At 41.0% G+C, this 143,171-nt stretch overlaps 7 protein-coding genes across 18 annotated transcripts in view; 3 read left to right on the forward strand and 4 right to left on the reverse strand.

Moving 5' to 3' along the window:
* LOC120806401 (nucleolysin TIA-1-like) overlaps nt 1–8,064 on the reverse strand; it is a 12,432-nt gene extending 4,368 nt beyond the window's left edge. The window contains exons 1-8 of one of the 4 annotated variants that reach the window (XM_040157547.1): nt 7,942–8,063; nt 5,293–5,389; nt 4,599–4,697; nt 2,091–2,145; nt 1,805–1,892; nt 910–985; nt 645–750; nt 1–22 (exon numbers count right to left, since the gene is read on the reverse strand). The exon at nt 1–22 is cut by the window's left edge and continues 77 nt beyond it. In XM_040157547.1, coding sequence (XP_040013481.1) covers nt 1–22; nt 645–750; nt 910–985; nt 1,805–1,892; nt 2,091–2,145; nt 4,599–4,697; nt 5,293–5,389; nt 7,942–8,021 — 623 coding nt within the window. In that variant the 5' untranslated portion in view covers nt 8,022–8,063. Of the gene's footprint in view, nt 23–644; nt 751–909; nt 986–1,804; nt 1,893–2,090; nt 2,146–4,598; nt 4,698–5,292; nt 5,390–7,797 lie in introns of all 4 variants that reach the window. The other 3 variants (XM_040157548.1, XM_040157549.1, XM_040157550.1) reach the window with 3 other exon arrangements.
* A 2,153-nt stretch (nt 8,065–10,217) lies between these two features.
* dtwd2 (DTW domain containing 2) lies at nt 10,218–15,382 on the reverse strand. The gene is made up of 6 exons (XM_040157043.1): nt 15,126–15,382; nt 14,785–14,875; nt 13,868–13,962; nt 13,558–13,756; nt 11,599–11,727; nt 10,218–11,078 (listed from the first exon to the last, which is right to left on the reverse strand). The coding sequence occupies exons 1-6, from the start codon at nt 15,287–15,289 to the stop codon at nt 10,899–10,901; spliced, it is 858 nt and encodes a 285-aa protein (XP_040012977.1). The 5' UTR covers nt 15,290–15,382; the 3' UTR covers nt 10,218–10,898.
* On the forward strand, nt 15,270–52,288 carry LOC120806185 (homer protein homolog 1-like). 5 transcript variants are annotated; one of them, XM_040157039.1, is made up of 11 exons: nt 15,270–15,978; nt 21,445–21,665; nt 28,330–29,524; nt 40,520–40,676; nt 43,374–43,505; nt 44,336–44,428; nt 46,936–47,078; nt 48,344–48,503; nt 48,611–48,721; nt 48,824–48,904; nt 50,493–52,288. In XM_040157039.1, exons 3-11 carry the CDS (start codon nt 29,520–29,522, stop codon nt 50,679–50,681), a joined length of 1,071 nt encoding a protein of 356 aa, XP_040012973.1. In that variant the 5' UTR covers nt 15,270–15,978; nt 21,445–21,665; nt 28,330–29,519; the 3' UTR covers nt 50,682–52,288. The 5 variants fall into 5 exon arrangements, with proteins under 5 accessions (XP_040012973.1, XP_040012974.1, XP_040012976.1 ...); XM_040157040.1 differs by lacking the exon at nt 15,270–15,978 and adding an exon at nt 16,993–17,666; XM_040157042.1 differs by lacking the exon at nt 15,270–15,978 and adding an exon at nt 45,122–45,175 and having other exon boundaries at nt 18,297–21,665.
* A 752-nt stretch (nt 52,289–53,040) lies between these two features.
* Nucleotides 53,041–79,774, reverse strand: jmy (junction mediating and regulatory protein, p53 cofactor). Its single transcript, XM_040157525.1, has 10 exons — nt 78,851–79,774; nt 70,958–71,131; nt 61,775–61,925; nt 61,018–61,187; nt 60,272–60,437; nt 59,231–59,421; nt 59,019–59,105; nt 58,695–58,790; nt 58,039–58,582; nt 53,041–57,825 (listed from the first exon to the last, which is right to left on the reverse strand). Exons 1-10 carry the CDS (start codon nt 79,730–79,732, stop codon nt 57,515–57,517), a joined length of 2,772 nt encoding a protein of 923 aa, XP_040013459.1. The 5' UTR covers nt 79,733–79,774; the 3' UTR covers nt 53,041–57,514.
* Nucleotides 79,775–84,840: 5,066 nt separating this feature from the next.
* On the reverse strand, nt 84,841–90,928 carry LOC120806477 (betaine--homocysteine S-methyltransferase 1). Of its 2 annotated transcripts, XM_040157694.1 has the most exons (9): nt 90,793–90,928; nt 90,451–90,583; nt 90,232–90,344; nt 89,858–90,049; nt 88,646–88,793; nt 87,485–87,667; nt 87,295–87,378; nt 85,481–85,625; nt 84,841–85,372 (listed from the first exon to the last, which is right to left on the reverse strand). In XM_040157694.1, the coding sequence occupies exons 1-9, from the start codon at nt 90,814–90,816 to the stop codon at nt 85,192–85,194; spliced, it is 1,203 nt and encodes a 400-aa protein (XP_040013628.1). In that variant the 5' UTR covers nt 90,817–90,928; the 3' UTR covers nt 84,841–85,191. The 2 variants fall into 2 exon arrangements, with proteins under 2 accessions (XP_040013628.1, XP_040013629.1); XM_040157695.1 differs by lacking the exon at nt 85,481–85,625 and having other exon boundaries at nt 87,150–87,378; nt 90,793–90,903.
* A 3,699-nt stretch (nt 90,929–94,627) lies between these two features.
* dmgdh (dimethylglycine dehydrogenase) lies at nt 94,628–118,072 on the forward strand. 4 transcript variants are annotated; one of them, XM_040157402.1, is made up of 16 exons: nt 94,628–94,792; nt 98,468–98,636; nt 100,832–100,930; nt 101,022–101,186; nt 101,749–101,953; nt 109,245–109,493; nt 109,625–109,823; nt 110,603–110,772; nt 110,877–111,030; nt 112,800–112,965; nt 113,195–113,325; nt 115,469–115,686; nt 116,188–116,345; nt 116,438–116,497; nt 116,994–117,128; nt 117,229–118,072. In XM_040157402.1, the coding sequence occupies exons 1-16, from the start codon at nt 94,767–94,769 to the stop codon at nt 117,439–117,441; spliced, it is 2,517 nt and encodes an 838-aa protein (XP_040013336.1). In that variant the 5' UTR covers nt 94,628–94,766; the 3' UTR covers nt 117,442–118,072. The 4 variants fall into 4 exon arrangements, with proteins under 4 accessions (XP_040013336.1, XP_040013335.1, XP_040013333.1 ...); XM_040157401.1 differs by lacking the exon at nt 94,628–94,792 and adding an exon at nt 97,014–97,134; XM_040157399.1 differs by lacking the exon at nt 94,628–94,792 and adding an exon at nt 97,531–97,861.
* Nucleotides 118,073–119,066: 994 nt separating this feature from the next.
* Nucleotides 119,067–136,891, forward strand: arsb (arylsulfatase B). Its single transcript, XM_040156888.1, has 8 exons — nt 119,067–119,565; nt 121,265–121,451; nt 121,976–122,166; nt 124,478–124,685; nt 127,835–128,078; nt 129,293–129,363; nt 135,034–135,165; nt 135,879–136,891. The coding sequence occupies exons 1-8, from the start codon at nt 119,305–119,307 to the stop codon at nt 136,142–136,144; spliced, it is 1,560 nt and encodes a 519-aa protein (XP_040012822.1). The 5' UTR covers nt 119,067–119,304; the 3' UTR covers nt 136,145–136,891.
* The last annotated feature ends 6,280 nt before the right edge of the window (nt 136,892–143,171 follow it).

Raw genomic sequence — 143,171 nt, forward strand, 5'->3', positions numbered from 1 at the left:
GACAGCTGCTTGGTATTGGTTGCTGAAAGAGAAGACGTAGAAGGTTTTAATTTGCTGTATTTCACCCTCGATATATATTTAACCTTACAGGGTTTCTGCAAGCTAAATAAGACTTTAACGCCTTTTTATTATCACATACAGTTTAATTTAATATCTGTTTCACAGTCAAACTGGCAAAAGTATGAAAATGTTCAACAAAACTCAGTAAGAATGTTAAGACCTAGGATTATTTACAGAGTGCATGAATTTATTGATATTTATGTCACCGCTTCCCAGCTGTATTTAACAATAACTCCTAATGCAAGAGAATATTGTCCATCAACAGCACACTCCAAAAAAAAACCAACAACAACCGCATTTAGTGTATAGTTAGGGAAGTTAGGGAATCATCAGTGTTCTTAAAATGTATCTTGTGGGGAACAAGAATGTCTTTACCAAATTTACTGTCAATCTATCCGATAGTTGTTGAGACATTTCAGTCTGGATCAAAGTGAAGCAGTTGAAAACAAATCTGCTGATGGATTTACTTTACAGACTGCCTTCGCTGAGGGCCAAAAACAAGCGCGCACGCCTACAGTGCTCCACCTTGAGCTGGCTGAGATAAAGTCCATCGGTCAATCTAAATTGAATTGCCGTGAACTTACTTTCATTCGTAGTTTTAGGAGCAGGCTTCCTTGTGGCCCAGTTGGTCCTGATCTGCCTGCCTCCCAACCACTGTCCTCCCATCTGCTGAATGGCATTCTCTGCATCCTGATTATGTAGAGGAGGAAGCACACAGTACAAACTCCTGGGTCACTGACACCACATACAAAACGTGATTCTGTGAACCCTTGCGTCAACAATTAAACGATCATAACCTGCTAATGTTTTCTCAGTCCTCTAACACACAGGCACCACTGCCAGACTTACCCATTTGTTGAAGAAGGAGACAAAGCCATAGCCTTTAGATTTACCTGTGGCCATGTCTTTCACCACTCGACAGTCCCTGTGGACAAATATGACACAACGTTAGTCGAGAAATGCATTTCATGATGTGATTAATTTGTGTAATTATCAACCAAATACCTCAATAATGGTGTTTCATCTCATTTGCTGTTTAACTGGGGCGATTTTAAGTTTTGTTTTTAGAGGGGTTTTGGAAGGTTTAGATATAAATATACACTGCACAGTAGCATTTGTTATGAAATACTACGGTATGTTTTAATTTAACTAAATGCAGAGATCAGACTCAAAACAAATCCCACGAAAACCAAAGCCAATGGTGAAGGGATCCCACTAACAAGTATAGTGCTTGTATCCAGAGCCTGATAGCTCCCTTGTTGCCCACAAACTATTTAACACACATCAGTAAAGCCAGATTCTTGCACTAGGTGACATGTTCCTCTATTCAGGTTTTCACGGGTCCAAAATGTTGGATCTGATATGAAAAGGATCTGTGAAAGGATCTGACCCAGTTGAAAGGGGACCTGATAAAAACGCACTATTTACTATTATTTGAGAAGTGTTTGCTAAAAACAACAGTGCACATCTGTTTAAGCAAATTACTGAGCCTTTTTTTAAAATGTAACTATTTACTTGTGACATGTTTTTTTAACATTTACGTTTTCAGTTGAAACCAATGGGCTTGGGGCTGACGGTCACAGACAGCTGAGAAGTTGGAAAGTATTTAGAGATGGACTAACATGTCTTTTTGTGGGATTTCTTGGGGAAAATTTCATGGGGAAAAAAAACAAAAAAACAAAACAACAACAACAAAAAAACAGAATTATAATCAAGACACTAATAATCAAGAGAATACACTTACGATATTTTCCCAAATGGAGCAAAAGCTGCTTTTATGTCATCTGTGGTAATTTCAGGACTTAGATCTCCAACAAAGACATGGAAGTGACCTATTAAAAGGAAAAAAAAATTAAAAAAATTAAAATCACTTGCAGTTTATATAATCATTCATTTGACACTGCAATAACACTAAATTGTGTTATTTATAATATACAAAAACATTCACTTCTCCTTAATTAATTCTGACCCCAAGAAGAAACCACGCAACGGTGCGATAGTGTTTCTTAATATTTAGATGAACTACTTACTGCTTGTGTCTTTCTTTTGGCTGGTTGGCGTTGTGGCCCAGTTGACCTTGACCTCCTGCAAGAGAGACAGATGTAGAGAGCGAGGAAGAGGGACAAAGGTGAGACGTGACACACGCTTGCAAAAGTCAGGATGGTGCTTTTTCTTTGATTAGAGGTTTTGTCACACACCACTTTTACTTAGGTCATATTTTGTGATTGAGAACTTTTTAAGAAGGTGGTCTCTGTATGCCACACTTGGGTTCTTAAAACCACCACTACAAATTGATCATTATCTAATTTTACATACCTCTGCATTAATTAATAAAACAGCAAAATACAGTGGAGAATATCAAGGGATATCAAGATTTCACCTTCACAATCAGGAACATTTCACTCTCAGTCTAGTAAAAATTTGGAGCAAAACTGAAGGAAGTAAGGTCCAAATAACAAGGGACTTACAAACAAGTGATTTTTACGAACTTGTTATACTCCTCAAATGGTCCTTCAATACCTGTTGAGGATAAAATATTTTCAACTGAATGTATTTTTCTTGAAATGGCTCTTATGTGGAGTCTATGTGGAAATAACTTTGCAAAAGAACACACAGCAGTAAAGATGTAGGGGGACAGAAGAGCATTAATTAAAGTAGATTAAAGAATGTTACATGTAGCAGGATTACACAGCAGTGCCACGTTAAATTAATTCATACACAGATGGCAAACTCACTCAAGGAAAATCTTCATTATAACAGAGACAGCATGGAGCATGAAGTGACAATTAAAAAAAAAAGCCCAAACAGCACTTGATTTACAACTGTGTAAACGCACAATTTTGTTTACGCTGATCATTTTTTACTGAGTTACCAGTTTATTAGTTACACCTGTAACTTAATCTCATACAATAGCCTGAAAAAAATCCTGCCTTTAAAGTTTACTGCTGGGAAGCATTTGTTGACACAGTTCAAACTATACCTGCCCTTACTGATAGAAACGGGTTGGAATACAGATAACAGAAACATTTTCATTTCATGCATTAGTGCCACTGACCTCTGTGTGTGCGCTTGTGTGCGTGTGTGTTTGTGTTAATAACTGTGCTTGGCTCAGTATATGTACGGTACATACACTCCGTTGCCAGTTATTGAGGTACACCAGGCTAAAACAAAATTACACCCTCCAAAATGATAACACAGTTGAATCAACACCTCTCTGGAACAGCTGCAATGCAAACTAAACAAACTCAATAACCTTAGGATTTAATGGAGGACTGTTGTATTAGACTGCATTGCTTTTACCTGGGTGCTCCTAATAAAGTGGCAACTGAGTGTATATTTTACTGGTGACAACTGACCCTAACGTCACAAAACATCTGTGAAGTGAATAAATTGAGGCTTTTAAAAATATTTCAGTAACTTTACTGGTCAAATGTAAAAACACAAAAACAAAAAACAAACAAACCAAAAAAAAAAAAACCAAGTAGTTGATCAATCGATTAGTCAATTAATAGAAGATGAATCGATTACATTTATAATTTAAGTAATTTTTAAGTAAATATGCCAATTCACTGGTGGAATTTACTCCAGCATACTGGTTTGCTCGGTTTTCCATTATATTAAACTAAATATTTTGGGGTTTTGAACTGTTGATCGGACAAAACAGGAAACCTGAACATGTCAACTATGCCCTTTTCACAAATTTCTGACCGAACAAGCAATTAATTGAGAATTTAAAATCAACAGACTAATCAATATTGACAGTAATCATTAGTTGCAGCCCAATAAACAATGGCATGGATTGATTTTTTTTTACTTTTGAAAAAAATGTCCTAGAAGGCCAAAGAGATTGCAAAAATAGAAAAAATGTCTTTGTATGTGCACAAACTTCAATTATTCTAGTGCATTAATTAATCAGACACTGTATGACTATGACAATATATTGCCAATATTATCTAAATATTCATTGTCTGTGAAAAACATGAGAATGAGTCTAAATTAAAATCATACATGGTGTTATTATTTATAATATTTAACAATGATAAGTTATTGCAGAAAGTCTTACACTTAATTTGCTTTTCTTAAAGGAAAAAAAAACACTAAAGGAAGAATACACTAACAATAATCTAGTAATTCATTGACTGATTACTTTGGTCTACAAACTGGCTTTCATATTTTTTAATCTAAGATAATCAATTGATGGTCTTTCTACTGAAATGTGTTAATACCACAAGAAAGCATAAAAACCAGGGAACCGATACAAACAAAACCAAAATCTCACATTGTCAAAAATTAAATTTTATGTTTTTAGGATTCTTCAAAGTGGTAAGATTATAACGCTCAGTTTCTGGTGTTCCCACCCCAGTCATTTCAGAGTGTGCACAGAATAATGTGCACGGGGAAATGAAACAAATTAGGTGAAGTGGAAGAGGGAAGTGAGATAAGGTTTAATAAGATACAACTTTTTCCAGCCACTTCATTTCAACCCTGCCCACCCAGTCTTGCCTTAGTTGACTCACCCAGGAGATATGATAGCTTACCTTACCCAGTATTTTCCGACCATTCATGGCTGCGATTGTGGCAGTGGCATGTCTATGCTCATAGAACTCCACAAAACAGTACGGATCATGACCTGCTGTCTGGAGTGTACAGGAAACACAAAGAATAAGTCACTGTGGCTAATATACAAGACTTAGCAATTATAATGAGGTTGTCATTTGGCATTAAATTGGGAGACTGTGATACTACTGGATAGAGCCTGACTGATACATCGGTCAGTCAATTTAGGCTGAGGCTGATAAGTAACAAGAAATTAAAATAAAGGAAACCAAGGCTGGCTAAGACTGGTCATAATAGAGCCAAGTTAATGACAGTGAAAGCTGATTCGGGCACTCCCCGTGCCCCCCTCAATAACTAAATGTGAGGGATCCTTGTCAAAAATCTTTGTCTGCATTACATGTCGTTGTTAAAAATGAAAATTGGCCAATATACTGTTAACATTAAATCTCCAAATATCAAAGACGGCATCAGCCTTAAAAATCCTGTGTTAGTTGGGCTCAGCTACTGGAAAAAATAGTTATGTAGCAACAGGATGAACATCAGAGGGAGCAAATGACTAATTTGGACCACAAGGCCGGGAATCAAGGTGTTTATCTATTACTGGTCAGAAGGAACATAGTTGTTGGGGAGCTTCAGTATTTTCTCGTACGAGACAAAGATGACTAATGAACTCACATCTACTATCATTTTACAGCTCTTGCAGGGTCCAATCTGGCCAAACAACTCCAAGATAAGGGCCTCTGTCACATCCCGGGACAGATTCCCCACATACCTAAATACAGACATAAACAAACATGGACAGAAAACACACACACTACTAGTTACTAATACTGTTACTGTGTCTGACAATCCAGCCAGCGAGACAAGCATGAATTTATATTCTGTGACGAGATCTGGGCAGGGTTTCTGGATTGTTTTCATTTACATAAAAGCCTGTGCACAGCTACACGTAGGAACTGTGTCTGTCTACATCACTCGGGGTACAGGGGTGGTTCCCCTCCCTTGTGTTTTGTTTACCAAGGTAAGAGTAGCCTGGCAGTGCAGGTTTTGGTGAGCGTGTAAGGGAGTTGCTGTGATCTTCAGTTGATAGAAAGTTTTGTGGTAGAAGTATTCAGAACATTTACTTTGGTAACAACACCAAACTCAAAAATACTCTGTTACAAGTAAAAGTCCCAAATTTAAAATTTTTACTTAGGTAAAAGTGTGGAAATATTCCATATAGCCCTGCAATGATTAGTCGAAAAATTATCGTCAACTATTCTGATAATCGAATGATTGTCATTTTTTTTTAAGCGAAAATGCCAAATATTTGGTTGGTCTAGCTTTTCAAATGTGAGGATTTGATGCTTTTCTTTGTCTCACTATGATAGTTAACTTAATACCTTTGGATTTTTAACTGGCGGTCATACAAAACAAGACACTTAAATATGTCACCTTGGTCTGTGGGAAATTGAAACAGGCAATTGATTAATGAAAACAATCGTTGGTTGCAGCACTTATTCAAAACAAAATGTAATGCAAGTATCAAAAGTAAAAACTGCCACATTTGGAGTGTTTTATTATTATCATTATCATTATTGTTGTAAATTAATGGATTACTTTTATTGAAAGCAGCATCGAGGCGGAGCTGATTTTAACGATTTGACATGATGTTGGAGAGATTAATCTATAAAAATATATCATATTTAATGAGATGTTAATAGGTTCTGCTCCTCTTCTTTGGTCTCCCTATAATATAACCTGATGCTGCTGTCCTTAAGTGTTGTTGAGTCTGTTATCTCTCATGATCCATTTTAACTACAGCTGCAACAATTAGCTGATCAATCAATTAGTCCATCAACAGAAAATGAATCTTCAACTATTTGATAATCACATATTCTTTTTTTTTTTTTTTTGTAGCAATAATGCCTCGCAGTTGGTGGGTCTAGGTTCCCAAAATGTGAAGATTTGATGCTTTTCTTTGTCATACATGATAGTAATGTTAGGACTATTGAACAGACAAATCGAGACATTTGAATACGACACCGTGGTCTGCGGGGAAATTATAACAGGGATTGTTCACTATATTCTGGCATTTCACAGACAAAACAATCGAAAAAATAATTAATCAAATTAAATCGATAATGAGCATAATAGCTAGCCGCAGCCCCACATTCAACATGAAAATGTATTTAATCCCCCATTAGGAGACCAGTGTGTGTGTGTAAATGCCACAACCCCCCGCACACGCAAACAAACAACAATAAAACACCTATCAGCACCGAGCAATATGTAGATAGCATGCCTGAAAAAGCGCCCAGAATCCAGCATAAATGCATCACAAGTCCACCTTGGATGTTCAAGTAAATGCCAATGTCTCAAGAAAATGAAATCTCAAGGCTGTTTCTGGCAAATGATTCTGTATGTAATAATCAGCTCTTAAACCAAATATAGAGTGCAGCTGGGGACAAGTATTATTATTGAAATCTCAGCTACTGACCTTGCCTTGCCTCACATGATGGCTTTAAATAGAATTAAGTTAATCTTGGGCAGGTAATAAAAATAAACCAAAAGCGAAATTAACATCAGCATTAGCCTATGTTAACATTTAGCGAGTTAGCTGGTAGCAAAACTATCAATACAGATATGTTCCTAGGCCTCGGCAATAATGACTGTATCGCCCAAGTAACGTTAAGCAGGTGATACGACGCCAAACTCCATTGAAAAACATGGTAGTTTAATGTTCTTCTGCTCATCGTCAGTCGCTGATACATTTGGCGAATCACCGCAAGTCGTTTTGGCATTCACAAAACACACCAAACACTATGTAACCGAATCAACTTTTACATTCGGGTTTCTTTAAACAGCGGTATGAACCGAGGCGTTTTTCAGCGTGAGATTTGAGATTTTTCTGGAATTAGCTAGCGTTAAACCCTGCTGGGATGACAACCAATGTGCCGAATTTACCAGTGGTTGGATCATTACAAGATGCTACAAATTTCAAGGTTGTGTTAGGCTGTCCCTGCCGAAAGACCACATGAAACTGTGGGATTTCTAATGAGTTTAGAGGTCCAATCTGTCCATGCCTCAGAAACGAACGTTTTGGGAATGGAGTTCGGTCTGGGAAACAAGCCGTCGCTGGCTGTTACGTGACGAATGCAAGTGGTTAGCTAACAGTAACGCAGACACACACACACTTACAGGGTTTTGGGCTGGTCATCGTCCATTCTGTTTAACTTGCTGGCCGAGAACAAGTCGCAACCCTGAGAGCAAATCCACGACTGTCGCGGGCAGCTGCCTGTGACACTGTCGAGTTATTTTATTGCGCAGTATGAACTGATTTACCGCCGCTGTTGTCTCCACCGTGAACAATGGGGTAGCCGACAAAGATGGTGGAGCGACCGGGGCTGACACGAAACCCGCATGCGCGACAGTCCAGCGACGGGCAACTTCTGAGCACGTTACAAAACACTGAACAGTGAGCGCTCAAGTGCTGCACTTAAGTACATATTAGAGGTATTTGTACTGTAGAGGTATTTCCATTTCACGCGATTATACATTTCTGAAGGAAATGTTGTGCTTTTTTACTTTAACTGTAGTGAGGAGTTACTTAGCAGATTTAGATTAATAATACAAAATTCAATCCACCAATAAATTCTGATGTATTATTATAGATTCAGATAAGATTAGATACGATTTTAAATGGGTTACTGAACAGGCCCACCAGGTACAGACCCAGAGGTTCTCAAGGGGGTCAGGGGCCCCCTGGTCTTCACCTGCAAAACTTATCAGAAAGAGACCCCCCCCCAAAAAAAGGGGGCCACACAACTGCACAAAACCACCACAAAGAAATGAAAACATCTACAAAGGGATGCAAATTGTCCTGAAAGAGAAGCAGAACAACCTCAAAGAGAGGCAAACAAACCACAGAGACACAAAACAACTACAGAGACACAAAACTGCAGATACAAATGGATGATCAAAATCACCAGAGACCTAAAAAAAAAAAAAATGTCCTCAAAGAGACCCAACCACAGAGATGCAAAACAACTACGAACCAGATACCATTTGTAGTCATTTTTGTGTCTCTTTCAGAGTCCTTTGGGGGCCTTTGACTTGTCTGTTCCCAGGAGCCCATTTTCTCACAATGCGTCCACAGTTTTAGGGCAACCTGTGTGTGGCCTGAGAGGTGAAACTCAGGGCAAAAACAGTCCGGAAGTTTTTGCTCATGAAGCTTAGTAGGTTACATCAAATTTCTTGGATTTCTTCATTTTAACATTATTTTTGTTTCTTCTGCACTCATTATTTTCCACCTGGCATTTTGTCATCAGGATAGTACATCATTTAATTTAATTAAGAATTATATTCAAGACAAAAGATTAACAAACATGTGGTTTCATACGTGCAAGACTGCGTCTCCTGCCGTGTATAATAGTCCTAAGAACTGTGACTTTCTTTTACCCCTAAAACGCATTTAATGAGCTGCCAGAGAACCTTACAAGACCAGCAGAAATATGCAGGCCGTATGGGGAACTCACATCTGGGCTGCAGGTAAAAGAATTCTATATTTATCATTATATGCACTAACAGAACATTTATTGCCCCTCTGGAAAGCATTTTATTGGAAAAAAAAAAACAGCTTGAGGTTTGACAACACTGTAAAACAACCCAAGCTATTATTTCAACATTTGTGAAAATATTATAAGCAAGAAAAAACTTATTTTACTACTATCTAGTGTTTGAAATCTTCACTTTGCTGCCTGGTTTTGAAAGGTCAGTGTTTTCCTTTGGAGGAACTATTCTCTGTGTATTCGGCTGAGAGGCTGAAACAGTTTATTATTATATCATACAGTTATACAGTTCTTAATTATTCTTTATAGGAGGTAACTTGTGTACATCTTGTTAGTTCGATCGCTAATTTCATCCTTGAAATACACACAACAAAGGTGAAAAGTGTCTCTAAGCAGCTGTGGAAGACTCTAATAGTCCATCATGTCTACATATAAACATCACTTCACCTGCCTGGTTTACGGTTAACGACTCAAACATTATTACATTTTCAGATATAAATGGTTCGCAGTGTTTACAAATGATCGATCACTTTTAACCAATATGACAAAGAACTTAAGTGCAATTCAACACATGAACAGATTTTAGGCTTACACTTTATGAAATGGCAAATTTTATACTTAGTAAAGACCAAAAATGAAAATAAAATCTAATATCCATGTATTTTATTGAGATGTTTTTTTTAATGACACAGAAGACATTTACTTTAATTGCTCAGTATAATATCTAATAAAAATTCCTAATAGACCTGCAACTACAATTATGACATGGATTAAAAAAAAAATTACAGCTAAATCGTATCTCTCTTAGGGTTTTTGTAGGGTACACCAAGTTAAATTTAAGACTTTTTTTAAAGACCTTTTTTATGTCTTAGACTGCAATTTAATATGTTTTACAGTCATACCAGCCAAAGTATAAAAGAATGATGGAAAACCAGTAGGGACAATATGGCTTAGAATTATTTATTATTATTATATCACATTTTTCAGTACTTCCCAGCAGTATATAAAAATAATGGCTTATGGTATAATTAATTAAATTAATGTGACCTGGACCTGGATAAGTGGCTTTTTTGAGGAAACTGAATTCAATGCTTTCTAAGACTTTAAGACCTGCAGATACTGTGCTTACTGTATATTTTAAAGTACCCTGAGCCGAACTGCATTGTCAACTATGGGGGACCTTATATACAGTGTAATACATTTCTAAACTGCAATCAACCCCCCAAACTGTGTCTCTTTGGTAGTTTCATGTAAAATCACCTGGGTCTTATTGTGTTGTGTCAAATATTCTATTTTTTTATTTTTTTTATTTAGATGAATGAAAATTTTACTTTAAAGAAAAGAAAAAAAAAGACATCAGTGAAATCAGCCCTTCCACATGTGACCAACTCCATCCACTTACAGTCAATTACAACACAACCACCGTCGTGTTTATAAAATGCAAGAGGGAATCATGTAAACATGTAAAACCATGAACGTCAGAAAAACCTGATTTATTGTCAGACTATGACACTTCAACTACGGCTTTAATTTGTCATTAATTTATTTAAATTAATGACAAACACATAAATTACATTTACCAGGTTCCAGCAATTATCAAAAAAAAAAAAAAAAAAGTTCAGTGGTTTCCATTCCATGCCTGTACCCTGATGCTGCTACATGCTGATGATACAGTCCTGTGCAGTGTATACAGAGATGAGTCGAGCCTCTTTTCTCTGCTCAGTCCCTGCTTCATCTTGGGCAGATGTTGTGGTCGGTGACGAGTTTCTCCATTCTCTTGATCTTCCGTTTGTTCTTGGGCATGGGTTTGTCGTACATGCCGTTCTTCAGTAGATGCTCCTTGCTGTGATGAATCTGAGCACCGTGCTGCAGCTGAAAGGAGCACAGGGCTTTCAGCGGCCTCAGCAGAACCTGGACATAGAATCGGCAAAGGGAGAAGTGATGAAAACTAGAAGAAATGTATTTATTTTCCATTGCAACCTCTGTATCTGTATCAGTATCAAAAATAATCCACTGATAGTACATCCATGGGTACACTGCAAACAGGATCTGCTAATAGCTAATTCTACATACTTTTAATGGTGCCAACTTGCCGAAATGTAAACCAATACAGGCTAAAAATAACAGGGCTCAAGTTTAGTCTGACAATGGCACAGGACTGCAATGTTAAATTGGTGGAGTACTCTTTTAAAGCAGTGGTTCCCAACCTCAAGCATAATAAATCTTGGGGCTTGCAACAAGATTAACGCGAGAAAAAGTATATTTCTGCAACAAGAATTTGGTTAAAATATTTTCAGAAGCTGCTCTTGTCTTGGCTGAATAACTTTACTTCATCAGGACTGTACTTGTAATTCTACATTCACTGTAAAATCTGTGGGACACAAAGCAGGTCAGATGCTTACTCTCATAGCAAAAATCCTAATTCTTTCACCTCTTGGATGTCGTCGTTCTGCTCCAGGATTGACAGGGCAACAGCGGCACACTCCAGCGTGGAAAGACAGATGTTGGAGGGTTGTGTGCGGATCACGTATTGACTGGACAGAGTCCTATTGAGCTGCACCTGGTAAACCAAAGCAGAGGTGATCAATAGTGTAAATCTGGTATTCTCGCTCTGTTGGCGATGGCTTTTATGGATTAAAGTTATAATCCTTAAGAATTTCATGAAATCAAACACCTTTTAATACCATATCATGGTCGATTTTTTCTCAGTAACAACCATTCAATATATTTACATTCTGTACATAGCTCTCCATATAGTAGTTTTCATTGTTTGAGGTGAGGTTTTTAATCTCAATGCTATAAACCTCATTGTTTACTGTTCCGTCTCCATAGCCATAACAGAGCTAATGCAGAAAAACAAAAAGTTACTGCTAGTGCAAGCGGAACATTTCCTACTGCTGCTGCTTTACATTAAAAATTTTCAACTGGCAAAACATTGGGTGGTGTTTATTGTGAAGCAGTCACAGAAAACCCAATGTATTTGTCACAGGAGTTAGAGGCTGAGCACAGATGTTTTAAATATTTCAGGGAGTAATGGGACATGAAGGACCAGCCGCAGACAGAATATGAGTTGCAAGAGACAGTCAGCTCTTGTGCAACTTCTAAGCAAAGTAACAGACTGCTTCAACTGTGCCCTTTGCAACATGTGAGTTTGTTTGCCTGCACTGTAAACAGATACACCAGCTGGTCTTCTGCTGTATTTCCTTTACTGCCCCCAGAATTCTGGGACCTGCAGTATTAAACCTCCCTTGCTGTTACCACGAGTAATGGTCCCTTGCTTTTTTTTTTTAAAATAGTAACAATATATCAAATGAAAATGTGAAAACAATGTGGAAATGTGAAAAGGGGTCGCTTGTAGTGATGAACCAGCAGAGAGCTATTATGCGACTCTGCTGCTCCGGTCGGCTTTACAGATCTTTATAGCGAGTTTCAGCTCATTGTTTATCCGCCTTTTAATTTACTGTTTTGATTCACTTTGACTGACCCTCGTAGCGTTGTTTTACAGCCACAACGGGCCACTATTTTTATCTCTAAAAACCCCACTGTGCACTATTACTCAGCACCAAACAGCAGAAAGACACAGTTAAAGATCAGCTGGTGAACAAAGTGGAACATTTAGCAGCTAAAGAGACAGTTATTTTCCTCAGGAGTTGGTAGAGACCAAAAACAGAGCTAAAAGAGACTGAATATTGGACTTACAGTCATCAGGTGGCCAGAAACATGACTATAAATGAATGCTAATTTTGCTCCATCACTGCTGGATGTGTAAATAAGCAACTGTTTGCCGACAAGTTCACCATATTAACTTTAAAGGTGGTAAGTCAATGCTGTGTTCACAACTTGTTTTTGCTGCCCCCAAGTGGCCAAAAATCGGTTACTGCAGGTTTAAGGGTTTAAAAAAAGATTTTGTGTAATTAAAACAAATGCACAACAGCAAGTTACATTAAAACTACTGCAATGGCAGCTGCCAAAAAATTGTAACAAGAGAGGATCTCTTCCAAAATGCTCGACCAGGAAAATGAGGGAGAAGAGAAGAAATGCTGATAAGTCCTCAGTGTTCATGTGCCTACATTTAAGACGCATTCCTGATATTTTTTTCAAGTTTCAATTTGTCATTTAGTGTAGGTGAAGCAGCTTTCCCACCAGCGGGTGTTACGGGAGAATTTACGCTTTCTCAGGTGGACAGGGCAATCCTTTCCATAACCACCACGATTTTGTGATTTAGGCTGATACACAAAACACAAATCTTGCCTAGGACAACTATAATTAGCCTGCGTGATACATCAGAGGGCAAAGGCTTTCAAACTCTGCAGTTATTAATCGGACAAACTACCCATTCTCTTCACCCTTAACCTCATCCTCTTTATTAATACGACACAGTCATACACACCTGTTTAGGGAGGTGGAACAGGCTGTTTTTGAGGAACATGTTTTTAGCCTGGCTCCAGGTGCCGTCTATAATGACGACGTTATGTTTTACAGCGCCCACGTCTTGGTAATTCACCAACTCCTCCAGGTTCTGGGACTTGGGGCCTGGGTACAAGATCAGCGTCCTGCTGTCCCGACACACCGCAGCCAGGTCTGGGTGCCTGAGTGGAGAAGAGATGGAGACAAATCCTAAATACATTTGAGGATTAAGTGACAGTCGGTGTGTTGCGATATAAAGAAATCAGTATATATTGTAAAACAATACTCCTTACTTTTCCTCACTGAATCTCCTTCCAACTATGACATTGCATTTTCCTTGTGGCAAACAAGCAGCGAGTAGAGGCACTGTGCGAAGTACCCTGCTCTCCTGAAAGCACAACAGGGGTTTTGAAAAGCTGATAAGAAGCACGAGCCTCTCATGAAGACGTGCTAATGACTGTCATAAGCCGGCATGTTTGATTAATAGTTCAAAGGTGAATGCAATGGATGCGATGCAAAAAGGGGCAAAAACACATTAAAATGAGCCTTTCTTCAAATGTTAATACACTGTTCCTTTTATTTCATGAACTTAAAAATAAAAAAAATTTAAAAAAAGTAGTTGTGGCAAGTGCAAAAGTTTGGGCACCCATCTAAGTCAGTACTTAGTATGGTTGCCTGCGGACAAATTTCACATTTTTACATGTTCAGTTGACCTGCAAAAGGGTCAAATGTCACAGGGTCTGCGTCTCTGCACAAGCACCTTTACTTGCGACTCTGAGATTGCATTTTTGATGTCAATACTTGCAGCCTTACTGTACCTCTGTGATGTAATATTACCACATTTCCCGAGGTTTTATGTGTCCTAGTTGCTTTACAGCCACTTTACAACACATGGCAGTTGAGGTCTTTAAATTAGATTTTGACATCGGGTCCCTCTACAAGACCAGGGCCACAAGATATGAAGAATGGAGGACCGGTTAAAAGTTGATATTGTGCCTCAAGTGGTGCAAATTTCTAACAAACTTGTGATTAATAGAATTAAATAGAGCCAAATAAATGCGGGGCTTTTGGGGCCCCCGGGCAGGTGCTGGCCCTTGGGTGTTTTTACACTGTAGTATTGCTATTTTTTATTTAAAACAGGGGGGCTGAGATCTTCCACCACCCACCGGTATAAAGCATACACGATCATTTTTGACCCTTGGTAACTCACCTCTGCCGGATGCTGCACTACGTACAGACATGTGGAGACCTCCAGGGGTTGTGGTGGGAGAAAAGGACAGAGACACACCTTCTGAGGGCGACTACATGGGAGGAAAGTTGAAGACGTGAAGCTGTGATATCCCAGTTACTTCCCAGCCTATAGCCCCATCTCTCTGCTTCAGCTGGTGTCGAGCTTTTCTGTAACGACATAAACCTGTTCCCTCATTAGAGCATGCCAGTTATCTGAGGAGGAGACGAGGGGCGAGGGGGAGGGGGGCGGGAGGATTTGTCAAACCGACCACCCTAACTCGGCTAGCTATATAGCATTAGCTTCACTTTAATTCAGCTCACCGGCACCGTAAACACGTCGGTCTTCTCTCGCCGACCTCGACCGGGAGGGCAGCCAGGTCTCCGAAAGCGTCGACTAGTCCCTCTTCCATCGCGGAGCCGAAGCAGGTTTCTGGCCCGTTTTCCTCAGGGGCGACCGAGGGGCAAAAACTAGGGACACTGTCCATTGCGGAGTTAGCAGAATGCTAACTTAAGCAAGTACTCAAACACAGCGCCGACCGGGGACTCCTGACACAGAAATAGACCAACCAGACAGAGGGGGAACCGGGGTATAAGGCTAATAATTGTAACTGAAAATTATTTTATTTCCCGACTTTATGTTTATGTCCCCCTCTTTATATCATATAGCCAGAGCAACAGCTACATTCACAGCTTAAAGACATTTTAATGGTATGTTAGCCTTGTTAACTAGATTTAGAGTCATCAGTGGTGGATGCAATTTACGTGAGTATTTTCTTTTCATGCCACTTTCTGCCTCTACTCCACTACTCTTAAGGGGGGCAATGTACTTTTTACTCCACTACAATTATACCAGCTTTATTTTCGTTATTAACATTTTTTGAATGCAGAATAAATGAAGTGTTCATAAAACGCGATGGATTGCTGTAGATTAAACTACCCCACAGTAAATACAAGTACAGCCGAAACAGTTGGTCAACTTTTGCCATTATTCCGATAATCGTTTGTCATTTTTCATGTAAAAATACCAAACATTTCATGGTTCCAACTTCTCAAATGTGAACATTTTCTGCTTTTTCTCTTAATAATTTCTAGTAATGATTTCAGGGTTTGGACTATTGGTTGGACAAGAGAAGCATTGTGAAGATGTCACCTTGGGCTCTGGGTAATTGTAATGGTGAGTTCTTGCAATTTTCTGAATTTTTTTACAAACCAAACAATCGAAAAAATGATCATAAGATTATTCCATAAGGGGAACAAAATCATTAGTTGCAGCCTAATAGAAAAATGTCAAGTATGAGTTCAACCTCAACCCACTATGCTGGTGAAATACTGCCTACACATTATTTACAAGCAAAAGTAATAATAGTAGTATTATAGTCACAGGTTCCATTTTTCTGCATTGTGTACTTTCAGTGCTTAAGTACATTTTCCTGATTATACCCACATACTTTTAAGCTTAAGTAACATTTTCAATGCAGAGCTCTTATTTGTAATGGAGTATTTTTACAGTGTGGTATTATTACTTTTACGTAATCAACAGATCTGAATACTTCCCCCGCCAAACTTGGAGTAACCTTATTTTGCCAAGTTATGTTCCGTTGATAACATATTTTGTTAGCATCATAATTTTCATTACGGTTTACTTTGTAGTACTTAACTTCAGTGGTGGAAGAAATATTCAGATCCTTTACTTAAGTAAAAGAGGCAAAATAAAAGTAAAAGTTCTGCATTTAAAATCCCACTTACCTTAAAGTACAGAAGTATAATCAGAAAAATTTACTTAAAGTATCAAAAGTAAAAGTACTCATTCTGCAGTTAAATATCCCCTGTGACTGATACATTATATTACGTTACATTATTAGATTGTTAACATGCGTTAATGCATAAGAAGCATGTTACTGTTGTAGCTGCTTGAGGTGGAGCTAGTTTTAACTACTTTATATAGTTAGATAGTTTAGTTCAGTGGTTCCAAACCCAGGGGTCGGGGCCTTCAAAAGGGTAAAAAGATAAATAATGTGAGGGGTTGTGAGATGATTAATGGGATGCGAAGGAAGAAAAGCAATGTCCTGATACACAAATCTATTTTCAGTATTTGGACTAAACTTTTTTTTTTTTGTTTGTGAAATGTTGTATCATTACAGTTATTGAAATGAAACCGAAATGATCCACTAAAGGGAAATGCCCGTATAGTGGAACTGCTACCAACTCATAGACACCCTTGACAATTAGCCCTCAACTTCACACGGCCTTTTTTTTCGTAACATCGCATATCAAAGAGGTTGGAAACCCCTGATTTAATCTCTCTATTGTTTTTTATAAATTTATCGTATGTTTTTAAAAAAAAAACAAATGGATAATCCTAAATCTTAAAGTTAAACATTTAATGTTAAAATCTTTTCTGAAAATTACCAAGTAATATAGATGTTAAATAAATTTAGTGGAATAAAAAGTATGAGATTTCCCTCTGAAATATAGTGGATTAGAAGTGTAAAGTGGCATTAAATGGAAATACTCCAGTAAAGAATATGTACTTCAACATTGTACTTTGTACAGTACACAAGTAAATGTACTTAGTTACATTCCACCACTGCTTAATTTAGTTGGGGAAACAGATGGAAATAGATATATATTTGTCAGCTATGTGACCTGGGATATTCATTCTATTGACTGTATTTCTATGACCTTGAGACTTGTTTGGGTGAGTCATTGGTAAGCTATCAGCTCATCGCTGCCACCTGTTGATGTGGATGATAAAAGGTGTTTTTAAAAGTTTAGAAAATATGGGCATGCATAATTGTAACACTGGGTGTCACCAAAGCCCAATTAAACTGAAGAAAACAGGGGTCCAGTGAGGTGAAGCAGGTAACGTAAGCCTTAAAATAAATCGCTATTACTTTGTCAAAACAAAACACCACTCTGCACTACACCTTTTACTTCTGTCTTATTTACACCTTGTTTATGTATGTGCGTGTTTATATCTGAGAGTGTGTTTTCAGTCTCCTCTTCAAGGTCAGCAGGCCTGGGATCACTGCTGAGCTCCAGATGGTACATTTGAATTCAGGCCTGAAAGCAACAGTATCTGAAAATGCTTGACATAAACCTGCTTTAGTGACCACACGTGTAGGGTGAACACTGCAGCGTCCTTTCTGTTAAAAGTCCCAACACAAGAGTGGGGTTTGCTTAGTGTTTGGCACTACAAGGCTGTTTTTACATTCATCTGTTGAAGGAAAGTAGATTCTTTGAATTCACCTTAAATCTGAGTTTAAGACAGCAGCTAAACTTTTGAATTGAAAAATATTAATAGATTTTGGATTTTTCAACTATGGAGAATGAATAGCTATAATTTTAAGATTTTTTTGACAAGGTAATTGGTAATTGAATCAGAGTACTTTGTATGTTTTAAAACATGTCTGAAGAGTAACCTTAACTACAGTTCCTATTGATTGGATGGAAAACATCTATCCCAGATCAAGATCCAGTATTTTTGCTTTATATTTGGTGTTGATAACCTGGAAACAGGTACACACAGTTAAAATTCTTGTTTTAATTTAGCAAAAATCGCATTCATGGTTGTCTTTGGAAAGATTAAGGACTGATATTTTGGATTAATTCAAGGTAATCCCTAAAAAAATAAAAGTGCTTGTGTGAATATGCACGTCTGCATGTATTAGACACTTTTTTTTTTTCACTGTTTACAAGTAGGTACACAGACTCATAGTTGAGACGAGGTGTCAGGTTAACAGCCAGAGAGGCTTATTTATAGCTGAGGATCCACCTTAACGTCACACAAACGCATGCACTCTCCCCCTTTTTATTCACACTCATGACCCAAACCTCTCCCTTCAAACACACCATGATTCATTATTACCACCCCTCTATACTGAAGAGACTGGGTTAACTTTGAGAAACAGGGGGAAAATATTGTCCTCTGGATATTTGATCAATGAAAGGCTGTAACTAACGATTATTCTCACAATCGATTAATCTACCAATTATATTGCGAATAATCAATTAATAGCATAGTCTGTGACACATTAAAAAAATTGTCCAAAAATTTAGGTAAGCCGAAGGTGACATCTTCAGATGTCATGTTATGTTTTACCAAAAGTCCAAAAACCCCCAAACCTCCCAATTATTCAGTTTACAATGATAAATGACAAAGGCAAGCAGGAAATCTTCTCTCTTGAGAGGCTGAAATGTGCAAATATATAGCATTTTTACACTATTTAGTTGATCAACAGAAAAACAATCAGCAACTATTTTGATAATTGATTCATTGTTTCAGTTAATTTTTGTGAAAAATCATTTGAGCTCTAGATAAGTGTGATAGTGACTGTTTTGGATAAGACATTGAGTGTTGAATTCATGCAGAATGAGTACAGCCGGGTACAAATTATAAAACCTAGACTGAGACATACAAATCTATCTTTTACTACCTTCATATTTGAAGTTTTTAAGACTTAAATTCAGTTGAATGCAGGGTAATTCTACTGTGATTTTAAGACCTTGATTAAAGACACATTAGCAAGGCACTTTACATTAACATTATTGAAAATACTGTAGCTACCCTAAAGTATTATACACCGTTCTTTGTCTTTAGCTGGTTCAGTTGGTAAGGCCGTTGAACAATCTCCTCGTTTCTCCGGATTAACCTCTGTTTTAGCCGATTCTGATGATTTAATATCGACCTCTTCTGATTCAGTTTGTTTTGTAGCTGTTTCACGTCTTTCCTCTTCTTCTACTGTTTTAGTATCTTTCTCCTCAGCTGCAGCTGATTTTGTGTCTCTGACTGTTATTTCATTGCTTTCTTTTACACTTTCAGTGTGTGGGCACTCTTTTTCCTTTGCAGCCGATGCATTCTCTGATATAGAAACTATGGAGGACTGCATCGTCTCCTCTCCATCTCCATCTCCTTCGTCGGCAGTCTCCACTGGTGATGCCGTCTCTTTCTCCTCCTCCCTCTGCTCCTTTCCACCAGCCTCTTCTTTTTCCTGTAAAATGACGTCCACTGGAGTCAGAGGTGTTAGGTCCAGACATACCTTAGGAGAGGATGTTGCCTTCTTCCTGGGACGGGCAACTGGCTTTTGCATTTCCAAATCTTGTTTCCACAATTTCTGATCTGAATGCACGCTGATATCTTTCTCGTCCAGGGTTGCTGGATGATAATCTGTACTTCCCCAGTCCGATTCCTCTGAAGGAAACTCGAAACTTGAGATACTGATTGAATCTACTGGGATTTGAGCAACTTTTTCTACCATTATGGAGGCACTTTTGATTGTCTTACTCTTAGTCTTACTCTTTGTCACAGATTGCGTTTCATTCTCTTCTGGTGATCGAGGGAAAGGCTCCACATCACATGGAGAAGAATTGGCACTGGACCTGAAAAAGTCAGTGATTTCCTCCTCTATGTTTGGCACCTCACCTTTTTCGGGCTTGGTCAGAAAATCAAAATCATACAAATCTTGAGATAATATCCGAGGACCTTCCTCTGGGCCTTTTTCTTTATGAGTTGGTTCCACCTCCACCACAGGAGTCTCATCTATCAGGACATATTTCTCTAAATATCCCCTGGCCTCCTGGTCTGAATACCTGCTATGGAAGGACTTCTCAGAGGTCATACTTTCTGTATCCTCTTCTTTCTGTTGACTGCCAATTGCTTCCTCATACAGGTCGGTGTAAAGGAAGGCCATGGCTTTGGGCTCCTCCAGCAAAATGGGGTCGATAATTTTGGGAGGTCCCTCAGGTAGAAAGATTGGAGTCAGGATGTCCTCTTGGCTTCCAAATAAAGTAGAACCGCTTGGTTTTGAAGGGAGCCTCGGGGGCGCACCCTCAGCCACTCCATTGCTGACATCTCTTTCTAGACTTTTCATGAGGTAGTTGTCTGTACCACCGTAGAAGACTTCATCTAAAAGCTCGCTACTGATTTCCCCTAGACTGGCTGTGTCTGACCTGTCATTATCCACAATTGTTATAGTGGTGTTGTCTTTAGACTGCACTAGATTCTCAGTGTCTGCCTCTGGTTCCACTTGTCCCTGTGCGATCACAGCAGGACTTCCTGGAGCCCGGGCATCAATCAAGGTGAATGCCTCAAAGTAGTCCACATTTCCAGCAGCTCCTCTGTCTGGAGGTCTGGGCACTGGAGCCCCTGGTGGATCCATTACATGTCGACCTATGGGAACTGACGGCTTTATACGTTCACCTCCTGCTGCAACTGACCCTACTGGAGTGTTTGTTGAGATCAACAGCTCGTTATCATTGGTCTCCTCGCTTGCTTTAGGAACAGGGCTCTCCTCCAGATAAAATAAGTTGTCCACCATTTCTTTACTCTCCTCTTCATCCACAGTAGCCAGTTTAGGAGGAACAATAATATTGAGGATTTCAGAGCCTTCAGACACTAAGCTGAATAGCTGTTGCTCTTTATCTATCAGAGACTCAGGTGGTTCTTCTTCGGCTCCTCGTCCTTTGGTTTTCACATTTGGCTCTGAGACTCCCACTAATTCCAGCCTTTCTGAGATGTTCTCAGAGCTTTCTACGAGGACTTCTTTATGTCTCTTCTGTCCGCTTACTCTTTCTTTAGTTTTCTTTCGTCTTGAAATGAGCTCCTCATCCATGACAAATATTATCTTTCCTGCTGGAACAGACACAGGTTTTGAAAGCTGTACTACAATCGCAGAGCTTAGATCCGCCGTTGGATTCCCTGCTTCGGATGCCCATGGTGTGTTGCAGCGACTAGGGGTCGTCTCCCACGCGATCCCGCTGTCCTCGCCTTGCATAGTTACCATGGAGAAAGAGGAGTCCATCATCAGGCACTGCATCTTAGGCCGGACGTTGTCATCATGGACAGCCTCACGTAAACTGAAGGTACAGTAATACACACATAATGTGGCAGTGAGTTAAAACTATGCAAAATCTATGGCAGATATTGTTCCCATGCATGACAGATGTCAGTCAGAAGCAACTTTAAGCCATAGTTTCTTCATGTGTTCAGTTGGTTCAGCATTTTTGGCATTGGGTTTCATGAAAGAACATCTTCCGTATTTTTATCCTAAACTTTTAATGTGAGATTTGCTCATTCAGGTGTTCCAAGTCACATTCAATAACACCGTAACTGCACAAACTTGTCGTAAAATTTCTAATTTCAGCCCGCCGAACGCCACTTTTTCATGAGTGGGTGAGCATTTATGAGATTTCATCATTAGCATAATCTCTGCCATCAAATTGTTATAATAGGCTGCCTGTTCCGTTCCATTTGTTGGCACGTTTCCTTCACATAAATGTTACCAAAGAATAAGAATAATAAATTTCACACTGTGGAGCTTCAAGTCATGTTGTTGGAAAAGAGAAGATGATGATGTTAATGAGGGACCTGAAAAATTAGAAAATATTGATAAGCTGCCACTGACGTGTCCTCACAGAGCAATACTGTGACATAAATAAAGCAGGAGTTGTTTTATATGAAGTTAGATGCTACAAATTGTCTTGCTAAAAAAAGAAAAAAAGCGGTCCATAACTTTAATGGTAGACATTAAAAGGGATGTGACAGTCATGGAGATGGACAAGAAAATATTATAAAGCAGGTACGGTTACACTGTCAGGTGCAAAACATGGATAGCAACCTGCATAAAGACCTTGAGGCCGCTGTTAATTTATTCTATTCTAGATGACTTCAGCATGATTTTTAAACTCCAACTCATTCAGATTGAGGGATTATAACTCTTGAGTCAAAGACTCGTACAACAGGTCTGAACCACTCGCGAATTTTGTTCGATCCTCAGAGAAAATCGATGAATTTCACAAATCTTAAGTCACTCGTACCTGCCTCTTTAGAACAAATCTGTTCGTACGAGTAATCCTTGCAAAAATAATTCTCATATATTAGAAGAAAACTACTGTCCCAATAATTAAAATGTGGCTAAAGGACTTAATTATTTATACCTTGCATTCAGAGGTTTGCTTTAAAAAAAATAAAACTCTCACTTTGATTGAATTTGGCAACCCCTTATTAGGCATCTTGTAGCTTGAAATTAGGAGACACCCTGTCTCCTCTACCCATGGGATTGTCTAGGCTCTTTGTTGTCTTTTACCCCCTTTTCTTTATTCTTTTTCACCTCTTCAGTTTTGTTATTACTGCTCCTATGTTTTTAGATTACTGATTGAATTTCAAGTGGATATTTGCATACAGTAATACATCCTTTGGCTTTATACCCTGGTGAAGTGAGCAACAATTCAATTATTTTGTATCTGGATATGAAGCAAGCTGCTCAATAAAAATATATTTGAGAACAATGTGGCAAGTAATTGAAAGAGGAGTAGCATCGGACAACAGCTTCAAATGGCTTAAATAATTTTTTATGCTTTTCAGTTGACTGGACTTGAAAATATCTTGACATTAGAAATAGTTATTTAGATAGTTTTGTGATGACTTACATGTAGTAGTTATTGTTTAATATGTATGAAAAAACTTTTCTGATATTTTACCTGTATCTAGCTTATTATATGTATTTATGTTGATTTTGAATGCGTTATTCTCCAGACCCTGTTCTTCTTTCAAATTCACAGCCTCTCACACACAGCACACAAACACTCAGTCGCCAGTTTATTAGGTATACCTAGCAAAAACTACTCCAGTCTAATATAACTGTCCAGCAATAAAGCCTACCTTTTTATGAAGGTTATACTGCCCTACAAAGCCAAAACGCAGTAACTACACATTTGGTCAAAACTCACAGTTTGACATCTGTTTTTCCGTATAAAAATTATTAAACCATAGAAATTTGTAATTGCTATTGAGAAATTTTTGAAGGTTGTAACATCCAGTTTTTGTTTGAATTGTTTCAGACAGGTGCTGATTCCACTTTATGATCATTTTGGAGGATGCAGTTTGTGCTGCTGTTGAACTGTATTGCATTATACTGAGAGGTATTTCTGTTATTTACTCAATGGTCACTGATATTAGTGTGTTTGACAAAATAATTGAAACCGTGTCAGTATAACGTAATACAATTCAACAGCACCACAACGTACATCCTCTAAAATGATCATAAAGATCAATCAACACCTCTTTAAAACAGTTTCAACGAAAGCTGAACATTACAATCCTGATGTAGGTAGGGTTTATCGCAGGACTGTGTTTGACTGCGTTAGGTAGGTGTTCCTTTATAAACTGGCAACTGAATGTATACACACACACACACACACACACACACACACACACACACACACACACACACACACACACACACACACATACACACACTCACCCAAACACACACAGGTCAGAGGCACAAATGCAATCTTCTTCCATTAATTCACCGTCTCATATGGGAATGGATCAAATTTATTAATGTGAAATAAACAGTTGCCTCTGAGCTACTTGGGATTTGAAGAAATGGATTTCAACCAGCAACTACTGATGTGAAAGTGAGGTGAAGTAAACCTCATTAAACAGCTGCAGTAATATATCCAGAATACATAGTAAGAATTACAGTTATGTATTTGCACCTGTTTTGAAGGTTCTCCACTTCATCACTGGCATCAAGGCTTTGCTCAGTAATATCTTCAGGTGTCAGCACTGTCATCTCAGCATCAACATCTGACTGCGCAAAATCTTCAATCGCAGTATCCATTTTTTTTAAATCTTGAATTCGAATTTGCTTTAGCCTCTCACTGCAACTCAGTGCTGCTCTGCTGATCACATTCTAAGCAAGTGTGCTTGAGTCGAGTTTTTCATGCTCAGCGTACTCTTGAAATAGAAAACTGGTCTTCCAGTGTTTCAGCTGAAGCATTTGCAACATGTGGGGAGGTTAATTAGTCATCTGTTCACACTGGCTGAACCCTTCCATTTGGTATGTACAATAAAACAGGTTAATCTGGGTTAATTAGTTGTAGCCAGTGACTAATTTGAACTGCAAGAAATGCAGAAACATGAAGTAAATGCCTCAGTCTAAATATAATGTTTTGCTTGCAGCCTATATCCAGTGTCAAGAATCTGCCTGTAAGCCCGTCATAGGCAGAAAGTGGGGACACTTTGGTCTTTAGTTGTGCACAACTGATAAGGCATCAAACAAATCCCATATTGAGCTTTAACAGTTGACACTGAGGAAAATAAAAAGGATAAATAGCAAGCTTGAGCACCACCACCTCCACCTTTGTCAGCCCTATCCCTCTAATAACAAATACCTATGGGCTAATGTGCTTCTTTCATTTTCAAAATTTCTGCAGGTTGTATCAAAAAAAATCAGCTTTTCTCGACTCCTGACCCACGCTTCTATGAAAATGTCAACCTCACACCTGCTTATGTCTGTCTTGCAGTGTGACAGGGATACTACATTGGAAATGAAAGACTGGATGAGTTGGGGAGGGTTTAGTCAACAGGTTGTATCTGGGCAAAAGTTGTCCTCATGTGCAAACCAGTCTGATATACCCTCTGTAAATCATAAACTTGCCCAATGAACACGACAGACTTTGGCTAATAAACATGCGCTTTCTTCTAAATGGACTACACCACTGATTTCAATTCATTTACCAATAACCAGAGTATTAGGTAATTAAAATTAATTTGCTTAAAATAGATAATCATTAACGGTAAACAATATAATTTAATCTGTATTGCAGTTATTTAACTAGTATTTCTACTTTTAGAGTTTAGTTAAACCAAGTGGGCTATGTAGCTAAGTACATTTACTCAAGTACAGTAATTAAGTACAATTTTAAGATACTTTACTTGAGTAATTTCATCACATGCTACTTGATACTTCTACTCTAAAACAATTCAGAGAAAAATATTGTACTTTTTTTTACTCCACTACATTTATTTGACAGCTTTAGTTACTAGTTACTTCTCAGATTCATATTTCATGTTAAAAACATACGATATACACAGCTCAGCAACAACATTAAAACCGGTAGCTGGATTTAATGTTGTGGCTGGTTGGTGTATACGAGCATTAAAATGCCTCACATTGTTGAAGATTAAACCACTGGTTCCCAACATTTTTGGCTTGTAACCCCCTCTGTCTCTTTGTCCTGTTGCAGATGTCTATGAGTTGTTAGCATGTACACCAACAGAGATTCTACCTCCAAACTTAAATAGCTGAAGAAGTTTTACTTGTAATGGAGTATTTTTACATTGTGGTATTGGTGCTTTCACTGAAGTAAATGATCTGACTACTTGCTCCACCACCGGTAGAACTAAAAGTTATTCTAACATATGTTCAGTTTGTTCAGGAAGTTGTGAATCCCCTCTCGGTAAAGCCCTTTTGAGGCAAATTTGTGATTTTGTGCTATGAATAAAACTGACTTGACTGTGATTGATGGAAAATTGGTGGAGATTTAAATCCGATTTTGAATCCTCAATTACAATGTAAGTACAACATAAAACACAAAAAAGAGAAAATATCAGTAATGTTAAAGAGGGCAGAAATGGACACAGGCATTATATATGTGGAGAAGGTGACATCCCATTGAGAAAGACCAAAAGTGTTTTTCAAAAGTCCATAGTAAATACTCAAGGTCAGATTATTTTTCATGTTTAAAACAGAGCTCATGTAATATCTACTAATAATTTATGGTTGGCTCTGATAACATCAGCTGACAAAGTTCTTAACCATTAATAATCATTTCTACAGTGAATTCTGTTACTTACATCAGTCACCCAATTTCACTGACTGTACCTGGTCTTGCCTCTAATTTAAAAGTCACGTTGACTTTTAGTTTTGTTTCATTTAAATCCACTTCATCATTTTTAAGGTGACTCCTTGATAAACTTAACAGCATTTTTTTTTTTTTTTTTAACTTCCCTCGCACTTTTATTAAATATGAAACCTTCACTGCCAATTCAACGAACCCAAACTCTAATATTTGAGATGTTTACTTTCTTGCCATTTTGCTTATATTTGAACCATGCATGCAGGTCAGCCATGTCAGTAGCTATCCAGAAGATGGCAATCATCAGTTGCACAGAATCTGTAGTTATACATCTGTATTCATTGTGTGCCTGGTTTTAAATGAATAGTTATGAGATGTATTACCCTACTGTATGACTCTTTGATATCAAATAAGTCTATGCTCCAGAGGTAAATTTCCTTTGGTGTAGTCAAGGCTGGATTTCCAACCGGACAAATTGGGCAACCGCCCAGGGGCCCCAAAAGCCCCAGGTTGACTAATATTATTTGGGTCAACATAATTTGATTAATCGTAAATTAGTTTGAAATTTGTTGCACTTGAAGTTCAATATCAACCATGACGCGTCCTCCATCCTCCATCATGTGGTTCTGGTCTTGTAGAGCGACCCTGTGTGAAAGTCTAGTCTTAAGACCTTCATTGTTTTAGTTTATATTGTTATATCATTTGTTGTAATGTTGTATTTTATCAAACTGCCTTCAATTTGTTTCTGTGTCATGCAATGACACAGAAAATGTTGAGTTTACTATCACAAGTTGAGCATGTTGAGTTTACTATCACAGAAAACTGGGAAATCTAGCAACCAATTTGAGAAGCGGGTGCCAGTAGATTTTTGGCACTGGTTTAAAAAAAAGGACTTAATCAATTATCAAAATAATTGCCAATTAAGTTTCTGTCAATTGACTAACCGATTGTTCAACTAATCATGTCAGCTTTACTGCCCTATGAAGGTAGAGAGCAGTAACTTGTGCAGCAGCAAACAGCATGACAACATTAGGTTTTTTTTTTTTCTTTAATATTAATGTTAATTGTGTAAACGTGCTTCTGCGCTTTTACTCATGCTATCAGTTCATGTTTTTGGACAGACACGTCATTTCTATTGACACTGTTAATCATTTTAGGTTTGTTCAACTTAGAAACATAAGTTCCCCTGCATCCTTGAAAATATGAATTAACTGAATTCAGGTTGATTAATTAGTTCAACGTCATTTTATGAGTTTTAAAAACACAAAACTAACTGAGTTGATTTTACTGAACTTGAGAAAACAAGTTCAGTTAACTAAAAATATTAAATTGAATCAACTGTTTGGTCACACAGAAAGTCAATGCAGAAAGAGTCGCTTTCCTCTTACGTTTCCTTAGTTTAAAGAGTCAGTTCTTTATTCGACATGACGAACTCACAGCTGCAGCTGTTGAAGCCCTTTTGTACCAGAGTCGGTGCAGAGAAAACATGTCAGGCTGCTCCCAGTGACTGTGGGACTGAATTTAACTAACCTTCATTGGCGTTAGCATTCTTTTCATTATTATGAAAAGAAACAACCCTAAATTAATTTAACATGTATTAAAGACAACCAGAGAGCTTCCTCCACGAATGGGTTCTTCAAACTACGAAAACTAAGAGTCTCTGGAGAGTTTTATCTCTCAAACAATGCATGCTAGAAAGTCTCACAATAAAAATTCGCCTCTAAACAATAATTTCACAAATTTCCAGCAAACTGCTTTATTTATTTTTATTTAATTTATTTTATTATACTGGTTTGTTTCTGGGTGCAGTGCAGTGACCTGTACTTCTGTCTTAACCACTTTTTTGTGTGTGTTTCATGCCTCAAATACACAACTTTAGCTTGGCTGCGTACCGGATGTGATGAAACACTTTCTGGCCGGTGACGTCAAAACCTCAGCCGGCAACGTGATGACGTCGTTATTTCAACGATCCCCTCGGGGAGGTGGAGGACGGAGCTGATGAATGGGCTGAGAGGGGCTGACAGGGACCAGACCGGCTGGGGAAGATGAGAGGATGAGCCGGCCGATGGAGCCTCAGCATCCTCACCGCATTCTGACATCGCCTGAATCCGAATTTAGGCTACGCTACCAGTGAGAGACAAGGCGAGAAGCCGGCGTACATTTTGCCCGTAAACCCTCGGTAAATAATCCTGTGGAGGATGTGATGCCGAAGCCCGGAGCATGCATCAACTGTTTCTGCATTTTCTCCAGAAACAGGAGAGATGAATCCCTCTTTTGAACGAAGATGTCCGCTTTAAAGGACTTATTTACGGCTGTAAAACTCGCTAATCTTGGACGGTCTTGGTTGGCACAGCCGACGGCGAGAAGGAGCCAGCGACTGAAACTGGGATTTATGAACTGTCGGTTTATTGAGATTGAAGGGTGAATGTTAACATTTTTTTTCTTTTTCGGTTGAGGATGAATATCGCTACATTTACCATCTTTATCCCGTCAGATTTCCCAGCTCGCATCAGCAGCAGTTAACGGACGGCAGGTTAACGACGAATTAATAACGTTAAAGCTATCTCTGTTTTGCCTCTTTCGACATTTTAAGTTCGTTTTTTTGGGTTTTTTTTTAACGGCAGCTTCACCAATCCGAGTTTAATTTAGGTATAATTCACACTGCCTGTCCTGTCAGTCGGAGTTTAGCTCGTTAATCCTCGCTTGGGCATAGCTGAGGAGTTTTATTTTGCTAGCTAACGGTAGCAACTACTGCCACTGCCGGAGAGCTGCCGTGTGTTCTCGGTCATCATGCATGCACCGACACGTTTGCTCGGATGAAACCAAGCCAACACCCCCACCAAAATGTACCCAAGGGCATAACAACAACAACGACAAGCCATGTCGGACTGAAAACGGCACCGTGGCTCCGCCGGCCGTGAAGTCACAGCAGCAACCAGAGCGGTTTATTACTAGTCGTGGAGAGAGGGGATCAAGAAGCTGAAGCTAGCCTCCAGTCTGTTCACACCGCCCTCGAGAGACCACCGAGAGGAGCATTTTCGACCCAATATACCACTAAATCCAGCAAAAATGGGGTATGTAACTCGCAGTACAGCGAAATGTCAAGCTGTTAGTCTCACTCCACATGTCAGGGTATGACTGACTTTGTGTTTTTTGTAGACTTGAGCAGCCCATCAGCAGATTTCAGCAGGGTACCAAAGCTAGCCACCTACTGCTAACTGTATGGAGTACTCCTTTCATCCCCTGTCACCTTGGCAGTACATGAAAATAGTAATAAAAATGCCTGGCCCCAACAAACTGCCCAAAACACAACACTGAACTACTAATAGCAGCAGCTGTCCATCATTATAGCGACTCACAGCCTCCATACACTGACATTTTAAATGACAGAAGCCAAAAGATGAGGTCGCAGTGAACTAGGCTACTGTTGGTTAATTGATGACAGAGAACAGGTCAAAGCAGTGCATATTTTCATACATTTTGATTAAAATGGTGTTTGGGAAGTTTCTCATATGTAGAGTTGATAAAGAGAAATTGTATTTTTTCTCTCTGTCATTTATCAATGTAAACTGAATAGTTGGGGGGTTTTGGACTTTTGAAAGACATCACCATCAGCTCAGTGAAATTTTTGGGTGTTTCATAGACCATACGTTTAACCGATTAATTGAAAAAAAATAATCAGCAGATTAGTCGATAATGAAAATAATTAATTGTTAGTTGCAGTTATATGCAATGTAGTTTTTTGAGGTTTCTAGAAGTAGGCTACTCAGGTCAAAGCAATACATATTTTATATAAAGTGTGATTGAAATGATGTTTGGAAAGTAAGACATATGCCCTATTCTTTTTCTGACTGTCCTATAAGAACATATAGTTTAAAAAAAATAGCATATTATATTATATTATAATGAATTTTGTGCCGCCAAAGAGAGCGATAAAAGTCTTTAAAAATCAGCATCAGACAGTAATGATCTGTCCTGCGCTTAGTTCGTGTAATGCATGCAGCTGAACCTGCAGATGTATGGTCGACCTAGTTCTTACTCCAGATGAAAGCAGATGATGTAGCATGTGATTGGTTTGTTGTCATATTGTGGCTCGCGGATGGTGTGTGTGTGTGTGTGTGTGTGTGTGTGTGTGTGTGTGTGTGTGTGTGTGTGTGTGTGTGTGTCGGGGGTGTTCAACTGCTTACCTCCTCATGCCAAGCACATCCTCTGTAATTCTCAAGGCCAATGTTCATAATCCAGTCAACAATCAATTCCTCAGACACGAAAGAGAGCATGTCCTATGTGTGCCCTTACCTTTTAATTAGCTAGTCAGACTTGGCTGTTTTGACAAGTATTGGAGCTTCTGTTCTTGTATAATAAATGACTGAAAACAAGCTCTCCTCCTGAAACTTGGCACTTTGAATAAAACAGTATCCAGGGAATTTTATACTTCACTGGTCGGGCCAGTAGGTCAGAGATTGATTTGCAGTCTGCATGATTTCATTGGAGTCAGACACATATTGTGGGCACACAGTAGTGATTGACTGTTGTCACTAGGTTTCAGGTGTGATGATGTAGGAGTTATTAGTGAGCACATTACATGCAATTACTTAGCCTATATGGAAAATATTATATTTACAGCTGTGATGCTTAGCCCAAACTATGCAACAAATTTTTTCCACCAGGTAATTTTTTTTCTTTTATTGGCTGACAACACTGAATATAGATCGGAGTTATTTACTTAAAGTTGTAAAGATAATCAGCGGTAATTGATCATTTTTGATAATCGATTTGTCGTTTCAGTCAATTTCAAGCAAAAATAGTGAAAAATGCAAATTATTCACAGATTTCAGATTCTCAATATAGAGGATTTATGAATTTTCTTTGTCATGTATTGTTGTAAACTGAATATTGGGTATTTTTTTTAATGTTTCATAGACTAAATGCTTAAGTGATTAATTGAAAAACTAATCCGCAGATTTAGAATACATACAAAAGACATCATCCTATATGAAAATAATTGTTAATTTCAGACCTAAAGATAAGTTTGTGAACAGCATCTTGATTCGGATGTGCATTTCTGAGATAGATAGATAGATAGATAGATGGATGCACAAGTCAATACACAAGACAGTTCACTGCAGTAACACTAACACAAACTAAAATATACTCCAGGAGGACATTAATGTATTCAGGAGCAAGCCTAGCCACTAAATTAAAAAAAAAAAGTGATTCATTTAAAAACAGGACTCGTACAACAGGCAATAAATATGAAATAAAATCCTTAAAATTAATAAAATCCAATAGAATACATACAAAAGACATCACCCTATACTAAGTTATGTCCAGACCATAATCCATATCTAAGGAAACGGGCAAGAATCATATTTCATTAAAAAGTGTCTGATTTTTTTTCCCAAAGTATTATTTCTGGTATTTTATTTATTTATTTTTTCCTTTATTTGATAGCGACAGTAGAGACGTGACAGGAAATGAGGAGAGCATGAAGAAGGACAGCAAAGTTGGACTCGAACCAGGGACATTGCAAATAGATGGTTATTGCCAACGGCTCCAGCTAACGATAGTTTTGCATTATGAATTAATCTACCGATTAATTTTTTGGTGTATGAAACATCAGAAAACAGTCAAACATGTCCATCACAATTTCCCAGGGCCCACTGAGACCTAAGTGTCTTGTTCGATCCAACCAACAGTCCAAAACTCAAAATATTTAACATTTTCCAGAGAAGTGCTCTTAAAATGCAGTAAACAGATCGTGACTATTGTTTTAAAATAATTCAAGCAAGTATTATTGTGGAAATATGAAATACTTATTCATATAAAAACTGCCACCAAAACAGACCAAGAAGGAAAAGGAAAAGCACAATGCATTTACACATCCAGACTTCTGAAAAGATAGGACACGTGTTTTTTTTTTTTTTTTATCTGTATCTTTATTATTGTGATGGTAGTGATGAAGTGATGGGCACAGGAAAAAAAATTGTATTTGCATTTATTCATATGAATACACACTTTCTTCTGTCTGCCTCTGAAAGCTCTGACTGCTGTGTATGGCATATGGGTGTTTTCGGCTGGAGGTTTTTGCCTTGCCAAGACCCGGCTGCCTCCCTCTGCGAGTGGGTTAACCGACAGGGACACCGGGATCGGATTGGGCGAGAGAGCATGTGGGAAGGACAGAGTTGGAGGATGTTCACGGCTCATGACCAACCCTGAGTCACATGGGCTGTTTCCATGACAACGCAGGCAGCAGCTAAGTTAGTAATGCAGGGTTATTTTTCCTGTGCGTGCAGCCGTCAGTGCTCGGACAGGCGGGGAGTTTTCTATTGTTGCAGTCAAGTTATTTAGATTTTTTCCTGCTGTATTTTCCTTCATATACAGCATGCAATTAGACTAGCATACACAGGGTTTATGCAGGGGTCAGATTAGATATGAGACTTTATGCCATTTTTAATTCGACATTGAATGCAATTTAATACCTGTTTTACAGTCATATCAAGAAAGCTTGATGGAAAGCCAGAGACAAAATGGCCTATATATAGTTATTATAACATCACGTTTTTTTCAATACCAGCAGTATTTAATAATAACTCGTAATGATAATTAAATTAATGCGACCTGGACCTGAATTAATGGTAGAAAAGGAAAGGATGGATTAATCAATGAAAGATGATAAATTCATTCATTCTGGATCTGCAACAATTAGTAGATTAATCGATTAGTTGATAGACTTAAAAATAATTGACAACTATTTTGATAATAATCGTTTCAGTAATTTTTCAATCAAAAATTGTGAAAAAATGCCTGATATTTGCCGATTTCAGCCTCAAAAGAGATTATCTATTGCTTTTCTTTGTCATATCATTAAAAACTGAATATTATATAAAACAAGAAATTGAAAACATCACCTCAGCAAATGTTCCATAGACTAAATGATTAATCGATCAATTAAAAAAATAATTGGTAGATTAATCAACAAAGAAAATTATCATTAGTAGCGGCCCTAGTGTTAAATAAAATGTGGAAGAAATATGTATTAGAGCTGCAATAATTAGTAGCGACAGTTGATTTTTCCATTGACAGAGAAGAAATGGGCATCTGATTTGATAATTAAATTTCTTGAGTCATTTTTCAAGCAAAAACACAAAAAAAAACTATAGTTACTGTTTATCAGATGTGAGAACATTACATTATGCTAAATCCAATATATTTTGGTTTTGTACTGTTGGTTGGACAGCACATTAGATGAATTATATTATATGTATAATAAATAAAAACATTACACACCAGGATCTCAAGCAACTCCAATCTTGAGAGTAGACATTTCATAATGAAATTGGAATTTTTGGTTTTATAACTGCAGTGTAGAGCCACTAAACTCATGGCAAGTATTGATGTCATCCAGAAATCCACTTAGTAGTGTCGGTTTCTGTTCTGTTTTGGACTGTACGTGGGACAAAGCAAGACATCTGAAGAAGATACTTTGACCTTTGTAAATTGCATTGGATATTTTTCACCATTTTATGATGTTTAATGGACCAAACGATTAAGGCATAAATCAAGAAAAAAAAAATCCTTGATTAATTGACAGTGAAAATATTTGTTAGTTTCAGCCATACTTAAAATTGGAACTATGAACACAGTGTAGATGAATATGGACGCAGGACTCAGAAAAAGACTAAGGCAGAGGGTAATCTTCATCATAAACTGTTACTGTTAAAGATTTCCCACAATCTCGTGAAACAGAGGTGGTCTCAGGGTAAATGTGTCATGCATCAACAAGGCTCAGTCTCCTGGGTGACTGATTTGCCACAGTCACGTCTTGATAAAGAACGTACTATATGTAGTTAGAAGCTAATCTGAACACGTCACCTTTTCAGTCACAAACAGTGCGCATCTTTGTATGCCACCATGCAAACACTGGTATCAGTGTGTGAGTGTGTGCCTTCTGTTTTCCTGAATATATCTGCTGGTTGTAAGTGGAGAACTGCTGATTTGATAACATCTGAGGTCAGATTCCTCTGTCCAAGCACTTGTCATTGAGACTTGAATACCACAGTACGTTTCATTGTGAAAAGGGATTATGGGCTAACAGTGTCCACACACTGTCATTGAGACACACACCACCGCGGTAGAGTTTGATCTAGGCCACTCTGTCAGACTAATGACACCCTGAAACATAAAATGACCCGCTACAGTTTGGTCAGGGCAACCCCTTCAGGCTTCTTTAAAAACCATGGGTAATTGAGACATGTGTTAAACAGCAACTGTACATGTATTTTTACCCATACCAGTCTAAATTGAAGTTAATCCACACAAGCATCTGAATCGGATTCATTTTCACCATTTGAAACAATACGAAGGCGGTATTATAAAGAAGTAAGTAAGATGGCTGATTCACTTTCTTCTTTCATCTTTTTGAATTTAGAAACTGTGTCACCATTACATACAGTAGTTTGTCCACCAAAGAGTACTGACATCCTGGTGTGTATCTTGGTCACAGTTCTTAAAAAAAATAGGATCTGTATTAAGATTGTTTTGTGTTTTAATTGAAAAATAAAATTATTATGTATGTTACGATATAATGTTATAGTTTCTTTAACCCACCGGGTATCAATATCACTATCCGCCTCAAAAATCCAGCATCGGTCGAGCTATATTTCTCTTTATATTCTAGTACAACCTCTACACTGCAAAACTAAAACAATGCTGTGTCTTTGTTTCCATGTCTTCTACACAGATCAGCCTGTGAGGCTGACTTTTTTTGCATGTGACCTGTAGCTTTAACCTTTAGTGCCATGGAGCATTCACACATACATACACAAAGTAGTTGGCCTCTTATGAACCTGCGTTTCTCTGGGTGTGTTGTATTGAGCCATCTGGTTTACATACTTTGCTCCGACCGGACCGGTTTTTTCTGACGTATCCACTATCGCCAGTCACACAAACTGTGTCGGCCATTTGTTTCCACACGTTGTTCTTTTCAATGTCCCAGTAACTCAGTAACTTAAAAGATGCGCTGTAGAGAAGTGGGACTGAAATGAGAGGCTGCTTTTTCTTTGAAAATCGAGGACCCATTGTTTCAAAAATTACTTTTTTATTTAGATTTTTAATCTGTCATCATTGTCACTGTAAACTGCATAATTACCATGCAAAAACAGTCAGCTTTGGAGCCAGCTTGACCCCGTTAAAACTTGTCCTGAACATGTCCTGATAGATAAAACGGAAGAATTTTCTGTCAGCAAATTATGTCTGAAATAAAATGTCTCACACTAAACCTCCACGGCAAAGACAAAAATGTAGTTGGTGCGCATACAGAGCATGAACACTGTTGGATTAAATCCAATCTAAAACTTTATCTTCATCTCTTCTACTTTCTTGGTATCAATTGACTCACCCCTGTACTGTTCTGCCTAAATATCCTACCTATTTAACAGGCATATTCATATATATAGTACTGTATTTTCTTTCCATCTCCACTGGTGAGCTGCCAGAGTGTGTGAGCTGGTGTGAATCCCATGCACACACCCTCACATTGCCACCAACTCTCTGATTAACTGTGTCTATCTTTAAATAACATCTGCCGAGTCTCCACTCTGCTGAATTAATTAACGCACTGAGACGTGACGGGAGGTTCCCAGAGAGGGGAACAAGGGCTGATTGCTCGGCTGGGAGCACAGTGTCCTGGGTCTCCTACGGGACACTGTGCTTCCAGCCGAGCAATCAAATCTAGTTTCCCTGGAAGACTGGCAGAAAGACAACCTAGGACCAGATTTACATTATATGAGCCCAGTGTCAAGATAAAGAGCCTGTTTTAGTGCGCGGGTGCGTGCAGATTCAGTAGCCTAAATAAAATCTTTATCTTACTTGAGTTGCTTATTGATTTCATTGTACCATGACTGTAGCTGCTCTGCCTTATAGGATCAAGAGCCGTCTTGTTTATTTTTGTCCAGTAGTGCATAGTGACAGAGGTGTGTGTTGAAACAGGATCTCAGTTATCCGTGACGTGTTCCAGCACTGGACTGGAAGGATCATTTTGGATACCATTTTGCATTTTGCTACCTGTGTCTGACATAGGTATCAACATTTATAGACATCACTATTTGTTTTTTTTAGCCATGCTAGCACTTTGGCTCTGTGGATGGCAATGTCAGTCGGTCCACCACTTTGGTCCAGGCTGAAATATCACTACAATTACTGGATGGATTTGCATTTAAAATCTGTTTAGACATTCCTCGGCTACAGTTGGTGACTCTTACTGACTTGGGCCAACATTTTACTTTTCCTCTAGCACCACCATGAGTTTGGCATTTGTGGTTTTAAGTGAAAGGTGTCATTATGTTAGAAGGATTGAAATGAAATGTAACATACATTCATGTCCCTAGTTTTTTGGTTTTTATTTATTAGGACTGAAACAGTTAGTCAACTAATTGATTAGTCGATCGATGGAAAATTAATGACAAATTATTTTGACATTCGATTAATCATTTGAGTCTTTCGTAAAGATAAAATGCTAAACATTTGCTGGATCCAGCAGTTTGAGGATTCAATGTGTAAACTGAATATTTTTGGGTTCTGGACCATTGTTCGGACAACACAAGACATTATAAGATGTCACCTTGGTCTAGGGAAAGCTCTGATGGGCATTTTTATTATTATTAATGTTGAAAGTAACACCTGTGCTATTTCTAGTATGACAAGTCAGAATGTCTGCTGTGAAAAAGGTCATTTGCTGTCATGGTAAAACTTAAAACGAGTTATATAGCAGCACCATCCACATGAACTGGTATTAAAACGCTTGCTGTGTATTGGCACATAAATGTGATGTTTGGAACTTTTTAGGGTTGTTCTACTTTTCCTAAGACTTATTGCAGCCTTTTTGTTGCTTGAGCTATGATTGTTAGCCACACCTTTCAGCATGCAGAAGGCATGATCGGGACACACACACCAGCATTGTGAGGAATACTGTATACAGTTCAGATCCTTATTATGAAGCGCTATCTGTCTGTGTATATTTGTCTCGTCCCTTCTATCTCTCTGCCAATATATCACACCAGGAAAAGTGTTTGTTATGCATGAAGAACAGAGTAATCACATGTAAATGAACATTTATTTTGAATTGCTGAATAACGACAAATACATTCAGGTTGCAGATTTGCCTTTGAATTATTTAGGGCTGCACATAACTATTGTATTCAATGTCGATTCATCTGCTGATTTGGTCTGTAAAATGTTGAAAAAAATGGCATCCACAATTTCTCAGAACCTACGGTGATGTCTTCAATTTCATTGTTTTGTCCAACTAACTGTCCAAAACCCAAATATACTCAATTTACTCTCATAAAAGACAATGAACAGCAGCAAATCCTCTCATTTGAGATTTAATATTCTGTCACTTGACTAATCAATTAGCTGACTAATTGTTGCAGCTCTAGAAATATTAATATTTAATGGGTGTTTTACATGAAAAGAATCTTTGTAACTGCATACTGGATTTAACTGTTTGTCATATCAATCTTTCAGTTCAAATTGAAAGTACATTAATTTGAAAACGAGACACTGAAATGATTCTTTCTGGTTTGCTTTCAGCTTTTAAAGAAGCATTTAAATGAGAAAGTCGCAGCTTAATCTGTGTGTATTCTTCTGTTGGAAGTATTGCAACTGTAATTCTCCATTTATTTAGTAAAACTTGAATAAAATTTAAACTGTTTTATATTATCCTTTATATTGTTTTTTAAATCTGTCCTGTTTGTGAGCTGGATCAGTCCTTCGCTTTGATATTCTGAAGGAGAAATTGGGACGTTTCCAGAGTCTGTACATCTTCAGGCAAAAATCTGCTCTGAGTTTCTTGTGGATTTCCATGAGCATTCAGACCACAACCAGACATTTATAGCTTGTTTTACTTTTAATCCAAGACCCTGGGAGCTTTTCAACCATAGCAATGTTTGGAAGCTGTCCAGAGCTCTCTGATCTCGCTGCAAGTTGGCATAGGTGCTTCAAGGTCACCTTCGACATTGTTGCCTCACTTCACCTTCTGCAAGTCAGGGTACGCCCTGCTGGTCAAATCTGGCCTGAGCATACTCACACATATGAGGCCTCAAATATAGTAACCTGCCGCTGCTCTAGCCAAAATCATTTGCCTACGTCATGCTGAGCTGCCTCCGTGACAGGTGCCATGGGTGTGAAAGTCATGTTCAAAGTGAAATGCGTGACACTCAAGCACTGGCAGTGGTTTCACAGCTGCACCTGCCAAAAAAAATGTGGAAGTGTACCAACTCTGTGCACAATATCAGTCTGAACCCACACAATCCTATTAGCTCCAATCAATCGGCCTGTTTTTTATTAATCAGTCTAGTTGCTGAGAGTCATCACTGTGATTTGTGACAACTTCTACGCCTTTGCCACCAACGTCCAGGCTCTTATGTTTGTCTGTCATCATCTCTGACACAGTACAGTTGCTGTGCTCACAGGGAGATGATGGTTGTCCATGTCTGTGTGGGCTCTGCTTCATTGTATATCTCTGTTATTTTTAAAGTAGAAACAAATTAACATATATGCCCGTTTTTCTTGCTGCTTTTTAAAAATGCATAATTCCCCCCTGATTTTATCTCAGCCGCCCACACCAGGCAGTAGGTTTCAAGAAATACGCCTCCACCTCTGTCTCTGTCTGTCTCCATCCTCCTCTGCCGTTCCTGCATCCAGGTTACATGATGCAGTTCTTATCGAAGGCTTTTTTCTTAACTTTTTTTACAGCTGTTCTTTTCAAATCAACTTCACTGTTACTCACTGGTTTTAGATGCAGCAATGTTCTAGCAGAGTGAATACCATTTAGATCGCCTATGATTGTTTGTATAATATTATTTTGTCAAGTTTCCATAAGGCTTTATTTTGAGCATAAAAAACTTTTAATGACTCTGCAGTAGTACGTTTGTGTTTTGGAACATTACAGGAAGTCAGTTTTATGGAGCTCACTTTAATATTTTCAGATTTATTTGATTTTGCACTAAGTATTATCTATTTCGATTTCTTATTTCTCATACCAGGTCAATTTTTGCAGATACAAAAAAAAATGAATGTGTGCCACTTAACAACATGAGAGGTGAAGAGGGAGATTGTTTGCATGTGGGTAACACTTATGTGTACATTCATACATAAACACACTTATTCTCAGTGTGAACTCCTGGTCGTTTTTTTTTTTTTTTTCCTCTCGTCCAGTCACTGGTAGAGCAACAACATGGCAGGAAAGTGAATTATGGATGTGCTGGGATCTGGGCAACTGTGTCTCTAACGTTCCTCGGATTAATCTAATTCCTCAATACTTCAGCTTTTCCTTTCCTTGGCAGAACATTGTTAGATATTTTATGTGGAGCTTTATTCACACATTTGCTTTTGTGTCTTTTAACTGTGCTGGTGGTGTGGCATTATTACTCAACGGCAATATGAGTAGGTTGGTCAGTTGGTCCACCACTTGGGTTTGTCACTCTCAACTACTGACTGGATTGCCACAAAATGTTGTACAGACATTTATGTTCTCCACGGGATAAATCCCACTTGACAGCTGTGATCCTCTGAGTTTTTAGTGGAATGTCTCTCTCTGGATGAATTTTAGTTTAGTGGCAGTCTGTCTATACCTTTGTGGTGCAGCAGCTAACACTAGCTATCTGTACATATCAGGCTGATGGTCCAGTCCAGTTAAAAAAAAAAAACACAAACAGCTGGAGCAGATAAATTAGTGTGCAGACTTTTCTACTCTATCTGTACTGAAACTGACTATTACTCAACTGTAATGCGCATTAAGTTATAAAAAAACAGGATGTTTCAAATATACTTTTGCTTAATTGTCTTTGGCCAAAGTGTTTGTCACACACACACACGAATTGCAGTTGTCTGTTGTTGTAACTAAGCCAGACCAACCAAAGCCTGTCTTTCCTCACCTCAGGCCGGTGTTTTAGTTACACGCTGCATATTCAAGGCAGCTTGAACACAGAGTTAAAGCTTGCCATATAACCAGACGCTGACTGTTCCATCTCTCCTTTCTCTCACCTCTGTCTCTGCCTCTCTTTCTGTAGCGAGCAGCCCATCTTCAGCACGCGGGCCCACGTCTTCCAGATCGACCCAACCACCAAGAAGAATTGGGTTCCCACAAGTAAACATGCTGTCACAGTCTCCTACTTCTTTGACAGTACCAGGAATGTATATCGAATCATCAGTCTGGATGGATCTAAGGTGTGTGCACGTGTAGCGCTCAGTACAGTGTTTGTGTTTTGATGTGTGTTGTTTCTTGCTCTTGATATAATATCTCAGTAAAACCTAAATGTCTCTTCCTCATTTTAAAGGCTACGTTGCTGGTAAATGATAAAATCTTCTGCACCTATTTTTTAGTTTTGCCTTAGTGAAAAGATCAGGGAATAATTACCTGCTTGACCATCACTTTAGTCATGTTTTTTTTCCTCAGAGACCCTATAATCCACCTGTAGTTTTAAATGTTGTACAAAACCACAGATCATCATTACCCCAGAAAAGAATCTCCTCTTGAATTTACCCCACGGGGTTAATAAAGTTTAACTAATCATAAACAACATTCAAAAACAGTACGTTTTTTTTCAGTGCATCCCTCCTCTGCACTCAGCTTGTCTGACTTGTTTGCCTCGGCCTGGCCTCTCTGCTGAGGCAGTGAAAGGGCGGTCGAGCCTGTCATATCTATGTGGCAGTGATTATTTTAGTCTTGAGAGAGGTGTAGGGGTGGAGTTAGCGTGGTTATGTAAGAGCCTCTCTGGGCGACTGTGTCTGCTGTCGAAGCAGCAAGTTAGCTGTGCTGTGTTCAGCTGAAAATAGCAGAGCTTGGGCGGGCTGTTGCTGGAGGACATTATCATCCAGACAACAATGAGTCTTCTCAGCAAAGAAAAAGAAAACAAACACAGAGGCAGATGCCACACAAAGGCATATCTTTCTGATTGTGTTGTTTTCCAAATTCCAAAAATGAGCAAACTTTTAAAATGTGTTTTGAAATGAAAATACGTATCCCAGTGGAACCCTTGAACCTGTTTTCACGCTATAAAACAAAACAGTGTCCACTTCTTAATCTTCGTATTGTGTCTATTAGTTGTGTTGAGTTCAACCAAGTACTGATTTTTTTTCCTTGTTGTATTAGAATATTTTAAGTATTTGGTAATCTCTATGTTTCGGTCTGTTATTTTCAAATAATTTCTTTAAAGTTTCTTTGTAAGTAGATTGACTTGAATGTAGTTTTTTTTACTAATTATAGGAAAATGCTCTGAGACTGTTATTTTAGTTAGTTCAATTAGTTGAGTTAATAATTTTTTTCTTCCAGATGAATTTCACTTAAAGAAATTGCTTCAGTTAAACCCCAGTGAATATTTATTACTTCTTAATTTCTTATATGAAACTTTTTTTTTTTTTATTGTGATATATGTTTGTAGACACATTTCCCATTTGGCATGTGTAGCTCACCTGCTACTCACTGAACAAAAGTCACAAACATAAAGATGTTGTGGTGGCTTAGCATTTAGAAATAGAGGGAAGGGACCCAACTGATCACGCCGTATTTTACCCATAATTAGGACCAAATTATACGGTTCTTTCCAGGAAACTTCTTAGAAAAATATTTGGAAATAAATTGGAACTTATGGATCTGTAAAATAAAGTGTTTTTTTTTTTTTTTTTAAAGAAGTAAATGTATTCAGTAATTTGCTAGACTAAAAAGCAAGACGGAAGTGTAAAAGAAAATGATGTATCTGTGGATGCTTACCTCCCTTTTTTCCTATAACACTGCACATGAACTGGTTTGCCAATTTCCAGTCAATCAACAGTTTTGAACGTGCAATTTATTATTGTGTCGACCCGCTGAGAATGTAAACAAGAACGTGTCTCCTCCGATACGCATGGAGTCGCCACTCGCTTTGTTTCACAATAACTTTTGAATTTGTCAGGACATTTTGTGCAAAATTTGCAATTTCCTGTCAGCCTTTTCTGACCTACTGTGTGATAATATGCAAAGAATAGAGCCATGCTACTCACATGTAAGAACTATAGTTAAGAGTAACTTAACACCAGTTTAAAAATTGTTTCACTGCCTTCTCTGGTTCAAAGGTTTAAGATTCAAGCCTGTAAAAACACCCAACAGTGATGTCACGGTAGTTCACCTATACATCAATGCAACAACGTGAGAAGTTAGCCATTGGGGGGCCAGTAAACAAATTTGCAGAGGGTGTTAAGTTACTCTTTACAGAGCTAAAAACAGAGAATGAATATTGGACTTTACTTTTAGGTCAGCATGGATTAGATGTCCTAGACGTGCTCAGAAACATGAGAAGTTTGAACATCTACAGTTTCGTGGCAAATAAGCAAACTTAATCTGCTGATGAGAACTGTGTGATACAGTGGGAAGCCTCAGAAAAGCAAAGAAGGTAGACCTTGTAAGTTACTGTTTCCAAGGTCAAGAATGAGCTGTCAAGCTCAACTTTATTTATGGCATCTTATGTAACAGTAAATGTGAGAGACACCCGCAGCAGGTAAAATTTTTTTTTTTTTTTTTAAACTATAAACGCTCGCAACTATCTATGCTTGCCTCTCTGCCCTCCCACACTGATCAATAACATAAGTCAGTTGGACTCAATTTAAAACTCCTCATTCACTGCTTCCTGTACCAAACAGTTGGAATACAAACTCATGTCTATACAAAACACACACACACACACACACACACACACACACACACACACATCCCCAGTCCCAGTAGATATTAGATATATATCAGCTGCTTTTGCCCAAGGCTGCCATTCCTACCTAAAGCTGTAACTATTATAACGTAGTTATTTTTCCTTTTGAATTTGAAATGCCATCGTGTGGCTCAGTCTGTGTTTTTTTGTTTGTTTGTTTGTTTGTTTTTGTTGTCCTCCACAGGCCATTATCAATAGCACCATCACCCCCAACATGACATTCACCAAGACATCACAGAAGTTTGGCCAGTGGGCCGACAGCCGGGCGAACACCGTCTATGGCCTCGGCTTCTCATCTGAGAGCCACCTGGTCAAGGTGAGAACACAGGAAACAGACCCATAGTGTGGCCCCAAGAGACTAATTCTTTTTTTTCTTCTTTTTGAGTTTCCATCCAGGCTGTATAGTAGTACTTTACTGGCCTGAATATCAAACAGTATTTTTCTTACTAGAAATTACGTTTGAAACAGTGGGAGTCGTCTTATCTTTGAGGACGAAAAATGTACATGTTCACAACATCAGATGTTCTCTTTGAATGGAGATTTAATTTAATTATGGGTTTTTTGTAGCTTCATTGTCGCTAGGCTAGCGAGTGTTTTCACTCCGTCTGTTGGAGTTAATCAGCCCTAAAAGTGTTTTGTTACCTGAGTTTAACCTGCAGGAGTTTATGAAGGTTCGTTTAACAGAGGAAATAAATTTATGAAGACCAAAAACTAGTTCAGTGTCTCCCGACATCTTTACTGCAGGAATGAAAAAGCCGATAATCACATCTGTAACATATGATGAGCTCAAAAAGACAGAAGTCTGAAAAGGGCTAACTGTCAGAGAAAATGATTCAACAATGACGAGAGAGAGTCTGAGCCCGCAACTTATATACAAAGATGCACAGATGTGGGTTTTATGTATTAGCGTATTTCATTTTTGACTTACACGAGAGAAAACGCTTCAGTGATGAGGACTCTTTTGTCCTTTATAATCTTTTGTACTTTAGATTAATAGTATCTCAGGGAAACTTTCCCCATAGGGCGAGTGTAAAAGGGCTTCCTGTCCTCAAAGACAGATGTTTGAAAAGGCGAGATTGTTTCATTATAATCAGTGTCGTATCATATTCGGGCCAGTATGGTATTAGTTTCTCCTGTTACTTTTAGTTTGCAGATAAGTTTGCTGAGTTCAAGGAGGCAGCACGGTTAGCAAAGGAGAAGTCTCAGGAGAAGATGGAGCTCACCAGCACTCCCTCACAGGTAACAAACACCATCACCACCAGTGTACCCTTGCATACATTTTACACTTAGAGCCTTCTTTAAATAGAGGAACTTCTTTAATATGTTGTAGATGAGTTTCAACTTTACAAACGATCGAGGATGCACACACAGCAAAGTTTGTTCATGGGTATTTTCACTATTTATGAATAATACAACTCACTGGAAACAAGTAAAATTACTGTTTAGCGGTAGGTTTGTATGTGGCACTCTACCTGGCATTTTCATAAAGTTTTTATTACCCTTTTATTACCTCACATTTATCTTTCAGGTCTGGCTAGCTAACAAGACACATGTAATTCTAGTGAGAAACAGTAGCTAGAAGCAGTAATAACACAGACTGCATAAAGCTAGCTCTTACAGGTAGTGATAAATAAACTGTGTGTGTCCCAAACCATTAGTGTCTGTGTAAATTCAATTTTAATATGTAAATAAAGTTGGTATCAAGCCTCCTGAGAGAACATATGTGAACTGCCAAGCTGTATGAATCACTGCTCATTAGAAATAGATGGGAAATTAATGTAATCATGTATGACAGCTCCTTAAGCACAGCCTACAAGTCTTGTTGTAATAAGTTGTTTTATGTTTAACTCACATTATGCTGTTGCAGCCACTTAGCGAAACACCTTGTGGCTTGTTTTACCTCCTTTGCTCTCCCTAACATTTCCTCCACAGGGTGGCGCTGTAAAAAGGAATGTGTTGTCAGTCAACAAACCTGGTAAAAAGAAGGTAAAAAGAAATGGAAAGAATCATTTTCATGACTCTGATCCAACGGCCCTTTTCCCCAGTGTTACCCCCAGTTAATGGTACAAATTCCACTCCTGTGAGAGCGCAGTGATGGATTTGACAGCCTTATGCATATCAGTAAAGCCCACTTATCACTTAATGTCATTGTTTTGGTATAATAAGTCGGTCTTTCTTTTTGGGGACCACCCTGTCATCAGACTTTAACAACCTTGTCTACCATCCTGACGTGAGATTAACAACCAGAGGAACCCTGTCTCCTGAAACCTCCCACTGACGATCCTCCAGTTCTCCCTTCATGCTCTCAGGAAGTGACAGTCGGCTATAATGACGAATGTTGGAGCAGTTGCAAATCACGAGTGACAACCATTATACATAGATGAATATAAAGTCACTGTGTCTTTAGAAAAATGGGGTCAGAGCTCTGTGTGTGGAGCGAGCAAAAAAAAAAGTGTGTTAAAAATATTTCGGAGGCTTTAAAAGATGCACTGTAAAATTAACTCAGAAAAGACAACAGCAAAAAACAAACATTTCCAACAAGGAATACAGAATACATATACAGACTGATACAGAGTTTAAACATCCTGTCATTTGAAGTTAATTTTGTGTCCAGTCGCCATGAGGAGTCTTAACAGTTCAGAGACGAGCAGGAACTTTGATCAAAGGCTCATAATTCAGAGCATCCCATTCTGCATTTCAGCAGGAAAATCCTGTTAATTTTTGAGAGCATGGACTCATTAACACTTTATCACTAAAAAATATTGTCTCAAAAACCAAGCTTAAAGCAATTTTGGTTAAGACGCTTTCTTGCAGAGAGTTAATCAAGAAGATCGACTCCACTCTCGTGTCTGCACATTAAACATGTAGCTGCAGCTGCTTAGTAGCTGTTTAGCTTATCTTAGCATAAAGAGTGGATCGGGGAAAACAGCTAGCCTGGCTCTGTCCGAATGTAACAAAATCTGCCTGCTCAGTAATCAACTCATTAGGTGTCCTTCGTTTAATTTTACACAAGTGTAAAAAATAAATTGCGAAATTTAACATGCTAACGTCACGTCCGCATAAGCGGCCAAATCACTTGTATATAAAAGTCACAGAAGCAAACATTTCCGCATCACTTGCAACACGGCACAAATGTGAATTGAAAGCCGTCAGATTAATGTAAAGGCTGCAGCAGCACAAGGTAACACATGCGAGAGAGATTAAATGTGTCCTGTTCCGCCCTCTAACATCACTGCAGTAAATTAATCTCTCACGCACAAAGAAAGAAAAATCACTTTAATGCCACAAAACACAGGGAATGAACCAATTTTCTTATCATGTCAGATCAGTCTGTGGAAAATATCTTTTTTTCTTGTTGTACTCCGTCCTGCACCAGGTGCCAAATATTGCGCGAGCATCGTGGCCCGTTAGTAAGGAACATTTACATACATTTAGAGACCTGTGTCTGAATGACAAACAGGCATTATTTGAATAGATGGTGAAGCCAGCAGTGTTATGTATTCCATGTCTGAAAAGAGCCATAGAAATAAAACAAGGTATAACATGATAATTTGTGAGTTACCCATGAGCAGAGCAAGGCTAGCGGTTTCCCTCTGTTTCCAGTCTTTATGCTAAGCTAAGCTAACTCTCCCCTGGCTCCATATTCAACAGACAAACATGAGAGTGGTATCAATCTCCTCATCTAAGCACATTACCCAGACTGTTGGGGATCATATTTTTTCTGTTTCACCAATGTGTCAAATCAGGAGTCAGCCCCGGGTGATCTTCAGTCACCTTTGACCTCAGAGAGCATCAACGGTACGGACGATGAGAGAGTCACACCGGACACGCCTCAACACACTGAAGCCAGAGCAGAGCCTTCCCAGAATGCACTGCCCTTCTCACACAGGTAAACCACAGCCAGGCAAACCTGGGGTCAGAAAAGAGTGCTAAACATGACCGAATATTTCTTTTATTACTGTTGTTTTTCGAAGGCACGATTGACTTAATTCTTTCAGCTCCCTTCTGTTAAATGACTTTAATTGTTCGCATATCCCGATTATGAAATTATCACATTCAGCAGTGTAAATGAGAGTGTTACTTGTCCGTTAGCGACTCTTGGGAGTGCTGATTTAAAATGAAATTGGCACAGTGCAGCACGGAGCGCTGCAGCTCAGTTTGAACATGTCGATTCATTCATTCATTATTAATCTGGTCCCCAGGCCTCTGGACAGCATTAAAGCATTACGCGCATGCTTCCTATTAATTATAAACCACTAAAACGAGTGGAGATAGTTCTGTGCCTCACATTGGCTGATCACGCTCTCTAAGGTGTCAGCTGTGCTTTAGGGGATATTTATGCAGCAGGAAAAAAAGCTGTTAACAGTTATAAATTAAAGTTTTCTAAAATGCTTTTCATATTGTAGGTTACAGCTGTTCGTCATGGGTGTTGGATACATTTAATTAACATTTCATATATTATGCTTCTCACCTTATTTTCAGAATTAGGCTGCGACTGACAACTGTAGTGTCTCTGCCTTCTTAGACAACAAAAGGTCATTAGACATCTTAGAGTTTTAGTTATTTTTAGAATCCGATAAATAAATTGGTCAGGCCGTTATTGGCTCATTGTAGACATGTCGTTTTGGCGTCGTATATGCCGGCTGATAAATGACGAGAAGCTGAAGTACAGAAATACCAAAGATATGTTTTGAGACTGTCACTGTTCTATAGTTTGTACACCAGAGAGTGTTTTTACACAATTAAATATCCTGCCCACTACATTTCTTTGTTGCAGTTATTTAAAAAAATGCTGAGGGAAATTGAAGGGAACCATATCAAAAATGTTTACTTATGTGACAGGTTGCGTAAAGAAGATTAATATCGGCCATTAGATTTTTTTTCTCTCAAATATAAATTTTGGTATCTGCCTCAATTATCCCGTATTGGTCAAGTTATTTTACTCTGTAGTTACTTTCTGAAAGGTAAACCTAATAAGATTTGTTAGGATTTGGTAAGTGAATTCAATGAAATGCTATTGAACCCCATCCTTAGCAGGGCTGGATATCAGCAATGACCTTGATGATTCAGTTACATCAGATAAATACCAACGTTGTGTAAAGCGATTCTCAGAATTTATACAGTCTTCTTGGTCTCCTCTTCCCATCTTTCCAGTTCAACCAGCATCAATAAGCACTGGGAGGCGGAGCTGGCAGCACTTAAGGGGAACAACGCCAAATTGACAGCAGCTCTGCTCGAGTCCACAGCCAACGTCAAACAGTGGAAACAACAGCTGGCGGCCTATCAGGAGGAAGCAGAGAGGCTACACAAGCGGGTAATCACTGGACACATGAAACAAACCAAAGTGTAAAAAGTCACACTTTAAAGAACATATATGATTTGTTGAAAGTGCCGTGAAGAAGATTTATTTTTGTTTTCTAGGTGACGGAGCTGGAGTGTGTGAGCAGTCAAACTACGGTGATCAAATCCCAAAAGACAGAACTTAACCAAACAATAGAAGAGCTGGAGCAGGCTTTGAAGGCCAAAGAGGAGGTAAGAGGAGTGTGTCACGTAGAAAGGTTAGCGTACTGTAGGCTCCTAAACACTAGCATCTAATTTGATCTGACTATTATCTCTTTTTGTAATTACTTGCAGGAGTTAGAGAGACTTAAAGCAGAGGTGGAGAGTGCCAATGAGTTTCAGACTCAAAAAGACTCCCTTACACAGAAGCTACAGGTGAGTGAAGCTCCGTACTCACATGTACATGTTGTTGCTAATGCTGCATTCATATCATATGGCACAGACTGTAGATATGAGCAGCTGAGAGAAAAATCTCAGACTCAGACATTTATGGTGAATTTCTGATGCTAAATATCTCTGCTGCAAAGCCGTCGTTTCCAGCAGCATAATGTCAATAAAATCCAGTATTAACATTACGGAAGTTAATACAGCTATTCATTTATTTCTTGACTATTGTCTCTATTGACAGATTTTCACAGTCAGACATATAAACCACACAAAAATCAATCCTGCAAACCAAACTTCAACATGAACATACATGTACTCTCTCACACACACACACACACACACACACACACACACACACACACACACACACACACACACACACACACACACACACACACACACACACACACACACACACCAGGGGAAAGGGATAATAGTAACTGAAAGTAGTTCATCTTAAGCATGTATCAAGGACACAAAGCATCATAACACTAAATATCAGCTACATGTGATTGTTAGTTCCAACCCATCAAAAATAAGAAAAGAAAAAAAAAAAAAAAATCTATAAATGAACACAAATATGGTCAAACTGAGTCCCAATATTGCAGAAGAGAACCCCAAGATTTATGTTGACATTTTAACTTATTAAAGTTAAATATTTTTAACTTATTAAAAATATTTTAACTTAAAATGTGGGTAGCCGAAGCTTCAGTTCCTGAGAGAGTTAAAGAGCCTCGGAGCTTCCAAAAGAGCCCAGTCTCTGGCAGGAGAGAGACACCGAAAAGAAAACGAACAGTTCTTGACCGGAATGGGTGAATCAAAAGTCTTTAATGCACTGAAGCCCTTTTACTCTCCATGCAGCAAATGTGTCTTGCAGCAATGTCGGAATAATAGCGTGAATTTGTAGCAAAAATGCCATGTTTTAGGCGACATATCCCCTCGTCCTGTGTGATTACAGGGTTAGCAGGTTAGCAGGAGGAGCAACCGTCCGTGAATAACGTGCAAACGCTCCCAAGTCATAACAACAACACGGTTTTACTAGAGCCACACAGATACTGGTGTATATCTTATTTTTTATTCGGAGAAGTGCACTTCTAAAGGAAGTAAGGTGTAATAATAATTTCCATTACATTCCAGATTTACCTTTTAGAGCCAGGGGATGGAGAAACAAGAATCAGGTTTACTATGTATTCTTGCACATACCCAAATACACCGAGCACTTTATTAGGAACAACTAACACTTGGTTATTCATTCAGTTATCCAGTTCAGTGATAAAATCCTGCAGACACAGTTCAGGAGCTTCAGTTAATGTTCACATCAAACATCAGAATGAGGAAAACGTAATCTCGCAGCATGATTTTTGTAAATGAGAGATTTCAGTTTTTGTTGTTTTGTTGTTGTTGTTTTTTTTAAAAAAATTACCAAAAAATTCTAAAAACATGTTTTCAGTCTGTCACTAAGAGTTCTTGAGTGGAGATTGATGGACAGAAGCAGAGCAGCAACGACGTCTTTCTTTCTTTCATTGTGTCTTTAGCTGCGTTCTTATTATACACATTTTGTTTTTGTTCGCGTCAGGACACGGAGTCGCGGAACCAGACGTTGGAGGCCCAGCTGAGCGATCTGGAGCAGCGTCTGGAGAGCAGCCAGCTGGAGAGAGAAGCCTTTCGCAAGAGCCTGCGCTCCCTCCTGGAGCTGCTGGACAGCAAGATCTTCGAGCTGACCGAGCTGCGGGACACGCTGACCAAGCTCGTCGAGGGTAGCTAGAGAGAAAAACACAGCAACACCAACACCAACACAGCAGCCAGTGCTCAGAGAGCCACTCTAAAGAAGAACTCACCTGCATGTTGGCCCTCACATTATCACCAACATGTAAAAAAAAACTTGAATCCCCCCCACATGTATACGATACGTGTAAAAGAGTATGTTTACACACAACTTTATGCATCAACGGTACACACATTTTGCTACGTCCACATCGTTTACAAACAGCCAAGTGAAGAGGGCTTTGCTTGGGCCATGCCTTCCCTCCGCTGTCACGACACAGAAACTCCGAAGGAACCTGTTTTAAAATTATTTTTTTTTTGTCTCTTGAATATCACTCTGTTGGAGTGAACGTTAAATTTTCTTTTTGCTTTTTGCTCCTTCGTTTATTAAGACTTTTTGAGCTTCGCTTTGGTGCTTCGCTTTTGTAGTCACCTGGAGCCTGTGATTGTTCCCCACCTCCTTTTTTTCTCCTCCTCACTTTTCTCAGCCACTAATGGTCATCGTCAGCCAAATGAACACTTATGATGAGAAGGACTCGAGCTTTTCTTACACTCTGAGATTGACAGTGTTTTTTTTTTTTTTGTTATTTGAACTCCGGAGGGTCAAATGTGATGAAGAGGTGACTACCGATGTTCCTCCTGTGACTGAAATCCACCGTAGGACTGCCAAAAAAGGGCCGAGGAGGACAATAGTATGTCTTATATTCTTATACAATATATGAGCAATACAAAAAGGGAGCATCAGAGGGTAAATAAACACTTTCCACTCTCACCTTCAGGTAATTTTACTCCTAACTCTTGGATAGATCACAAGCGAGACGGGATTTTATTCAATAGTCTTTCTTTCTATATACTTTTTTAAAAGAATACTACTATAACAAATTCATAGTGCACTTGTAAAAATGGAGTCTGTGTGTGTGTGGGTGACTCAGATGATCTTCTTTTCTTTCCCTTACTGTTTCTGTTGCGACTTGAAGTGCAATGATTGAATCCTTTACTATTATTATTATTATTATTATTATTTTGTTAACTTATTACTAAAATAACTGAAGATTAATTATGATGAAAGTTGTACAAAAGCAAAGATCTTTATTTACTTCTCGTTTTCACTTAATCTTTTTAACTGTCTGGTACGTGGGTGTCGAGGTAGTTTTGTTTTTGGAAAAACTGGCAATATTTTTGGACTATTTATCAAAGGAAATGGAAAATTATAGCAGGTTTGAAGGTTGGATTTGCAAAGAATCTTTTTTCTTTTTTTTTTTCTTTTTTCTTTTGCCAAATGTTTTCCTGTACAGATTTGAATATTTGCTGATGTTGCCTTTGGTACAAAGATGCATCAACGGTAGCTAACTAGCGGTACTTTTTTTTTTATTTTTTTTGTGGGATTTATTATTGCCAAAAATTCAGCGACGTTAAGAGGAATAGAGTACGTACACCTGCAGAACACTATTAAAGGGCTTGTTGTTGGTTCGGGTACATTTGGGAGACTTGAATGATTTTAGCAGAACATTACAGCTTGAAAGGGAAAAAAAAAACATTTGAATAAGACTTTTAAATGTTGATTATACCACATGCTTAAAGACACAAATTGTAATTTTGAGTTTATAGTAAAACAGAAACAAATGGAATTCGAGGAGTCGTGTCGTTCTTTCAGAAATGAGATCACCATTTAACCGGACTTACCTCTGGACCGATTTTTCAGGAACTCCTTTTTCATAAAGCAGATTGAAATAAGTCATGGAAACCTTATATACAGCGTTCAACATCCAAACTGTAAATAAGATTTTCGTGAAAGCGCTGATGTATGTTTATCCGTATTGACACTTAATAATACAGAGGTAGCTTAAAACTTAGAGGTGGCCGGATGATACCGAAGCTCAGAAGCGTGTTTCGCCGCTGTGAAGAGCATAGTTTCAATACATTGGGCCTAATGCAAAAACATTTTCGTAGTCTGGGCGGTTTATATGTACGACTGGGCTTCGTGAGGCTGCATGTTTCGCTTCGTTTGTGGCAAAGTTTCAGTCGCAAAAATGTCATGCAAGAGAAAAAAAAAAAAGAATATATAGCAGAGTCAGTTCTTGTATTAGAAAAATTAGAAAATGTTGGCAGTACTTCGGTCAGTAATCAGTAGTGGCAAAGTTAATCGGCTAGTTTAATGAATATCCTTCTCCAGTCGAATCACATTATGAAATATTAATTAACACATTAATAAACTCTTATACTTGTTTACAGCTACATTAGTGTTATAAACTACTTATTAAATGTGTATACACTGACTATAAACGCTACATAAGAGGGGTTGAGGTAAAGTGTTACTGAAAACCGATCTGACGAAAGAACATTTTAAAGACATTTTGGTGCTTAATTTTATTTTGAAAGGACAAAAATATAATAACCAGGATATAGAAAGCAGAGAGGAATGTCATGATAGGAAAACAAAAAGCGACAAAAAGAAAACCTTATAAAGAACATTTACATTTGTATGCTTTAAAAATTCTTTAAAATATGAAGTTTCAATAAATACTTCAATACATTTAGGCATGCGGATATATTTTTCAGGATTTACATTTTATTACAGTATAATTCATAAAATGACTTTTTCATCTTCATTATTGCACTTACGTTGTGATGGGTTCGTCCTCAAAACCAGTCACATGCATAAGATCATAAAGGTTACAGGTCAAACTAACGTCATGTTCAGGGTGGAGGAAAATCTACAAGTCACACTTTAGATTCTACAAATGTCAAACAAAGAGGTTATTTAAAAAAAAGCAAACACAAAAGGGACTGAGAGCAGTGTGCGGGAGTTACCGAGCAAAGTCAAATACCTGCTGCCAAGCTTTACGGTTACACGTGATCGAAAAGAAGTTTAGTGTGTGATTGTAGAGAAGTCACAGTCACACAGCCTGAGCCAGGATGTTGTCGCAATGCGTGCGAAATGTTCCCTGTCACGATGGTTTTAACGCTTAGCAGCAGTCTATTCGGATGTCAGCTGTGACTCTGTACGTTTTCAGCAGGTTTAACACCGAGAGAAATGCCCCCTATTCGCTCTCTTGTTGAGTTAGATGAGGAGATCGATACCAGTCTCCCGTCTGTGCGGTCAACGCGAAGCTACAGTCCGCAGCCGGTTCGCTTAGCTTAGCACAAAGACTGGAAACGGGGGGAAACTGCTAGCCTGGCTCTGTCCAAAGGTAACAAAATCTGACTACCAGCACCAACAGCTCTTATCTGATTGGTTAAATCTGTACAAAAACCAACAAGTTGTGGTTCTACCGGGACGAAGGGATTCTCCTGGATAGTGTAACGATGGTGGAGGTCTGTGATCCCTCGTGGGTCCCACATAGTATTTGGACAGGGTCACAAAATCTGACGGTTGTAATTTATAACACAGAAATCAAATCTGTGACACATCACATTCAGTGAGAGGATCAGCGACGTATGGAAGCTCATTTCCAACAGTTAGAAAACAAAGTTGGTCATGATAATATGTATTTATATTCATGGTAATTCAGAATTATTAATTAGTGAATCAAAACTAAGACAAAGTCAAAATAATGACGTTTTATCTCATTATTATGAGTTAAAAAGTCAAACTTTTGACAGTGAGTCAAAATAATGATACCAAGTCATCATTTTGAATTTTTCTCTCTTAATTTTGATTTAGGTGAGAGTCCTCGTCAGACACTACAGTTTTCTGCTGTCACACGTGTCAGGGACCTTTTCCTGTTTCTCGTATCTATTACAGGGTCAGTTTTCGGCGAACAGCTATGACAGTTTCTGACCCTATCTAAAATGTAAATCCACTATAGGGACCCCGGTTGCCGTAACACCTATTAAAATAAAGTTTGTTAAGCACGATGAAATGACATGCACTGGCAGTAGAGCTGAAATCCTTCATTTTGTGTAACATAGTCCAACAACGGGACATAACATGTTCATTGGCGAGCTTCAGGGGAACTTTGGACAGAGCAACGTTGGCCGTGTGTTAGCCCACCGTTTCCAGTCTTTGTGCTACGGCTCTCATCCCACTCTCAGCGAGAAAGAGAATAAATGTTTAAATTTCCCAAAATGATCAACTATTCCTTGAAACGAAGCCATGCTACTCAGTGCGTGACTTGTCAAGTACAGCGAAAATGTGAGTTTAATCTTTTCAGCTAAAGACTGGTTTGACACAATTCATACATGGTAAGAAAAAAAAAAAAATCACACACAACAAACTCAAACAACAACTGCATGAAGGAAGTAAGTAACTAAGCTTGGAAAACAAAAAACAAGGCAGTGGACACAGAAACAGAGAGAGAGAGACTCAGGTAAATAAAATGACAGGAAAAACAACAAACAAAATAATCAAACATCAGACACGATCCAAATGTTGTGGAGAGCAGGAGGCTGCGTCTGTTACCAGCAGAGGGCGACAAAGTTTTAGACGTCAGCTGAACTAATCTCTGCCAACCAACTTTGATACGCCGCATTTAAAAGCTCCTTTATCGCGTCTCCAACGATGCTCCACATCTGGAGTCTGTTACACACCCATCGGCCACACCATTAAAACCAGATACGGGTTTCAATGGTGTGGCTGATTGGTGTAGGTGTGTTGCTCTTCGACACTAAAAGGGCGTCATCATGAACATTTCCCCACTTCCTCAGCGTTTTGTTTTTTTAATCAACTCGTGAATGAATGCCCGTCACAATTTCCTAAAACCCAAGGCGACGGCTACAAACGTCTTGGTTTTGTCCGACCAACAGTCAAAAACCAAAATATCTTCAGTTTACAGTATAAAACAGAAAAAAAGCAGCAAATCGTCCTGTTTGAGATCCGCAACCAGAGAATAATCTTTGCTTGTAAAAAACAACTTTAATGATTAACCGATTAACCAATTACTCTTCTGCCAAATCGATTCAACTAATCGTTTCAGCTCTAATCATAATATTGAAAAGTAGAGATCGACAGAAGTCATGTTGGGGATCGGTTTCTGCCCCTGTTCACCATCACCGCCAGCTTTTTTAGTTTCCTTTTTGTCATGTGTTGCTGGGCATGGAAGAGTAATTTAACAGAGGACGACAGCAGTGGAGCTCATCATTCATCCCGTTTTAAAAACACACATTAAAATATTACTGTATATCCATTCGTCCATTTTTCCAATTCAAAAAAGTGACAGTAAAAACAGCCAATCAGAAGAAAACGACCAAAGTTAGATTCAAGTAATCATTTATATTTCAATAGGCTCTGGAATATAAATGTTTATATATATATTTTTTTTTAATATTACTTATTTGTCAAAATACTGACCTGGTGTTAACGGCATCTTTAGAAAAGGAAAAGGAGAAGATGCACAAGTCAACAGGTGATGTTTGTTATGAATGAGGAACGTGCTGACGTTTCCTCCGTTGGTTCATAACTGACAAACTCCTAAATCTCTGGAAGTAACGCTCCCGTCAGCCGTGGCTTCAGGCCGCTTCCTGCATAGCTGAAGCAAAGCGACCAGCCTCTGCCGTTTCAGAAATTAAACAACGGTCAATTTACTCTGTATTCCTCGTCCAGCTGGGCTGAGCTGGAGCAGTTTATTTGGATCAATATCCTAGCATGAACTTTCTCACTTCGATTCTGCAGTTCTATCAGCTACAGCATGTTCAACTAGATCAGGGGTTTTCAGAAACTGAAAACGTGATGATTCTCAGCCAAGTTTTTTCCATGATTTCGGAGTGGATTTATGGATGCTTATTTTCAAAGGATGTGGTCGCACCGGACCTTGGAATACGTTTATCACGTCCGTGTTCAGAGTACGATTTTTGACGCTAATTGTGGCGCGGAGGGTTTAAAGTACATTAATTTTCTCCATGAGCTGAGTCTGGGCCGACCCGACGGTCTGAAAACCTCTGAACTAGATGATGGGAGATTCAGAGTGGGTTCGAAATCCTTCCTCCGAAACCCCTTCCTCTTGTTGTATCATATTTTCCTTTATATGTGTCTGTTTCTAGACGCACTGTATCTATCTATTATCTGAAAAGGGAAAATGCTAAAACGGGCGCGGCTGATTCTCCAAATACACAACTCAATGCTGGTTTTGGAACGCTTTCCACCGGGATGATGAAAATGGCCTAACCAACAATCTTATGGCAGCTCCACCTCCAGTATGTAGCAAATTAAAGGAATAGGTCAACATTTTGGGAACTATTCTTGCCGAGAGTCTGATGAGAAGACTGACTGAAGTCTCATTTCTGTATGCTAAAGCCACAGCCAGCAACTGTATTTCCCAAAATGTGAGAATACTCCTTTAAGTGAGTGGGAATTGTCCTATCCTGCACACATGCTTCGGCGTTTTGATGTACTGAAATATACAGTACAAAATGTGAAAGCGCAGAGAAAACATTTTTAGTGAGGGTCTGAATGCTTCCTGTGTCACTGAAAATGAGAGAAAGGTAAAAACAAGACACTCGCTTCCTAAAACAAACCCATCACAGCAAGCTACAGTACAGTACGACTCCGACACGTAGACTGATTCAACGAGAGGTTAGAGGTTGTGTCCTCGCCGAGAATGCAACAGCAGCGACATAAAAAAAAAAAAAAAAAAAGATTAGTGGTCCATGTTTGCAAACAACATGCAGAAGTATGAAAAGAAATTCTGAGCCGTTTTCTGATATTTAAAAAAAAACAAAACAAAACAAAAAAAACACGGTTTTTGTTCAAATTGCACCAAGGTAATTCCAGGTGATTTAACCCTGGCTTGTCCGCTTGACTTGAGCCATCGTATCTCTTTGTTTTGGCTCCACGCATCCATAAAAGATGAAGTTTAAAAAAAAAAACAAACAAAACATTTCTTCCAATAAGCTGAGCTAGTTTTCCCAGTCAGCGCATGGAAGGCCTTCATCCTCGGACTCAGACTCCGGCGAAGCCTCTTTGATCCTCCTCAGAGCCTCGTGGATGCTGCGGGTCAGGGCGTCGGCCGAGTGGGGGAAGCCCTTGGCGTGGCGCTGCTGCTCCGGCCGGGTCCGTACCTTCCGCAGCCTGACGCCCTGCCTGATCTGAGCCAGGATGTTGTTGCTGTCGTCGTCCGGGTCGGGGGCCAGGACTCGCAGCTCTGCCTTCCTCAGGTGGAAGCTGCCCCGCTTGAGGGAGGCCAGCACTTCGTCCATGGGGGAGCTCGCTGCGGACAAACGCCGACGCGACAGTTAGCCTCACATACACTCTGCAGGGTGTAATAAGGGTTTTAGTCTGCAAACAGATACGCCGGACTCTGTGATGCCGCCAGTGACCACAGGTGTCGCCAAATCAACCGGGACTCAAATCTCAAGGAATATTAGTTTAAAGCAAACACTTTTAATTTGTTATCACAGAGGTCAGAAGATTGCCTCCTTACCTCTCCTCCACTGCGAGGAGTCCAGCGAGGCCGTCTTCCTCAGCTTCTTCCTCGCCGTCAGCAGCTGACTGCTGTCAAAGAATCGGGGGGAAAATGGAGCCAGGGGTAGCGGGGGCGATTCGGAGTCGCATTTATGTTGCCTCACCGGGCTGTCTGCGGGATTCTTCTCCCCGTCCTCGCCCTGCTGCTGGTCCTCTGAGAGAGGAGGCGGTGGAGGAGGCGGCAGAGGTGGGGGAGGAGGGGGAGGGGGAGGAGGAGGGGGTGGAGGACCCAGTGAAAGGACAGATGGCGAAGCTGACAGGGGAGGCAGCGAGAGGAAAGGAGGCGCGTAGTCGAGATTTTCAAGCTCAACTGTCGGTAAAGACACGCTGTCACAGCTGCAGGCATCGGGCGGAGGAGGGGCAGAGAGCCGCGGCAGGTCTGAGATGCAGTCGGTCTGAACGCTGACCGCCTGGGTGTCGGGCGGCTGTCCCGCTCTCCTCCGACCGTGCGTCTGACTCAGACGCAAGCGGCTGGACTTCAGAGTCACCTGGCCTGGATACCGCTGTATGGGGAGTAAACAGAGGTGACCACCGATGCAGAGACACGAGGGTCCAGTGACAGCTGCTCTTCAGGAGAGGCGTTGAACATCACACAGCGACTGTCTGAGTTCTCACCTGTTTGAGGCTGCGAAGCCTGTCCAGAGTCCTCTGCCTCTCTTGACTCACTCTGGCATTTCGTTTGGCTTCATCTTCTTCCTCAGCTTCTCCTCCCTTTACAGGTAACAACAAAGTACATTTGATGTGGCGGTGGGATTGTTTTTAGGTTCTGGGGAGCTTAACTCTGGTGTGTTTGCCTATTAAGTGCAGTTTGACCAGGCTGGTGTGAAAAAGCCGTCAGTCCAACCCCAGTGTGGATGAAACAACTGGACCCAGACCGATATGCTGTGCGCGCATCCTATCAGATGCAGCCACAGACTCTGATAAATCTTTGAGTCTTACCTGTTGCAGTGCCTGAAACGAAGTGCTGTCAGCAAGGCTACCTTGGCGCTTCTGTATCTTCTTGTCGTGATTGACAATACAGATTTCCTGCGAAAGGAAAAAAAAAAAAAGACACATAAATCATAAAGTCCAAAACAGCTGCACTTTCCAGAGATGTCTTCAAAGGGCCACCAGCCACGACGGCTCAAACCTGACTTCATCGCAGTGCTTACCTTCTTGTTTTTGAGGTAGACTTTCTTGGCAGTGATGCGACCCCGGCGGGCCTCGAGCTGCCGTGTCCTCTGCTGCAGGATGCCAAGTTCTTCTTCTCTGAGGGGCGATGGCGGCGTGGCAGGGTCTTCTACGCCCTTCATGGCATCGGGGCTCTCAAAGGCATCGTAGTACACCACCTCATCCTGTTGCTCTGGTACAACATCAGTACAGATTCAGCTAAACGCTGCCTTGTACGGGTCCTTAGTTCAAAAAGCTGGTATAAAGCACCTGACGACTAATTGCTGGTTAGGCATGTTAGGGTATTAGAGGCATGGGGAGAGGAGGTGCTCTCGGAAGAGATGAGTCCTCAAGAGACTCTTGAACACGAGATGGACGCCCCTGCCCTGATCACGTTTGGTAGCTCAATCCACCATCGGGGAACCATGAACGAGAACAAGCCTGGACTGTGACTGCCTTGCGCGCAGTGACGGCAATGCCAGACGACGTTCGGAGCATTGGCCTGTCTGACTGAGTTCAAGTACATGGGCGCAGACCCAGAAGTCACTCTGAAGGCAAAGGGCAGCCAGTGGAGGTCACTAGGCAGCGGGGCGTCATGATTTCACTACCGGATTTTGAAGCCAGTAAAACATTTGATAACATTTTTAGCATTAACACAAATCAAACTTTTCTGATCCCTTAAACGAGGTTTTTAAGGAATTGTGACTGATATGCACTGAGTGGCACATTTTGCGGTGGGAAAACCCATTGGTCAGTGTCGTCTGGCGAAAAACTTTGTGATGGTAACAATTTCTAAGTCACCTCAAACGTTTCTTTAGCAAACACATGTACTGCAAGCTCTTGTTATTTAATCAGCCCATATCTAGGCCAGTATCAACATACCGTGGGGTCCAAAGGTCTGAGACCATTCTTACCATCCAAGCGAATGGGAAAGTGGTCTCAGACCTTTGGACCCCACGGTATGTTGATCTACAATAAGCAGAGCTTCAGTCCGTGAGCCACACAAAAACAAACTGTGATGAAAGAACACATCAGACGCTCACCTGTCATCTGCCTGCGCAGACTCTGCAGCTGAGCAGTGAGCAGCAGCTCCTCGCAGCGCAGCACCTCGGCCTGAATGTCATACAGCTGCAGCTGCAGCTCGTAGTACAGCGCCTCCAGCTGGTCCAGACGCAGCATGGCGTCCTCCCCACCCTGCAGACTCTGCATCTGGATCCACAGCCGCACGATTACATTAGTCTTCCACAGGCCAAAGGACATAAGCTATAGATTGGGTGATTTTCCAAAGCGCCTTGCAGCGCTACCTGACCGTGCATTTATTTTTCACATGAGCGGCCCAGTGGAAATTGAACCTGAGGCGGTTTTCCTGTTCTCTCCGGGTGCTGAGCTTCACCGCTCCAGCTTACACCAGGTAAATAGCAGTTTGTGAGAATTTTCACATGTAAAGCAAACACTTGACCCCGACAGTCATTCCCAGTGAGTCACTTCCGCTGCTGTAGACCAGGATGTTATTGACTCCATTACAGGATGTCTGAGCCATGAGCTCATTTTTTCTAACACGGCCATTAATCTAGCTTTTTTCCACTTCTCTCTCAAACGTGTCCATATTCAAGTGTGTGTGTGTGTGTATGTGTGTGTGTGTGTGTGTGTGTGTGTGTCTCCCAGTCGCGACACTCACTGAGCATCACAAGCTCTTTAAAAACACACCCAGATGAACTTCACAATGTGACACACACACACCTCTTAGTCTATATGAGTGATGCATTTTCAACAGCGTGTTGTGCTTTACCTCCTCCTTCAGACCGTGTTTCCTCTGCTCCAGGCAGATTTCTTTGGCCCTCATCAGCTGCAGAGTTTCTCTGGAGACAGCGTACTGCAGCCGCTCCATGCGCTCAACCGCTGCTGCCCACGCCGCCTTCCCAAACTTCCTCTGGTCAGAACGCATACGCTCATACAGAGCTGCAACGCATACACAGATTATGACTGTCAGAAATGGAGTAGAGCTCCGACAGTTAGTCGGTCAATGGGTTAGTCGATCAGGGGAGAAAAAGTTTCTGATAGTAGTTCATCTTCATGGGTCAAGAAAAATGCCCACATTCTCTGATGTCAGCTTCTACTTTGTGAAGATTTCTTGCTTTTCTCCGTCTTACACACCTGTAAACTGAATATCTCTGAGTTTTAGACTGTTGGCCAGACACACAGGGACATCTGAAGACGTCACCTTGGACTCTGGGAAACTGGGTTGGACATTTTTCACTGTTGGACTCAAAACCCAGTAAAGTGAGACCTACTCCGTGCCTAAACAGCAATGTTTCTTTGCATAGCTGAGGTTTGGGGATTAAAATACTGTTGGAGCAAGAGGGGACTTACAGAAATCACTCTGGTATGTGAGACGTGAGACATGAGGATCTGAGACAATCTCAACGTAGGGTTTTAAATGCAATTTGCTATGGAGTAACACTCAATACAAAGGATCAAAGGTCGCAGAAAAGACAAAGCCTCACGCTGGTTTATAAAGAGAGGAAATGCGTCCTCTCTGTGTTTACCTTTCTGGGCTCGAGTCGTGGTTTCAAAGAACTTGACAGTCAGGTCCTGTATGGAGAGCACGGCGGCGTGGGCCTTCTTCTGCCACTCCTCGTCCTCCTTCCTGAGGCTCTCCACGCGACGCGGACCCAGCCGCTCCGTCTCCAGAGAGATCTGATGGGGTTAAAGCAGCTCGTTAAAGCCGGTCAAATATCCAGCGTTTGCATCAGCGCAGGTAACGAGGTTCGGCCCGTATAGACCAGGGGTTTTCAAAGTCCGACACTGTGGGACACCCACAGACAAAATATCCTCTCTACTCTGTGTTGTGCAACCAAAGTTTATATTAATGGATTTTGTCACTCCTATGATCATTTCTGTCTTAACTCTATTTGGTAGATAACCATGGCCTGGGTTTTGGGGGAGGCAAACGAAGAGTTGCCATGGTTTCAGCGAGTTCGCTGTCGGCTCCAACTTGAGCCCCGTTTTTTTAGGTTTGACTTGTTTACTTTTTGGATAACTGGCACCAACAAAAGTATCCTGAAACAGCCATTAGAAGCTCCTGCTTGCAGTGCCTGCGCGGATGGACAGACAATCATCACTGGAACACTTTGATACCGAAGAAAACCTCATGAACATCATTCACAAGTCCTGGAGTTATTAGGAGCATCTTTTTCGCCACGATTTCTAGGCGGATTTATGGATGTTTATTCACGATGGACATCGCAGACAATGATATCCTCCAGTGTCACACTGAATCCAAAAATAGAGTTGTACTGCAAACGTTTGGGCTACCTGCTGGCAAAGTACAGCGTGAAAACATGTTAATACAAAACCTGAAGCAAACAGACATTAAAAAATGGACCTTTCTTCAAATGTTTCTGCTACTTTTTATGTCATGAACTGTTGGGTGCCCAAACACTTGCGCTTGGCACAATTACGGTTTACTTTTTTCGATTTTCAGTCCATGAAATACGAAGCACATTATCATTTGAAGAGAAGTTAAACTTATGCACACAACTGTGTGTATCATGTCTGCGTGTTCAGATTTAACCGGGTTATGACTCCAAGCAGGAGTAGTATTATTATTCGGAAATCAAGAGCTAACAGTTTTAAAGTACCTTAACTGCCTCCATGAGGTTTGAGTCACAATAACTAACTTCCTGTTTTTTTCCTTTTAAACTAGCGTGCACCCGTCCCTTTCACCTCTCCCCACCACAGCTCACATCACAGTTTGAAAACCCTGGTGTGGATCAGTCACTACAGTGCTCTGTAATCCCAGCCCCTTACAGCAGATGGTGGTAATAGTGCGAGGTGACCAAAGGCATGCCTGTGCATGTTTTTTGTTTACAGTGACACTAACCCAGTGTCCTACTGGGCTACTATAAAAGATCAAAGGGAAAAAAAAAATCTCTAATAACCACAGGAGAAAAGTTTGAATGCGCTCAGGAAGGGGTTCACATTACGTGGCACAACATCACATGTCCACCGGAGTTCACTCCTCAGAGCTCACCGGCTCGTGTCAGGCCTTGTGAAAAGAGTGAGAAACGGGGAGAAAGCAGTGCCACGTGGAGTCCCGTCCTGGGAGCTGACTGAGAAATACAACCCCCAGGAACAAAATGTACACAGACTTAAAGCTGAGCGCCCTGTGAGGGCCCGACGCACATACGCTCACATATTAATATCTCAATGTAAAACAGATGTGCTCCCACATAAACAAGGCATCGCCAACAAACCTCGAAGGTCTTGATTTACGTTAGCCAGCATACTCCATGCTTTGTACTGTGAGTGTGGGTCTGCACGTGAGACACAAGAACAGGGAGTGGTTTTTGGGGTGAAACCGGGAGCGAGTGGGGGAGGAGAGATTACATCAGAGACCAGAAAGAAAAAAAAACTTTTTTAAATATGAGGAACGAGAGAAGCAAAAAGAAAAAGCATTAAAGTCAAAATTTAACTTGGGTCCCTTTTAGCCATGATCTCACGGTTTAGGTATCCTTCAGCAGAAAGCATACAGTACAGTATCTAAGCTATGAAGGAGCTGCACCTACATGTGAACAAATCTAACCCCAGTCCCAAATTTAACACCCACAGGGCACTAAATGGACGAGACCTTTGCCCTTAGCAGATCAATCAGACCTGGTGACATGTCACACTGTCCATGACACTAGAGGCATTCAAATCCACCTGTGTTGTTGTTGTTGAAGTTCCATTTGTCCCTGCTAACCTCTGGGACAAGTTGAACTGAAACAAAACATCTCTGTATCAAAGTGGCCCTTGATTGTCACTCTGTTCGACTGGTTTTATGCAAAGCAGAGAGCATCTACGCACGCTACTGGCAAAACGGATCTTCTGTTTTCCGGTACATATTCAGTAGCCCGAAGATTGTTGGAAAACGACAGAGATCAGAATTAGGAATTTCTTTAAATTCATATTGTTTGCTTACACTTCGATGCATTACATACTGTCTGGAAGTATGGGGAATTTCAAATCATATTTTTAGACTTCAAAAGGAGAGCCATAAGAATTGTAAATTAAACGACTTATCAAGATCCTGCTGTCTATTGAACGAAAGGCTCTTGAAACCGTACTTATCACGTGTTAAGTCAAAAACGAATTAAAGCCGGTAAAGTATCAAAGGAATCAAAGTAAGAGAAGGAATAAGGAATATGCATGTTTAAAAGAGCTCTCCACTGATTTATCACTGCAGTCTTACAACACTGTCCAACTCACAATGGACAGGTTAAAACAAAAAGGATCAAAACCGATGGCGGCAGAACCAGACATGTCGCCTTTTTTTATTCCCCACATTCTTCTTGCTCGTCAAAACCTGGCGCCTGCATTACCCGCTATGTAACTGTGTCCGGTAAACTCACTTCTTTCTAACTCCACGCCCCCAGATTGTTTTCATTTTCAAGCTGGCAGTCTTCAGCCCCCACCTTCACACTGCTCCCTCTGGAGCCACACAAGGCTTTATACTACTTTTTTCACACCTGTAAACAGACAGGTGTGTAAATTCAATCAAGTTACTCTTTAAAAAACAAAAGGTCACAGGTGGTATAAACAAATTATTCAGGGCTGCAACAATTGATTGTTTTCATTACTGATCAATCTGACAATTATTTTCAACTACTCATTTAATTGTTTGGTCTGTGAGACATCAGAAAACGCTGAAAAATGCCCGTCACAATATACTACGGCACGAGGTGACGTCATGAAATGTCCAAAAAGCAAAAATATTAAATGTACGAAATTTACTTTGGCTTTCTTACGTGAGAATGTAAGATTAAAACAAATCAGTGAATTCTCACATTTGAGAACCTGGAACCAACAAATGTTTTGCTTCAAAATTTTTTTGTAAAATTTACTTTAATTTTACTGTTGATGTCAAATAGGCTTTGTTTTGTAAAGAGGGCGGCCGCAGTGAGCTGCATCTTCACTTGGTCTGTATAAAATCTTCACGCCATGTAGTATCGTGTCTGGCTGTGCTGTTGTTGTTGTTGGGAGTAACCGCCTTTGTGTTGTGATTTTTTTGTTCTTTTATCCCAGTTGTCGGTGCAATTTATTTCAGACTGAAATAAATTTCAATTTTGAAGAAGAAGACAAGATCTGTTGTGCAAAACTAAGCAATAACTAAAAGTGAGCAGGTTTAATAAAAGCCTGTAAAGCTGCTCTGCAAACAAAGTGACACATTTCTATGAAAACTGCGGAGTGTAATACACACAGGATGACTTGATGGATTATCACAGCGAGAATCGTCTCTAAAGCACTTTCCCTCTCAACTGTGGCCTCCTGGCGTCATCTGGCTACCTGACCTAACCCCTGCCTCATGAATAACACACGACTCCTACTGCATACAATGTAAACACCGTTCGTTCATCCCTACTCGTAATCCTACAGCGTGAGACGGACTGAGGAGCGATAAGGTCACTGAGAACACTTCTGTACACCTGAATGTTGATTTTGAGTCGCACCTAATCACAATAAATTTTGTACCTTAGTTGCATGGATCCTTTGAGACACGGTCCAGTGTGGTAACCTGAGACTCTCATTTTCTCTGTTAAGTGTTAGGATGTCTGTAAGTACCAGTAAACAAACCACATAATTAAGTATAGTATCTGTTTTCAAGTCATCCGCCAACTTGTTTTTTTACTACTCCTCTTGAGGCAGCGGGGAAGACGCGACCGAACGACGTCCTGTAACACCTCTGGTTAACAGCTGCTGGTGACGAAACACAGATGTGACAGACTCGCTGAAAATAGAAGTGATGCAGGTTCCCGCGGTAAAGTGGTGCGATTACAGCATGGACACCGTCATGGTGGCCCTTATCTCATTTGGTTAAAATAACACATAAAGGCCTTTCTGTGAGTAACACAGTGTTAGACTAGAGGCAGGCTTTACTAGGCAGCTGCTACTACTTAGTTCCACAAGTCTACTGATTTAACAGTTGAGATGATGGCCAGCAAATTGTAAAATATTCTCAATTTTTTCTTATTGTCAACGAACCCATTTGAAGTCCAAAAGAAAACAATAAATTGATACAATAAAAAAGTAGCGTCTGTGTAGCTAAGGCCTGTGGCGTAGAGCTCCGCTGGGTGAGATAGGCACTGACCTTTATTTTGAGTCTGAAAATACCACATCCAGCTGCTGAAAATACTCGATAGTGCACCAAATGGGTATTAATCCGCTGCTGAAAATAGTCCCAAACAAATGCACTTTTTTCTCTTTTTTCAGTGACGTTTCCTAAAAATGATAGTGCCCAGCTGTTTGAGGAAATTATTTGGGCTTTTTTAGAAATAAAACTATACATTTGTGACCCATTTTACAAGATATACCTCCTTCAGTGAGAATCAATGGTCTTGGGGCTGAGAGCGTCAGACAGGGTAGGGAAGTCCAAAATTAAAATGCCTGCAAATGTGTAAATGCGACTAATTTCTAGTTCCAGCTTCTGAAATCTGAGGATTTTCTGCGATTGTGAAATACGATCAATAGTGAATTAAATTGGGAGCTCAGCGACAGTATCCAGCCCTACTATTAACTTCAATCCACGTCATTGATTCACTTAATTTGCTTATTATGTTATATGATATTTCAAAATTTGTGTAAGATTTGCTTGGGAGCTGCACGTAAACACAACAGGTGTTTAAGGGGCCGCCGTGACAACTGTTGCCCAGGTAATAAATACAGTCGATGTGAAAACAGTAACTGGAGCTCAATGTGTTAGAAAACTATCCCAGACTGAGAAACCACATTTTTTATTCATGGCTGGACTCTGACCTTCCAGGCAACAGGACACCCACACCGCACCACTCCGACAATAGGCCTGTCCCACCGTGCACCATTCACCAAAATACTTGACACCCTTTGTTGTTGATTCATTCAGGTGATCGTTCATTCCGCATTGTGTCCATCTGCTGCGTCATGGCCTGATTCAGTTAAACTGAGATGTCTGCAACTGAGTCAAGTGGAAAAAGTTTAAAAGGTAACATTTACAGAAAGACACAGCTGGATATTCACGCTAGCGCTGCGATGATTAGTTGATTAATTGATTAGTTGGTCAACAAAAAAAAACAGTGCTTTCCGCTCTTCCATTGCGAGGATGTGATGCTGTTCTGTTTTTCATCGTTGTAAACTGATAATCCTTTGGTTTTGAACTGTGAGTCTGACAAAAGTCATCTGAAGACGTCGACTCTGGCTCTGAGAAATTTCATACGTGAGAATTTGCTGCTTTTTTTCTGTTTTATGTGATAATAAGCTGAATATCTTTGGTTCTCGGACAAATCAAGCGATCTGAAGATCAGACTTGGACTCTAGGAAATTGTGATGGACATCTTTAACTATTATTCTGACACTTCATCGACCGAAAGATTAATGGATGAACCATTTAATCAGGAAAACAATCAGCAGATCAATCAATAATGAAAGTGACCATTGGTTGTAGCCCTAATTAACTGTAAAACTCTTCCCGTGTAGCCTCTGAATACAAAAACCTTGAAATACCAAAGCTATAAAACACTTCATAAACCCCTGATATAATCAGCACTCCCTCTACTCTTTGACGCCTCTGATCGACATTATTGAACCTTTACTCCAGCTCATTATAATGAGGAGTCACATGTAATCACACTTGCAGATAAAGTCCGAATAGGTTGTAATTCTAGCGAGCAACTGATACTCAGCTGCAGCTCTCGTCTTTTACCCATCTTTACCTTGGTGGCATCAAGTAGGCTGCAAACTTCATGTAAATTACAGTACCCTGTGTCCTAATTCCTGACGCCCTCCCCTTCGCTTTCTTCACGAAGGAGAGAATCTCACTCACGATCCACTGACTCATCAGCTTGGGAGCAACCAAGCACCTCTGCCAGCATCAAGGATTCATTTGCATACAGCTTTGTTTTCAGCCGTTGGATCGCCCCGAGGGGAGCAGGTGGTAAAGCTGGAAACTTTCGCATCGCACAGAGTTCAGATTCCCAGGAAGAGCCATGAAGCACATCAGAAACAAGCAGAGTTAAAAGTGACTTCAAGCATCCAAACATTTCTTCTTTCGACACGACATTTAAGTGTCTCACCCAGCAGCTGCACAGATTCCTGACATTTAAAGAACATGGTCACGTAAGAAAGGAACAGGTTATCAGTGTGGCTCAGTGATGTTTTTTTAATTGTTTTTGGATGACAATGGAGCTCCATGGCACAGAGGCATAAGACCACACTGTGTATCAGGGTTTGGATACACGGGCGATACTTGTTAGAAAGTCTTTTGGGATTCGTTGACAATAACAAAAATATATGGTATCGTCAGACTTATCCTATGAGAAAAAGTGCTACTCTGTTTTGGTGATTCTGTGAAATTTCTAAACTTAGATCAGCACCCGCCCAGGAATCCAAATACCATCATTTATAAATAAACACACCTACACAGTCACTTGTGCTGGTTGCTGACACGATGCTGGAAGAGCATGCTGTGTGAGGAATGTGGTTTAGAGAAGGGGGAAAGTACTTACAACACAACAGAGGGTGAATGACTGACACTGTCTATGAGAGAGAAGGAAAGGCAGAGACAGAGATATGGGCATTACGTGTCCACTTGAACAGCACTCAGTACGGTGAAACTTAACATCACTGCACAGTCCAGGCTAACTCAGGCTAACAAGACTCAGACTTTGGCCAAGTTTGGCCACAATTTGTGTCAATAGTATCACTAATTCTTTTCAGAGTCATAACTTTGTCAAACATGATCGCACAGACATGACGCACATATATTTAGATTCAGCGTGACTTACAACTTCCAGGGATATCATTACCTCTGATGTCTAGCGCACAAGCTGCTTAGAAATCGTAGGGGAAAAAAACCTCCCAAACTTGCCTGAGAATCATCAGGTTTTTCATTTCTTCTGTATTAAATTAATGTAGTGGTAGTTGTCTGTGCATCTATGAGTACACTGCAAACAGGAACTGCCTAAAGCAAATTTGGAGTCTTTTTATAGTGACAACTTACCAAAATGTAAACAAGTAAAGGATAATAAAAAGGGGCTTAAGTCGTAGCCACAGCTAACTCACTGTATCTGGCCCCTTTATCTGGATTTTGTGTGATGGTGGTGGTGGGGGGGGTCCGTGTTAGACCTTCAAATCCCCAGCTACACAGTAAACTACCAGCCATTTCAGACACAGCCAAAGACTAAAATATTGTTTCTTCCAAAGTGGAAGCAAATCTTTTCTCAGGTTGTGGACTGTATCATATTGATGCTATTTTGTCAACATTTCCTGGTAATGTCATTTGAGCAACCTTGTATTAAATCCCTTCGATAACAGAAAACATACATTAAACGCCCACAACCACTGCTGGCAGCAGTGAAGCTCTACTGTACGTCAGCAGAAACAGTAGCTGACATTCCTTCACCAGGTCTGGGCGTAGATAATTACACGTCGATACTTCATTAGCTGCTGCTGTTCACTGTTTGTATGTCTATCAAGGCTGGAGATCCATAGTAAGTAATATTAACATATATAATAGTAATATTTATAATAAAAAAAAATATTAAACATGAACTTACCCTATGTAATTAGGGTAAAATAGCTGCTATGTTATATATTTTTTTATAATTCTGTAAATAAATCAAGAATTAATTTTAAAAAAAAACAACACATAATATACATATATAAAAAAAATAAAGTTAAAAGATTAAATACATTTTGGCAGGCTTCACAATATAAACACACACACAAGTACACTTATTGTTATATACAGAAGTCAACACATTCATAACAGTAGAATATGGTAAAATAACTTTTAATGTGAAATGTTATCCCTAATTTCAGCATTTTGTTTCATTAAAATATCCTAAAGCAGCATTAAAAAAAACTGGCATTCTCCACTATTTGAACTGGCCGTGTGCGTATCTATGAGGTCGGGGTAACATGGTAACATTGATAAACGATGTCAACTTAATGAATTTCCAGTCTGGTTTTGTGGTTGGACTGATTGTTGTTTTATGGTGTGAAATTTAATAATTGTAAGTTAGAAAAATCATCCACGATCTATATCACTTGCCTTTGAACAAGTGTACAAGAAGCAAGTAGAACTGTGACCTATTGACCCGACCAGGCATGTGTGTGTGGAGGCTGTGAGACAGTAGAGATTAGCCTGCGGATTTACTTCCCTTTTCAAGCCTCTAATGAAGGAAAACAACGAAGATGGAGTGGAGAAAGAGTATGGAAAACAGAAGAGTGCGCTGAGGCTGCAGAATTACTGAGTGGTTTAGTGGTTGCTGTAATAATACTTATGCTGGTTGTTAAGCCGCTCTGGGCGGAGGGGGGGGGGGGGCCTCTCTGGCTGATCCTCTGCCCTCCAAAGCCCCCGGATGCAAAGCTACAGGGTAGCACAGATCGGCTACTACACCATCACCGCCACATGTAGCCTCGGCCACTAATGCTAATGTCATTACAGTGGGCTTAGACGGGTAGGCTCGATGGAGGACTTTACCATGCAGTGGTCCGGGCCTCATTTACCCAGCACTAACCTCGGCTTTTAAAAAACAGCATTGTAGCTGCTGGAGTACACTGTAGTAGACGGACAGCCTGACACAAGTCAAAGTGTACTCCAGGACAGACCAGTTAGCCGGCTACAGTGAGGTCTAAACCTACTGAAATCAAGCCCTAAAACAGATGGTATTTGTGTGTGTGTGTGTGTGTGTGTGTGTGTGTGTGTGTGTCACCTTAATCTGCTGTCTTCGCAACATTGCCAGTTCCCTCATGTCCCTGAAAGGCTGAAGCAGGTAGTGGTATAGCTGAGTGGTTGCCTCCAGCAGCTCTCCATACACCTCATCCTCCTCAGGGTACACCTGCAGCAGCTCCACCATGCTGTCCATGGCTTTGTGCTTGTCCAACACCTGGGACAGAACACAGAGAGAGGACAGATGTAGCTGGGAAATTAGTGCAGTCAGAGACCCACGAGGTGCAACAGATTCTATCTCAAGCAAGACAAGGCTGGTGTTGGGTTTATTTCTTCAACTGTCAATAAATACCACGAAAAAAACAAAAAAACCCAAACAAACAGGGCTGCAACTAATGGTTGTTTTTTTTATTATCGATTCATCTGCAGATTATTTTCTCAATCAATCAACTAATCGTTAAGTCTATGAAACTGCCCGTCCCAACTTTGCAGAGCTGAAGGTAACTACTTAAAATGTCAAATTTTGTTCAGAACCCCTAAAATATTCAGTTTACAATGATAACTGACAAAGAAAAGCAGCAAATCCTCACACTTGAGAAGCTGGAATCTGCGAATATTTGGCATCGTCTCAAAGTAGTTGTAGATTATTTTTCTGTGGATCGAGTAATTATACGGGGCCCTCAGCACCAAAAATACCAAGAGTTCACCGGCTCCACTTTCTGAAACGTAAATATTTGCTGGTTTTCTGAAACAGAATATTTTTTAGGGTTTTGGTCAGAAAAACAAGACATCGAGACATCAACTCAGGCTTTAGGAGATTACAGAAGGATTTATTTATTTATTTATTTTTATTAATTTGTTTACAATTTTCCTACACAATTAAACAATTAAGAAAGTAATCAGAAGATTCATTTATAATGAAAATAATTGTTTTTTAATTGTTTTTTGAATGTAGTTTTTCCAACATCACTCAAACAGAAGTAAATGGTTCATTTGTTGGGGACCATTTTCAGCTGCTTATTTAGTGATGTAGCGAGTATTAACAGCACCAGGAAGGTGAACTTGGGATCGACTCAAAATAAATTACAATGTGGCTCATTGACGTATTTTTAAAAGTAATACTTAGCGGGATAAATTTATTGTTTGTTTTGGGCTTTTGATGGGATTTGTGGAGAATAAAACAAATATGACCAGACTTATCCTTTAAATACATCCGACTGAGTAGTAAATTTGGCAAACCTTAGACATATTACCAGAAAATATTGTCAAGTGTACCACAAAACAGCTTATTTAATAGCATCACTTATAAGAAATACCAAGGGTGTGATAGCTAGCATTGCTAAGTTTGCTGGCAATAATGGATTTTAGTGTGTAGTGGGTCTAATTCTGACTAATTCACAATTACAATGAGTCCCAAACAAAAGCTCTTTCAAAGCTCAAGGAAAAAAAACTCGAGCCAGTTTTATAAGAACATGAGTAAAGAGTGAGAGAGTCTCCCTATGAGTGCAGGCACACTGGTGTATGAGGTCAGGAATGATACCATAAAATGCACTGTTTGAGTGTATAACAATGAGAATAAATCGGTCCCAACTGTTGCTGATTCATACCATATGTCCAGCTATCCACAGACTGTTCATTGTTCCTGAGATAAACGCTATCAAAACAGCTATTGTACACACAAATACAATTCATCTCCCAGCTCTCTCGCAAACCAGTAGCTCCAATTTATGCAGCACAATACTCCTCCTTCACTTCTTCCTCAGATAATATTGAAATGTTCCACCACCCAATCTTCGTCCAAAGCGGCGCATAAAGTGCTCTTCTCTCTATAGATATGAATAGAGACTCTTATATTAACTCCAGGCTGCTTTTCCAAAGCCCTCCACGTTGGGGACCGGGGAAGACACTGCACGATTCAGCTCAAACACTGCTCCTACTGTTTACCTTGGGCCTGTGTCTCCCTGGTAACCGCTGACCAACCGTACTCCGACTCCCTGCCCCTGCATTCGCAGCGGGCCAGGAAAACCCCTGGGCTAATTGAGCCGACTCCTGCCCGGGCACCAGCTAGGAAAAGCTTTAGCGTTTATGTGCCGTTCTTAACTTATACACTTGCATTCAGACAAACTTTTGGATTTTAATTTTAGAGATAGAAGTGCTGGAGAATTTCAGAATAAATCCCTGACAATGGATCGACATTTTCTTTTACTACTTCCTTTGAAGATGGAGCTGTTGTTTTAATAACAAGACATTCTCGTTTCCTGCCGTAACTGTATTTGAAAAGTCAAATCTGTTTGTTGATGAGAGCTAGAGGGCCTGAGATTGCTTAGTTTGTGAGCTGCTGAGCCTGCACTTCAAAGGCAGCAGGATTACATGTCTTAATCAGAGCCAAAACTATTAGTCGATTAATCAAAAGCAAAAATGCCAAACGTTCTCTCGCCCCAGCTTCCCAAATGGGAGGATTTCTGCCTCTCTTTGTCCAAAGTGATTGTAAACTGAATATTTTCAGGGTCTGGATTGTTGGAAGGACAAAATAAGCAATTTCAATGAGCCACTTTAGGCCAAAGGAAATTGTGATGGGCAATTTTTCTGACATTTTATAAGAAAAACGATTAATCAATTAAAACAAGAAAATAATCTGCAGATTAATCGATAATGAAAATTATTGTTGGATACAGCCATATTTTTAACCTAGAGCTGACATCACCTGGTGAGATGCTGATTGTTTGCAGGCTCAGTGTAGTGGAAAGTTCATTTTAAGTTAATCTAGAAATATTATTTATTGATTTTCAGTGAAATTGTATCGTTAGGACGTAATCATACTGTAATATCGTTTCACCAACTTCTGTCTCAAAATAATGGTTTCCAAGCAAACTGTGATTAAAAACCAACACCATTTGTCACTGAATGTTGTCAGGATATTACTGGAGATTTACGGCACAACGTGGGACAAAATTAACATCCAAAAACTCTACAGTCAAAGGCACCATACGGACTTCTAGACATCATCTTCTTTTAAGTGCCTCTTCATATTTACATAGTTTACGTGTCATTTTAATATTATACAGAAGAAACAATGAGATGATTAATCAATTATTCGATCAACACAAAATCAACCTGCAACTATATTGGTAATCATTTACTTGTTTCAGTCTTTTTCATTCTTTTCAAGGAAAAAACGGACAACATTCACTAGTTCCCGCTCTTCCATTGTGATCACTTTCTGCCATTTTTCTGTTTTACATCATTGTAAACGGAATATCTTTCAGATTTTAAATACCGGTTAGACAAAATGGAGTATGTCATCTTGGACTAAGAGAAATTGTGATTGGCTTTTTTTTTTTTTTTTTGGATATTTTCTACATTAAACAATTAATATAGAAAATAATCAGCAGATAAATCAAAAATTAAAGTAATCATTATTTGCAGCCCTAGTTTTTTTTTTGCTGGCTGGTGGTGACTTCATGGCACTGGCTTTTATTAGTATGTTGTTTAGTAAATGCAGCAAATTTAGTCTCATACTGTACTTGATCTTAAATTTAAATCTGTAAAATGTTAAAATGTCGTTGCTGATAAATCACAACATTTTTACTGACAAAAATACTCGCTAAACATAGGAAAAATTTTAGGGGTGAGTGTAAAATTAAATGTTCATTCTTCACTTTTCCAACTTGCTAAATTTAGCTGTTAAGTCTACAGAGAGCACTCAAATGTGAAACGAGTACATAATTACAGGACATTCTGTGTGATATGAGCTGCAGTATAGCCGCTCCAAGCCTATCATCAGGACTAACTCTTCCAGTTTGTCCTTGCTAAATCTGCTCCGTCTTGCTGGGGCACTTCGCTGTCTGCCTTTTAATTGAAACATCTCACAGGTGGAACACGCCTTGACTGTGATCTGAGTTCTTTTGAAACCGAATGCTATTTAAGAGCCGTGAAAAGCGAAGTGAGCCTGAAAGGGAATACCGGTTATCTTTCCCACAAATATCACTCAATGGCAAGCTTCTTTGCAGAGCTACCACCACCAATGAATCAGCCGAACTCAGACCCACTGCCACATACCCTTTGAGCAATTTGGTTTAATTCGGTACAATGTTTACACTGATGAGCCAAAACCTTATGATGAGCATTGGGCACTCTGACTAGTCTGTGGCAACAGACGGGACAGCCTTCACTGGTTCAAGGCTTGCCCCTCATCGGACCACCATCAGTAGGTACTCACCTCGGCTGAACGGGAGCGCGTCCCGAGCCTTGTCATTTCAGAGGTGCTCTTACTCAGGCGTCTCGCCATAACCATTTGGCCCTTGCCGAAGTCGATCAGGTCTTTAGACCTGCACATTTCTCCTGCATCCAACACGCTGATTACGAGAACCGATCGTTCACTTACCGTCTCTTATATCCCAGAGGTTTACATGTGCCGATAATACAAGATAAATCAACGTTATTCGCTTCATCTGTGAGTGGTCATCATGTTTGGGCCCATCGGTGTAATATTTTTGGCAAACAGATCATGTGCGGAGGTACAAGGGGAGCAACTGTACCTGTAGCCAGCAGAAACAGTCTCAACAGGTAACATGCACCTTGCAAACAATATTACTGCTTGTAGCTCAAAGATATTTAGTTGCCAGTTTATTAGGAACACCCAGCTAAAACTAATGCAGTCTAATACAAAAGTCCTGCAATAAATCCTCCTTCATGATGCTTATAATGTTCAGATTTTGTTGAAACTGTTTCAGAGAGGTGTTGATTCAACTGTATGATCACTTTGGAGGATGCAGTTTGAGGTGCTCTTGAACTCCACTGCATTATACTGAGAGGTATTTCTGATTTTAAGTATCATTGTTGATGTAAATCGGGTGGACAAAACATTAAAAATACCTCTCAGTATAATGCAACACAATTCAACAGCACCACAAACCACAGCCTCCAAAGAATGGGAGACGAGGGAAACTAGTCTGAAATATATGTATGCGCATTTAAATATGTCAAGTTGAGGTCTGGAGGATTTGGACGGACATTTTTCACTGTTTTCTAACATTTTATTGTTAAAATAATCAACAGATTAATCCATAATGAAAACAATCAGTAAAAGTCCTAATTTGCACGGGGGGCTTTTACATGCCCTGTTTAGATTACCCTCACACTCCAGACGCATCAAGCCTATTTTAATCGTGCTGTTCAACTTTATCCTCCCTGCATCACATTTTAATGTTTCATCAGATGTCAGAAACTTTACGTTATCATTACCTGAGAACAACAACAAAGGCACAAGCGAAGCCATTAACGTGTAACCATTAGCTTGCAACGTGTCAGGTTTGCTGTAGGTAAGCTGTTTTTGTATAACAACAGGCCACAGATAAGGAAAAAACTGTAAGTCTGAGGTTGTTGATTGACAGATGTATGCCCTACATTTGATGAATGTTTGCCGAAGTCAGTCCTTATGCATATTTGGCCCAGTTATCATCACACAACACAGGGGACTTCAGATTGAGGCTGCATCTTGTGAAAGGGCACAGCATTGGTTCTCCATCTACTCCATATACAACAAAACCACCAGGCCAGGCCAATCATTTTCTAGAAAATGTCATAATTTAATGCAAAATGCTCTTTATAATGGCCCCCAGCTTGTTTTATTCAATTAACAGTCCAAAACCCCTAAATATTCAGATGAAAAGCATTGCATCTTCAAATTTGAGAAGCTGAAATCAGGAAATTTTGGGCAGTTTTGTTTGAAAAAAATGACTAAAACGATTATTAGACTATCAAAATAGTGTCAATTAAAGTTGTGTAGACTGACTAATAAAATAATCGACTAATCCTTGCAGCTCAACCGTACATTACAGAGACACCTATCATATTACTGTAACTCAAAAGGTCAAATACAGAAAAAGTCTCATTTTGCTATAACAGAGGAAAAACATTCATGTGTCCTCCTTTTCTTCCTATCTCAACATGCTCTTAGATCTAGACAATGGCCTCCTAACTACTGGGACCAGGTCAGCACTCAGCTTGTTATATTACCTGTGGTCAAGGTTTATCAAGAATGGACTTTGTGACCAGGAAAATTGAAGCACGTGCAACCTAATAAAACTGTCCTATAATAAATACTACCTCTGTTGTTGTTTACAACATAGCAGAGTAGAGTTGAAGCTGTAGTTGTCAGCGCTTGAACGGGGTTGCATTATATTTTGATGTGTTTTTAGCGCTTCTTTCAAGGGCCGCAACAAATGATTATTTCCATTATCGATTAACCTACTGTGTGTTTTTCTCGATTAATCGACTAATCGCTTTGTCCAAAAAATGTAAGATAATAATGACGATTGCACATCACCGATTCCCGAAGCCCAAGAGGACATCCTCAAATCGCTTTCTTTTCTCTGACCAACAGTCCAAAGCCAAAAGATATTCCATTTCCAATGAGGAAAACAGAAACAGAAAATAAGAGGCAAATCCCCACCTTAAAGAAACGGGAATATTTGGCATTTTTACTTTAAACAACTCAACGATTAATCTATTTTAGAAACAAATTGCCGAATAATGTTCTGTCAATAAACAAAGCGATTAATTTACTGAACATTTCAGCCCTAGCACCGTCCATCATTTGGGCTATTTTCAGTGCCATTGTGCCATCCTCATGTGCAGATAGACACATTACTTGACCTCCTGTTTCATCCCTGATCTGACAAAATTTTCTCAGCAACACAGAGAATCCAGGAAACTTACCACTGACTAACAGTGGTGTTGTACTGGACTACTCTATACTTAAACAAAACATAAGGAAAACCTTAATAAAAATGTGGTCCAGTTCAGAACCACTTCAAACTACAGCCTCAATAATAAACATATAGTTAGATTAATACCTCTCTGACCTGTCAATCCAAAGTACACATCATTATCTTTGTAAAAGCAGAACTAATGGCTGAGCTGTTGTATTGGAATGCATCCTATTTTACCGACCTCTACCTAAGAAACTGGCCTCTGAGTGCATAACCGAGACATTATGTCATAAATTAATTTCTTCCTGGTCGGGCCAAGCCCTCACCCAGCTGTTTCTGCTTTGTGTGTCAATCTGCAGAACAAAACAAAAGAGGAGGCTGAGACACTTTGCCTGAGGCTTTGTCTCCTCTCAAACACACGGAGCGATCATTACCCCGATCTTACTTAGTCTTCACGGTTGTATCCGCACTGCTCTAGTCGAATTTATCACTTGCGCCTGCTCTAGCAACTAGGTAACATTTGACACATATGCTAGAGACATGAATGAAAATACAGCTTTGCTTCTCACACGCTTGTTGAGCTAAATATATGTCCTCAGGTATCTGGACTAGCACTGAAACAATCTCAACAGCTGTGGTGACATGTCATTTCTGTAACTCCACCTCTAATTGTTCTCCAGTGTTTCTCCCTTCAAAACTGCTCAGCCAACTGGAGTGTGATGTCTGGCCAGGCCCGATCATATTACAGGCCTGCGAAACGCGCAGCAACAGATGGTTTATCACAGAGGGGGGGACAAAGGAAGAGGAGGAGAATGACCGGACCGTGAGGAACAACTGTGCTCTGAAAACTACAAGCTGTATGGGACCAGTCTCAGGGTTTCTGCAGGTTCACCACGTTAAATTTAAGACTTAAGACATTTTAATACCACATAGAACATGTAGTATAAAAAAAACAAATCATTAAATCACATACTAAAAACATTCTATAACTAATGTTTCTCAATACCTTCTAAGGCCTTTTTTTCAGGGGACTGAAATCAGAGCTTGTAAAGACTTCTCAAGACCTTCAGATACCCTGAGCCTGTGGCTGTCCTGTCATTTCTTTAAGGAGTTGATGTGCTTTTATAACATCACAACATCATGTACCAAAGACTTCACATCCTTGGTTCATACACTAAACATCTTCTCTTCAAGCTACATGAAATAAAGATGAGTGGTTTCACCTCTTGCATGCGTCTTTTGGCCCTCTCCAGTGCATCCTCGTAGCCTTTCTGCCTCAGCTCACTCAGGCTCTCGTAGTACTCCTCCGTGTCGTCGCTCTCGGAGAAAAGCACCTGTGAGAGGATCTTCCAGCCGCAGGTGTCCAGGGCATGACCCAGGTACACCTGCAGCTGGTAGCACAGGGCCTCCGTCTCCCGCCGCGACACCCCGGGGCCACCGAAAAGCACCGTCCACACTCCGGACTGCTCCTCCGGGAAAGACGGCAGACACGGCTCTAGGTCCGAGTTGACGGCGCACAGCTGGAGGTGGGCTGCCCTCAGGTCCTGGAAGGAGAACAGCCCGGCCCAGCTGAAGTCCTCGCGGCCGCTGGTCTCACGGTCCCCCGGGTCTGAATCATCCGGGGACAGCGGGACATCCCCGGGGTCCAGGATCTCGATATCCATCGCCTTGGGTGTCAGAATATCCCAGGACCCCAGTGTGTGGCTGACGCACTCTAGTGCCTGTGAACTGCCGGCTTTTAAAGCCTTCCTATCCCCGACAACAGTTTTCATTGTGGGCTTTCCTTTGGGGACGGAGTGTGGTCTAACTTTGCCCGCTTGGCAGACTTCATCTCTCCTCGTCGTGCCGGGGCTTTTTGAGTGTTTTTCTGCCACGGAGGCACCGTGGCCAGGAGGCGTAGTGGCGCTGGGGCTACAGTCGAGGAGCGGGTCCAGAAAAGTGGCCCGTCTCTGCACGGTTCTGTTGTGGCAGGTTATGGCGAACTTCCCCTCGATGTCGTTCCAGGCCACGATGAAAGCAAATTTGTGCCTCTCTTTTTCGTCGAAGACCCTGGGTCGGACGGACACCCAACCGGACTCCAAGTTGTCCTCCATGGTGAATGACATCTCATCCAGCCAGTGAAAAAACACAAGTAGATTAACGTTGGCCAGACAAAAAAAAAAAAAAAAAAAAAAAGAAAAAAAAAATCTCTTCTGATGTCGAGGCTAAAGGCTTCAGCTAGCGAGCTAACGTTAGCGCCAGCTAGAAAAAGTAAAATTCACCGGAGCAGAAGCGAAACAAACCGGCTAAAATTAAACGGCGAAACAAAGGATTTCCAGCTTTGTTTACCCGCAGCCAGCTGTGTGCGAGCCGCGGAGAGCGCAGCTAACGTCGTCGTTATCCCCCCCGAGAGGGTCGGATTTGTGATGCGGACATGAAGAGGTTCACCGGACACCGCGGTGTAAACGCAGCGGGGAGGTCGGCTTCATTTCGGGGCAGATACCGTCGGTTGTCATGACACCTGCCCGCTCACCGGCGCTCGGTGACAACGGCAAAACCCGGACCTCGCAGTTCTTTGTCCGCTCGCAGACAACGCGGCCGCGCGGCGTCACGTGTGAGCCTCTGTTTACAAGCAGTTCAAGGTGCGTGCGTGTTTGTCAAATCCGGGGAGGGATTTCACTGCTGCACCCTGCCCCCTCGTCCCCGATGCTGCCTTCGCGTCCGCGACGAACGTAGTAAACACGACGGCTCTTTAAAAACGTCGTTTCCCAATGTGGTTTTGGTATTAAAAAAGGGTGTCCAAAAACAAATCTTTGGGCGTATTCACCAAGGCGGCGAGGCCAGAGGGGTGGCCACGGTTAGAAGTTGACGGATAGTTGGCTTGGTGATAAACAGCAGCAGTTTGACGATTAACGTGTCTTGTTGAAAAGTCAAACGGCAGCTAGAAAATCAACACAAAGAGACGCCCCCCCCATAAATCCATAAAGTAACCCAGCAACGTCTTCATTTTATAAAGTGTCATTTTTTCTATAAAAGATATATTTTAGGGTAGACATGTCTCAGACTGGAAGGGACACTATCACCACCTTCGAAACTTGTGGAAAATGTTTTTACCTAAGGCGACGTGAAGGCACCATAACAGTCCCTTTAAGAGTTTTATTAAAAACCAAACGACAGAGACAGAAAATAAGATCCACATTAACGAGTTTGTCTCTTCCAGTAATTTAATGCCGTTAACCGAACTGTTCGCCGGTTCGCCTCCGGCGTCGCTCTTCGCTTGCCATTCGGGTCGCTGGCTCCCGCAGACGCGCACGAGGAGCATAAACATCTGCACGTGGGAAAATCCATGACGCAGGCACGCGAGGGAACGTGCCGACGGCCGGATGCTGTACGGCGAGGCGACTGAGGCAAAAGACATGTAAGCGTCAACAAAAGGCGGAGATGTCCGCCTGAACCCGGTCGATGCCGTAGAACAAAAAAATAACAACCCGATTCATGTTATTCTCCATGTCGCTCTTTCTCCGGACGTGCTGCTTGTCCAGTTTTACAGTATACAACGAAACCGGAGAACAGCCCTGATCAGCATCACTGAAATGTTAGGTAATTAAACATCCTGTCCATTTAATACAGTTTTCTTTGTTTTTAGCCAAAGTCCAAGAAGAATGAAGCTAATTAATTTGAAAAGACACAGAACGATTTGACTAATGAAACTGTAATGAAAGCTCCATATTTAGTCCATACACCTTTCATTAGTGAGATTCTACTCTATATTTTGTATGCCGGCCTTTGTTTTTGGTGACACATCTGATCCTCCTGGGCATGAATGATACCAGTCTTCCCCAGATCTTGTTGGGGGGGGGGGGTTCTGCTGCTGTTCTTCACAGATGATCCTTTTCAGCTGCTCTTTGCTGGAGGGGTTTTAGTTGCTCTTTGTGTGTTTGGGTTCATTGTCACGTTGGAAAACTCCTCATCTTTTCATTCAGTAGTTGGGTATGCAAACTTGCATCAATAGCGCCATCTATCAATGTCAGCTCCACCTACACCTTTTTACGCAAATGCGGCCCCATATCAGCACGCTCCCTCCTCCGTGTTTCACGGCCGGGACTGTGCAGTCACTGTGGCAGTCCTGGCCAGGTCCTGGACTAACACGCCGGACCCCGGTCTGACCCAAACCTTATTTTGGTTTCGGCTGACCAGAGAATGTACTGCCAACATTCATCAGGCTTCTTTTCATGGAGTTTGGCAACGTTTAATGCTGCAGTTTTGTGAGTAATGGTTTTCTTCTTGGAATCTTCACGCAACGTCCTTCACACTGTCTGATCAGTCACCGAAATGACCACTGTGCCTTCTGTTATTGGTTGGATGGCTCCTCCTATGACCCCTGACCCCTGCTGCGGCTGTGATTCACATTATGTTCAGTAGCCTACTGATGCTCTTGTGCCGTCTACCATCTTTATGAAATCTTTAAAACAGAGGAGGAGAGCAGGGAAGGTCGATCATTTAAAAACACACACACACACTCGTGTAATGAGATAAAAGGATGACTTTGCAAATGAGGCAGAAAATAGCAAACACATTATTATAACGGATGACGGAGTGTGTGTGTGGGAGGACACCTATCTGCCAGCATCACAGTGAATTAGTAAAGACGGAAACCAGTTTGACATTTTGGATGTCAGCTAGAACACTTAGTTGAATCTGATGTTAAAATTTACAACAATTTAAAACAAGTGAAACGGTACAGACAGAAGAAAACCACGGCAGCATACGTGATGTCTGCTGCTCAAAATGAAAAACATTTCTTGTGTTATAAATCGTTTTATCCTCTTAGCACAGTTTCACATCCACAAAAGTACATTTAATAAATTATCAGTAAATCAAATGCAGCAGCACATTTAAACCATTCAGGACTCTACCAACCCCAAAGCTTTGAATAATATACTGTACATAAATATACTGTATTTATTAGATAATTTTTGAACGTTTGAACCATTTTGTTGTATTTATTTGCTCATCTTATTCACCATTTAGCCCCTGGCATATAATGTAATACTATGTTTTCTTACTATAGAGTTTATTGGCAGTATGCTGGGAAATGATGTTTTAAAAGTACCAGAGCCAGCAGCTAATTTTTTTTTTTCTCTTGCATATGGCTAGTTAGCAGACTCATCAGTAATTTTAACCCAAAAATGTAAAACAAGGTTTGTGAGCTATGTGAGGTGATTCACCAAAGTTATACACATTTGAGTATTTTGAAGAATGTTTCTGCCTTTGCTGTACGCTGCCTGATGTAGATATTATGGTTGTTAAATGCATTCATAAGCTCGGATCACTGGGACAAAGTTCTTTTCAATTTTGGATCATAAGATTAATATAGGGATAAGAATTCCTGAAATAGAGAAGCACTCAGTTAGTTTGGATAGTTGCAAAAAATATGAACATAAATGTGTTTCCTGCCTTTTGGAGAGTGGCCTCTGGTGGTAACTGTCATTCAAGCATGTTGAAATGGAGACTTGGAAATATTTTAAATTTGGTTCACAGGGTGAAAGTCATATTTATTAACCAAGTCTGCCAGGGGCGTAATGCCGCATCCTAGTATTTCTTCATCGCTGTCCGCAGATGAAACGCAGGAGATCTAAATTCCCTTTGGACTTCCAGTATAAAAGAACAGACGTTCAGGTAAATCATAGCCTTAGTAATTGTTCCCTGGGGAAAAAAAAAAAAAAAAGATCAATTTCTGTTTGACTGTAATCCGACTTGACACTTCACGTTTGGCTTTCTTTGAGTCTCAGTTCACAAAGGCCTGAGACTTTACAGGTTTTCTTTCCGGTCAAACACAACATCTGGTGACTTCAGCACACCTTCAACCACAAGGGCTTAAATCGGCAAATCACCTATAGGATGATAAAAACCTACATGCTCTCACTTGTTTTAAAAAAAAGAAGAAAACAGTATAGTATCAAATAAGAGTCCTTTTTATTGTAACTTTTATTATTCTCATTTACGTTTTTTGACCACTAGATGGCAGCAGCAGTACTTGTCACGTTTCAAGTTTGTCTCGTTCTCATTATCTAACGTAAAGGATGAATCCTGTCGCAGCTTTTTTGTTTTTGACACTGTAGAAAAGTCTTTTAGTGGTGGAATGAACCAATGTACACAGACCACTTTAACCTACTGGAGGTCTCCAGGGCCCGGTTCTTCAATGCGAATAATCGAGTAACCCGGATCATAATGTTTAACCAAGACCCTTTAGAGCGAACCCCATACATTAACCTGTTTATGATACAGATGACTTGCTTACATAGATTTATAATGAAAGAGTGTTGATATGATTATGATCTTAGATTGACAACGTGCAAGTTGCTGGGAATTTAGTTTGATCTGTTGGTATAATTATCACAATTTAATTATCATAATGAAGAGTTACCCATGCTTATATATGGTAAAATATTCAACAAAGTAAAAGTTTGTACATTCAAAAAAAGAAACAATCCGAATGTAGTCTGTGATACTGTGAGAAAGAAGACAAACACAAGCAAGAGATTCTGACCAATTGAGCCACATGTCATCTAATTCGACATTAAAAATCGGAATTGGTCATTTGAACACTACAACGTTTTAAATGAAAAACTGCAGAACTCACAAGCGAGAGATGTACCCAACACCACTCATTGTCTGACCACGTCCACTGGTAATGTCCAATTGTTTAACAGGGATCAGTGAAGTGTGACAACCGTGGACACATCATGGAGCACAAAGTAGAACTGGATAACATCCATAACAATTGCAGGAACATGAAATAAGAGTGCACTGTTTCTCAAGATAACTTCATCCAATATTAATACATCCTCAAACTGCATTCAATGAACCAGATTAGCTGGATGAGAATACACGGGATTATTTTAGCCTGATAACAGCATGTTAGCCTGAATTCATTAAACCACATCTGCAGAACAGGACATGTTACAGTATTTACATGCATCCTATAAATTAAAGCTTCAATATTCACATTCAAACCATCAGATTGAAGTTGAAACTTCATTACGTCTTCCACTTTAAACCATCCGTTTATCCTAAAAAGGGGTAGTTTGTATCCTTTTCAATAAGAGGTGATAAGTAGCATTTCATTTGCGGAGGATATTGTTTGATTTTCTTCATCCAAAAAGAGACACCCCGACCCACTTAAAAAAAAAAAAAAAAAAAAAAAGTACAAATGGAACTCACACATGCTGCATTTGTTTAATTGGAAGTTTATTGCTATACATACATTCTTCTGTAAGACAACAAGCACTTTCGGAGTGTCAAAAGGTGTCACTTAGGTGCATTCACAGCTGCTCTTTCGTAGCTTTGTAGTCACAGTAATTTCACAAAGATCACAGATGTGATCATGGTACAGAGACGGGCACTCACTGTTGGTTAAGGCTGAAAAGCTAATTTGAAATCTGAGTAAATGGTCCTTAAACAGAAATAACTTCAGCATTTCGATGTTTATTTTGGTATGTAAACTTGAGGGAATGTGTGAGAAGGCCTCCTCACACACCACCTCTGGCTTCCTCCTTTAAAAACAGATACCTCTGAGGGGAGCTCATTGGCCCTTGTTGGCCTTTTCAAAGAGAGCCTTCAGCTGCTCCTGGGAGGTGGCCTCCTTCTGCTGCATCAGGTCAGCGTGGCCTTTGGTGACACCCCAGCCATCAGGTGTGGCCATGGAGGGGCAGAAGGGACGGCCAGATGCAGGCTTCAGCTTCTCCCAGTAGTCACGACGGGCCCTACGGAGAGGAAGAGGTTACTTTTTTTTTTTTTAAATGTTTTTAAACCAAACTGGAGGTTATTTTGGAGAGAAAAGGTGTGGGGAAAAGAAAAAAAAAAATCTCTACCTGGCTCTGACCCAAGGCTTAGTGTGCATCTCCAGGCCACCACCCCAGGTGCCATGCTTCTCCGAGCCAGCAGGCAAGAAACCCCTCTCAGGTGCCAGCTCCTCAGCCAGGGCACGGATGTGATAGGGTTCAAATCCACAGCAGCCTCCAATGTAAAATGCCAGCCAGCATCAACACGCTTCAGCGTATTTCTGCATGTCCCATCTGGTCAGGATCTCGGCTCCAGACCTGTTGGAAAACACGCACGCCGTAGGTGAGTTTATGTTATGGATGATGGTCTCCCCTGGTCTTTAGAAACTAAACGCTGAGAAGCAACCGTGTGTATAGTGTGAAAGGGAACTCTGGCAGATCAATGAAACCCTGGCAGTTGCAGTCGGGAGTGTGGTAGGCCAGCGGCTGGCTCATGTAGTGAGCCTTCAGTCCGGCCTTCTCCACTCCCGCCTTCATCATCTTCACAGTCTTCACGCAGGTCTCTGGGTCAAAGTGGCAGTTAATGCCAACGATCTGGGCTCCTACCAAGAGGAAACACGCAAACCTGATCAGGGCTCAGAAACAAACCCACATGCAAAGCGGAGTTTGTAATACGCGGGCATTTACCTGGCAGGGAGGGTTTAATGAAAACACGCTGAACCGCATTACGACAAACGCAGGGTCCAGAATTCTTTTGGATCTGAACTTTATCCAGATAAACGTCAGGATCTCGGCCCCTGCGGCTTTTGACACTGAAATCCCTCAAATCAGTTTCTTGTGATCCCCGCAGCTTTATGGAATTGCAATACTAAGTTGCTGGAGCGCCCAGACAATTTTTCCCACCTTTGTACACGTATGAAAACTGAATTGTCACAGATACGGAAATTATTTCAGTTTCTAGAGAGACATACACTCAGTTGCCACTTTATTAGGAACACCTAGCTCAAGCTAATGAAGTCTATTAAAAACAGTTCTGCAATAAAAAATCCTCCTTCATGAAGATTTATAAGGTTCAGTTTGTGCTGAAACTGTTTTAGAGAGGCGTCGATTCAATTGTCTAATAATTTTGGAGGCTGCATGACATAGATGTTTGTTATTTAGCCTGAGACTGAACTTTATATCCTTCATGGAGGTAGGATTTATTGCAGATCTGTTCCATTAGACAACTGTTGCATTAGTTTTAGTAAATGTACCTAATGAACTGGCAAACTGACAGATGTCTCCAGAGTCTGGGCCTTCCTGCCATATGTAGGACATTTTTAAAAATTCTGCACACGGTGCCTTCAATTTTGCATTGTCAGACCTCGGGGGGGGGTCACAAGACCACGGGAATCCCGAGGAGGCCGTTTGACTGTTTGTATTCCCTGGCATCATTCCCCTTCCCCCTAAAGTGCTGACGGCAGTCCACTATGTCCTCGACCTAATTTCTCCACACCTCCTACCACGACGGGACAGTTGGGCGAGAGGCTGTGCACCCACTGTGGGACAGGACTCATAAACCCCGTACGTTTAGATTGGTCATACCAGCTTTGACGAGTCTGACGGCACATTCTCCGGGGCTGACTCCGTTCAGGTCTCCTTCAGGTCCGATACAAAGAGTGGCAGCCACTGGCTTGCCGGTGGTCTTCAGAACCTGGACTGCCCACTCAGCCTCTTCCACATGCTCAAAGTACTGAAAAAAAAAAAAAAAAATCTCTACCTGGCTCTGACCCAAGGCTTAGTGTGCATCTCCAGGCCACCACCCCAGGTGCCATGCTTCTCCGAGCCAGCAGGCAAGAAACCCCTCTCAGGTGCCAGCTCCTCAGCCAGGGCACGGATGTGATAGGGTTCAAATCCACAGCAGCCTCCAATGTAACGAATGCCAGCATCGTACGCTTCCCGGGCGTATTTCTGCATGTCCCATCTGGTCAGGATCCTCGGCTCCAGACCTGTTGGAAAACACGCCGTTTGTAGGTGAGTTTATGGAATATGGTCTCCCCCTGGTCTTTAGAAACTAAACGCTGAGAAGCAACAGTTTTCAGTGTGTATACGTACTGAAAGGGAACTCTGGCAGATCAATGAAACCCTGGCAGTTGCAGTCGGGAGTGTGGTAGGCCAGCGGCTGGCTCATGTAGTGAGCCTTCAGTCCGGCCTTCTCCACTCCCGCCTTCATCATCTTCACAGTCTTCACGCAGGTCTCTGGGTCAAAGTGGCAGTTAATGCCAACGATCTGGGCTCCTACCAAGAGGAAACACGCAAACCTGATCAGGGCTCAGAAACAAACCCACATGCAAAGCTGAGTTTGTAATACGCGGGCATTTACCTGGCAGGGAGGGTTTAATGAAAACATGCTGAACCGCATTACAACAAACGCAGGATCCAGAATTCTTTTGGATCTGAACTTTATCCAGAAAAAAAGTCAGGATCTTGGCCCCTGCGGTTTTTGACACTGAAATCCCTCAAATCAGTTTCTTGTGATCCCCGCAGCTTTATGGAATTGCAATACTAAAGTTGCTGGAGCGGCCAGACAATTTTTCCCACCTTTGTACACGTATGAAAACTGAATTGTCACAGATACGGAAATTATTTCAGTTTCTAGAGAGACATACATTCAGTTGCCACTTTATTAGGAACACCTAGCTCAAGCTAATGAAGTCTATTAAAAACAGTTCTGCAATAAAAAATCCTCCTTCATGAAGATTTATAAGGTTCAGTTTGTGCTGAAACTGTTTTAGAGAGGCGTCGATTCAATTGTCTAATAATTTTGGAGGCTGCATGACATAGATGTTTGTTATTTAGCCTGAGACTGAACTTTATATCCTTCATGGAGGTAGGATTTATTGCAGATCTGTTCCATTAGACAACTGTTGCATTAGTTTTAGTAAATGTACCTAATGAACTGGCAAACTGACAGATGTCTCCAGAGTCTGTGCCTTCCCTGCCATAAGTAGGACATTTTTTTAAAATTCTGCACACGGTGCCTTCAATTTTGCATTGTCAGACCTCGGGGTGGGGGGGTCACAAGACCACGGGAATCCCGAGGAGGCCGTTTGACTGTTTGTATTCCCTGGCATAATTCCCCTTCCCCCTGAAGTGCTGACGGCAGTCCACTATGTCCTCGACCTAATTTCTCCACACCTCCTACCGTTGGGCGAGAGGCTGTGCACCCACTGTGGGACAGGACTCATAAACCCCGTACGTTTAGATTGGTCATACCAGCTTTGACGAGTCTGACGGCACATTCTCCGGGGCTGACTCCGTTCAGGTCTCCTTCAGGTCCGATACAAAGAGTGGCAGCCACTGGCTTGCCGGTGGTCTTCAGAACCTGGACTGCCCACTCAGCCTCTTCCACATGCTCAAAGTACTGAAAAAAAAAAAGAAAAAAAAGGGATAATATCTCAGTGTCAAGCGGCCAAAAAAAAGTGTCACTGCCAATTTAAATATACTGCTGCATAATCTACAGGCGCTGACGATCAGCACCGAACCAGAGCTGGTTCAGACTCCAACAGGCTGTTCCTACTTGGCACGGTGGCAGTGAAAAATTAAGATTAAAATGCCTTCTATTTTGCAGGGGTGTGCTCCACTTCGCCGTATGGTCGTTTCAGACACTGCATGTTTCCTCCCACCAACAGGAACAAACATTTAAACACTCGATTTTACCTCAGTTACATGCGGGATTTGAACTGGGCAAAAAGGTGCCAGTCTTTGGCTCAACAAAAAGAATTAGTAAGTAAAATAATAATATCGGTTTTCTAGTCACAAGGAGTGAAAACACTGAACGAGTTGAATGTTTTCTGCGGCTCTGGAGAGAGCTGGGAAAATAACCGGGAGTTACATGGAGTTTGAAAGACGCAGGTATTTACCAGACAGGACGGGCCTCATGAAAAATCGTTGGCTGGATTATGGGAAATGTAGGATTTAATATTTTCGAATATGGACCCATACGAAGGACCAGCGGTATCTGTATGCTTTGGCTTCAAATAGAGCATTTCTATATTGGCTTATTGCTGCTTTCAGTGTCCCATTACTTCCTCCAGCAGTTACGTCACTGTTGCGTGTTCCTTCATGTTCACTCCTTACGAGGGGGAAGTGAAGTATAGAACCACAGATTACAGGGAAAACTGTAACATGACTGCCTGCCGCCTGGTAGATGTGGACTGATATGGATCGATGGATATTTTTATCCGTCAACACCCCCCCCCCCCCAGGCCATAGGTGGGGTATCTGCACCAGTGCAACTCTGCTACCATCTGAAAAGTCAGGATATCTCGGCCTCTGCTGACTCAGTTTTGACCTTTTTTTTTAAATGAATGAATCAAAAAGTGTCAGCTTTATGGAGGTTCAATACCAAACTTTTATTTTTCAGCAGCAACTTTAATATTAAAGAAAAAAATGGAAAAATTAAAGTTATTAGTGTTCACTACACACCTCTGCAATCAAGAAGTCCACATTTTTCTGGACAAAGACGTCGATCTGCTTCTTAAAGATGGCCTTGACATCGTCCTCACTCTTGCAGCTGAGGTAAGAGGGGGTCTGAGAGACCCCCCCTGCCACCAGAGCGTCACCCTCATTGGCCACCTCCCTGGCCAGGTCACAAGCTGCTTCGTTTATTTGCTGCCCCTGTAGTTCAAAGAAGAAAACAAAAAACAAAAACAAAACAAAAAAGATAGTGTAGATGTAAGTGGGTTCAACATTCACAGAAGGGGAGCACAAAGTTCCTGTCAGCCCCCTCTCCACGGCTCCAGATGAGCCTTGGGAGCAGCTGCGGCCCCTCAGGCTCCCAGCACTCGGCCCCTACTCACGGAGAAGCGCTGAGTGTGGCCCCTGTTCTCCAGCTTGTCGTCGCTTGCGTAGAAGGTGAACGTCTGCATGACATTGGAGCCCGCTCTCAGAAACTCCCGGTGCAGCTGCCGCACTGAGGGAGAAGACACAAGATGCGTCGTTTGATCGCTCGCAAAACTGGATCCGCAGGTTGGGAACCAACCAATGCTCTGAGCAACGCGGAAGAGAAGGAGCGTTACCCGCTTCGGGGTGCTCGGCAGCAGCCTCGGGTGTCCACGGTCCCGCTTTGACGTAACCTCTCTTCTCGAGGGCGAAGACAAAGCCCCCGTCCCCGATGACGATCTCTCCCGCGTCCAGACGCTCCAAGACGCCCTGCGGGAGAGATCAAGGCGTGCCACGAGCAAGCAGAAATGAGAGAGAGAAATAGTGTTACATGCTGCTGGAGGGTCGCTGCCAGTACGCAAAAAAAAAATCACCTCCCTCTGCAAAGAAAAGTGCGCACACGCAGCCGAAGTGGCTTCACAGCTCGAACCTTGAAGCTCACACGCGTTATTTTACCCATCTCCAGTGCGCGCACTTACCCTCTTTGCTCCAGCTGGTGCCATGACTATTGCAGCGGTGACCGGCCCACTCTCCTCAACTACGGCGTCCTTCCGAGTCGGGAAAGGTCCTCGCGAAATGCATCCATGCCGAATTTATAATCCAAGAGGGGTGCGGTGATCCTGATGTCACTGGAAGAACCGCCTCATCTTTTTTTCTTTTTTCTTTTTTTGTACCCCTCCTCCTTTATCAAAGCATGTTTTGCACAAAGCAACCCGTTGTTCCTGCTGGAGCAGAAATGGGAGACGACTGCTATGGTAATATTTTGGCCGTGGGGACATTTTATCTGGTGTTTGGGGCTGGAAAAAAAACAACCAATGTGATGGTTGAAAGTTTAAGGAGGATGAGCAACAGGAGAGTTTGACTCGTGCGGACAGAAGTACGAACAGGTTTAACTGCCTTTTAGGCAAATGAATGCAAAACACAGAAGCCGTAGAAAAGAAGTTAGTGCATTGAAATCACCTTCTGCGAGGTAATTGCGTAATTGTGGATAAAAATCAGGATTTCTCCTTTTTTTTTTTTCTGGAATGATCCCAAACCCAGAAACCAGAAACATGTGGTGAATGAGAGAACCCAGATTTACGAGCCCTGATAGTGAAGGAGAGCTACTGTAGAGTCTGATTGTTTTGGCACGACGTTTATTCATTCACAGAAAGTCAGAAATGCGTTGTGCCCATCGTTACTTGACTGGGATGTCTGAGCTTCACTGGCAGAGTTGGACGCCAAGAGTTTCTGTGTTCTTCAATACTTGTACTTGTGAGCAGGGTTTTGTGACTTCACAACTAGTCTGGAAACCAATCCTGGTCCGGTATGCACTTTACACAAGTGTGAAGTGGGAAACATCTGAAACACTCAGATTTGTCACTGAGGGAGAAGGAGTAGGTGTAATTTTTAGAAATTTCAACTAGGCAGTTGAACTTTTTTCGTGGAAAAAACACACCAAATACAAATGATTATTCAAAGCAGAGTGTCTTGAACCCTTTATGGTACCATGTCACCCTGAACGTGTCCGTTCTGGCCTGCCGAACAAAAAGCACCATCAAGAATTGATGCTTTTGGAAGAGATCCTGAGCCTATGGAAACTAATTGGTCAGATAGTCATTAGTGCCATTTAGATGAAATTGCTTAAGAGTTCAATCTGCCTTGTTTGTGAAAAGGAATTGCCTAGCGTTGCAACTGTTGCTTATTTTTTATTATCAATCAAACTACTGATTATTTTCTCAATTAACTGACTTATTTTGTGGTCTGTAAATGTCAAGAAAAAAAAAAAAGCCCAAGGTGGCGTCTTGAAACAGTTTAGTCTGACCAACAATCCAAAATCCAAAAAAGGGACAAATTTACTATCACATCAAAAAATCAGAAAAGAAAAGTCTCAAATCCTCACAAGTGAGAAGCTGGATGTGGGTTTTGTTTTGCATTTCTTGAAAAATGACTCCAACAATTCGTCAGTTACCAAAACGGTTGCCAATTAATTTACTGTCGATCGACAACTTGAGCAATAATACCCGCTCAAAAAATACAAACAGCGGGGGGATTGAGGTCTGTCGACACTCTAGAAGTTCCTTCTCTAATCTGCCGTTGCAAACAGATCAGAGAGTGTAGGGTTTTCGCTGTAGAGCAGTGGTTTGTGAATCCTTAAAATGCTTGTGACTCCACCAGCTGTTCAGTCAGAAGGACGTTTTTCCTTCCCAGGCGGAATAAGACATTAAAGGCATTAAGAGAAGATCTAAAAGAAACACAAGACAATATAAAAAGACATTCATAGAATTTGAAAAATAAAATAGAATAACACAGATTAAATAGGAGGGTAAAAATTACAAAGAAATGAATAAATAGTCCCAAATATAATTCAATAAAAGGCCGTGGCAATCAGAAAAGCCTTGACTTAAAAAAGAGGTAATATTATCCAGTAATTCTCAAACCAACGGAGAAAAATAAGCATAATTTTGTGTAGCATAAATATTTTCTTTCTTCTTTCCAAAATCTGTTTAGTTGAGACCCCTCAGATTTATCTTGTGATGCCCTCGGGGGGGGGGCCACAGATTGGGAACCACTGCACTACAGATACTTTTCCCCCAGCAGATATCACGACATCTGATCTGTTTTCCTTTCTTTACCTTAACCCTCACGACATCTCGCCTTTCCAGACCTTGTAATTCCACACCTGTCCACCAGCTGTCCTCACAGAGTTTCCCTCCTCTACCGCCCACCTGAACCTGTCCCTCAGTGCCCCCGTCAGCACGGTCCCGCATCTTCCCCCCGCCCAGTGTTTTGATGATACCTCGTTTTTAGACCTCTCCCTCTGCCAGACCCCTTTAGAAATTGTTGCCTGTTCTGTGACCAAGTATAACTCTGTCTGTTGACTTAAGTAAAGACTGTTAAACCTGAATTTGTCCGTCCTTAGTCTGCTTTTGGGTTCACCTCCTGAGAGTGTGACAACAGAATTCAGAGCCTGTCTCTTAACCCTAGGGGGCAATAATTACTTTCTCTTTACCAAGGGATCTGGAATAATGCAGTAGTTTAAACAAATGTTTCAATGTGTTTTTGGTAATATGACATCCAGACATTTGTGTTTACAGGAAATGGAGCCTAGAAATAATCAAAAATTGATGCTCAGAATCCCAAAAGAAGAGTGAAACCGCTCAAGGATCTTGCTGAGCAGGGACAGTTGTTTTTCACCGTGGCCGATTACACCCCTGCTCAGTGCGAAGGCTGGTGCACACTCAGTTGCCAGCTTATTAGGTCCGCCTGGCTACAGCTAATGCAGGCTCACGCATAACACAACAGTCCGGCATTAAATCCTCCCTTCGTGAAGGTTATAATGTTCAGTTTTTGTTGAAACTCTTTCAGAGAGGTGTTGAGCCAAGTGTATGATCAGTTTGGAGGATACAGGTTGTGATGCCGTTGAACAGTATTGCATTATACTCTCAGGTGTTATACCATACCATTGAAAATTCATGATATATAACAGAGGTCAGACTTCAGAAATGATCCCTTATTCAGGAGCAACCTAAGTACCTAAAATGAACGCATACGGTTTAAGCCTGGACAGAACAAGAGAGGGATGCTCTTGCTGAACTGATTACAGCCAAACAAACAACAAAATGTAGTGAATCAGCGAACAAGCTCATGATGAGCTGTGCAGATTTTGTTTTTACATTTTAAATTCTTTCCAGGAGGATTATCATAACATTGTAGCTGATTACTGATGAAAAGACAAAACACATGAGGAATATATGTCTTGGATCTTTTCAAAACTCTAGGACACCTCTATAGATGGGAAAGAACGCCACGGTCAGCAATATAACACTGTCACAGTGCATATTTTATAGATGCCACATTTGTCGCGGATGTTCTTGTTCATATGTCCCAGATAAAGAGGGTTCAAATGTGCCTTAAATAACTAACTAAAATGGGAAACAATTGCCTGTTCGTTCTCATCCAACTCATGAAAACATCTTTATCAACTTTAAAACACATGCAAAACATTTAGGGGAAAAAAAAAAAAAAAAGGTAAAACACAACTTAATACAGAAAACAGGACCTAATAAAAGAGAACACAACCAAATAAAGAGACCATGTAAGTTGAACAGAACTCAATGAAAATTAGTAACGAAACAACAGACGTTTCCAGGGGACACTAAAAAGTAATGAACACACCTGGGACACACTAATTGTTTACATGTGTGGCTCATGAAGCTACAACGATCCATCAGTGCAGTTGGAAAATGAGCCAATGATGTTTTTTTTTTTGTTTTTTTTTAACTCTTCTTTTTTTTTCAACACTCTGACTGCATCATGATTCAGATATTATTGCAGCAATTTGCTGCTAATCTAGTGTTTTATCGTTTGCTCTTTGCGGTTCCAGATAAATATTTTCAAGCTACGAAGAGTTGAAAAATCCTGGCTTGTGTCAAATCATCACCAATAAAAGTAGGTTAACTCAGTCATCTGCATGCACAAAGAACAGGACCCAGGCCTGTAAGTAATTCTTTGTAATTTAAGAGTTATGCCACTTAAAATATGGATTTAGGTGACTGAGATATAGTAAGACCACAGGGTTTTTATCCATTTTAATAAATGTAATAATATGTTTTATTGAGCTGGGGAGAAGCTCTGCCAGTAGGGCTTGAATCTCCTTTCTTGTGGGCTGAAAAAAAACCTCCACACACTGGAGAAGAGAACACAGTACAGGGGATAAAAATGCACGTAATGACGTAACGCCTTTAACCTTTGGCTCTTAAGTCTTTGCTGAGGCGATCTGATAAGAGTTTTGCACTGTCACAGCACATATGCTGCTACATAAGTGATTATTTTCTACAGCACCGACTGGCATTGACATATGCAGCATTTGAAGGCCGCCTACAGGTCACAGCGACACAGAACAACCACAAAGAGACGCAGAAGCCTTACACGTCGGTGCCCCAGGGGCTCATTGTCTCATAAACTGTCCGTGCCACGCAAGATTATCGTAATTACGGTCTAAATGATATGTTGTGAACGTTGCGTTAGCACGAAACACAAAATACAACTTAGGCTGATGGGAATGTAGTCATTTTGACCTGATGGCGGCGCTGGAGGAAGGCTAAAAGTTGTTACAATTCGTCCTCTGGAGAACACGAATTTTTGTACCAAAGATTCACGGCAAAACATCCAACCACTGGATGTTTTGCCGTGAAACTTCAATAAAAAAAAATAAAAAAAATGGGAACCTCACTGTGTCGCCGGAGTGAGAGTCAGGGGATCACCAAGTCAGGGGGGCTTTCATCCTCTGGGGAACATGAACGTCTGCACGAAATTTCATGTCAATTCATCAAGCGGTTGGTGAGACATTTCACCACTTGACCGAAGTGGTGGACTGGCCGACAGACTGACGTTACCATCCCTAAACGTGGCTAAAGATTTTTCACCGGTTGTGACCTGAAAATGATTACTGAGTGCAGACGACTGCAGGCAGGATGAAGCGGCTAAGCACTGGGAAATATTTAAAGCAAATAGTGCAACATGTTGTCGTCTCACCAGAGATAGAATTAGCCCATTGTGTATACTCCTGATGTTAAATGTGTAATTTTTTTTTTATAGTTAAGTGTAATGCACCATGTTTGCTGATACACTTCTTATCTTATTAACTCCAAGTTTGTTTTTATTCCCTGTAAATACAGCCAGTATTCTGTAATAAACTGTTCACATACAGTATTTACATCAAGACACACATGTCCAAACATGCTTTAAAGAGGGAGACAGAGTTTAAATAAATATGTTTTTAAGATGCTGCATCCAAAGTCATCTCACATGCACTCGCAGTATATCCTTATAATTATGCAATAAAATTACTTAATTTGTCAGTTGAATTTTGCAGATGAAGTATTAAACGTTCCAATCCTGCTCTTGAGTTAATCATTACATTGATTAACAGAACTGACCTGTACCTCATGAGATAATTTGTGAAATTTGCCCGTATGTGGACTCCCCCTCACCTGAGCGCACTATGCATTATTTAATGCACAACACAGATCGGTTTAGAAATGCATCTCTCCCTGCGTTTCACTGTTTATATAAACCAGCTATCAGGAAAAAAAAAAAAGAAAAAAAGAAAGAAACCTCATCCAGTTCAAACCTGTTGCAGCCGTTCCAGGTTGGTTAGAGGCTGTGTTGCAATAAAAGGCTCAAGGACCACTCAGAGATAAAAGTCTATGTATGGATTGCTCAGAATGGATCTCAAAAAAGGCTTCCGGGTCCGTTCTCTTGAATGCCGTTCACAATTTTACACAACTAACATGGTTCAGACACAGATGAGTGCAAACCTTCCTGGAGTGCAGTGTCAGAACAGCAGGAGAAACAACAGGAAAAAGAAGGAGCCGCCTCCACGTTACTGTTACTCCGCACTGTTGCGTTAATTTGTCTACTGTGCGAGCATATCAAAACATTTTGGCTGGTATTCATTTTTAGCCATGCCAGTCATCGGTCCGTCACTTTGGTCCAGACTGAAACACTTGATCTCAAATGTACATTCATGGTTCCCAGGAGATGAACCCTACCAGTCTTCGGCGGGTTCTCTCTAGCGCCGCCCTGAGGCTGACTCTGGTGGCTTTCCGCGAAACGTCTCAACAGCCAGTGGAAGGGTCGCCGTTGGTGCAGACGTTCCCTGGATCTTTTAAGCTAGCTTTTAAGCTAGCGCCCCCGGCAGGTCGAAAGTTCAATTTGACCAGTGTTTTAGTTTGTCGGGAAATGTCCTGGTAAAAACGAATGACTTCCCCAACAGCCTGGGCTGAACCTCGCCGTCCGGCGCTAACCAGCTCAGACGCTGAACGTCTGCCGCAGACGTTACTCGGCGGAGAGAGAAACATTATAAACGTTACACCGGTTGTGATCAGTATCAGTGTGAGCATTAGCACGCTAACGTTAGCATTTAGCTCAAAGTAGTGGTTGTAGTCTCTCGTTAACTTGGGGGGCATTTACTCAAGGGCCAACAGATAGATTTACCGAAACCGTTCACACATGAGGTTTTTTTTCCCCGGGGTTATGTAACCTACAGTTGGAGGCACAAGACTCGTCTCGTTAACGTGAGGCTTTACAGTGAAATACAGCCAAACCGGCCGCGCTCCTCTTTCCGGGGCCGTGTGACCTACATTCGGAGGCTCCGGCGCGCAAGGCGTTAACCTGCCCGAGCGATTGATCCGGGTAAAGTTTCGTCCCGACTTACTCGTCGACCCGTGGGCGTGCCGAGGCTGCTGTCAGCGTAAAAGTGGGATATTTGTAACTACGCGGGACAGTGCAGGGGTCCAGCGAGAGGGGGGCTGGTTGTGCCTTGGGCTGCATATGTACTTTTTAAAATATATATATATATATATAATCAATTATGTCTCGGATATTAAAGTTAATCAAAGTTCAGCTGCGGGGAGATTTAGCCGCGTATCGAGGGATCGCTCGGCTTCCTGCGAGGACCATCTGCAGCACTGCCAGAAAACAAGCCGAGGAGAGGTTAGACGGTTCAGTTTTCACGCAGAAGCGACTCACGTGTTGGCCGGACTTTTCGTTAAACACGGTTCGGTGAGGCCGCGAAACACAAATAAGCCCCTCAGTGCCGTAGCTGCGTGCGTAAAGCTGCAGAGCCGATCGCTTGCGCGCAGCAAAAACGTCGGGTGGCAGGCAGGTTTGCAGCGCTCACGGTCAACGTGTGTCACATTGAGTGCTGAGACGGCAAGTTTTGGCACCGTGAACGTCGGAGCTGTAATTATTCACCTGTTAACTCCTCCGGAGCTGCAGCCATTAGTCGATTAATTGATTAGTCACTTGACAGAATATCAATTGGCAGCTATTTTGATATCCAAATAAACGTTTTAGTCTTTTTTTTTTTGAGAGCAAAAATGCCAAACATTTGCTGGTTCCTGCTTCTTAAATGTGAAGATTTCTATGCTTTTCTTTGTCAGACATGATCGTATACTAAGTATCTTTGGGTTTTGGACTGTTGGTCGGACAAAACAAGACATTTGAAGACATCGACTTGGGATTGGGGGACTATAACAGCCGTTTTCTCGCTGTTTTTTAAAACAGATCATTGACTGATCGACAATATAATCGTCAGATTGATCAATAATGAAAGTAATCCTTGGTTGCAGCCCTAAACTCCTTCTCTTCTTTCTTTCCTTTCTTCAGTGATGCGTCCTCAGTTCTGGGAAAGCGGTGGAAGGACACAGCTGACACGGTCATCATTGGTGGTGGATGTGTGGGGGTCAGCGTGGCGTACCACCTGGCCAAAGGTGGCGTGAAGGATGTGGTGCTGCTGGAGAAGTCTGAGCTGACGGCTGGATCCACCTGGCATGCTGTACGTCTACCCTGTGTTTTTTTTAATGGATGATCCAGGTCTGGGTCTGGGCTGTGTCACATAGTTGCCACTCTCCCTGCTCTTAGCAACATTTTTTAACACACTTCCATTTAGGACTGCCGCTAATGATTACTTTCATCATCCATTAATCTGATTATTTTCTTGATCAGTCGTTTCGTCTTTGAAATATGTCAGAAAATAGTGAAAAATCCCATCGCAATTTACTAAAGCCCGATTTTATGTCATCAAATTGCTTATCTTTTCTGAGCAACAGTGCAAAATCCAAATATATTCGGTCTGAAGTATATCACATAAGACTGGGGCTGCAACTAACGGTTATAATCTGTCGATTATTTTTCTGAATATTTGTTTTGTCTATAAAATGTCTAAAAGTAGTAAAAAAAAAATTGCTTATTTTATCTGAGCAAGTGTCCAAAACCAAAAGATTTTTTCATTTTCTATCATTTATGACAAAGGAAAGCAGTAAATCTTCACATTTGAAAAGTTGGAGAGAATGTTTGGCATTTGTACTTGAAAAATGACTGAAACGTTTAATCGGTAGTCGAAAAAGTTGCCAGTTAATTTTCTTTCAATGGATTGATCAGTCATCGCCACAGCTTTATTAAAGCTTTATAGTGCAGAAGACAAAAGGAAAAAAAGCCAAATCCTCACAATTTACAGGCGGGAACGTTGGCACATTTGGCATTTTTGCTTGAAAAATGACGATCGATTATTTTTCATTTTTTTTCACAATGTCTCAACATGGATTTCTTTCAGAACGAGGCATTTTTTTTATTGATAATTATAAGCTAAATTAGTGTCTTAATCAGACACTTTGTAGCTGTCATACTGTTATTAATGTCCTCTGAATAATATTCCAACTGACAGCTAAACCTTTAATGCTACTAGAAAATGAAAGCATGGAGTGGTTCTTCCTCAACAGCCTCATTTAGTGAAGGTGTTAACAACTATTTCTGTCTGCGTCTTTCAGCAGTAGCATCGTATCCATCGAGGGCAGCTGTCACATTATATAGGTTTTCAAGGCATCTGAGGCCTTGACCCACATACCCTTCCACACTGTCCCTCATTCACTTAAAAGCACCTCAGTGTAATGCTATTAATACATGTTTGACGTGTCGGGTGGTGGGGGGCTTACTCTTATTCAGTTACTCTCTTCATCTGGGGGGTCTATCCCGGGATGCATTGGGTGAAAGGCAGGGTGCAACCGGGACGGGTTGCCAGGTTCATATTCACTCCGATGGGCAATTTAGATGGATGTTTTTTTTTGGCTGTCAGAGGAAGTAGAAGCACCCAGAGGAAATTCACACGGCGATGCTCTATAAATAAGAATCAGAGATGCTGCTTTGCATTTTTTGACCTCTTAACGTGTTATAGCGAGTTTAAAGGGGAGAGATTAAAATAAAGATAAAGGGGGTGAATCCATTAAAAATAACCCCAGTTACGCTTTGGTTCACAGTATTTTATCAGTGAATAGTTTAGTGTTAAATTTAAAAGCTTGGACTAGGTATTAATGCTGCTATAATCAATATTTTTATATTAGTATTGGATCAAATGACTGGGTATACGTGACAGGGCTCGCTTGTGGGAAGAGGATCATCACTCAGTACTGCAGTGTCCCTTGGCTCTACGAAGCTTTTTAGCCTCTTTTAGCTCAGTGTTTTGGTTCTTGAGTCACGACTTCGCAGTTTTGTTTCACTCTCACCGCTCTCAGCGTTGTTTTCGTCCACAGCAGGCAGCTGTTTTTAAAAAAACGCTTTGAATACTAATGCTCTGCAGTAAACAACAGACACAGATAAGAGGCCAGCTGGTGAACATAGTGGAGCATTTAGCAGCTAAAAAGCCTGACGATGTTTAGCTCAGAAGTTGGTAGAGACCAAAAAAAGAGCTAAAAGGAGAGTGAATATTGGACTTACATTCATCAGGTTGGACACGAACGTGACTCCAAATTAATAATAATGGTGCTCTGTATTTGCTTGATGTGTAAATAAGCAACTTCTCGTTAACAAGCTCAATATATCAACTTAAAAGGTAATAATATGTCAGTGTTGTATTTACACCCTGTTTCTGCTGTGGCCAAAGAATCTGTTAATGCAGCTTTAGGTCGGAGTCTGTGAAAATTGTGTGTTCATGGATAAATTTACTTATCATGGCCAAACTTGTGCTTTTTATTTCAGGCTGGTTTGACAACATATTACCATCCAGGCATCAACCTCAAGAGAGTGCACTATGACAGCATTAAATTATACGAGAGTCTGGAGGCTGAAACTGGACAGGTGAGGTGCCTCGCTCATCTTCCATGACTTCGATGTGTGGAGGTGTGTTTGTGCGGCGGTCATAAGTCATCCATGTTGGCTTTCTCTGTAGGCGGTGGGCTTTCACCAGCCCGGCAGTGTACGTATTGCTTCGACACCGGCTCGTGTGGATGAGATAAAGTACCAGATGACCCGCACACACTGGCATGTGACGCCACAGTACCTCATCGGACCGGAGAAGGTCCAGGAACTTTTCCCTTTGCTCAACATGGACAAGGTCTGTATGAACCACAGTAACATTACTAAGACATCCTCATAAATTAATGTTAGATTGGCAATGAAATATCATGGATGAACTCGCTGTCATTCATGGTTGGTGTCTTAACTTTTAAGCCAAGGCGATGTCGTGTAGTTTTTCAAAAGGCTCAGTAATCTCCTAAAACAGCTGGCCCCTCTAGTTTTTCCCAAATGTTACTCAAACAGAAGGGAATAATGCATTTCCTGCGGACTATTTTCAGTGGCGGATTAATATACATTTGGTGCTCTAGTGAGTATTTGGGGCAACGCGACGGTGTGTGTGGGAGTCAAAATAAACCACAGTGTGTGCGCTCATGGTAGAAAAATATAGTATATATATATATATATAATATATATAAAATATAGTATATTGCCAGCCTTGTCCCTTAACCTGAGACCTGTATTTAGTATTCAGAGATTAAAGATGAGTCAAGAATTGCTAAATTATTCTAGTGCTACATATGCAGAAAACTTGTACCCTCTCAGTGATGTTGAACATGTTGTATTTTCTGTTATATGAGGGTTCCCTGTATATTTTTCAGGTGTTGGCAGGTCTGTACACCCCAGGAGACGGCCACATTGACCCTTACTCTCTGACTATGGCTCTGGCTGCTGGGGCTCGTATGTACGGTGCCCAGATCTACAACCCAGCCCCGGTCACTGCCCTCAACCCAACCGCTGATGGCAAGTGGGACGTCCAGACTCCTCATGGAACAATCCGCGCCAATCGCATCGTCAATGCTACAGGTTTGTGCTTAAACATTCATATTCCACACTGGCATCCGCTCTCAAACCACAGGTAACGGGAAACGTCTCGTGTTTTTCAGAAACATGGAGATTGCAGATGTTTATGCTTTCATCTTTGGTGCAGTTTCAGCTGAAAACAGGGTATATGCTTTAGCTGAAGTACACTTTTCAGACTTGCATCAGTAGAAGTTGTGTTAAAGAACTGAAACACTGCAGTCCTTACGCTTTGTTTTGGGCTTGGTGGTATTTCAAAAGGTGTTCAAATATTAGGATACATTGTTTGACGCAAAGTTCGACTTTGACGTCCTTTCATGTGGTATTTTTAGTCATATTTCCTGCTAACTAGTAGAAAAGTTGAAAAGAAATCCCATGCCCAAATGTAATTCAGATGCAGTATTTTTCATAATTTCTGCTGATTAAGACACAATGGGCCTCATGCAAGAACATTTTTGTACTGTTTTGTCTTTCTGTGTTTTGCTTCTTTCCAGTCGGATTCACCAAACTCTCTTAACTGCACAAACTTGTCGCAAATCGCTCGCCCTGAAGCGCGGCGCCTAGTTTTGAGGAGTTGCACATTTGTGAGATTCATTATAATCAGTGCTCCTTAAATTACTAAATAAGGCTGCAAATTCATCCAGATAAGGCTTTATGATTTCGATTCAAATGAGTTGTTTTTGCCCCATGGAGAAAGGCAGACTATCTGTACATAACTCCTTTGAAAATTCTAAATATGAGAAAATTCGCTTGTGTGCGCCACCTAAAAATGAATTTCTCCGTATGAGTTTTTCTTGCATGAGGCCCATTGTGTGTGCTGGAAAAAAAGAGATTTTAAATGCAGTGCGTATAAGTCCCGTTATCGCTGCTCTGTAAAATATGTTATCTGTGGACACTCTACAGCAGGAGACCTTTGCCCACACAGACCGCTGCTTGCAGAGTTCAGGGAACAGAGCGCTTGGCTTGAACTGGGTCATACCAGTTCTGGGGGGATTTAGTTGGCAAAGACCCCCCTCATCCCTGCTGCTGTTGCTTATTTATCTGGCGAGTTTCTGGAATTGGCTTTGGTCTCTTTGCCCCGTCTGTCCTCCTCTGTAGGGAATACTGTGTAACATATAGCAATATATATGTCATGGGTATTTTTCATTAGTCTCCTTTTTTCCGTCAATGCTTTCATTTACACATGAACCAGCAAACAAGATAGATAGATCGATAGATAGATAGATAGATAGATAGATAGATAAAAAATATATAAGGTATGAAATAGAAAATAAAATACTGAGATGAGAGACTAAAGATTGGACTATAAAGTTAACTCATGTACTTAAAGTACAATGATTCATTTACTGTGATGTACTGTACATTAGTGCAAGTCAAGCAGATGTTGCTAAAAGGTGTACAGCAATCTACAGAATTGTCCTTGAATATTAAACAGAATTGACTATATATTGAATATATGTATAATATATGAACAATTTAGATTTAGTCTTATGAATACCGATTTCTTCTTTCTCCCAAAAAAGGCTTTTAAGGGTATTAAAAAGTCTTAAATTTCGTTCACAAATAGATATTTTTCCAGCCTTCTGTAGGCAGTAATGTTAGTTATAAAATGTTTTTGTATGTGATGGATGTGATTTTAGTTCAAATAAGCTGGAAAATATCCAGTGCCATTGTTCCAGACCGCTGATATTGTGTAAAATTCATATATGGGCCGTAAAGAAATAGATTTTATTTTTATCATTGGTATATCTATCCATTTTCTGCTGCTTATCCAGGTTCAGGTCATGTTTAATGATTCATTAATGATATTACTAGGAATTATTGTTATATACAGTTGGGAAGTAGTGACATGAGTTGTATTAGTACTAATAGTAGTGATATAAATGTCAATAAATGCATGCACTTCCGTACTTTGGCAGGTAAAACTGTGAATCAGTTATTAAATTGCATTCTATGCGGTTTTAAAAAAATAAGTCTCAAGTTTAACTTGGTGAACCCTGCAGAAACCCTGATGCATAATTAAAACAGTGCATTGATAGTTGCTGCAATGCAAAAACTCCGTCCCATAAAATGTTCTAGTACACTCACAAGCATAAATGTAAATAGCATTGTACAGACCCTTTTTAAAGAGCACATTTTCTCCATTTCATTCGCATATTGTTGTTGCCCTTTGCCTTCACTGTGTCCGACAGCCAATCCAAGTAGGCCAGCAGTTCAGTTTTCATCCAATTTCGAAGCAGCAGCGCATGTACAACTCCTGACAGACGTTTTTTTCACCTTTTTGCTGCTTTGCTGATGTTCCTTTTTGTACGCAGGGACCTAAGACGTCCAAACTAATGTTGAGTTTGATGGTGAGTTTGCAGTTTAGCTGGACCGGTTTGATTTGTAATTTCAATATAGATATCACAGCTTTGTGTTTATTTGCGTACATCCTTGTCACAGAAGAAGCTAACTTTTTTTTTTTTTTTTTTTGGCCAGCTATACCAACTTCCATTCTTGATATTGTGTGTTTTAAATGTGGACTTTTGCAAGAACCGCCACAAACGTGTGCAAAACTCAGGGTCAGTGAGTTTCCCCTTTCTGTTGTGGAGCTTGCGTGTGTGATTTAAAGACTCCCATGCAACAACAGATGCTGTGTGGGCTGCAGACATAACCTCAGGGGTAAAGCAGCTAGTTTAAAATTTCATCCGGACACATCCCACATAGCAAAGCAGACAACTCCCAGGAAGCAACAGCAACCTCAGTTTTTTTTTATAAAAACGCATTGTCCTCGCATACTGTTGAAAAACCACCAACCATAACACCAAGCACCCTTAGCTAGACTTTCTCTCCTCTCTTTCTTGACCTTTTCATTATTGGCATTATTTATTTTTTTACATATTTTTTCGCTCTCATTCTCGACTACCGCCTCCACAGAGCCTCATCCAGAGCCTCAACCACCTCTTTTTTTTTTTTCCCCCCAGCCAACAAGTCTCCCTCCCCCACATCTCATTTTCACAACTTCTGCTCACTGTTTAAACTCAAGCTATGGGGTCGTCTGGAGCGTGGGCTGTACCCCTCTCTTCCTGAGAAAGTTACCCCCCCTTCCCCGTACCAGAGAGCCTGAATAAAAGTCAGAGGTCATGTTCCTTGGAATGTGACCCCATAGGATCAGTTTCAACTTATCAGCTTTGTCACCCAAAAGAGGAAGGTAGTGTTTTGACCATTGTTTGAACGGTAGACTGCACTTTTTCATTTCTACGTACCTGCAAATCTATACATTTTATCAGTAATGTCCTTCAGCCCAATGGTTCCCAACCGTTTCCGTTCGATGTACCCCTACCAGATTGTTTAACGCTATTAATTATGTAAAAGTGTATATATTGTATATTGTTTATGCAACATTATGTAAGTTTGGTCAAGTTTGCATTTGTGCTACCACTTGGAATAGCAGAAGCTCGATGCTTCAACCATTTATCAGTTACTTTCATCTAACAATTCCATCTGTTTATCCATTACTTTCAGCTCCCTATTTTAACTGTTTTTCCATTTTTAAATATTTCAACAGTGTACTAAAAACTTTTAGCTAAATATATGAACCGTTTATCCATAACACTTAGTCATTTAAACTATTACTATTACTTTTAGCCAACTCTTTGGACCGTTTAACCCATTTCTTTTGGCTAACTTCTTGAACTGTTCATTACTTGTAACTATTCGGACCATTTAGCAAACTATCTCAACTGCTCTGCTTGCTCTCTAACTAGTTTTCACCAAAGTTTTCGCACCGTCAGTTAGAAGGCATGGTCTGCAGGAGTTACAGCGAACTCAACATGTGGATATCCTTTTTATATTGAGATTTCCACCATCTTTCCCTGTACCCCAGTTAAGTGCAGGTGAACCCCCTGGGGCGTAAATATAATGGGAATCACTGCTTTAGCCTGTGAGCCTTGGCCTGATTATTACAAGTTTAGATTCATAGATAGAGTTTAACAGCATGGACAGCTGATGTGGAAACAGTAGCAGGGCTTCAAAGGTTGTTTTATTCTGTTGAGCTTGTTGACTCAGTTCATCAATTTGCTTTTTCTGTGTAGCCCAGTGAATTGGTCCAGTGTGCAGACACCTGGTAAACATGCTCCTCGGAGCCCTGCTCTTGCCTTTTATAGATCTCGTGTTTATGCACCCCCACCCCATCCTTCACCACGGGATAAAGGTCACATATGGAGCATATACAGAATATACACAGACGTTGCATTTTAATGGGTTGCAGACTTGCATGCAATTACAAAGATTAACATAATTTGCCCTATTTTTAAACTATAAACTTACGTTTTTATTAGAGCACTGTTAATAACAATCACTCTTGCAACACATAGCTGAAGATAGCAGCAGAGATCAACAGGTCTCTATGTGCCAGCTGGCTCTGGTCACAGCAGCTGAGTTGGCACAAGGTCCACCTTGATTTTTGACTAAAAACACAGCATATTTGTTTTGTGGCTGTTACTGTATAAACCAGGTTAAGCTGTACTTCAGGGCTTTGCAAAAAAAAATTTTCATGGCAAAGACTACATTAGACTCCAAAATGAATGGAATGTAAATTAAACTGACTCTAAAATTAAATAAAGGACATAAAAGACAAATTGCATTAGACTGTGACCGGGACTTTCAGTCTGAGAAATATATTGAGTTAAATGTAATCAAAGCTGCTGTAATCGGTGCTTTTATGTTGACAATCGATCAAATGCCTACATGCAAGTGAACGGACTCTGCAGATTAACTCAGCTCTAGGGCGCATTCGAGCGTCTTTCAGCTCAATGCTTTGGTTTTATGGCCCACAACTTTATTGTTTTGGTTCACTGTCACTGCTCTCATAAGCATTGTTTTCAGATGCATGTAGCTGCTTTCAGTGAGTGAAAAATCTCTGATAAACCCATGTAGGCTACCTGCATAAGTACAAACATAGTGGAACATAGTGAAGACCAAAACAGAGCTAAAAGGACAATAAATAATAATATGATCCGAATATATTTTCTTTGACAGTTAATTGTACTAAACTGTGAAGTAATAGTAAAATTAATGAAACAAATTCTTACACTCCTGTCCATATTTCAGTCCGCTGACTTTAATTTCAGCCTGACATTGTTACATCTTCGATGAATATCACTGGGACTGCGCGCTGCAACAACATGAGAGAGGAAATCCACCAAGTGAAAATTTGCTGTCGTGCAAAACTGTAAAAACCTGAGGCTAACTGCTGTCCCATGCTGTGAAACTAAATAATATCCTGTGTGCTCACAGACAGTCAAGTGACTTTTGGAAACAAATGAAATGTTGGTGGTTTGCCTTGACACTGCGGCTCGGGGCAACTGAGCAGAATGTGTTGAGCTCCTGTGACTGTAAAATCCAGTTACGCTCATTTAACTTCTAAACCGTGCATTTGGTTGCAATTTATCCTTTATTTTCAGCTCCTGTGGACCTATTTCCTTCTTTGTCCTGTCCTCTAATTCCGAGGATGTTAATACAGGTGATCCTGTAATTTTTCCCATGGTTGACACTTAATCATTGCTATTTTCTTATTCACACATTTGTCCACGTTCTTCCGTGTGCAATTGCCCATCCGAGAGGGTGCTGGGTTTCTGTTTTTGTTGCTGTTAGTCTGTATGTGTTTGTAATTATTACTAACCTGAGGGTGTAGGTGTCCTGCCTTGTACAATTTTTGATCCTCTGATTAAAAACCTGCACATTACAGTGTTTTTCCTTTTTCAGTAACCCCTGATCGTATCAAGCCATGCAGATAGTTTCTGTTTAATTTGTCCAGGTTCTGAGTCAGCAGTCTTTCTGCCTCCACCACAGTGCAATGGAGGAGAATTGAATTTTGTGTGTGGTGCTCACATCATTGATAAATTGTATTTAAAAATTTCAACAGCAAAGTGTCCTTCCAGAAACAGTGGATAATTCACAAAACTAACAGTGAACAATTTTCACTATTAACTTCTCTCTACAGAAGAAATAATCTTAGTTACAACAGAGTACTTGCACACTTGAAACTCTTATTTACAGTTGCGTCGGATCAAAAACAACCAACCGAAAAAACAAAAAAAAATCACTTGTAGCCACTATAATAAAATCACTTCATAAAGTAAGTTCAAGTGATCAGCAGTGCAGGTTTTTGGGGGTTTTCTCATGTCAAATGACCTGTGTTCTGGTCTGTCTGTTTGCATGAAATCTCAAAAGACTATGAGCAGTGAGCAGCTGTGGCTGAAGTAGTAAAGCAGGTTGTCCATTAATCATCCACATGTCAACGTCTCTTAGGAAGACACTGAATTCCTGATTTTCCCAGATGAATGTGTGTGCATGGGTGAAAATGGAGCGCTGTAAAGCATTTTGTCCTGTCCTCGGGCTGGGGAAAAAATGCTATATTAAGTGCATTCTGTTTACAAGGAACAATTCATTCCCTACAAAATGTTAAAACAGGGGCGTGGTAGGAGGTGTGACTTCTCATTTCCAAACACATTTCTTCATCAAACTTTGTGTGTCCATCAGGAGACATAAACTCTGTATCTTAGCCCTTAAAACACGGAGGAAGTGGAGAACATGCTATAACAGCCCTGCTGTACAGAACATTTGCACAGTGGAAACGGGGCAGCCTTAAAGGAACGGTTTGACTTTTTGGGAAATTTACTTATTTGCTTTCTTGCTCAGAGTTAGATGAGAGGAATACCACTCTCGTGGTAGGGTAGGGGGTAGTTCACTTAGCTTAGCCTGAAGACTGGAAACAGAGGGATCAGCTGGCCAGGCTCTGTCTGAAGCTAAAGAATCTACCTATATATTGTTTGCTTAATATTACACATTTAGTTTTGTATAATATGAAATACACTGGTGAGCTTTAGAGTTGCTGGTAGGCAGATTTTTGTTGCCTTTGGACAGGACCAGGCTAGCTGTTTTCCCCCTGCTTCCGGTCTTTATGCTAAGCTAAGCTAACTGTCTGCTGGCTCCAGCTTCACATTGAACGGACAAATATGAGAGTGGTATTGATCCTCTCATCTAAATCTCAGCAAGAAAGGGAATAATTTCTTCAGAACAAATATGGTTAGCCATGTGCTGATGCAACAGTCAGCTGAAAAGGCTAAAATATGGGCAATTCATGTACAGTCATGAATATATGAGCTATATATCACCCAAAGTTATCCAATGTGATCATTTTGTAGATTAAAATAAATACATTCATTTGAAAATACATAAAGTGGTGTAAATGCACCCCACTGAGAGTACTGGCCTGCTATCCAGTTCGTTTAATCCCTTCTCTGTTGCTTTCCAGGTTTCTGGGCCAGGGAAGTGGGTGAGTTGATTGGGTTCAAACACCCAACCATCCCAGTGCATCACCAGTACGTAGTGACGGCGACAATACCAGAGGTGAAGGCTCTGAAGAAGGAGCTGGCTGTCATCAGAGACCTGGAGGGCTCTTACTACCTGCGCCAGGAAAGAGATGGCCTGCTTTTTGGCCCGTATGAAAAGATGGAGAAGATGGTTCTGCAGGACTCCTGGGTCAGAGATGGTGTACCTCCAGGTCTGTCTGCCATGGATAATGCTTTGTCGATATATTAAAAACACTTCTTTTTATAAACTTCGCCATAGTTTTACGTTTCTTGTAGGTCACATGTTATGTTTTCCGCCTTGCATCCTTTCTGGCTGCTGCAGGTTTCGGTAAGGAGCTGTTTGAGTCAGACCTTGACAGGATAATGGAGCACGTTGAGATGGCCATGGAGTTGATCCCTGTGCTGAAGAAAGCTGACATTATCAACATTGTGTCCGGACCAATCACATACACCCCTGACCTGCTGCCCATGGTGGGACCACACCAGGGAGTTCGCAACTACTGGACTGCCATTGGCTTTGGGTATGTGTGGACGGATAACGGTTGGTTAACACCAGGGTTCATTTTGATTCACCCACTTTTTTTACTAACAACTGTTCATTGTTTTGAGAATATCAGATAATGTAGTGATACTTTTTTAGCGAACATCTATACTCAGATTTGGATGGTAGATGACTGTCGACGTTAATCCTGTACTTTCTGAAAGGTACCAGACTGAAAGTATTGTAAGCATTACATTACTGTTACATCAGCTTACCTTTTCATAAATGTCTGCATATTTTTGTAAGTTGTCTCAGCTGTTTTGTTGCTGCCTCTTGTCTAATTTCTCAGTGGACTGTAGATTAATTTAGCCCATAAATCAGTTTTCTTCCAAGTTCCGGTAACGTCACATAACATTACTGACAGAAACAGAAAGTCACTGAATCTAACATGCTTCTTAGTAACAGTAGTGCAACAGGTCGAGCGACTAAATTCACCTTTTTCACTAATCAGGAGCTACACTGTGTGATTCTGCAGACGCATGCTAAGACTTTGCATTAAAACAGTAATTATTTCATTTTTCCGTCTTTCACAAAAAATTGAATGCCTTTCGTTACAGGTTTCGTTTTCAAAAGTTACTTTTTATTTAGTTTTAGTCTCGTGTTCGTCGTGACGAATAGGCGGTCAAAGAATATCTTTCGTCATAGTTTTCGTTGATGACATTAACACTGGTTAGCACCTTTTAGTAGATTGTCTCTACGTTAAACCAAGGGTATCAGGGCCAATTCATAATGTTCAAAGCCTGGACTCTATGTGTTCAGGTATGGAGTCATCCATGCTGGTGGTATCGGTAAGTTCCTGAGTGACTGGATTAGGAATGGAGAGCCTCCCTACGACCTAATTGAATGCGACCCTAACCGCTACGGCAAATGGACAGATGTGCCCTTTATCTGTGCCAAAGCTCGAGAATCCTATGGCTTCAACAATGTGGGTAAGAAGCATATAAGATGACCGCACACTCATTGGAAAAACACTTCTCTTTTTACTGCCACTAAACTCTTTGCTGTTTCTTCCTCACTCTGCCGGTCTGTAAAGTTGGTTACCCCAAGGAGGAGCGTTTTGCCGGCCGGCCAACCAGCCGAACAAGCGGTGTTTATGAGCTCCTGAAGGACAAAGCATCCATGGGCTTTCACGCTGGCTGGGAACAACCTCACTGGTTCTACAAACCTGGAGACAACACTGGATACAAGTAAAGCTTCCTTCTGAAACTCTGTTACTGTCTCTGTTGTTTGGTTGGCAAGAGGCCAACTATGTCTGTCTTAAACTTGCACAAGAGCTGTCATATCCATTAGTTCTCATTTGAACAAAATGTTCCCTGACTGCTGTTTTACCTTTTGTTTCATAACTTAATTTAATTCCTAACTGTTGTTGCCGTCGTCTAATTAGCCAGATTGCACATTCCTGCACTAGAGCCACACCACATCCGCTCACCCATTTTAAAATACCCTATCATCACTGGGGCGAAAGAAGGAGAATATAGTGATGGCTCTTACATACCAGTGCATAAAGAAAGGAGCTATAATAGTCTCTGGTGGAGATCATCAGCAGAACTCTGTAAAGAGCGTATATGCAAAACATACATGCATATATCAGTGACGCTCGTGTAGAAAGGACATTGCATGCATGTCAGAATACATTTTTGAGGACCAATGTTCTGGGTTAAGGCAGGAGGTATGCAGAAGAGCACAAACACATGTTCTCACACAGAGCTCCCTCCCAGCTATTTCAGTTAGTGCAGAGATGATCTCATCACACATCTTCTAACAGTCCCCTCTAACTCTAAGCTGCAGGGCAAGAGAAGCAGTTAGATATGTAAATACCACTCTGTAAGAACAGGACTGCTGCTAACGTTCAGCAACACATGCAGATATAACTGTCGATAACTGCACAAGACACAACTTCACCAGATCTGAGTCTCTATACCCTATGCACACAACCAGCCAGTCACAGGTTGCCTTAGATAGTACGGCGAGTGTTTGGACTCGTCCCAAACCTCAAGTGTAGATTCCAGTTGGCCCTCTGGCTGCTGCATACTTGGCTCACATCTGTGACACAGAGATTTGCCTTTCAACAAATATAAATGCCGTAGTCATTATCTTGATATGCAACGTTCTTTCCCCAGTTTTAACCATATTATGTTTGTAGGCAGACTGGTGGTGTGGCTCTAGGGATGGCAATATCATGATGGAAAGGTCTTAGAAAGGATTGATTTCAGTTCCCTCAAGAATAACAAAGGCTTTGGAAGGTATTAAACACAATTGAAATATTTTCTTTTCCCTGCTACAGCCAGTTGGTTATAAAAAGTTTTTGTATCCGATTGCGGGCTGTTGGGAGAGGTTACACACTAGTGTAACTCGTTGCGACGGTGAATTGTGGATTTAATTTAAATGAATTCATAATTTTTAAGTGGTTCATCCATCCATCCATTTTCTGTTGCTTACCCGGGTCCAAGTTGCATTAATTAAATGTATTATGTCTAACTTATTGTTAAATACCACTGAGAAGTACTGATGAAAATATGATATAATAGGAAATAATGGTCATGTTTTGACCGCTACGGCTGTGAAACAAGTATTAAACTGCAGTCTGTGTGGTATTAAAAATGTCTTTAAAAGTCTTAAATTTAACTTGGTGAATGCTGCAGAGATCCTGCAATTTAGAACTGTCGATTTTTGAGCATCTTAGCCTGCTGACGTTAGCAAAAATATTTAGCTCAAAGCACCGCTCTGCCTAAGTACAGTTTCACAGAGCCATACGCATGGCTGTAGTTACAAGCTATAGTTTTATAATTCTATCCCTCTGTTAGAACAGTGATCATTCATTATACTCCTACATCAGTTTTGCATTATGAAATCTAATCAAAAACAACCAATAAAAAAGTTGTGGAAAGAAAGTTGCTGCTCGTTTACATAACGGATTCAGATAAAAAGCATTTATTCACATTGTGCTTGTACTCAGGCCCAGTTTCCGTCGCACCAACTGGTTCGGACCAGTTGGCAGAGAGTGCAAGCTGCTGATGGAGAAGGTGGGAGTGATCGACCTGACTCCTTTCGGCAAATTCGTGGTGAAGGGGAAGGACTCACACAAGCTGCTGGACCGCCTCTTTGCTAACACCATGCCCAAGGTAGAGCACATGTATACTGAAGTGGGAATTGTTTGCTGGCTGTAGCTGTGGATCTTGGGATGAAAGATGACAAAAACTACTGACACGATCCTGATGGTTACAAATCCGTCACTGAAATCCAGTGTAGGCTCATGCATTACAGTACTTTTACGCAAGTGGTCGTGCTCTCACCACACATCCTCTAACAGCTCCTCTTCTTGCCTCTCATTGACTCTGTGTCATTTTTCAGGTGGGCCTGACTAATATTAGCCACATGTTGACACCCACTGGTTGTGTCTACGCTGAGGTCACCATCACCCAGCTGGCGCCAGGAGAGTTTTTGCTCATCACCGGCTCGGGGTCAGAGCTGCACGACCTCAGGTGAAATGCATCGAAGCGTTTACACACGCACAATCACGCTCAAGTTAATCAGGCTAGCAGTAACTAGCTGAGTAGGAAAACTCTGCTGTCTTGTACACTCTTACATGATACCAGCACAACATAAAGGTAATTGATAATAATGGGATGGATTCATAATGTACATAGCTTAAAGTGGCCGCAGCAGGCAGCTGCTTCTAGAGGCAAAGCTCTAAAAACCCACTGTCCACTACATACTCAGCACCAAACAGCAGAAAGACAGTTAGAGACCAGCTGGTGAACAAAGTGGATCATTTAGCAGCTAAAGAGCCAGTTATTTCCTTCAGGAGCTGGTGGAGACCAAAATAGAGCCATAATAATGGACTTAGATTCACCAGGTGGACACAAAAACGACTCCAAATGAATGATGATGTGTAAATTAGCATCTGTTTGCTGACAAGTTCATGATATTCTCAGTGTTACTCAACATAGAAACACAGGAGTCTCCTGGAAAATGTAACGATCCTATAGGTTTATAGTTATGTGACCACCAGTTTTAATATGTAAGAAATCATGTATTTTCCATCAGTTTGAGATGGTGGCAAGAAGCCACAAATCCGAGCACCAGTGAATTCAAAACGCATTGACATTGTCGCCTTTATTTTTTTTTCCAGCCGATAGTGGTGCACATAACTTCTTATCAAAATGCACCTTGGAAATTAGATTTTCATGTAGACAGGTTGTACCTTTGACTCTAAATGAAGGAACCAGATGCGCTAACACAGTTGTTCATCTTTTGTGGTGATGATTATTTCTCCGGGAGAGTTTCATGCTGATCCAAGAAGTGCTCCAGCTGCGAGTGACCTGACATGCTCTGCGTAGAAAATGAGTGAAACTTTAGCTTTTGGTACCAGGGGAGGCCTGCAGTGGGATTCACTTATCGTCACGGGCGGCACACACAATAGACAGCTACCCTTTTTTTAGATGTTACACCATTAATGTGTGTCAGAGAATTATTCCAGATCTGGCGAGTTTTCTCCGTCAGGAGTTTAAGCCACTCTGTACACTCTGGTCTATGTGGGCTTTACATAAAAATAAGCCTGGCGGCTACAATAAAGCCTGTTGCTGCAGCTTAAATTCGGCTTTAGTAAAACCTGCTGGGATGACAGATTTATCCCCCAACAGACACAGCTGTGGAGACTCTGGAAGAGGCTGTTCGAGCCACTTCTCAAGTTCTTTCGTACCACTTTCCAAAAAGAAAATACCAGGGGATAACCCCACAGAACATGTAGAAGTGTGCCCACTTTCTTATTACATTTCCAACATTTATTGTCTCGGGTTAAGCCTATTTTAAACAGTTTAAAGTGTGGAAAATAATATCTAAGTACATTTTTATATTGGATGAACTCACTTTGTGCATCCCTTGTGGCCCAGCCTACATTTGAGATCACGCCCTGCCATTAATCTTCCCAAAGCTCAATATCAGGATCCCTTTGCCATATTAATATCAGGCTTTTGCATATTCTAGGATGAATATAGGAGTTTTTTTCTTAATAAAACCACTGATGCAGAAGGTAATGCAAAAAAAAAAGCTTAAAAGTCATGGTTTCTGAAAAACTACATTCCTAAGACATGTCCATTTCGATGCATCATTTTCATGCATCTTAGCATTGTGCCACATGCACAAAACAGCACACGGACATATGCCCAGGTAGACAAACAACGATATTTTGTTTTCCTGCACAAAAAAGCCGAGTACATGATGTTAACAGAGAAGGAAACACTACTCGGTTCTCAGTCACACCCAGGCTGTGCTGAATAAAACTCCCTCACAGTCCGCTTTATACCGCAGAAACTTAAAACCCTTCGGCAGCTGTTAACACAACGCCTCCCCATTTGCTCCAATCGGAAGGCAGTATATTAAGTCATTCATCTCCTTTCCTTCACTGTAACAAACGCTCTACCACAGCCTGAGGAAGGCAAGGTCAATTTCGTGCTATGTAGCGACCTCTAGTGGTGACGGGACTGGTCTACAGATGAGGAGTTCAAGGAGGTCTCACAAGTCTCATGCCATTAAGCTGAAACACACAAGAAGTTAAGTATGCAGAGATGCTATAAAGATGCAATATTAAAATCTCTTTGCCTTGTGGTTTTGAACTTGCCTCAGGTGGATAGAGGCAGAAGCTGCAGACGGTGGATATGACGTCGACATCAGCAACGTAACGGAAGATATAGGCGTGCTGGGAATTGCGGGACCGAACTCACGCAAGGTTCTTCAGAAACTGACAGACGAGGACATGAGTGACGCCGGATTCAAATTTCTCCACTGCAAGTCCATCAAGCTGGCCGGCATTCCGGTCCGGGCCATCAGGATCTCCTACACCGGTACTGAGCGGTTGTATAGTCGCTCCCTGTTTGTTTTGATGAATTCTTTTGTCTAACGGAGGAAGTCCTTTCTCATTCTCGTTAAAAGAAATGAGAATAATCTGCCAGTTCAGGCGGGTTTATATGAATATTGAATTATCGGTTTCACCAAAATTCCAGAAATAGTTGAACGCAGCCACCAGATGTCGGAAAAAGTGTGTGTGTGTGTGTGTGTGTGTGTGTGTGTGTGTGTGTGTGTGTGTGTTCGTGTGTGGCCCTCAATATTCTCCACCCAGGATGCATAAATTTCAGCATCTTGAAACCAGTCAAAACAAGGCAGATAGATAAAGAAGAGTAGCCATCTCTTTCCACAGCAATTTATTTTACCTTAAAAAAAACTTTCTGGCAAACCGCACCAGCCGCAAATACTCACATACTCACACGGTAGCATACGACTGCAAAGAGAGATGCGACTGAACGTCTAATGTGCCATATGGCGACGCTGTACGTGTGCGTGTTTAGGTGAGCTCGGCTGGGAGCTGTACATTGACCAGAAGAACATGGCAGCTGTGTACCAGGCCATGATGGAGGCAGGAAAAGACGAAGGCATCGACAATTTCGGCACCTACGCCATGTCCTCCCTCAGACTGGAGAAAGGCTTTAGAGGCTGGGGAGCTGAGGTACACACCTGCACACACACAGTAACTCACAGGAGGCGGCACAGCTTCTAACTTTTCGCTGAGGAGATTGACTTGTTGATTTTTTTTCACAGATGAACTGTGATACCAATCCACTGGAGGCCGGGTTGGATTATTTCATCAAACTGAACAAGGTAACCAGCTGTCTTGTTTTTAGTTGTGCGTTCTTGTCCAAAGTAGTGGTGTGGCATTAGGGATGGCAATGATGGTGGGTCAGTCCGCCCGCCAATTTGGTCCGGACTGAAGCATTTCAACGACTATTGGATGAAGTGCGATGAAATTTGGTAGAGATGTAGACGATACAGATTGCACATGTGTCTGCCTGTGTCAGCTTTAATGCCCAACAGAAATGACGAGGGGAGAGGCCGCTGAACTGAAAGCGCTGACAGGATGGGCGCTCCAGTAGCGCTCCACTTTTTCGAGACCTGAAATCTTTTTTGCCTGTGGTGGAGCTCACGTCCCTTTTCGGGGAGCTACGCCTAAGTGCAGCCTCACAGGGCCCGCGAGCACAGCTGCAGACTCTTAGTCTTGTTAGAACGTTTTATTAGGTGTTAAGATCCAAGTTTCTGTGATGCATCTCAAACTACAAAATAACCCGAATGTACACCGTTCGTGTCTGTGTGTTTTCAGCCTGCTGACTTTATTGGCAAAGCAGCACTTCAGGAGATCAAAGCCAAAGGCCTGAAGAGGAAGCTCTCCTACATCACAGTGGACACGGACGATATCGACCCCGAGGGCAACGAGACCATCTGGCACAATGGCAAGGTTAGCAACGATGAAAAGCCTCTACTGAACACATCCTGTCGCATTTGGTTATTCTGGCGTTACTCTGACTCGCGACGGTGTCCCCGCTGTTTCCCATCAGGTGGTCGGCAACACGACGTCCGGAACCTACAGCTACAGCAGCCAGCAAAGCCTGGCGTTCGCCTACCTGCCTCTGGACCTGTGCTCTGTGGGCCAGAAGGTGGAGGTGGAGCTGCTGGGGAGGAAATACCCCGCCATCGTCATCCAGGAGCCCTTAGTCCTCACTGAGCCCACACGGACCCGGCTGCAGAAGAAAGCAAAGGGCAAGGCATAAGCGTAAGCACGGACTGTCCTGGACCAGCTAATGGAGAACGATCCCACTGTGAATTGTGAATGAGAATCTGTGATGGTGATGAAGGGGTAAAGCTGTTGTGGAAAGAAGTCATGCGCAGCCCATGTACTGGGGTGTTTATGTCCGGAGGTCAGTGGCCACTTCAGGGAAAAAGAGTCAGTTCGCATCATTCACAAATTCCTCTTCCCGTCCTGTCTCCAGTCGAGGTTAAAAACAGAGTCACCTTGTGAGAACGCTTAGTGCAGTCTTACGAATGTGTTTTTGAGAAACAATAACTGTTATGTGATGTATTTGCACCAAAGTGTCTTGAAGTGTTGGAAGAGTAATTGAATTTTTGTAATTCCATGAATGGGTGTTAATGGTTTCCAGGTCAACAGTTGAACCGTTTTTGTGAAGGGTGCTCGATTTTTGGAAAAAAATAGTAGTCAAAAGAGCACTTTGGGACTGTGACAAAGAACAAGTAAATGTACAAGAAAAGCTGTTATAAACAAAAATAACCAAAAGAAATGGAATGTTTGCAAACTTGTACAAAGATTGTTCTATAAATCTGTTTATTTTTACTAATATGTAATTAAATTGGTGTACATAGATAGCTTGATAATTAAAGCAATGCACTCACTGTCTTGGACTAGGTGTTTTGACTTCCTTCCTCCTCTTATCCTTCTCCACACTTCCTCAGAGCCACCGTTTTCTTCTTTTTCATGGGTTTTTTCTCGTTAAAGCCTCAAGAACCAAAACAATGAAACCGTTGTCTGAAAAACCTAACATGAGGATGAATTTGTTGGTGAGCCAACTGAATCCTTACTAACTGGCTGCCATCAAAAAACGCTTTTAAAAGTCCGTTATCATTGTATTTCTATGAAACACCGACACGACGAGATGCATTACCGGCAGCATGTTACAGGATATAAATTTTTAACCAACAGCAGTGGATTTCAGTCACACAAATATCGAATATTCATAGCACGTTGATAAAGGCCTATAATTCCATGCATAGAACACAGGCTATTCGTTATCAGATAACTTTGGCCCTGAGTCTTTTGAGGAAGGTTTTTATGGGAAGATCTGAGGGGATTTAGGCCTTTCAGTGTCCCACATTTCAGTTGGAACCGTCCCACATTAGAAAAGGCACATAATCTGGAACAATCTGCCACTAGGAACACTTATATCTGCCATTTCTTCTCTGAGCGTGATATCTGCTTTCTCTTTCTGATAACATTAGAAAACACCTCTGTGATGTCAGAATGGTGTGTGTGTGTGTGGGGGGGGGGGGGTCGATATTGGTGAAAATATATTTGCAAAAAGTGACCCACATTACTCTTTTCACCCTATAAAAACACAAAAAAACATTTCCTAACAAAAACCAAACAAACAAATAACCATCAACAACAAAACCAAAAAAATCAAACAAAAACAACAAAACCAACCAAACAAAAAAGCAACAACAACAAGCAAAAAACAAGCAAAAAAAACCAAACCAAAAAAACCAAAAACAACAACCAAACAAGCAACAAATCCAAACACACACACACGCACGCACGCACACGTACAAACGCAAACATACTGGGCTTCCGTACATTCACGTGATTCGTTGTTTTTCCAGTCATCTGATTGGCTGCTGCGGCTGAGGCAGTGTTTTCAATCTGCGGAACAGGGAAGTGACGAGCAGTCGCGGTTTAACTTCTGCAATTCTTGGTTGTATTTTTGATCAAAATAAGACGTCTGGTGCGGCGCCGCGCTGCTCAGCCTCACGTCAGCCATGTTCCTCTACCTTCAGACAAAGCCTGGCCGACTTCGTCGTTGATTTTGTTCGACTGAAGCAGCTGTTCGAGAAGGGAACCGGCCATGGATGACGGACAGTCGCTTTACTCACTCGTGATCGCCGGGTTTATTCTCAGTTTTCCTCCGGTCTCAGCGGCTCGGCAGCCCCACGTCGTGTTCATCCTGGCCGATGACTTCGGCTGGTATGATGTCGGATACCACGGCTCGGAGATCAGGACTCCGAACCTGGACAAGCTGTCGGCCAGAGGAGTCCGGCTGGAGAACTACTACGTCCAGCCTCTGTGCACCCCGTCCAGGAACCAGCTCATGACCGGGAGGTACCAGGTGAGACCTGCCGAGGCGCTCTGTGTGTGTTTACACTACTTGACACGCAGTAAAAATGGAGGCAGCTTGATAAAACACACCTTTAAAACAAATGAGCTCAGTCTGAACTAGAACAGCTGAGATCTTGAAACTGCATTTGGACACAGGATCCACTTGTGTGCTATTATATCTGACATTGTTCGATTGTTACGACTGATGCATCAAAGCAGCATTTTATTGTTGTAGCTGCTGGAAGTGGAGCTGGTTTTAACACCTTCATATACAGTTAGCTAGAAAAACAAGACACATTCTGGGTCATTTTATGATGAATGTGCTACGACAGAAGAAAAAACAGAGTTCTGCTACACAAATTTATATTCTTTTTTTTCAGCGCTTCTCTAATCTTTGTTGTTTTTTTTGTTTTTGTTTTTTGGTGAAATATTGGACAGTTTTACCTATTTGCGCTTGAATAAAGAAGACAATGAGCCGAAACTGACACTGTTTTTTATGTGAGGGGTCACAGGCCAAAAAGGTTGGGAGACAATGTTAATCTGTAAATTAACTGGCAACTACATCTGTCAGATAAATATAGTGGAAGAAACAGTACAATAGTTGCCTGAGAAATGTAGTGTAAAGTAGCATAAAATGGAATCGGTCAAGCAAAGTACAAGTACCTCGAAATTGTACTTAAGTAGTTACTACTTAGTTACTTTCCACCACTGGATACAGTTGTATCAGTTCTCAAATGTAGGATTAAGTTACATCTTCCAAAACCAAAACAGATAAAAAGCAACATCAGGCTGCCAAATCAAACCTTCATAAATTGTTCAAATCTTCTGTCAGACTCTAATAATATGACGCCTTTTTGTCATGAACCCAACAACTGTAACGCTTGTGTGTTTTTGAAAAATGGTAATGTATCTGTAGCAATAACTTGTCCTCAGTCATAAAGAAATTATGGTTAATAGTCCATAGAGTGAGGTAGCAAAGTAAAAAATAACAAATAAGAATAGCAGTGGGAATATTTCTTGCATTAAAACGTGAATTTAGAATTTTGCATTTACTCTTCAGTCAATATTAAGGGAAGTTACCGTTTTTGAATGTTTTTCCTGTTGGGAAGTCAAATAGCAAACAACCACAAAAAACCGAGCTTTTACACAATGAGCATATTGATAAACGTCATCTGAGACCAAAACGTATCATTAAAAAAGCAGTGTCATGCCTTATAATCACCAAGACTTACCCGGGGCATCACTGGGTCAGTTGAAGATATTGTATAATTGAAGAGAAATGAATTCTGTGTGAAAGCAACAAGAAATGCAAACAGTGCTGTGTAAAAATCAGCTGTGAATTTGAGAATTTCAATCAGTGTTTCTTGAATCATAATTTCCATTCAATGATTGCGCTTTTGTGATCGCCTCTGCTTTAAATATGAATGTAATAATAAGGCAATTCATACTTAAAGAGCCTCCGCTGCATCATAACAACCTCCTGCTGTAGACTCCAGGGTATAACTTAGAGAACCTAATTCGGACACTGACGGAAAGTAGAACAAGGGGAGAGGGTTGCCTCACTTCAGGACATTTATTTTGAAACTTCCATTTGCACCATTATCACCGCACCGCCTGCTAGTTCCCTCTTTGCTTCGTACCATTTTCAGCGCAGGGCGTATTTATTCCCCGTCAGCATGTCCTCATCCTCTGACCCGCGTCCTCCACAGATTCACACGGGCATGCAGCACCAGATCATCTGGCCCTGTCAGCCGTACTGTGTGCCTCTGGACGAGAAGCTGCTGCCCCAGCTGATGAAGGAGGCGGGGTACGCCACAAACATGGTGGGCAAGTGGCACCTGGGCATGTACAAGAAGGACTGCCTGCCCACACGCCGGGGCTTTGACACATATTTTGGTTTGTATATGACTGAATAAACACAAACAGAGAGAACAGTTCCAGTTCCAGTCATTTTTACTGTACTTTCGTAGTGTTATACAGGTAATGTAAATGTTCATTTTCTCCATTTATGTAAATTTATATCATCTAACAAATAATAAATTTTGATTGAATTGGTTAGCATACCAAAAAATAAGCATATACAGTATAGATTTCTGTCAACCCTGGGTAGTATCTGCAGTCTTGCTCACAAGCTGCTTACAGCCCCAACGACCTTCACCAGAAAGGCAGGGAAGCTCGTTTTCTGCCTGAGAGGCCAAATCCAGGGCAAAAAATGTCAACAAGTCGCTCGCTACTGCTCGTAAATCCTAATAGAGCTTCTCTATTCTGGATTCTGGTGGCTGGACTGTAAGAGGACACGGTTTACTGGTCTTTTAGTGAGTGAATCAAACTCAAACTGTGAGAGTGATGGGGACAAAAATAGGAATTTTAAAGGTGGGAATGACGCCCTTGTTTAGATCTGGGTTCATTCCCGCCCCCAGGCTACCTGACAGGCAGCGAGGAGTACTACACCCATGTGCGCTGCAGTCGCATCTCTGCTCTGAACCTGACCCGCTGTGCGTTGGACCTGAGGGAAGGAGAGGAGGTCGCCGCGGGATACAAAGGCGTTTATTCAACCGAGCTGCTCAGCCAGAGGGCCATCAGCATCATTGAAAAACACAACCCGAACAAGGTGACACACACACACACACACACACACACACACACAGTCACCATGTAGAGCAGTAAACCTGATTTGAATCATCCAGTGAACTTCAGTAAACTGTTACCTAGATAGAGAAGACGCCTGGAGTTATTTCTCATCTGAGACAGTCTCTAGTTGTGCTCCATTTAAATACTACACAGTGGTACTATACAGTAAGTACTACATGCTGATTTTCATGGTATACTGTTTTCGCTGCTGGTGTACAAGAAACCTGTGTACTTTGCCATTTTGTACTAACAGGAAATGAGAGAATACGTAAGTCGACAAGCATCAATGGCAGCAATACTGAGCAACGTTTTAAAGAAGAAGCCACACGTGTACTTGTCGTACAAATGAAAAGTTGAACTCAACAGTAAATCCCGTAGCCTATGATGGCTAATGTAAGAGAACGTTCTCTCCCTACCTGTGCTAGTGTTACACTGTTTTACCTTTAGCATTATTCTGGCCACAGTGGCAGCTGTTCAGCAGTAGTTATGGAAGCTCGCTTTAAATAACATATGGAACCGGTCTGTTTCCATACTTAGTATTAGAGGTAAGTAAGCGTTGATTTGTTTGAAAAACCCAGGAGGTCGTTTGAAAGCACCTACTGTTGCTCTGAGTGTATCTCTAGATTCCCCAAAGACTCTTCCAACCATCTGGATGAAAAAATATTCCATCCACTGAGTAATAAAAAAGGTTTTTAACCCATATCCCAGGTTGCACCTCTGCCAAAGATGGCAGCCTGCCGGCTACCTGGACAGGAGACAGAGTCACAACTTAGGAGAGGGGCTGAAAAACGTGTTTTTCGTGTGGCAGATGGAGTATTTTTTCAGCCAGAAGGTTCGAAGACCCTTTAAGGATTCAGGAGATACCCACAGAGCAACAATGGATGTTTTTGAAAAACCTTGTGGGTTTTTCAAACATCGCCGGTTAATTAGCTTTCAGAAAACCCAACGGTTAGCTCTGTGACCTGAATGTATGCTAATACATGAGGGGCTAACTCAAAACAGGCCTACGTGGCAGTTTTAGGATAAAAGAATCATAAAGTCAGAAAACTGGTAATGTCTGTTATATCCAGCTATATCCATCTACAGTTTGCTGACAATAGGTAACATTAGCAACCATAAGTTCCCAGGTTCCACCTGACTGTACTGAACAATGGTGCATCTTACTGCTTAGGAATTAACACGTTTTTCCTCTTAAAAATAATAATGTGTTATTTCTTTATTTTTAAAAGTTACATAGTCTCCCTTTTAAACTTGAAAAAAAGGGAATGTTTTTTCAAAATCCAATTTTTTTGTTTTCCAAGATCTTCCAGGCTGCTCACCATCCTCCAAAATCTATCACAATTTTTGTTTCTTCTGTGAACTGCAACAAACGACAAAAAAACGACAAATGTTGACCAAAGTGCTTTTCAAAGAGAAGAAATTAGGACATTGTTTGATTACAATCAAATAAAAACGATATAAATAAGATATGAATAAGTAACTTAAAAAAAAAAAAGTATAAAGTCATAACACAACAGCGTTGCGCAGAAAAAACAAGTACAATACAAACAAAAGCCATGTCTTCATGATGACTGTTAAAAGGCCAAAGAAAAGAGACGGGTCTTTAGATGGGTTTTAAAGATATCAGTGGCGGGAAAAGATCTAACTGTAAATGGCAAACTGATCCACAGTTTAGGGCCAACAATGGAAAATGCTTGGCCACCTGTTGAGTGTAACTGGTTGTGTGTTATTGGTTGAAGATCTGAGGGGTCTGGAAATTTGAATAGGGGACGAGGAGTTCAGAGCTGTAACCAGTCCATGCAGCGCTTTACAAACAAATAGAAGACTCTTAAAATCAATCCTGCACTTCACTGTTCACCAGTGAAGAGAGGCCAGCACAGGGGAGATGTGCTCTCTCTTCTTGGTACCAGTGAGGAGTCTGGCTGCCGCATTCGGAGTTTGAGTTCAGGTGCAACACATTCTCACAGGTGTGTCACTCAATTATCGGTCCGGCCTTATGCTAATTTCAACAGGTCCCTCAAGACAATCTCGAAATAAATTGCCAAGTATGGAAATTGATTGTTATCTTTTTTTAGATAGTGAACATGTAAGTTTCAGAACAAGCGGGTGTATCAAAAAAAAGTCTCATTTCGAATAATTTTGGCATTTTGGGACAAAAACCAGCCTCAAAGCCTTGCGGCCTCTGGCCTTGTTGACTCTATAAACGCAAGTTGGGATCGTATGGTTGTTTGAGTTCACAACAGGAAGTCACAGAGACGAGTCTTCACATATTTGTCCTCTTTATCTGTCAGCCGCTCTTCCTCTACGTGGCGCTGCAGGCGGTCCACTCACCCCTGGAGGTCCCAGAGCGCTACACGGCCCCTTACAGTTTCATCAAAGACCCGCATCGCAGGCTCTACGCCGGCATGGTGTCGGCCATGGACGAGGCGGTGGGCAACATCACCCTGGCTCTGCAGCGGGGTGGCCTCTGGGACAACGCGGTGCTTGTGTTCTCGACAGGTACGTTTCTGCACTGAGGCGCCGGATAAACCACAGTGTTTCTGTCACGGCCGGGATTTGAACCGTGGTCAGTATGATCGTCAAACATACGATGAACGTCTATAACGGGATCTACTTGGTAGAAATAAACACTTGTTATTTCAAAAACAACTTCTTAAATGAAGAGCCCATGCTTAAATAAAACAAGTAATGTAAACAGATATATAGTATTTATTCCATTTAGGCTTTCTCATTCAGTATCAACACCAGACCTGTCCAGCTGATGCCAGTGTCATTTCAAATATCAAACTAGGCTAGTGGCTAGTTTTAAGATGTCATTCTTCATCACAGCAAACTTCTACCGTTTCACTGGAAACCTGCAAAGAGAAGTCGCGTTTTAGGATAGTCAGGTGTTGTTAAAATATTTTTCCGCAGCTTTTATGTTTTTTTCCTGCTGGATTCTTTTATAGTGTGCCATAATGGAAACCAAATCAGTGTATGCTAAGCAAAGAGCAATTACATTTAATGTTTGCAGACAGAAAACCACACGTTCTGTGAGAATCAAAGCCAGTTTTGGGCCAAAGCCCCGGCTCAAAAGAAGTTCAGGTAACAGCTTAATGACCGGTTTATTGAATTAATGCATAAGAGCGTTACATGACATTATATTACACGACATGATGAAGAATGGGAGAGAAATAGCAATTATCCTTGCATCAGACTTTTGTAGTCGTTTGCGTCTCTTTCGGTCTGGGTGTCTTGCTCCTATGCGGCAGGGGTGGGGGTTTCTATTACATGTCTGTGTCGAGGGGTCCGTTGTCTCACGATCTGCCTTGCGTGTTTGGTGTTTGCAATAGTTGTGATTTTTAGTCATTCTCCACCAATTCCGGGCTGGTTACACTGGAAAAAAAAAAAAGGCCACTGTAATACTCTATGTCCACTAGAGAGCAGTGTGTTGTTGTATTTGTTCTAACTGGGGTTTTTGTTCAGTGTCTGGATCGCTGTGGAGCAGGACATGGAGATTTACAGAAAGAAGGGAGACCTCAGTTGACTCATGTCTTCAAATAGACCACTGGAGTCTCAGTTCTGTTGAATATTGAAAAATATCCATCTTATAAATCTTTTGATGAAGAACACAATCAGGCCAAGATGAAGCTAAAACAATGTGCCTACTCACTGGTTTCCACATGTGGAACTTATAATGAATTGCATCTGAAGTAGGTAACTGCTTTTAGGGTTATTTTTAGGGGGTTTGGGGGGTTTTAAAGGGTTATTAGAAGACAGGAACAATGCTGTGAAAGTAAAGTGCGAGGTTTTTATATTTGTGGTGGGCTGCAGTAGGTGGCCTATTTCATTGTTCTTCCACGAATCTGGTTGGCTCTGACTCGGAGGATTCAGCCAGCCATATGCTCTGCAGACACTGACTCTGCTGATTTGAAGCTGAGGAAAAAGACTCAAAAAAAAAAACTCGCTGCTTCCCTGTAAATGTAATGCACTGGTTACGTAATCTCTGATGTGACCAGAATATAGTTTATAAATTAATAATCAGTCCCTTACCGAAAATAGTTATCCGACTGAGGTCAATATGTGGCTTAATTAGTCGACTTTCCAGATTATTATTTTAAATTTTCTTGGCCGGGCTGTTATTATTGACCCACATGTGTCAGGCTAAACAGGAAAGAAATGAGCCCTGAACTTGTTTCATTTATGATGAAATGTTCTGCGAACTGACTGCCTCACCGAGACTTTACTGTAATCAAATGAGCGAGGGAGAAGCAGTGAAAGTTGTGGGGGGGGGGGCTAGGAAAGAGAGAACCGGCCTGCGGAGAGCCAAAGCAGCTTGAAAAGGCATTAAGGAGCAGACGGTCTTTTCCAGAACAGTTCGGGGATCGGCACAGACTACTTCCTTGACTTGCATGACACTCTCCCGCTGAAAAGGGAGCCCTGGCTGGATGCGATTGGTCAAGTGTGTTTATACTGGACCTGACATATTGGGATGACAGTCAGCCTCACTGCCTGTTTGTGCACTTGTGTAATGGTTGAATGTTATGCGGGAGTATCTGTCTAGCAGGGGAGACAAATGCATGAACATTGCTGTATTTGCTTAACGTCTTAGATCACTTGTTTTTATCCATGCTAACTGTGGCTCTGTGGGTGGCAGTGTTGGTCAGACCACCACTTTGGTCCAGACTGGAATATCTCAACAACTATTGGAGGGATTACTATTAAAATTTTCTACAGGTGTTCATGGTCCCCAGAAGATGAAACGTGCTGACTTTTGCGATCCCTATATTTTTCCTCTAACGCCACCGTAAGGTTGAGATATCTGGTTTTTATTAAAATATTTCGCAAACTATTGGATTGGTCTGCCATGAAATTTTTTTTTACAGACATTCTTGGTCCCCAGAGTATGAAGCGTAACGACTTTGCTGAGCCCCTGGCTTTTCATCTAGTTCCGCAAGCAGGTCAGAGTTTTAATTATCAAGTGAAATATTTCAACATCTACTGGATGGATTGGTACCAAATTTTGTACAAACATTCATTGTTCCCAAAAGAAAAATCCCATAGACTTTGATTAGCCTGTGACTTTTCATCAAAGGCTACCATGAGGTTGACATTTGTAGTTTTGAGTAAATTGTCTCAAGAACTTTTGGATGGATTGCCATGAGCTTTGGTACAGACAAACATCATTTTTGCATCTTCAAAGGTATTTTCATGATCTCACAGGTGTTTACTTTCTGCCTGGAAAGACAAAATGTTTGCTTGGGGTAAAACCAACACCTAAAAACAATATTTCCACAGGCTGCACCACTCTGCTTTCCTCATCTGTTTCATTTATCCAATTCTGCAGCATCTCTTAAATCACTTTTTAAAACTCTCTTTTACTCATAACTCTGTCTAGAAAAGTGCTTTATAAATGAATTTAATCGTTGTTATTTATTGGAATGTGCTGTATGGGAAATTCGCAGGAAATATTGGAAATAGCAGAAATATTTGATTTAAATGTTCAGTTTGGGTTCTACGTGGGGCCAATGTGGTGTCGACCCTTGTACACTGACACATCCCCAGACCTCTCAGTCATCTTTATGCCTTTATCTTTATCTAAAATCCCTTATCCATCTGTCTTTTCTCTCCTGGTGTCATGACATTTGGTCCCTCTGGTTGTTTGACAGATAACGGAGGTCAGACACTGTACGGCGGCAGCAACTGGCCACTGCGGGGGAGGAAGTGGTCACTGTGGGAAGGTGGGGTCCGGGGAGTCGGATTTGTCTCCAGCCCCCTACTGAAAAAACCCGGAACCGTCAACCACGAACTGATCCACATCTCTGATTGGCTGCCTACACTCGTTGGCGTGGCAGGAGGGCGCACCAACACCACAAAACCCCTGGATGGATTCAACATGTGGAACACAATCAGGTGAACTGGGCCGACGATTTTTCGCAGATCTGGGTCTTGAATTCCCAGCTGAGAATGTTGCTTGGGTGGCAGATCAGCCTGTGGCCCTTCGTTTAGAGCGTGAGCGATACCAGCTCTTGAGTTTGACAGCCAGCCCTCTCTTTGTGCCTCTTTCCGATCCTTCCCCCCATGCGCTCTAGCTCCAACTCCCTCTGCCTGTCTCCCTGACCCAGCGTCTTTTTCTCGTAGGAGCTCCTGCTCCTTCAATAAGCCCTTTGTTACTGTGGCAATGGGAGCTCAAAGAGAAGGAAATTCCATCAGTCATTCTCACACAAATCTGTAGTCCTCCATCCCTCTGTTTTTTCCCTTATCCCCACCTCTGCCTCTCAGAACTAGGAAAGCCTACTTGTGGATCAGCTAATTGGTTTTGCTACAAATTCTTTTATGTCGCAACATACCTGAGATGTTGTAATTATTTTATACGTAATATATTAAATTGTTTCTTTGAATTTCTATTGTTTGGAGAACTTTGCAGAGAAACTTTGATACTGTCATATGAAGCTGTTGGCACAGATGTATTTTCCAATTTAGTTTGTGCACAGGTCATCGCACAAGCTGTCGCTGAGTCCTGTTTGACTGACACATTATATTTGTAAACTAAATGTGGACACAATGAAGGAGGTGAAATTGAGGGCTACAGCAGACTCCCAGCAGAAAATCTAGGCTTAGCCAGGACCGCAAACTACTACTCACAGCCTCCACTTGACTCGATTGGCTGACGCACGTCAGCTGACCGCTGCCTGCTGGCGTTGCCGTGTGAGCTGCACAACAGAATAGGGCACAAACTGCTGTTTATTTTCACTGCTTTACAGTTTCATTTTGTGTTTAATTGGCTCGCCTGTTGCAGAAAACAGCGGCCTGACAGCTCGGCCAGTGAAATCAAAACGAAATGAAACCATAACAGTAGGCAGGCAGCAGAGAGTGAGAGTTATTTTAGTTTATGTTATCAGACCTGTGGTCAGTGAGAGCGGTGCGTTTTTTTCTGTGGTGGAGTGCGGTCAGAGCATATGACTGCCTGGTGAACATCGGCCAGCTGGTTCAGATTTACAGTTCCCAGTGGGTTTTACAGTGCATGAGTCAGACATTGTGGTGTGTGTGCGCGTGTGCGCGTTTGTGCATGTGTCTGTTGGTTGTGTATTGATATGTTTTAGAGTAACTTTGCTTTTATGTTACAGCAAAGGGTTCGCCTCACCCAGACTGGAGCTGCTGCACAACATCGACCCTCTGTATAATGATATCGCTCCATGTAAGTTCACGTTTCATAGATCAGGAATTCATTCTCATCAGAACACATAAGAAGACTGCAACTAATGACACATATATATAATTTGCAGATTGTTTTTCTCAGTTAATAAGTTCATGGAAGAATGTCCATCACAACAAAGCCTAAAGAGATGTTTAGTTTTTTCCAACCAACAGGCCAAAACTCAAAGATTTTCAGTTCACATTGATATTAAACAGTAAGAAGCTGCAATGACAATATTTGCCATGATTGCTTGAAAAAGATGACTCTTTTCAGGTCTGCACATAAGTATATGAACTACTCTCTTCTTTGGACAAATTTGAAGTCAGAATCCCTAACTGTCCTGGGTTGTTTGAGTGTGTGTTTTATGTACAGTATACTGTCTATGCTCTCACCCAGACCTGCTAAGGAGAGAATTTTGACACGAATTTTGAAATACGAATTTGTGAAATCCAAACCACTGGCACACACAAGCTGCAGAGATCCCATCACTTCACTGTCGGACATATTCATAGTAGCAAAGCCTGCTAATAGGCTGAGATCATTTCACTTCTCTATGTTAATCGGCTTGCTCTGGAAATTTAGTTTGTATCCTGTTTCTGATACATGTCTTGTGTATCTGTGTTGCAAAAAACATCTTTAAGCAAATGAAACCGTACTGGAACTGAGCAAAATCATCCCCAAATTCTACCAAATTTGTCACTTGTTCAGAGAAATTGCAGATATTAAGTCTAAATATGAGGTTATGGAGCATTTTTCAATGTGCATACGATACATCAAAGTACCAAAAAAGTTTCAGTATATAATGTTTAACGGTATACTCAGCCTTCAGGAGAATCGTATAGGGAGCATTTTAATCGATTGTCTTCCAACCTTTCCGACTTGAAACTTCCTAAAAATGGAACAATGTCTGCTTGTGACCTCTCATTTCAGGTAAAGGCTTTACTATGGATATGAGCAGTTCAGCCAGAGAGCGATTTTTTTTTTTTTTTTTTCCTTCCAGGACTGTTTAACAGAGGCCTGAAGAGGTTCAATTATTATTAGCAGTAAGATCCTCAGACTTGTTCCGTGGCCACCATCAGGTCATAGTTTTCATCTTATCCTGTCAAAATTTAATTGCTGGACTGCCACCACATTTTTTGGAGACATTCACGTTCCCCAGCGGATGAATCCTAATGATTTTGGTAATCTCCTGACTCGTTCTCTAACAGCACCAGCAGGTTGGCTTTTGTACTTTTGAGTGAAATATCTCTAAAGTTATTGGATGTAGAGTAATTCAAAAGTTGTGGACTGTGCGGGTGTTGTTATTTTTACTTTAAATGGATTGGCATGAAATTTGTACAGACATCCATGGTTCCCAGAGGATGAAGCTTAAAGACTTTAGTGATCCTCCTGATTGTACACGATGTCCTTTTAATTATCTGGTGACCTCTCACCAGGTTGGGAACCACTATCTTAAATCCATCCATCTACCCATTATCTACGTATAGATGGATGCCGGGGCCTAGAGCCTCCCAGCTCAGACTGGGCCAGAGGAGGGGTTCACACTGGGCAGGTCACCGGTTTGTCACAGGGCTGGCGGATATAGACAGACATCCATTCACCTCTGCAGGCAATTTAGAGTCGTCAGCTAACATAAGCTGTATGTTTTTGGACTTTGGGAGGAAACCTGTACAGACACGTGGAGAAAATGCAAACTCCTGGCTGGTTCAAACCCTCTGAGCCATGATTTATCTGCCAATGAAGGCAACAGTTTGATAAAGGATGTTGAGATGGTGGAAACCTTGTAACCTCTCCTCCTCTCTGTAAAATGTAGGATGTGTGTTCCTTCTCTTCTAATGTTCTCTATCTCTTTACCCAACATGGCCACCAGTGTCAAAGTTCCATTGAGCCAGTATCCACAAACACCACACATTGCAGGTCCAATTGACCCAAGTTAAAAAAAGACTGGGGCCCAATAATGGCATGTTACGTAACGTTTGACTAAACTCACATTAGCCTATTAGAAATCTACGTCATGTTTATTATGAGTGTTTGAAATTTGTTTGAGCAGATTAGGAGTTTCTGGTTGGATTTGATTCTGTTTGTGGCTGATCTCACATGGTGTCTGGATTATCATCAGTAGATGTCCAGTTTAGCCACTTTTTATAAATATTGGCTTTCTCTAATTAGAATGAAAATTCTTCTGTGTACAAAGTTTATCTGAATTGTTTAAGAAAATATTTTATCAATGAACTTTATTTTTTCTCACATTTTTGTTTTGTTTTTGTGATTACTGCACCTCATAAATTGGTGTTGTTCTGTTTCCATCTGAGGAATCCTGATAACACAAGGTTTTAAATGTAATCAGTCACTGTTTAAACTGTAATCAGTCAACAGTGTGGAAATCTGAGATCGTTGACATTTGAGGGCAGGGGTGTGTGTGCGTAAAGTTTAAACTCTGTGATTGTAGGGAGGTTTCCAGGAAATGGGTCTTGTGACTGCCTTTCTTTGTGAGACACAGTGGAGTGGTCTCATTCTTGTCTAAACCACTTAATATTAGGCAAACCAAACCACTGCCATTTCTGAGGAGGTAGCAGGGACCCACACTGAGACCACTATTTCTTACTTTGTGGAAGATGCTGCACCTTAGTTATACATTCAAAAATATTAGAGGTATATGAGGAGTACATTTTTGTGCTGAAATGTTTTGCAGATCTACCATAATTGGCACATAATGGGTCCTCAAGAGATCAGATGTGTACCTTTTGACCCACCATAAAGGTATTGCATAGACTCGTATTCATCCGCTGTACTGTAAAGCCCTTTTATACACACCCCGTTTATGTTTATATGACAGCAATTCAACGTGTCGTTCTCGTATCTTTCCAAAATTATTCAACCATCCAACAAGCAGTTTCGTAAGTGTAGTATAAAGCCCTCTTTACTAGTTGGTGGATGGGATCTGGGGAAGATACTCGCTTGCAGGCTTGCATTAGTATAGACATATTATCCCATTATACGGTTGACATGGAGGCAACAGTTGCTTACTTACACATCCAGCAGATGCAGATTAAAATAATCATTCATTTGTTAGGATTATTCCAAATGAATGAGTTGGAATAATCATTCCAAATAAAAGTCACTGGGTGGCCAGTGACTTTTACTGGCCACCCAGTGAATAAAAGTTGACTATTTACCCTCCTTTTAGCTCTGTTTTTGGTCTCCACCAACTCCTGAGGGAAATATCTGACTCTTAAAGCTATTAAATACTCATCTCTGTTTTTTAGCTTGTCGCTAACTTTATCTGTCTGTAGGTTTATCTGAAAACAGCTCCCTGCCGAACTGTAAATGAGGTTGATGGGAGTCGGGAGACCAAAACATGAAAAGGTTCAGGCCGTAAAACCAAAACGATGAGCTGAAAGAAGCTAAAACACTCCATAGAGCTTAGAGGAACGGCAGAGTCGTGTGATAATTCTCTATGGGTTCGTCAGAACAAGCAACCCCTTTCACATTAAACAGTAACCTGATCCATTTTTAATATGAAAGTATTAATAAGTACAGTGAGTGAAAATAAATAAAATAATGTAAATTTACTTTCTCTTTCCTCTAAAGAAGTAGCCAAGACCTACTGGGGAAAAAATCCAAACAGCCTCTGTTTGATGAATAGGTCTATTGAAAGTCCAGTCACTATCGCACTTTTGAGACACGACTGTTTATACAGCTCAAGCCAGTGGTCCTCAAATTATCCTCCAAGTTTACTGTTAGTCATTACCATGTAAATCATTCAGCTGATAAGAGGACCCAGTAAAGAACAACACTGCCGCTTTACAAGCTTTCACTCTCGTGTTTTATGTTTGAATATTTATTGTCAGCCACCACAGTGACAGCCAGCCTCACTTAGTGCATTCCAGTCGGAGATTCCTCTTTTCTTTCTTTCCCTCTTTCCTATTAACCCGGCCTCTCTTTGGAACCTCGCTCTCCACGTTTCTTCTTAGTCTCTCTTCATGCTTCTTTGGGTTTCTCTGTTTAGCTCATAAAAAGACAGTGTCCCTTTTCATGTTTCTCTCTTTTGAAGTAGCTTTTCAAAGTTCCTCTTCTTTGCTCTCGCTCTATGTGAGAAGAGGGATCCCGACTGGGTTACAGAGGGGTCCCTGAATTTCTCGCTTGTCGAGAGAGAGAGAGAGAAACCCTGGACTTGACCCAAACCCTAAATCACCCCCAAATTTCCCCTCCGTACTCCTCCGCTGTCCCTCTAGCGATTTCTCTGCTCTCTCAGGGTTTCTTCCCACACTTCCTCCCCCTATCCTCCCTCCTTTGTCTTGAGCCTGTTTGTGGATCCTCCTGCCATGGATCCAGATGAGCAAGGCCTGCACTGAAGCACTCTTGTCCTGTGCTCATGGGAAGAATCAATGCAAGAAATGGACAGGTTTACTGTTGGGGATTGAATCCCCTTCCGTAAAGAATTTAGAGTGGAAGAAGACCCCCAAAATAAATCCAATCCTGATGTTTGCAGAGCCCTCCTACCTGCTTACATAACAGTGTTAGCACCTGATTCTGGCACGATGTCAACACCTCATTCTTATGCAAGGATTTGAGCTTTGCAAGCCTGATCTTAGATAGGTTTGGTTCAGGGACTGCTCTGCATTGAGTAGCTCAGCGTAATGCATGTGAGAGCAATTAGATTCCCACATGACATTTGCGCAACGATCAGTGAAGAATTCAGTGTCGCAGCTTTTGTCATGTGGTTGCAAAAACGCTGAGATCAGTAATGTTTCAATTCTCCCGTCATGTCACTGTGGTGGAATCAGCTCCGTAAAGCGAGCTCTAATGGGAGTGTGGGTTTTGTGTGGGTGGGGATTTGTCTATATGCAAAGAATATGAGGAAATACTTGTTTTTGACCGTGTTAGGAGGCAAAAATTACTTGCAAATCTGTCTAATCAGGACCATATTGTTGGGGTCAACCACGGAATGAACCTGAGAATACTCTCAAGGCCAGATCTCCTCTTTTTTTTTTTTTTTTTTTTTAAATGTAGACATGTGTGCTCCCTACTGGGAGACATTTTCCGTAAGAACAGAAATAGCTCATGGCAGGAGGCTACAGAAATTTCTTGACACCATCAGAACAAGGATAAATTATTTACTTTTGCCTTGTGAAACTGATAAAACGATGCCAGTTGGTAACTGTGGCCCTTGTTCCTTCTTTGCTTACTGTTTTAAAATCTGCCCAACTGCAGTAATGGCAAATTATTCATTGTGCTTGGCAGACATGGAAGACTGGTGCTGAGTCGACCACATTACCACCATATTTGTCACATTCTTCCAACCCCAAAGTACCATGTGTTTGAGGAAATTCATACATAAAACAATTTCTGCTTAAAAAGAAGGATTGTTTTGAATTTGTTTTGGTTATAGCACTTTTTGAACCACTCAATTCCTGCTGTTTCACTGCTGATTTTACAGGGGAAAAAACAGGTCTTTCTTACAGATATATTTATTTTCACACCTTCACTTGACACCGAGTGTGATTTCCAGGTATGCACTAAAATTAAGTGCCAGTCTACCAACCCGTAGGCTTACACAGGGCATTCTGTATCCAGTTGTAGTCTAATATCATCTTCATCAGCAATTTCTATTTATTATTTTTTTGATGGAGGACCTTCATGATCTGCTCTGTCCTCTGCTCTCTGCAGGTCCTGGCAGGGAGCATCAGTTAGCTTTGGCTAAAGTGGTCAGCGGAAACTCCTGGGCCAACTCTGGCTTCAATGTGTCCATTCACGCCGCCATTCGATCCTCAAACTGGAAGCTGCTGACTGGCTACCCAGGTCGGTATCTTCTGTCACCCATAATGGCATGTTTAGTCTAAGTGGGGAGTGGAAAGCAAGTAAAAGTACCTATACATTTTTGTAAAAATACTCCATTCCGAGTAAAAGTCCTGCATTCAAAATTCTACTTAAGTGAAAGTACTTAAAGTATCAAAAGAGACAAGAAAAGATATACCTGGGGGGTTATGAGAAGATTAATGGGAGAGGAAAGAAGAAAAAAACAAAGCTCTGATACCCAATCGGTATTGTTTTTTTTGTTTTTTTTTTCTTTGGGCAAATCTTTGCTTGTTTATGAAACATTCGAGAGTTTTACCTCTTTAATGAAACTATCAGAGAAGTTTAGGCGGGAAATGTGTCCGGTGAAACTAGAGCTGCGACGATTGGTCGATCAAGGAAGAAAAAATTAATTGTCGGTTAATTGTTTAAGTCATTTTTATATGTTATATGGCAGTAAATGAAATATCTTTGGGTTTTGGATGGTTGGTCGGTCAAAGCCAGTATTTTAAAGATGTCACCGTGGGCTCTTGGAAATCACAAGGATAAAAAGTAAAAAGTATAATATTCCCTCTGAAATGTAGTGGAGTAAAAGTATAAAGTGGCATAAAATGGAAATACTTAAGTATAAGTATAAGTATAAGTACCTTCAAGTACAGCACTTGAGTAAATGTACTTTCCACCACTGCTGCTAATGTCCTTTATCTTATGTCCTCCAGGCTGTGACATTTGGTTCCCGCGGCCCGGCCACAACATCTCTGAGTCAAACCCCGCCAAGGTGGATCCGCTGAAGTCCGTAATGCTGTTTGACATAGAGAAGGATCCAGAGGAGAGGGTCGACGTGTCGGCTCAGTTCCCCACAGTGGTGGATTATCTCCTCAGTAGGCTCAACCACCACCAGAAAAGAGCCTTGCCCATAAACTTCCCCGATGAGGACCCCAGGTGTGACCCAGGCCCCACTGGAGCCTGGGGACCCTGGGCGTAGATGGAGATGACAGTGATGAACATTATGAAAGTTGTAGCACTTTGTTTACAGTGTTTGCTGTAAATTACAACAGCGGGAATCTCTGCTGTGGAGAAAAATCAAATTTTTTTCACTGCATGATGATTAGAATTTAATATGTGTCTATCTACAAGACAGCTTTTTCCATCACCCAATAATTTCAAGCAATCTAAATTAGATCATGCAGATTTTTAAAGGGAAAATATTTCAATTGCTTGATTTTTCTTCTCTCAGTGGGACATTTCATTCGTGAATTGACCGACCGATGCTATAATGCTTTCAGAGGTTTAGGTGAAGCGATTGCTTAAACGGTGTTAGCTACACATGTTGCTGATTTGTAAAGACTATCTCCCTGCTGTTTCAGGCATTTGCACTTCGTTTATGTACTGGTGAGAAGCTGCAGGCTCCTTGTGTCAAACACAGAGCCGCACGGAAATAGCGGGCTGTACTTTACTTGAGAAAAATATTTCACCAACCAATCTATTGTGCCTTTCGAAGATATTTATTACCTTTTTATGGATTGTACAGGAAGAGCAACATATGATTTTTATTTTGGCCAGATTTTGAAATTTAAAGTTGCACTAATCAGTATTTTTACCCACAGAGAATTATCACAGAAACCTGCAGTTTCTCTCAGCTCTTCAAAGTTTTTTTTAAATGTTTTATTAATATTTAAGCGTCTTTCAGCTCATTTTTCTGGCTGTGCAGCCTATATATTTTTGCTCTCTCTCACCTCTCTCATCAGCATCATTTTCGGCCCCAGCAGGCATCTGTTTTCAGCAAAAAAAAGCACTGGTGAAACCACTGTACACTACCTGCTCAGCACCAAACAGCAAACCGACAAAGTGAACATAGCGGAGCATTTGGCAGCTAAAGAGTCCGATTTTTCCCTCAGGGGTCAGTGGAGACCTGTAGCCCCATTTGTGACCCTCAGCACTTTGTGCTTTACTCCGTGATTTGGTCATATTCCATATGTAAACCTTAGGGGGAAAATCTCTAATTTTTTTTTTTAACCTGTTATCCAGCAGCCAGTTGTGTCTTCAAAAGACATTTTCATGATCTCATACATCTGCTCTCTGCCAGAAATGACAAATGCAAATTTTCTATATTTCCTACATTAATATTAATCCATGGGAAGTTCCTGTGCTGGAACGAATGCAACTATTCGTTCCAGGAGCTATTATGGGTACCTCTGGTTCAAGAAGCAAAAGTCCCGTAGACGATGTTAGATGATTCACAGTTGGAGCACTTCAACGGATTTGATCGGCGTGAAACTGGCCCGGTTCAGTCATCAGTCCTAGTGATTAAAAACTGCATTAGAAAATATCTGGTTCTATGATTAAGAAAAAGTTGAGGGTGGAAGCTTGAGAAATCAACTACGACTCCCAAGGTGCATTTCGCCAAGAAACGTCCAGTCACCGAGTTTAAAATTCTGTCACATGAGCCGCTAACGGCTAAGGATGATGGTGTTGAGAAAACTGAAAACACACATCTGCAGCTTTGATCAGTTTACTTTAAAGTTTTTGGTCTGTCTTGATAGACTTCAGCAGTTATGGCGTCACCTTTTCTTAACAACTGCAACCACGAAGCCGTTTTGAATTTTCTACCTTTCTGATGCGTGCCTCTGGCTTCTTCTCCATAGCATCGGCGCCCGAAGCACATGGGTATTGTAGTATTTAGACTCATCCATCGTGCCAAAATGGTGGACAAAACCAGATTTCTTACAAACAAAGTTAAACGGATTAAAACTGGTGGTCATAACTAAAATCCGTAAGGTCATTACATATCCAGGAAAGTCCCGTGTTTCCATGTTGAGTAATATTAAGGATATCTATTAAAGAAAAAAAATGAGATGAGAATAGAGAATGGGGAAAACACTTGTGGAACCAGCAGCACCTCCGACTTTACAGCTCTGTACTTTCTGAATATGTGATCTGCTGCTGAATAACAGATGAAAAAATAACTTCATCCTTAACTTTTCCCCTAAGATTTGTGTAGGGGAACGACATGTTGACAGACCGAGGAGACCAATACAGAGCCAAAAGGAAAGCAAATATGTGATTTACATTCACCGGGTTGCCAGAAACTCAACTCCAAATGAAAGCTAACGTTGCTCCGCATCTGCCGGATGAGTAAATGGGCAACTGTTTGCTAACATGTTAGCCATACCGACTCAAAAGTTGATAACGTGTCAGTGTTGCGCTTACAGATTGTTGCGCTGCCCCCAGGTGGCCAAAAAAAAAATCACTTACTGCAGGTTTTAAAGTTGTTTTTAAAAAAATACTGTGTTTTAAATTAACCGTGTCTTGTGGTAATTTGTCTGTGGCACTATTTGTAGGTGCCGACTGGTCGAGGTTTAAGATTTAAGAACCAAAAAGTACATAATAAAGAGGCTAAAATGGAGTGACAATGCTCGTGAAACAGACTGAAAAAGGGTGACTCGGCACACAGGTTGTGTGGTACACAGCTAATTACAAGTGGTCTTATTAGCTTGTTTCCCTCATCGTTGCCTTAAAGCTAACAATGAGTAGTTGCTAAATGACTTAGCAGTGTATTTCTGTTCAGAGGCTGAAAATGTGAGGAATTTCTTGTGGACTTCAGGCATCTCTTATATTGTGGCTTCAGAAATAACTCCCACATGCCAGTCATCCCTGAATGTGTTGTTCTCATGGGGGTGATTTTAGATTTACCTACTTAAGGTGACATATCTTCTGCTGTGCTGCTTTGTGCCTTTATATTTGATCAGGTGAAGTTGAACCATTATAGAGAACGAGCATACGAAAAGGTAAAAATCAGATTTTTCCAAAGGGAATATTTGCATGTTTGGATTCTGAGCGGGAGAAACTAATTTCCTTAATACGTACACCCTCTTTGACCTTTGGCCCCTTGGTGTTTGACCTCCCACTGGCAGCAGCATGCAGACTACCACAGGAAATGCTCCCCGCAGAGAGTGGGCGGCCCCGTCCTAATGTGGACTGTGACCCTTAACCTGCCGCAGTGAATTGATTGGCAGCTTAGCCAGGCAAACAACAACGCTGGTTTCTGGGGCAAACAGTGGCGCTGTGGAGCCATTTGACATCAGCGGGTTAGTTATGTCACAGAAGCTTGTTTCCTTTTTATACGTGTGCTTTTTTGGCACAATTGTCAGACTTCACAACCAAACTCCTCATATAAGAGACAAATGAAAGGAATAGTTCCAACATTTTTGGGAAATTGCCTCATTAGCTTTCTTGCTCAGAGTTAGATGAGAATGTAAACCTCACTCTCAAATATAACGCCACTGTTCTGCAATCTCATTTATAGCGGTGGAGGGAGCGTACTAATTATTTGATGCTTGATAAGGCTTATTATAAGGTTAGAGGGATTCCCCAGGAGTTTTACAACATTTTTCCTATGAATTCTGGTTTTTCGGACACATTTTCACACATATGGTTTGCTTAAAGAGCGGAAACGGGGGCCAAATGACTAGCCCAGCTCTGTCCAAAAGTAAAAAGAACAAAGAAAAAAAACACAACACATGCCCATAAGGACCTCTACAGTTCACCAGTTAGCACAGTATGTCTTGTAATCACTGAAAAAAAAACCTGAAGTGTAAAAATAAGAATTTGTGGATTTAGAGGGTTTGGGTACATTTAAAAAAAAAACAATCACTGCATTAGGCCAAGAATTGATTTGGCACATAAAACCACAACTTGTCATTTTTACACCTATTAAAAAAAACAAAACAACAACGACGACACATGAGATCCAAAATGTTAATCAGTGAGCTTCAGGGGTGCTGGGAGATGGATTTTTGGAGATAGACATGAGAGTGATATATATCCTCACACCTAATGCGCCTTACTTCCCAAACTGTTGAACTATTCCTTCAAGGATGTTTGGAAACTATCTAAAACCTCCCAAACTGAGGAGGCATTGATGAGTAGTTTGGGAAATGAATCTAATCTCACCGTATCACACGGTCTTCATCCGTGGACGGATTTTTCTCAGTTGTCTTGGCGATGGATCTGATGACCTGTGAGCTCAGTAGCTCTTAGGATTTAAATCAGTAGCGCTCTCGACACTTCTCAACATAAAAATCTTAATATCGACGATTGAAAGCCTTTGGGGGGAAAAAAGCTAGTAAGTGGACCTTTTTTTTAGTTGGGACTGCTTTGTGAAGCTACTATTTCCAAGGCCCAGAATGAACTTTGATGCTTAATTAATGAGTGGAATTTTTAGGATGTATTTCCCTGAATTATTTATTCAGCAACAGCCGTCCCATATGGCCTGCCCAGGGCTACTGTTTGATGCCAACTGTTTGAATTTTAAAAACCTAATCTACTTTTTTTGTAAAACGTTTTCTTGCTTTTTTCAAGAATAGTTGATTTCTAATTTTACATAAAGTCACTGTATGAACTCATGCACAAGCGTATATGGGCTTTAAAAAACAAAAAAGGCCATTTTCTACCAGAGTGGCTGTTAAATGGAATTTAAACTGGGATCATGGTAATGGAGGACTACCAGTACACCACATGATTATGTTATGTTTCTGAGAAAGCCCTTCTTTCACTGCGGAGGCCATAAATTTGTCACTGGCTTGTTCTGTTAGTTTACGCTAGAATCAAAACTCTGCATTTCGGGATGATGGGATGGTTCAGTTAATTAGATGTTGGCGGTGCTCGCCATCCACCTAAAACCGAGGCCCGCGAGTTTCTTCACTTCTCGTACCCGGTCTGTGGTGAGCTAGCCCTCCAGAAGAAGTTGTTCCATCTTCCCCCTCCTTGTCATAATGTGCAGCCAACCTCGGCGGTGTCACAACTCGTCTCCTCCTCATACTTTTCAAAGTGGTTTTGGTGTGTCTTTCACACTTAATCCCCGCACTCTGACTGCCCTGTGAAGTCTGCCTCGCCGAGTGACAAACGCCCTCCTCTGCTGAATCAACACTCTGATTCACTGGCCCTGACGTGGCCCCGACCCTCGACTTTTGTTTTTTCAGCTGTGACAAAGCTGCGTCCCTCCCGACAGATATGACAGAGTAAAGATATGACTTGCTGGCCCGAGGATCGGGCCTCGTATTAATCAAACCGCTAAAAGTAAAAATTTGGACTTCAGTGAAAGATAAAAAATTCACTTTTAGTCACAAAGAAAAAAAAAAGCTCTTAAATGTCAGAGAGCTGCAGAGGTCTGTTAAGGTGGTTAAGAGTAGATCCTTGATGACTGCAGCACAGAAACAGCCCAGCAGACAGTATCTCTGCTTTCTGTCTGATGATGATGATGATGATGATGATGATGATGATGATGATGATGATGATGATTATAATTAAAATTCATTAGCTGAAGCAGTATAATTAAGAATAGAGTAGTTTCAGTCTATTATTTGAATTTGAACATCTGATAGGATGTTACGCTAATTTTCCTTTTTTCAGCCTGTATCAGGGGAGCCAACAAACCAACGCTTGACAAAGTTTCAGCGTAACCTGACCCAGACAGCTCGCGGTCACATCACATCACATCACCTCACCTGTCAACTTTTCCGGCTAGTAGCCGCATTTTTTTTTTTTTTTTTTTTTTAGCCACCTAGCTGTCAGCTCAGTTTAACAAAGTGAAAGGGCATGTTTGAAACCAGCCGTGCAGATTGTGACGAGAGGTAAAAAGGCCACTACAACACCAAAGGGGCCCGTTCTGAATCAAACCGTCCTCAGAGAAAGGCGTTGAGAACCACGAAACTGAACCAGCCGGAAATCGTCTACGTCCGAGCTACCACGAGAATGGCTGGCTGAAAAAAGCCAGTTGGACAACACAGCTGGGCAGTGAATGAACCCGTTCAGCTATGGATACCGTGAAAGCGTCACATCGCAGCAAACTCGCCGACGAACACGTTCATCCGTATCAGCCTGGCCGGCACGACTCCTGTACCCAAGTTTGAAGACTTGGTTACGCAACAAAGGCGTCACTTCTCCCGCTGATGCAGAAATATGTCCACGTACGTGTGTGCACAGCTCAGGAGTTTTTTGTTGCTAATATCCCTTTGTTAATTATTCCTGGAGATTTTTAAGATTTCACACGTACAAGAAATGAACCTTTTTAAAAGATGATAATTATATGCTGTATATTAGTTCAGAAGAACATACCACTGAATAAACTGTAGGGTTTTTCCCCTTTAAAGAATGTACAATATGGCAGATGTCTGGTCAATCTGAAGCGAACTGGCTATTCCTTCTCTGAGCGTACATGTGATAAACCATATGAAAGTTGGTCTTAGGTTACTTCCACACTTTACTCGTCACTTGATGAACTTGTCTCATCGCTCACACTCGGTGAAGACCTTTTTTTTTTCTCTTAAATTGGTACTTAAGAGCATCTTTAAGTGTAATTCCTAGGAGTCTGATAAATACAGGCCCAGATGTTTTGATGGCGAGCGCATGCGGGACACCAAAATGGATGCCACCCTTGATTTTCCTCTCTGGCACGTTCACGAGGGGGGATTGAAGGTCTCTCGCAGTGAAGTGGGACTGGAATTCCAAACAAGATTGTGTCTGTCTGTCTGCGCTGCCCTGCCTGTGAAAACAGATTAAAATCATACTGACCAGTGCAGCCAGGAATGTGTTGAACCTTGAGCCTGTAAGGGGGGAAATCCGACAGCTCATCACACCTAACAAAAAAAAAAAAAAGAGAAGAAAAAGAAAATTCCCAACGGTCACTCGCAGTGCAGGGAAACCACCGCGGAGCATGACGCGATTTAAAATAAATGCATAAATAGATAAAAATGGTGCAGATCCCATTCAACAAAGCTGATGAGTTACTACAAGGAGCCATTATTACACTGGAGCTCGAATGTTATGTTAATAACAAACATAATGATGCTTATCCGGTGGTGGAAGAAGTGTTCTGAGTTTTACTTAAGTAAGATCACACAAGTGTTATCAGCAAAATCTAATCAAAGAATCAAAAGTACAAATACTCATGCAGGACACCCTTTTTGTCAACTTCGCTTCAACACGTAAACAGTATTTTGTTGTTAGCTGGC

The sequence above is a fragment of the Xiphias gladius genome, chromosome 20, assembly GCF_016859285.1.
Source record: "Xiphias gladius isolate SHS-SW01 ecotype Sanya breed wild chromosome 20, ASM1685928v1, whole genome shotgun sequence".
NCBI lineage: Eukaryota > Metazoa > Chordata > Actinopteri > Istiophoriformes > Xiphiidae > Xiphias > Xiphias gladius.

Bases quoted from the DNA above. Each gene is read 5' to 3' on its own strand.
- arsb (XM_040156888.1), top strand. From the start codon at position 119,305: ATGGATGACGGACAGTCGCTTTACTCACTCGTGATCGCCGGGTTTATT. The intron at 121,452-121,975 runs GTTTGTATATGA...TCCCGCCCCCAG, and splicing joins GGGCTTTGACACATATTTTG to GCTACCTGACAGGCAGCGAG. The intron at 124,686-127,834 runs GTACGTTTCTGC...GTTGTTTGACAG, and splicing joins GGTGCTTGTGTTCTCGACAG to ATAACGGAGGTCAGACACTG.
- dmgdh (XM_040157399.1), top strand. From the start codon at position 97,671: ATGTCTCGGATATTAAAGTTAATCAAAGTTCAGCTGCGGGGAGATTTA. The intron at 101,954-109,244 runs GTTTGTGCTTAA...GTTGCTTTCCAG, and splicing joins TCGCATCGTCAATGCTACAG to GTTTCTGGGCCAGGGAAGTG. The intron at 116,498-116,993 runs GTAACCAGCTGT...GTGTGTTTTCAG, and splicing joins ATTTCATCAAACTGAACAAG to CCTGCTGACTTTATTGGCAA.
- LOC120806477 (XM_040157694.1), bottom strand. From the start codon at position 90,816: ATGGCACCAGCTGGAGCAAAGAGG. The intron at 90,050-90,231 runs GTGAGTAGGGGC...TTTGAACTACAG, and splicing joins GCCACACTCAGCGCTTCTCC to GGGCAGCAAATAAACGAAGC. The intron at 87,668-88,645 runs GTATGACCAATC...TCCTCTTGGTAG, and splicing joins CGTCAGACTCGTCAAAGCTG to GAGCCCAGATCGTTGGCATT.
- dtwd2 (XM_040157043.1), bottom strand. From the start codon at position 15,289: ATGGACAGTGTCCCTAGTTTTTGCCCCTCGGTCGCCCCTGAGGAAAAC. The intron at 13,757-13,867 runs GTAAGGAGTATT...TTCTCCACTCAG, and splicing joins AGGAGATTCAGTGAGGAAAA to GCACCCAGACCTGGCTGCGG. The intron at 11,079-11,598 runs GTGAAAGAATTA...TTCTATGTCCAG, and splicing joins AGAACGACGACATCCAAGAG to GTTCTGCTGAGGCCGCTGAA.
- LOC120806185 (XM_040157042.1), top strand. The intron at 43,506-44,335 runs GTGAGAACACAG...TGTTACTTTTAG, and splicing joins CTGAGAGCCACCTGGTCAAG to TTTGCAGATAAGTTTGCTGA. The intron at 45,176-46,935 runs GTAAAAAGAAAT...GTGTCAAATCAG, and splicing joins ACAAACCTGGTAAAAAGAAG to GAGTCAGCCCCGGGTGATCT.
- jmy (XM_040157525.1), bottom strand. From the start codon at position 79,732: ATGTCATTCACCATGGAGGACAACTTGGAGTCCGGTTGGGTGTCCGTC. The intron at 58,791-59,018 runs GTAAGACTCAAA...TTACCTGTAAAG, and splicing joins CGTTTCAGGCACTGCAACAG to GGAGGAGAAGCTGAGGAAGA. The intron at 57,826-58,038 runs GTAAGGAGGCAA...GTTTGTCCGCAG, and splicing joins CTCCTCGCAGTGGAGGAGAG to CGAGCTCCCCCATGGACGAA.